This window comes from Anastrepha obliqua, chromosome 4 (assembly GCF_027943255.1).
Source record: "Anastrepha obliqua isolate idAnaObli1 chromosome 4, idAnaObli1_1.0, whole genome shotgun sequence".
Taxonomy (NCBI): domain Eukaryota; kingdom Metazoa; phylum Arthropoda; class Insecta; order Diptera; family Tephritidae; genus Anastrepha; species Anastrepha obliqua.
The window spans coordinates 27,620,730-27,745,273 of record NC_072895.1 but is presented as its reverse complement, the minus strand read 5'-3'; the positions used below and the strand labels follow the sequence as shown (position 1 = coordinate 27,745,273).

Genomic DNA, 124,544 nt, shown 5'->3' with positions numbered 1-124,544 from the left:
TAATCCCGATATTTCGCGATCTACCACAGAATTGAATTTTCTTAAACTGAGAATAAGTGGAATGAACAAAGTATTTCCTTTTATAATAAAAAGTCTGCATAAGACCACTCAAGTGGTCGAAGTTTTTGACAATCAGTTCAAGGACCTCACAAGTATGCTTTGGGTAGCAATCCAACATACGCTTAGGGCGAGTTGAAATGGGAAGGCGAATCCTGGAAGCACTACGCGGACCTATTCGACAAAAATACTCACCAGAATCCGCAGCATCTGTCCATCAGTTGGCACTACTGCAAGCGGGCATATGTCTTGAAGCAAGCAGCTCGTTGAATTGCTACGTATATTGGGTATGGGAATAAGTTTCCGCCCTCCGCTGATATTATTTTTGGGTGGGCTCTAGTAATGTACTGGTGATTTGAAGGTGTATATTTGAGATCTCGATTGCAGTAGTTGACATTCGTTTGAAGCGTAAAGATCCATTTTTATCTGATGTCAAAAATGTCTACGTTCGTCCCGAAAAAACAGCATTTTCGGGTGGTCATGCTTCATTATTATCTTTTAAAGAAAAGTGCAGCTGAAACGTGTCGTGTTTTGATCAATATTTACGGTAGTCACGCTCCATCAAATACAACTTGTAAAGAGTAGTTTCGACGTTTCCAAAGTGGCAATTTCGACGTGAGTGATGAGATCGCCAAGGGGCAACGAAAAAATTCGAAGATACTCAACTGCAACAATTATTGGATGAAGACGCATGTCGAACACTTGATGATATGTCTTTGGGTTGGATGTTGACAGATCAACTGTCGGTAAACGTTTGCTTGCAATAAGAATGGTCCAGAATGCAGGTAACTGAGTGTCACATCAATTGAAGGGGCGGGAGGTCGATAGACGATTGGTCACGTGTGAGATGCTTCTTGATCGGCAGAAAAGAAAAAGTTTTCTGCAGCATATCGTCACTGGCGATGAAAAATAGGTATATTATGATAACCTTAATCGTCGAAAAAGTAGAGCCTGTCAGGTGAACCAGGTCCATCGACAACGAAAAAAAATATTCATGCTTCAAAGATTATGTTGTACATCTGGTGCGATCAGAAGGGTGTCATCTATTATGAACTCTTTAAACCATCTAAACCCATCACTGGTGATCGTTACCGACTGCAGCGAATGCGTTTGAATCGAGCTCTCAAAGAAAAGTGGCCGGAATGGGACCGTAGACGTTGCTAAATCGGTGCAGAAATATTTAGAGGGACAGAATTGGGAAATATTGCCCCACCCGCCGTATTCCCCAGACATTGCACCTTCGGATTACCATCTGTTCCGATTAATGCAGTCAGCCCTTATTGGAGAACGGTTCACTTCTTACGAGAGCATCGCAACTGGCTCAATGAATGTATCAAGTCAAAAGAACTCGAATTTTTCGTTAGAGAGATCCGTATGCCGCCTGAAAGATGGAGTAAAGTTGTAGCTTGCAATGGCACTTAATTCAAAATGATATCATATATTATTTAGTTGAAAACTTATTCCTTTACCCAATAAAACGCACCAAAATGTGGTTGTGTATCAGGTTTAATACGAGCAACATAAAAGCAACTTCGAATGATGTGTAGCGCAATCCCTCATATGAGGAAAATGGGTTCACTTTTAATAATGAGCAAGGAAAATGTTTTAGGGACATGATTCGAAAGCATACACTTGGACTACATGCACCTCAATAGGGAAGGTGTATCAACTATACGTATGAAGTAGAAGCTAGTATCGCCGAAACTCCACTGAGATACGATGGACGGAGCAAGGGAAGAAAACCACTGCCCACTCCCTGACCGAAGGTAAAGCCGGCTAAACAAAAGATCACTTAGGACACACTTATAGCCGCTGCCCTTCACCCTATAAGATTCCAATGATATCTTAAAAGCTTAAAGTCGTCAAGAATTGGCGAAGATAATCAAGTTTTTGTTAATCCAATCTTCCAAAGTGTAGAAGTCAAAAATTATATAAAATGTTTTATTATTTTGATTTCATTCATAAAATTTTTAAATATTTTTATGCAGATATTTTAAGCTTAAATTCTTCTTTTATCTGAACTGATATTTTGAAAAATAATATTTCTGAAAACTACAAAATTTGATTTATAAAAAATAGGATTTTTGGTGATACTTTCAAATCGATGTGTATTTGTACTTCCAAGCATATTTATTTTTAATAGTAGGTATGTATGTACTTCACCATCACTACCAACCAAGATACAAGATGCGAAAATAATTACGCAAGGTTCACACGATCGCATCGTATAATAATTTATGTAACAGCAGCAATACAATCAGCACGCGCACGCGCATACCCGTATGTATGTGTGTGTATGTGCGCATAGCAGGTCATGCAGCGCATTGCGGTGCTAGTCCTTGCGCGATGCCTGCCTCATTCTTCTTTTTATTTTGCTTTTCTCTGTTATATTTCCGCAACCGCATTTAAGATTTCATTCTGTTCTTACATTTTTTAAAAAATATTCATATCAAACTTATTGATTATGTCGATACTCTTCGGAACAAGGCCAATTGACCCGCTGCGATTGGCAGGTTCAGCGAGCATTGACGTTTCGGCCCTGATATGATGAAGCGGGAATATTGACAGAATTTAGTTTGCAATCCAAGTATGTGAAAATGTGGAAAAAAACTGTACGGACCTAAAGGTGAACACGCAGCTTAAAAGAGCGCAATACATATTTATATACTACAAAAATTAATTACATATAATTATTGGCCTACTTTAAACTACTCAAATAATTTGCCATGTTTAGTATTTCCACTCATTCTTGCAGATGATTGAAATGCCATATTAAAATAGCATAATTCACCAAAAATAACGGATATCCGATAACGGTACGTTGCGTTTTTCTATTAAGAAAACCAAGGGTGATAGGCTTACCACATGGTGAAAAGATTTTTGGAGGTGCACTACCTAACAGACTGTTATTCGGCTCTGAGCGAATTTGACAGATACGCCGACGTCATTCGTTTTGCGTTTTACTAAGCTAAAGCTAATTTTTGTGAAACACAGAACGAACGACGTAGAATCCAAAGTTCCCTTGCAAAAAATTTTTTTTCACCATACCTAACGAGCAAACCTGGAATTATCCTTGGGTTTTGCCAGGTTTGCTATTTAGCTATGGTGAAAAAGAAAATTGTGAGGAGAATTTCGGCTGTCACGTCACGGCAGTGATTCGCCAGTCGAATTCTGCACGATCATTTCACATGTATTCACACACTCGTCCAATCAGTCGTTATTCAGATTCCAACGAAGCAACATAAGTGAGACTGTGTTGATTTTTTTTTTTTTTCATATAGATATCACTACCACATTCTTAGATTTTTCGTAAGCAAATCGCTTCGTAAGCCCAGTTACGTCAGCCTCTCAGCTGAGTCTGCCAAAATCGCTGAGAGCCAGGTAACGGTCTGATGTTGACCAAACCTCTACAGTTCTTCTTGATTGGCGCGATGACCGCTTAAACGATTGTGGCCGAGTTTAACAAAGCACGCCAGTCGTTTCTTTCTCGTGTTAATCGGCACCAGTTGGAAACGGCAAGTAAAGCGAAGTCCGTCTCCACTGGAATTGGCTGAATACAGTTTTAAAAATGTCTACGGTTTTACAACAGATGGCGTAACTTGATTATTATTCCATCGATCCACATTTCCAAACATTCATTGGAGAGCTACTGTCGTAAGGCACAAACGTCAGTATAAGTTTTTTATTTGAAGCGTAAACACCAATATTTTTACCACACTTGAAAATGTCGAATTTCGTGCCAAATAATGTGTTTTTGCGGGGAATTCTTTAATATGAAGAAAAAAGCAGCCGAAAGTCATCGTATCTTGGTGGAAGTTTATGGTGAGCATGCTCTAGCTGAGCGAACGTGCCAGAAGTGGTTTGCACGCTTTAAAAGTGGTGATTTTGGCCGCGCCGCCAAAGTTCATGGATACCGAATTGGAGGAATTGCTCGATCAAGATCCGGCTCAAACGCAAGAAGAGGTTGCAAAAACTTTGGGAGTTGATCAATCAACCATTTCCAAACGTTTAAAAGCCATGGGAATGATCCGAAATTCAAATTTCGAAAAAACCGCACGAACTTATTCATAGACCTATTATAAACGAAACTCAGAGAAATGGTGATTTTTTAAGAGTTATAGAAAAGTTTTTCAAAAAAACACACGCAAAATTCAGAAAAGTGCATGAAATTTTTATTTAAATCGATAGTACAGTCCATGTAATTTAATGTTTGAAGATTATTTCATGCAAATGTTGACCGCGACTGCGCCTCAAATGGTCCATCCGCTTAGTCCAATTTTGGCATTCTCTTTCCAATGTTTCGGCCGGTATCTCACATATACTATAAATGCTTTAATGTTGTCTTCCAATGCGTTAATTGAAGCGAGCCTGTCTCTATAGACATGAGCTTTAACATAGCCCCACAAAAAATAATGTAAAGGCGTTATATTGCACGATCTGGGTCGCCAATTGACAGGTCCCGAACGTGAAATAAAATGTTCACCGAACTCGCCTCTCAACGAGTCCATTGTTATGCGTGCTGTGTGGCATGTGGCACCGTCTTGCTGAAACCACATGTCATGCAAGTCAAGCTCTTGCATTTTGGGCAAAAAAAAGTTGGATATCATTTCACGGTAGCGCTCACCATTCACAGTTACGTTACGATTCGCAGCATCTTTGAAGAAGTACGGTCCAATGATACCTTAAGCCCATAAACCCGCTCCAAACTGTGACCTTTTCTGGATACATTGGTAGCTCTTGCAATTCTTCTGGCTGATCTTCACTCTAAAATCGACAATTCTGCTTATTTACGTACCCATTGATCCAAAAATGAGCTTCGTTGCTGAACAGAATTTTTCGATCAAAAAGTGGATCTTAAACTTTCTTAACAGAACACGCATTTTTATAATATAATTCAATGATTTGCAAACGTTGTTCGTTTGTAAGACGATTCATGGTTAAATTATAGACCAAACTGAAGATGTTTGACAGTGAAACAAAACACGAAACGTGCGTCAGCTGTTTAAACCAACTGTTTAAAAAGATAATAGCTAAAAAAATTACCCTTTATATCAAAATGCGAAAATTTTTAATTATTTAATTTAATTAACTTAATTTTGGTTTTGTTTCTTATTTTTAATTTAAAGCTACCGAAACTAAAGTTAAAAAAAAAAAAATTTTTTATTAAACAAAAGAATGTTGAAAAAGGTCGCTCTGAGAAGTTTTTAGTGTTAATGAAAATTTGTTGATTCTTATAAAATTTGATATTTTGAAAGTGTAAATTTAATTTTTTGCTGCTTTTAAGGTTATGTTAGAATATTAAATCTTCTTCTCTCAACTCCTCTTAACATTGAAAACCATTTTACACATTTTAAAAAACGTTTGAATTTACTGAATGCGAATTAAAACCATAGAGGTGTAATCATTTCTTCCGGTCCTCAATCCTTAGTGGGACACAGGGTATCAAGAGGGGTATAAAAATCGATTTTTTTTTTGCATGTTATTGTAGTAAAACATTTTAAAAATACCGTGTTAAAATTTTAAGTCAATCCGAGCAAAACTTTTTAAGTTATAGAGCATAAAGCCGAGCCGCCTCAAACATCTGCCGAGACGCAACAGTTGCGCGCGTAGTCCGTTACAAACTTTAAACGCGGTTTTCTCGAACCTTTTTTTTTTAAGTGCGTAGTCATTGGCATTTGAAAACTACTCAACCGATCCTTTTGAAATTTTGCACACATATTTTACATATAAAAAACCTCCCCCCAACGTTTTTTTTTCGCCATTTTTTTTTTATATTAAGGTGGTTTTACACCTACAGAATGGCGGCATTTTTTCGTCAAAAATCACTTTTTACTTTAAACGACTACCAAATGGCTGAAAATGAAAATAAATCGTCAAAATAAACGTTGGGGGGAAGTTTAACTCATACTTTAACTAAATTATTCGATTTTTTTGATTTCAGATGATTCTACGCTGAGATATGCTGACTACTGCAAAATGTATTTTTAAAAGACGTCTACGTAAATGTGCTCTCATTCGCTCATTTTGCAATATTTTTACATGAAAATTTTATCAAATATTCTCGAAATGTTACTTTATAATATGCAACAACTTTTAATAAACTGACTTGAACCGTTTCGCTACAATAAATTCATGAAAAAAGTTTTTTTTTTAGCGTTTATCCCTTAACCTTGAATATTTGTTATTATTACCCCGGACTACGACACTATTTATTATTTTTTACTTTTCTTTTGCGGTTATTTCCAAACAGTTCTTTCTTTCTGTTAATTTTCAGTTTTGGATTGAATCCATTTCCGTGGAGGTTCTCAAGTTGTATTACACTTTTTGGCATATGAAGTTTTTTCACCCGCCCAGTGAGTGTAGCGGGAATATTTTTTGTATAGGGTAATCGATAGGCTTTGGGACGTGCAACATATAAAGTAATTGACTGAGCAATGTCCTCCTCAGATCAGCTTGGTGTTTTTTTTTTCTATTTTTAGCATCGTTCATGACCTTTTGCAAAAATTGAGCTCCCTCTCCTCCCCATGTAACCAATTTCTGCCTCTATCACATGATGCTTCTTGGTAATGGTAATGATTATATGGGCTAAGGCCTTTATGCACTGCGACCAGGCTGATCTATTGTGCGCCCCAAAGTGCTTAATTATTTAGTATACCGGGGAACCAGCTCCTTAGGAGGGAACGATTGTAGTAGGTGCGAGCCGAGGATTCTGTGTCGCCTGTGGCATAATGCTTCACAATTGGTGATTAAGCGACTCATTTTCATCACAGCAGAACCTGCAAAAACTAGTGCTAGATTGTCCTCTTGTATTGAAATGTTTATTGCAGATAAAGTGGCCTGTAAGTGCTCCACAGAGTAATCTGAGGCCCTTCTAGTCTAGGGTTAGAGCAGATTTTGCTCTGTTGGCATCAAAGTTCTGGGACTTTTTGGAGCGATTAATGACGTTTGTGCCGTTCTAGTATTCCTTGGGTTTTATTTGGATAAATTTTTGGGTTTCCTGTTTTGTTGTTTTTGTTTTATAGCCGAAAATGTGGTTGATCCAATAAATGACCCTTTCGCTCCTCTTTAGCATAAAAGTCTACCTTTTCGTTTCCTTCGTGTCCCTCATGTCCTAGTACACAAATCAGGGGGACCTGATTAAAAGTCGCCAGTTTGTTGAGTGCATTGTTACACTCTATGAGGACTTTTGACTTGAATGTGAAGCTATTCAAAGCTTTGAGGACTGAAAATATTTGAATTTTTACTTTTTCGCACCCTCTTTTGGATATGTTTTCTACTTTTTCCATTATGGCGAAGAACTCCGCATGGAAAATTGTGGTATCTATACTTAGGGTTAGGGATTTGTTTGCTCTAGGCCCCACTATTCCTACTCCTACTCCTTGGAGCGTTTTGGAACCATCTGTGTACCATTTGTGTGAGCCATCATTTATCCATGTTCGGTTAGTGTTCCACTCTTCCCTAGATGGGAAGATAAACTTGTATCTCTGATGCTTCTTCAACTTGTATTTCCATTGCAATGCCACAAGCTCGCTGCTTTGCTTTCTATTCTCTTTTTTGAGAACAGAATATTCGCAATCTAAAGCGTCTCTGCAAGTAACTTTAAAATAATAATTAATATTAAACTTATTACGTAGTAATATGGAAAAAACTTACTTTTTCGATTCCAACTCTTTCCACTTCCCGCAAGTTGCTGTCATAATAAAAAGCTGCCGGTTTGGTGATGTCAACGCATTGATATATAGGATTTGGGAGGTTGCTCCACAAGTGGTAGATTTGAGATTCGCATGAAAACTGTATGGTTAAAATAAAATCGAATCTTAAACCAGGTTTTTATTAATCTCTTGAGTGCTTTCAAGTGCTAAACTTTCCATTACTACCACGATATAGTTGGCTGAGTGGCGGAGGGGGATGGGGCGTGGCGCCACCCACCAGTCCCAATAGAAAGAGCAAGGTCACACCATTGTAACTATGAAAGTCACAACTTCCTAGGGTCCCTATAGAACCACCAGGAAAAGCTTAAAAATTAGCGCGATTTTTTTTATTCCAAATTTTCACTTTTTATGAAAATATTATTTTATCGCGATTTTTTAGTACAAATTTTCACTATTTTTAAAAATAATGATTCATCGAAGGCCAAAGAATATTTTAACTAATAATTTTTTAATTAATTAAAAACTACAAAAGTTCTATCGAATCTCAGTGATGGTTGACCGGGTTTTTTCTCATTATCGTTCCTTTGGTAGTTCTTCCCTCATGCACACTTATTTTGCACAGTATTAGATCAGAATATTAGGTATTAGTATCAGAATATTAGAAGAACATTTGTAATAATAGAATTTTAATAAAATTCGTAGTATTATTGAGTAAAAATAGCTTTAAATCAAATCTTTAATTAATAAGGAGTGTTTATAAGTGAAAATTGTTACTTCTCTGTGTTTGTATTTAAGTAAAATAAGCGTCTGTAATAGAACATTTTTTCAAGCTTATGCAAAAATTAAGCATTTTTAACGTTAAATATCGCTATTAATTCTTAATGGTAATTTATAAAAAGTACTATAAATCAAAACGTTGATATAGTGACTTCATTTGTGTGTTATAATTTTTAAATTCGACCCACGCACTTAGACATTATAAGAAACTTCATCGTGGTAGTAATGAAAAGCCAACACCTTTCAAGAACCTGAGGAGCAAGAAGAAATTATTTTACGACAGTGCCTTTGTTTAGATATCGCCTATTCTAAACCAAAATATTTTCAAAAAACTTTTCATTATTAAATTTATACCTAAACCATTTATACATTATTTTTTACCCATATTGAATTGCATCTTATTGCTTTTCCTCACTTGCGAAATGATTTATGCATATGCAGCCCCGGTTCGGGTTGAATTCTTCTTCCGTGCGGCAGCAATGAATCCACTTTTCCAATAAAGCCGCGTCCAATGATAAATTCAAAGAGCTTACACACTTAGCGGCTGTGCGTTTCTCGCTGGCACAGTTGTGAATCGCACACCTTATTTAAATATTAATTTTTATACAAAAAATTCACGCTTCCTTCAAATCAACTAATTCCTGCACATTTTCCGCTGAGCGCCTAACAACGCTCTGATGTGGGCTATGCCTTTATATTCTGTTCATCGTGAAACAAACCCAGCTGTAATAAATTTGCTAAACTGCTTTGTTATGGAAAATTTGTATTATTTCCTCACTGAACACATATCTTTGCGTTCTTCTTTTTGGCATATTCGCTCAAAGTACGCTACCAGTAGATGTCGCGCGACACAGTTGCCTTGCGTTTGGTTGAATTCCGTCTGCGATTCCAGGCAGAAGCAGTAGCAACAGCAGTAGAAATAAAGGTTGTCTATAAAGAGTCTATCCGTCAAACATGGCGCTCGTGTCAAGTGTTTTTCTTTTATACGTCGCTATTTTACCTGCTAAAGAATTGTGAAAAATTGCAATAAAACACTAGAATTATTTGCAAAAACTTGTTATATACGCGTCCATAAGCAGCAAATCGATATTGAATGTACGCGTAAAGTGTTAGTGTGTTGAATTAATGTGAAAATTAGCAAATTTTAGATGTTGAAGCAAATAAAGCAATTTGCCAAAGCAGCGATAAAATCGATTCATAAAGCCAGTGAAGGAATATATGAGAAAAATTGTGTGTGTGCGTGTGTGTGTAAGAAGAGGAAGAGAGAGCAAAAGTTAGCACAAAAGAGCATAGAAGTGATAGTTGTTGTTGTTGTGGAAGGGTGTTGGTGGGACGAAGGAGCTGTGCTTTTTCATTCTTCTTCTGTTGAGTTGTGTATTTGGTATTTGCCGGGGCAGGCGATGGGCGAGCAGTTAAAAGCCAACAACAACTACTACGCTTGAAAGATACACCCCATTTACACACGGAGACATCTGGAAGGGAGACACTGGAAATTCTCTTTTCATGTCTCATTCGCGGGCACACGGGCAAAATTGTTTTCGGCGACATTTTGACATTTAATACTTTAGCATCGTATGGTTCGGATGTATTCTCGCACGCGCTTACATGTAAAGCGGAAAACGTTCGTCAACAATTTCTTAAATATATGAATGAAAAATGCAAACTGGTTAAATAATAAATAATTTGTTGTTTTTTTTATTGAAATATATTTATAAATTCTTATACTTGAATAAAAAAAATTAAATTAAAAATACTTCATATGTAAATAATTAACTTAAAATTAACTTGAGTATCTAGAAATGCAGGGAAAAATTAGAAATCAACATAAACATGTCCCATAACTATTTTAAATTATACCTAATTTACTAGCAAAAATTATCGTGCATTTCCCAAGCAGCGTTCGGATGTTTGTCATCGTTGTTTTCTTCCGTTTGTATGAAAACCAACACATAACTTAGAACTTTCTTCCACAAAAGCAGAAAACGAATGAAGCATCTGTCAAAAATTGCTTTAAGATTGGAAATACGAATAAGAAGAGCAAAGCGTGTCGCCAGTACAGGAGACAAATTCCCTTCCCTCTTCCCCGGCCGTCCTTCACCCTCGAACAAAATGTTTCCCTTCCAGTGGAGACATCGTGTAAATGGGCACATAGCAATAAAAAAACAAACACCAAAGGAAGATTAAAGAACGTGTGTAGAGTGTGAGAGAAAGTAAAGTGATTTTGTGTATGTGTATTTATGTTTTAAGTCCCCATTGCGATTTATATGCGCTGTTTTGCGAACATTTTGTGTTTCTTTGCCCCCTTTGAAATGCGGTTTGTATTATTTCCTTTCAAACTATTGCAAATATTGGAGGGTGGTGGCGGTGGTGATGTTGATGGCGCTTCAAAATAGTCATGCAATTACGCCTGCTCCTAATGCGGATTTGGTGTGGTAGTGGGCCACAATTGGCCTAGTGCATTGTGAAGCTGTGAAAAAGTGGAGCGCTGCTTCCGATGAATAGCAGATTAGGCGCCGCAACAAAGAAAATTCGCATATGGAAAGAGAAAATAAATGTGAACATAGAATTGGTGCAATTTCATGTAAACCATACAACTTTTATTTAATAGTGTTAAATACATACTGAACAAAAAAAAAAAAAAACAAAAATAGTAAGCGAAATTTCGCCCTCTACTTGGGCTTGTGCAATTAATTACACGAAATTTGCTGCTTTAATATTCAAGTGATGTGGTAATGAATAGGAAAACATTCTAATTTGAAGCAAATATTAGTTGGAATTACTAGAGCAAATATATAAAAAATACATACCTACCTACAATGAAGTGTGCCAGGCTAAACAAACGAACGCTTGGTTGGCACGCGAACTGCGCACCTTGCTGCGCGAATTGATGTCCTTCAACAATCAACACACCAACGAGCAGACGAGCCATAGCAGCACGTCTTCGAAACTACAGCTGCGTTACTTTTTTCGCTTTGTATTCTGCTTATGAAGCCAATTTTGGTGCGAGTAATTTCAAAAAAGGAAAAAAAAAACAAATTTTATAAGTGAAGTTGTAGGCAAATTACAAATGTGTATGAAAGGCATGCGAAAAATTATAGCAGACTGTGGCGCTTGTGCGAAAATCTGTAAGACTTGAACAACCGTTCGTGCTGTTGTTAGCCCAAACTCTGTTAGAGAGAAAACTCCACTGTTATATCTGCATTACAGCGACTGACTGACTAATTGTCAAGACAGAATCAGGCACTTTTAATGGTTTTAAAAAGCATATGAGACAACAAAAATTTATGCGGACAATACTCCATTAATTAGTAGCAATGCTGCAACTATAAAAAGCCACACTTCCAAATGGCTCGCTGTCCACAAAACAGCAATAATTTAATAAAAGGCTGCAATGAAACGTCCGTTGCTTTGGTGTTGCGCGGAACTGAACTGACGAAAGAAACTTCGCGTGTCTTGCGTAAACATTCATATGAATATTTTTATTTCGAGGGTAGATATTTTATTACATTTCGTTAACATATGTACATATTTAGATTCTAGTCTGTTTGTAGGTACAATAAGTGTGTGTGTATATACACACTTTTCACCTTTTCACTCAATAACCCATCCCTTTTAATTAAATTGAAACGCTCATACGACTGAGTCACCTGAAAACGAAAACAAACCAAAAAAACTGTCAAGCCATATTTGCTTGTCCATCATCGTCAAGACCAAAACAAAAAATGAATGCGACAACCAACTTGCAACGTTTCAGCTTGAACCATTCCCACCAGCACCCGTCCGGCAGCAGTAGGCGGCTTATTGCCTGACATTCGCGTGTGTGCTCCTCTACTTCATTATTTTGCTGCATTTGTGCTTCAATGCCTGCGAACGAGTCCTCGCTGTGGCCTGTAGCAGTCGGCGCAAAGTGTTAATAAATTTTTTTCGCTTTTCAGGTATATTTTCTATGTCGTCGAAGCAGTTGAATGCATTGAAATATGTCCGGTTTATGTGAAAAAAGAAAGAACTAAAACGCAAAAGCATAAAACTAAAAAATAATCAAAGGAATTAAGTCCAAATATAAAATATTCCAAACAACGCAAACGTAATCCATTCAAGTTTCATTTGATTTTTGTGTAATAAAAAAAGAAAGTGGGGAAGGTGCGGCGCAGTGCTTAGAGCAGCGCTTTGTGGTGCACACGAAGCAAAGGCTAATAACAAATATAGTATTTCGCTAGTTGTTGTTAACGCGTCGCAAGGCTCCAACGTCGACTTCGTCACTCGTTTGCTACGCCGTTCACCGTTCGCCGTTGTCGTGCTGTTTGGCGTTCTCACTTATCGCACATCCGACCGTCATTCATATCGTCAACGTTGTTTCCGTTGTCGTCAAAGTCAACAACAATAATAACTACAACAACAACCACAACAACAACTGGAACGTTAACAACACTCACCGACTGCCTGTTGGGGGGGTGGAGCACGTCAAGTGCGGCGTTCGCCGGAGGATATATTCACAAGCAAAACTATTCACTATACTCCCACAGCGCCCCAGCGCCGCAGCGATAGAATAGCAGCCGTCTTTGGAGGCCGCGGCATTCAGTGGCGCACCACCACCACCAGCAGTAAGGCCAAGCGGCGGTTCACACAAACTGAAAAACTCTGTTTCGCGCGCGTTATTCAGAGCTGTTTTTTTGGTTTTGTGGGTAATTTCTGCGTTTTCGCCATTCCATGCTTTGTGGAATTAAATCCGCATAGCCACAGAAAAACTCGAGTATACATAAAATCGCACATTGACGTGGAGAGTGTAAACAGGCTTACACCAAAAGGAATATATACTTAACTAAAGTACACCATGTCAACTGATAAAATCAAAGTTGCTGTGAGGGTGCGACCCTTCAATCGTCGCGGTAAGTCTAACACAGTACACTATGAAGATTATTCATTACATGATTAAATATGTGCGTATGTATGTACGTATGCTGCATGCATCCATATATCTTATTAACATATTTGTACACGTACATACATACATACAGGTACATATGTTTCTTTGGTCCTAAAAATTATATAATCTGCGCTAAATGCAAGAAGTTGTTGAAGTTCAATTTTTCGTTTTGCAGGGGAGCTCTTTCAAAGTTAAAACTATTTATTTATAAATTTGTCTTGATTTTAGTGCAGGTTACTAAATCCCATGCAACGAAAGGTATACGTTTAACCCTGCCTTGGGTACCCAGGTCTGGCCAGACTGGCTTTTTCGACTTTGGACGTGATTTTAACATTTTTCTTTTATAACTAACGACTTGAAATTCCAGATAGCTTCCTAAAATTTAGTTTTCTATCGATTTATGTAAATAACCTTTTAAAAAAGTATGGACAAACAGCACGAAAAAAGGCCAGATCCGGGTGCCCAACCAAAGGTTTTAAAATGGGTGTCCAACGGAGGGTGAATCCTGAATTTATTTTATGCGCCATGAGTTAGGCACCGTAACATAACGTTTGGTTCATCCCACAGCGCCAGTTCTGCTTACCAAAAGTGGCCCACTGTGCACATTATATCATAACCTCAAACTTCATATCAAGAAACGTGAGGTTCTTACCCATTTAAAGTTTGAAAATACTACATGGTCCAATAAGCTCATAAGGTGAGAGGGTAAAAACTATTTTTTCAACCACATTTCATTTAGTGGAACAACACTTTTTTCTTTGCAAACGGTCCAACAAGCTGGCATAATACTCGCCGGTGACCGTTTTGCCCTTTTCAAGATAGTCGATGAAGATTACACCGCAAGCATCCCAAAAAATGCTGGCCAAGACCTTTCCAGCCGATTATTGCGTCTTTGGACGTTTTGGTCGGATTTGGCCGGCTTCCAACCACTCTGCCAACTGTTTATTCGACTGTGGCGTGTAGTGATGGATCCATGTTTCGTCCATTGTTATGAATGGACGCAAAAACTCGCTTGGATTGCGGCGAAACAGCTTCAAAAAATGCTCAGAATCCATTATTCGTTGTTATTTTTGGTTCATTGTGAGAAAACGCGGCACCCATTTTCCGACTAGCTTTTTCACACCCAAATGTTCATGCAAAATCGGTCCTACTGATTTTTTTGATGTTTTCTGGAACAACTGCTTCATTTGGACGTCCTGAACGCGCTGCGTCCTCAGTGCCCGTACGACCGCATGTAAATTCACGAAACCATCGTTCAAAGGTTCCGATCGACTGAGCGGAGTCCGAATAATACTTTCCACAGTGTTTTTTTTTAATTAAAAAACAGTGTTTTATCAATACACGAAATTCTTTTGAATCCATTTTTTCACAAAACCAAAAGTAGCTTCACTTAAACGACTGTAGTTCACAAACTAATCGGCAAAATGTCATGAAAATTTGACAAGTAGCTCCTAAAGGGCGGTTCTCACTAAATACCATATGCTTTTGATATTGACGCCGCCATCTATGCCCCACCTTATGAGCTTATTGGACCATGTAGTAGGTTAAAATCGTTTCGACTCTAAGGCCTAGAATTATTTGCTTTACCAGATAAGATTGATTTACATAAAGCCATAAAAAAAGACTTATGACAATTTAAGATGTTTTCAATTAATTATTTCCGTGTGGTTTTAAGCTCTCGTTCCTCGACACAATTTTATATACCAGGTTGTTTAATAAAGTTTGCGGTTCGATAGCTTAGGTTAGTTTATGGTGGTAGTCGGTCTGTACGACCAAATCACTTAGACCGTAGATGTTCGTTGTGATACCACTGTGCGACACGGTAACCTTGTTCTTTTATCTTTATGAAACCATTTTGAGGCTCTTATGAAGCGCAGTATTGGTCTAATCCCCACGCCAGAGGGGAAGAGAATTGAAAACGCGTTTACCTAGACAACCTACTCTGATTTTAGCTAAGGCTGGACAATTGCAAAGGAAGTGCTCAACTGTTTCATCCTCATCTCTACAACTTCTACAATATTCATGGGAGAATACTCCACAAGGAATGCCTGCCAAATAGCCAATGACCGGTGACACAAGCCACGACCTTTGAGACATAATTTCTTGAGAGGCTAAGCAATTCTTTTGTCTTTTTCATGTTTATTTGCGGCCATGCGGTTCGATAAGAAAACCACAATTTTATGGCTCGAAATACAGTTTATTATTCAGTATAGACTCCCTAAACATCAATGAACTTGTACCAGTGAGATTTCAATTTATGTATTCCATCGCTGAAGTGAGATTCTGGAAGCGCTGCAAAATATGCTGTTATGACCTCATCTTTTGATGAAAAACGCTTTTCACGCATGATTTTTTTTAGGTTTTCAAACAGCTGGCAGTCGCTAGGGGCCAAATCTGGTGAATTCGGTGGATGCTCCAATAATTCGAACTTTAATTCATCGATTTGAGCCATTGACAAACTCCTCTTTTCCTGATGAAAAATATTTTTTTCTTTTGTCAACTGTTTTCACGAAGTTTTTCCCACAGCTGGTCTAAAAAGTTACAATAATATTAAGAATTTGTTGTTTTACCAGTTTGCAAGTCAACCACAAACAAAATTCCTTTTGCATCCCAAAAAACAGATCCTTATTAGCCGATTGATCGATTTCTGGACACGAACTCGTTTTGGAGCCTAAGAACCAGCTTCACACCAGTCTTTAGCCCTTGGCTTTGATTAAAGATCATGTTGATAGACCCATATCTCATCCATAGTGATGAATCGAAGTTCAAAATGCACTTTATTTGTTCGAAAACGCTCTAAATGTTGCTGAGAAAGTCGCTTTCTAATGTGTTTTTGTTCCGTTGCTAGCGAATTCGGCACCCAATTTGCACACACCTTTCTGAAACCCAATACTTCAGTCAAAATATTGCTTACACTGCCCAATGAGAATCCTAAGGCTTCTACTGAATCTTTTTCAATCACTCGATGCTTTTCCAATACGATTTCCTGCATTTTCTCTACGATTTCTCGTGTTGTTGCTGTTTTTGGACGTTCTTGACGTGAATTGTCTTCAAGGCTTGTACGACCACTAATTCAGCAACCCATTTTTCTTCTATACTATTTACTTGATGGCGAAAAGTTCGTTCATAAATTTCCGCTGCTTTTAAACCTTCCAAAAATAAAAATTCAATTATTCGGCGATACTTTATTTTTTCCACTGCGGAAAATACTGGGACACGTCGCTACTAAATGGCTTGTAAACAAAGAATGAATGGACAGATTGAAATGAAACTTCGCGTACGTTCATATGATGAGTGTACCAACATAAATCAATATGTTCAATCGAACCGCAAAACTTATTAAACAACCTAGTATACCAAAGCTTAAGTTATTCGAATCGCAATTAACACTTCAAGCGCGATATGCAGAAGTTTTCCATATCCGAAACTCTGCGTTAGCGTTCTTATCTCTATTTATGCGTAAACCGATTTAAGCAATTTCTTGTTTTCACCACGGTAGCTTACACTTGTGTACATATGTAGATACGCGCCTGTTTTTATGTCCAATATTTACTCCATGAATAAGTTAGGAGCTGTCACTCTTGATTATAATTCATAGCCAAACCGTATTTGCGTATGTCGCTATTAAGTCGATGGGACAGCAAAGTTTCCAAGTAGGTACAAGATAATTAAGCAATAAAAATGGGAAGTAAAATGATGAGGGAGGGGGGCGAAGGTAAATATATTATTTTAATGAGTTCCACACGTAAATTTGACAATAAAAATATTGAGATGATATATAATATATACCTATATATATATAATTGGCGCGTACACCCTTTTTGGGTGTTTGGTCGAGCTCCTCCTCCTATTTGTGGTGTGCGTCTTGATGTTGTTCCACAAATGGAGGGACCTAAAGTTTTAAGCCGATTCCGAACGGCAGATATTTTTTATGAGGAGCTTTTTCATGGCAGAGGTGATAACCCAAAGTAAAAATCAATACCGTGAAAGGACTTTTCACGACTAGGGTTAGCTTGTAATTGTTGTAGCTGTGCAGAAAAATACTTTTTATAATTGTACAAGGTGGCGCAAAATTAATCAACCAAATGGGTTTTCGAATAACTTTCTTACTAAGTAAAAAAAATTACTAGGAAAAACGCAACAATTATTTATGTAATTTTACAAGGTGGCGCAAAATATATTATCCAAATGGGTTTTTGAGCAACTTTTTGGATTAGAATTAGGATGGTGATGGTTGTATTAGTTTGTGATGGTTGTATCTGTACAGAAAAATTGCAACAATTAATTTTACAATTGTACAAGGTGGCGCAAAATTAATCATCCAAATAGGTTTTTGAGTAACTTTTTTTACTAAATGTAGAAATGACTGGGTTTAGCTTGTGATTGTTGTAACTGTACAGACAAATATTTTTTATAATTGTACAAGGTGGCGCAAAATTAATCATCCAAATGAGTTTTTGAGTAACTTTTTTACTAAATAAAAACATTACCAGGATTAACTTGTGATTGTTGTAGCTGTACAGAAAAACGCATCAAATATTTTTATAATTGTACAAGGTGGCGCAAAATTAATCATCAAAACTGGTTTTCGAATAAATTTTTTACTACATAAAAAAATTACCGGGATTAGCTTGTGATTGTTGCTGCTGTACAGAAAAACAGCAACAATTATTCATGTAATTGTACAAGGTGGCGCAAAATTAATCATCCTAATTGGTTTTTGCATAGCTTTTAATAAATGTTTTTAATAACTTTAACTAAATTTTTTTTTTAATTTTTTGTAAGGGAAATCTTTATTTTCACCTTTACGCCACCACCATTGCTTGTCTGTTTGTATGCTGCAGCTGTCTAGTTCACGCGTGTAAAAATTATAGATCTTCCGATAGGGTGATTAATTTTGTGCCACCTTGTAGACTGCTGTTATTACAGCTACTCGACCAATAAGGAATTTTTTCTTGGCATGCAGTTTTATAGCCCATTAATTTTTTTTTTTTAGGTCTCACGCTTTTTTTTCGATACGAAATTGGCAAAACTTCTTTTTTTTGTTTTTTATTTTGTAGTCACTTGAAATTTGCAAACTGCTTATACTAAAATTGGGCTCTAACACTGTTTCACCAGAAAAATCCTAAAAATTCTAGTTGAAAAGTTAACAATTTTTATGGAATTAAAACAAAAAATGTACACATGGGCTGAAAAGTCCCTGGCCTAACACATAGATGGCACTAGCTTTATTGCATTCACCTCTTTTTCCGTTAGTACTAACCTTCAACAGACAGCTGTTCAAATTTCATGATATTTCATTAATTAGTTCGTGAGTTATTGTGCTAAGAGTGGCGCTACTTTTGTTATTTTCAAAGCAATAGATCAAAAAGAATTTCGCGTTCTCATATTACTCTGTTTCTTGATGTGAAAAAATACCGTTCAAGCGAAGCAATGGCTTGAAAAGTGTTGTGGAGACTCCACTCCATTAGAAACAACAATAAAGCAATGATTTGCTGGCCTCAAACTTAGTCGTAGAGACATCGATGAGGCACAATGCAGTGGACGTCTGGACGTCTAAATGAGGCGACAACACAAGAAAGCGTTTGCTTACTGTTGACCAAAAACAACAACATGTTGCTGATTCTGAGCAGTGCTTGGCCATGTTTAAACGTAATAAACCTGAATTTTTGGGTCGGTATGTGACAATGGATCAAACATGAATCCATTATTTCACTCCGTAATCAAATCGATCGCCACCTGAGTGGTACTGGTGCACCTCCTCCGAGCACCCGAAAGCTTAACAATCGGCTGGAAAGGTTATGTGACCTCGGTATTTTGGGATGTGCGTGGTGTAATATTCATCGACTAGCTTGAGAAGGAAATGCCGAGCATTTGTTAGGCGTTATTCTTCGCAATTCCCTGACCCCTGATCTCACTCAAGATTCTGTACTCTTCATTTCACCGGTCTAAATTGGAATACGCTGCTGTTGTCTGGAGCCTTATCAAACTGTTCATGTCGACTGGGGAGAGTGCAGAAAATATTGCTACGTTTTGCCTTGCACTTCTTAAATTTTTCTCAATCGATTCCATCTCCAACGCGAGTTTGCCAATTAATTGGTTTATTATCATTAAATACCAGACGATCTCATTTGTCTTTTTCATTTCTTCTCGGCATACTTTCGGGTGAAACTGATTGCTCTGCCCTTCTTGGGTAAATTGGTTTTAGTGTGCTATGTAGAAACCTTTGCAAATAAGTTAAACTCCCTAACTATTGCACTGTTTTTCAAGCTGAGATCCTTTCTCTAAAGAAAGCAGCAGAGCTGCTATGTGCAGAAACAACAATTAACTGCGCAATAAACTTCTACGAAGATAAGCAAGCGGGTGTAAAAGCGATCAAATCATATTGTCTATCATCCAAAAATGTCCATGAATTTAAGGATGCAATTAAAAAGCTCGCTCGTAATCGCAGACTTTGTGTATATTGGGTTCCGGAGCATAAAGGCATAGAGGAAATTGAGATAGTGGACGAAATGACTAAAGCAGGCGCGATTCTTGCAGGTGATCAAATCAGGTTAGGTACTTAAATCCCTGCGCACAATTCGAGAAGAACTAGAGGAGCACATGTTGAGAAAGACGAAAGGCAGACGGCTTAGTTTAACCAATTGCAGGAAACAATGACGCCCTATGTTCCATGAGGGATTAAGGACCTGAAGAGAAAAAGGTAACAGGTATAATCGGTTATATCGTTCGATAGAAGGAGCTGTAGAACTGTAGTTGGTCTACTAACAGGACACTGTCTAGTTGCAGCTCATGCTTACAAGCTAAATCCAACTCTTGACGATGCCTACAGAAAATGTAATGAGCCGGGTACAAGACAAACCCTGACCAAAACTAGACTATGCTACCTGGGTGCTCTTAGTTTTGAAAGACTAGAATGTATCCCTATCCCTGGAATGGAGCTTGAACGACTCGTGAAATTCGCGAACAGGACGCATCTTGGGTAACATATTTTCGCTATATAAAAAAAAAAATAATAATAATAATAAAAAAAACCAAAAACAAAAAAATAAATAAAAATAAAAAAAAATACAAAGAAAAGTAAAAAATTAAAAAAAATTAAAAAAATTAAAAATAAAAAAATTAAATAAAATATAAAATAAAAAAACAAAAAACATATTATAATAAAAAAAAAAAATGAAAAACAAAAAAAAAAATAATAAAAAAATAAAAATAAAAGAAAATTTTAATAAAAATAAAAATCTGATGGACCAAAATGGCTTCGGCCAGGATAACCTAACCTAGAAATCTTCGCAAATTTCAAATTTTTCGTATAGGCTTAAATAAAACGCTTTAGAAGCTAATGCTCCAATAAATCGAACTTTGACTGACTTGAATTATTTTTAAAAAATTTTAGTGCTAGACTTATTGGATCCAAACTCAATACTCTATAATAAAGGGTTTTCAAATAAGAGGTGTTGATTTGATATTCAAAGAAAAATGCTATTTTTTAATATAAATGATCGGATGTTTATTTCATTATAAAGAGGAAGGTACGCCGTTAATAGTGGAAAATAACATGAGGCAAAGGACCACGCCGAGCTCGCTTACAGGACAATATCCTTTTCATGAAATTTTCCATAACCGAATTGCAAAGTGGCTGCCCTATGTCCTCGATAGCATAAAAAAAATAAAATAAATAATTGGCGCGTACACTTCTGTTAGGTGTTTGACCGAGCTCCAAACGGCAGATATTTTTATGAGGAGCTTTTTCATGGCAGAAATACACTCGGAGGTTTGCCATTGCCTGCCGAGGGGCGACCGCTATTAGAAACATGTTTTTATTAATTTTGCTTTCACCGAGATTCGAACCAACGACCTCTCTGTGAATTCCGAATGGTAATCACGCACCAACCCATTCGGCTACGGCGGCCGCCCATAGCCTCATGAATTCCATCTGTGAGGTGTTGAATCGTCCCTCGGCTGTTGGCTGTTGGCGTAGACCTTCTCTTTGACGTGGCCCCAAAGAAAAAAGTCACAAGGTGTTAAATCACAAGTTCTCGGTGGCCTACTGTGATCACCTCTTCTTCGAGAAAACACGGTCCGGAAACTTTTCGCGTAAAAGATCAATGATTTCGTTGCTTGTGTGGCACGTAGCGCCGTCTTGTTGAAAATAAACGTTGTGGAGGTCAATGCCATCCAATTCTGGCCATAAAAAATCGTAAATCCTCTCTCGATAGCGATATATAACACCTGTTATTGGAAAACCCTTTAGATTGAAGTACTATTTATTGTGTAATAATTTAGTATCCCAAATTTTTGTATTTTTTAATTTTTCCTAATGTCTGTACCATTTCACTCTAGACTTAAATAAATAGGCAACTCAAGAAAATATTGACCCGCTATTTTAGATGAAAAACTATGAAGTTGGTTTGTCCCTTATGGCTACATATTTCGCTTAGTGTACATCTGCGTGCGTTGCATGTTTTTCTCAAGCTATTACGAATATTTACCTATTTCTAATACCACAAAAACAATTTATGTACATGAATAATGTATGGCGTTAGGTTGGTCCTGGAAAATATCATCAAGATCAATATCGAATAGCTTCATTTCAGTATTAAATTATTGCATAACAAACTAAACCAGCGGCATTTTGTTTTTGGTGGATATCAAATGTGCGGATGGTAGCATCGCTATAAACGACAACACGCATTTCAGGGCAATAAATTACCCGACATTTATGACTACTTAAAGAAGGGCATTTGGTCATAAATAAGTAAATCCTAATAATTCATGCTTTGTCATTTTATTTCACATATTTTTGTTTTATTTTTTGCTATTGTTTCTCAAAGTTACACCAAAAAATATTACATTTGTAACGATTTGGCAACGATTCCTTATCTACAATCAAGCACACAGGCTATATGCAGTATTACACTTGCCAACAATTTTTTGCAGGTTTGCTTAGTGAAGTAAACACACAGTGCTGAGAAAAATTCTAGAAATCATTTAAAGGGTTAGGCTACTCTGGTTAAAAAAAATTTAAAGATTCACCTAGGACTTTGAAACTGAAAAATATTTGTGTTAAGGTCTATGTAGGGCTTCAAAAATGATATTATAACTCAAACAATTTTCAGCCGATTTATTTAGAATTTGAAATATGTATTTAAAAATCAAATGTCCGAAAAATGTGTAGAATTTTTTTATACCTATCTTTTGTATACTATAGTTTATATATATCTAAATGAGCAATATTTGTTATTAAGAACTGTAACTTAAAAAAAAAAATATAAGAAAAAACTTAAAAAAAAGAAGAAATATATTTAAAAGACGAAAAAAATAATAATAAATAAAAAAAATATAAAAAGTAATAAAAAAAATAAATAAAAAAAAAATATAAAAAAGTAATAAAAAAAATAAATAAAAAAAATATAAAAATTAAAAAAAATTATAAGAAAAAACTTAAAAAGAAAGATTAAATATATTTCTTCTTTTTTTATGTATTATTATTTTTTTCGTCTTTTACTTTTTTAATTTAAATAAATTTATAAAAATAATTAAGAGTTTTCTGTAACTTTTTTTATATATATTTTTTTTCTTTTTTAAGTTTTTTTTTATAAATTTTTAAAATTTTTATAATTTTTATTTATTAATTTTTTTATATTTTTTTATATATTTTATTTTTTTATATATATTTTTTTATTTATTACTATTTTTTTAGTCTTTTAATTTTTTAATATTAATTAATTTAATTTAAAATTCATTGGAACTGTTTGTACTGCCGCGCACCGAATGGTTGTAAGCTCTAGCAGTAAAATTTTGTAAATCCAAATAAAGCCCAAACAAATGAAGCAGTTGGATTATTTAAAAGAATGCTAATTGTTTTTAACACGTTGACTGCCGAGCGAAATTTGCTGGTTATCACACAGCGCCGCAAGTGTGCATCACCACCACACCAAAAACAATGCGCCGGCACCCATTGCCCGGCGCGGCGCCATTGAAAAGCCATGCGCCGGGCAATGGGTGCCGGCGCGGCAGTCAACGTGTTAAAGACGAGTGAGTATTTTACAACTTTTATTCTAATTTTGCCGCATCGTTGGGTTGAAAATGCTTTCGCACCATATAGTAACTGTCGCTACTACGTGTGTAGTGATTCAACTAAAAATATGCCTCCTTTTCTCTAGGATTTTTCCTTCCACCTCGGGAATGCCTACGCTTTGCTTCGAGGTAGAGGCCCAAGACGGCGTCCTAAGAAAGACACTTACTTACTCGTCCTACGTCAAGGGTCGCCTGTTTTGAGAAACCTATCTTCAGCATAAGTTTCCATTTCACGCTTCTTTTTTCGGATAATATCCTCCACAAAATTTGCGACGGCATTCCATTTTTCTTCGACTATCATAATTTTCTCGATTATTTCTTCAGGTGTATATACAAGCTCGTTGCAGAGCTGTTCTCTCTATGTTCCACCTCTCGCATTTAAAGAAGTGTGATCCGCATCATCATACTCAGTGTCTCCATATATGCGGTTTGGTTGGCTCACTTTCCCCATTCGCCACAAATACTTGCGAAAGGACCCATGTTTCAGACATTAACTGTGTGAGGTAATAGTTAACCTCACCGTGCTTTCTTTCTACCCACTTTTGTAGATCGGGTATTAGTCTCGCTGTCCATCTACCGTACCGTTCAGAGTTCCATCTTGCCTACCAAAGTGTAATAAAAATAATGAAAATGTCAAGCAAGGTCAAGGTGAATATATTAAAAGTGATATCACACAGATGATAGATTTACCAGGTCTGCTATTTAGCTATGGTGAAAAAGAAATATGTGAGATGTGATGCTATCACGTCACATTAGAGATTCGGCAGCCGAATTCCGCACGACCATTTCACATGCATTCACAAACTCGTTGTTGTTGTTGTAGCAGCATAAACTTTCCCCGTGCATATACGAGGAATGCTGCTGAAGTGACAGTCCTTGGCCGGATATAAATCCGGGTCGTTCCGGTTATGTAGAACCAACTGTCGTGGGAGCGTTCACACACTCGTCGAAGCAGTCGTTGTTCGGACAGCAACGAAGTGTCAATGGTTGATTTTCTTTCGTATATCACCAACACAATCTCATTTGTAAACACATCCCAAGTGATTTCAGTCTATCAGCTGATTCTGCCGGATTCGCTCAGAGCCGTATAATGGTCTGTTAAAGGGCACACCTCTAAAAATCTTTCCATCACGGTGATACCAGTAGACCAACATAATTTTGTTCGCTAAGACGACGGAGCATATCGGATAAGATACAATCCCGAACTCGATGCATTGGTTCAAAATGGCAATATGCTTTATAAAAAGTGAACGAATCAGATGGCTGGGACACGTTTACGGAATGTCCAAATGGAGAACTGCCAGCATAGCGTTCCATAGGCCAGTGGTTGGACGGAGAGGTCGACGGAGACCAAACCAACGCTGGATTGATGAGGTCACAGCCGACTTACGACATGCGGAGAATAGGGATCGCAAACTAAAAAGGCGTAGCAGAGGATCGATCGGAGTGGAGAACAGTATTTGTGTATCTGCAATGATCTGCACAATACTGTAAGGCTCCTTATAATGATGTGCATTAGGAGGATCTCAGCACAAAATGAAATAAGGCAAGGTCGTTCCATTCGCACCGTCGTCTTTTGTTTCTAACTCCTACTGCATGTGGGCTATTCAACGCAGTTCCCCCTTTTCATTTTTTTTGTTTTTGTCGTGACTTTCTAATGTACAAAACGTTATTGTTAGTCTAGGCCTTAGGTACAGTGGCTGTTTTACGTCGCACCTAGGCCAAATAGAGACGCCTGGTGGTAGGATCCTTACTCAACTTGGTCCTCCTTATATCCTCCTGCGGACTTTATAAACCTAGTTAGTCTAGCTAATTTTATATCTGTAACATCCACGATGCTGTCCAGAAAAGCGAGCCTTGCACCCGCATAGAAGGTGTTCAAGTGTCTCTTCCTTTTCTACATCTTGACAGCCTCTTCAAAAGTCAAAATATGGTACTGGCATGACTTTCTATAAGACATTGTCCAGATAGGACTTCTACTTTCCTGTTAAATTTAAGTGGACTGTTGTTGCGACCCATATTCCTTCCTCCATCGCCTTCAGCAAGCAGTTAAAAGATAATTTCTGGTACTTAAGAGCATAAATTGAAGCATACAAAATATGGCAGCGAAACAGTTCGTTTGTTTTTTAGTTCGAAATATTGAAATATTAAAAAGGAATTTCAGAAAATAAACTCTCTTAGTTGAGTAAAGTTGAATGCTGTAACCAGTTTACTGCTTAAAAAACATCCGAAGTTTTGTACTGATGAAATATTATCTCTTACCGAAAATTGCCAAAAGATTGCCGATAATGTCGTGCCAACACCACAAATAGGAGGAGGAGCTCGGCCAAACACCTAATAAAGGGTGAAAGCTTAATTATTTATTTTTTATTTCAATATTTATAAAATAAATTTTATTTTTATATAATAAATTATATTTTATAAATATGCTTAAAAAGCGGCTAAGGTTTTCGATTTATCTCTAATAAACGGAAATTCTGTTTTGTCAAATCAATTACAGTTAAAATTGCAACTCTCTTAGACGAAGATCTTAACGATATTGATTGCAGTGCTGAATAAGGACTCGGACTTGTCCAATCTTAGCTGTGTATTCAACCTTTTTGTCTAAGTCCCAATTTACACAGGGAAACATTTTGTTCGTGGGAGAAGGACGGACGGGGAAAAAAGAGGGGCTTTTGTTTCCTGTACAAGCGACACGCTTTATTCTTCTTATTCGTATTGGCAAACTTAAGGGGTTAGGGGTAGTCAAAATTTTCAAAAAAAAAATGGATTTTTTTGCGTTTTCTTAAAGTGTAATATCTTAAAAATATTGTGTGAAAATTTGAAGCGAATCCGACAAATACTTTTCGAGTTATTCAACAATTAACAAAGGGCGCTCGGGCGCTCCGGAGCTCGATTGCAAAACTTTAAATGCGCTTTTCTCAAAACTATGTGTTTTGAACTGGTGATCACTGTAACTTAAAAACCGCTTTGTAGATTTCAATAAAATTCATACTGCTTTCGAAAAACACAAAAAATTCGTGCTTAATCGAAGGAGTTTTTTTATTTCAAAAATTTCAATTTTTTTTAAACAATCAATTGTCGGTTTTTTTTTTCTCGAAAAACTGAAAAATATGTCCTGAGGCCGTCAAATTGTTAATTTTAACAAAAAAAAGCTTTGATCAGGCACAAGATTATCTATTAATAAAACTTATTTCTGTTGTCCGATTGATTTTAGATGAATCTCCAAGGACTTGTGATGATCACCGCAAGGGACTTCTGGAGAAACGGGCTCCACACAAATAGCGATAACTTTTGCAATTATTAATTTTTTTGTTGAAATTTTCCTAAAGTCAAGTCGAAACATGATGTATTAATGCTATGTTTTTATTTTTTTAAAATAAAGCAATTGACCAGCAAAAAAAAGTATTGAAAATTCTAATTTTTTCGGGCCTCTGACTACCCTTAACCCCTTAAAGAAGTAAACAAAAGCAACGAATGTTGCCGAAAACAATTTTGCCCGTGTGACTGCAAATGAAACATCACAAGATAATTTCCAGTTACTCCCTTCCAAATGACTCTGTGTAAATCGGGACTAACCTTTGACAGAACGATCTTGACATCTTCCAGTTTTCACATTTGTTCTACTGGTCGATTGCCAGAGTTGCATATTCGTCGGCCTTCCTCATGGGCACAGATTTTCAGCAACATTCTTTACAATTCTTAATTCCAACTATTTTGCATTCTATTGCCTATTATTTAATGCATCCTGACCAACTGCAAGTTAGCGTTGTTTTCAGTCCGAAATGTGATAACTTACAACAAATTCAATTTCATTCAGCCTTTCATTATTTTGATTTTCATTTTAATTTATTCCTGACCCACTCGGTTAAAGGGTTAAGGGCTTGAATACTAATTTGTTAGACTTTCATATATTTTGCACGCCACTGCACTAAATGCAGCTCCTGCTGGCTCCAGATTTCTCTCCAAAAGCAGCGATTGCCTGCCCAATGATGCGAAATAACCGAAAATAATGTAGTTCGTTTCCACTTTTTGTGAATTTGGATGTGTAGCAGCGTAGCCACTTCCTTTTTGCGTCGGCTATTTGGCAACTTCTACGCTTATCGCCTCTATGTTCCATATTTGAAATGGTAGGCAACTCGCCTGTCACACATGAAACTGTCTAGATGTATGTATGTATGTGGCAACGAGGTAGCTCATAGATTACACTTGGGAGTTCAATGCCCACTTGATTTTGCACGACAAACCAATAAAAAAAACTCGGCGGAAACGTCCCATGGGCAGAAAAGAAAGAAGAAAAAATGGCACCAGCTATTTGGTTTTTTTTTTTTGTCTTCTGCGAATGTGGAAACTGTAGGTATGCTCCGCACTCAATTTGTTTTTTATTTTCATGATGGCTTTTATTTTCTTTCCTCTTCTGATCGGTTTTTTGATATGATTTTTGACACTCGATTTTGGTGGTTTATTAGTCAACTTGCGGCTTCAGCCAGTATGTTTGGGTCAGCAATAAAAGTACGAATAGAGAGTTCAGACCAAGACACACTTACTTATGTTTACACAGCTTTCCGGCAATTTTTGTATCTGAAGCGTTGCTGATTCGGATTTGTTTATCAACGCAGAGTTAAATAAACAAGGAAGGGCATTGAATGACGAATGTCTCAGAAAATAAAAAAACATGGATGTGTATGTATGTGCATATGTATGTCTAGTCTTTTCGAAGCTGGAGCATGAAAACGTCATGGCGGGTCAATGAGTGGATGAAATCTTCTTTATATTTTTCTACTCGAGTTTTGTTATAGGAAAGGTACCAGGATTGCAGCTTCTTGGCTTATTTAAAGTGGCAATTATTCTTCTAAAAAGGCAACCAAGGCATGTTTCTTTCCTCAGAAGTTGTCGTATCTGTCGTAACAAAAACTTCAAGCCGAGTGCAAAGTTCTGCAAAAGGATTCGTTTTGTTTGGACGACAAATATTCATAATTAGGATTCTCGAATTTAGATGAAATATGCGACGTTTCGTTCGACATCTTTTGCCACTTTTAATTGTGCCAATTTTATAATTCGGGGATTAAAGAAATTTTCGTTCGAATTGGCAACAGACTTCATCAATTTCTTTTCGGCAACCGCTCTTGAGGCCAGTTCGTTGGCATTTGAGAAAATTTTGTAAAGTCTGAAATGCTGATAATCGCTTGAACTAGATGATAAAGGTAGCATATTTAAAAATAAAAAATTATTGGCAAGGGGTTGTCGATCGGGAAGAAAAGAACTCCTTTGACTTCCTGGAAGCGTTGATACTGGCCTTGTCCTTTTGAAATTTAAACTCAGCATCCGCGTTCTCTTCCAAATGGTCAAGGAGCATATTATCTAACATCTCAATACGAGAGGGGTGCAATAAGTACCTATGTTAGAAATAAGACAAATTAAAAAAAAAAAATTGTTCAACCTAGGGGACCTTTTAGAAAGATACACGCCTCCAAAAAATAGGATTTTACGAACTCTGCAAAATACGCTTCTCGTGTCTTGACGCTGACTTCCTCGTTTGAACTAAATTTTTTTCCCGCGAGACATTTCTTCATGTTAGGAAACAAGAAAATGTCGCAGGGAGTCAGTTCGAAGGAAAACGGGGGGTGCGGCAGCAATTCATTACGCAATACATGCAGACAACTCCGGATGAATGTGCTGGTACGTTATCGTGGTGAAACAGGTCCTTCCTTTTCACTAAATGTGGCTGTGCCTCCTTCAATTCTTTGTGAAGGTCCAAGGTGCAATAACTCACTACAGTATTGTCCAGTGATCGTTCTTCCTTTTTCTAAAAAATTCATAAGGATAACGCCATTCGCATCCCAAACAAGCATCGGCATGAACTTTCCTGCCGATGGGGCTGTCTTCGCCTTCTTTGGAACGGATTCACCGGAAGAAATTCATTGTTTTGATTGTTGCTTAGTTGGTGGTGTGCAATTATGCGTCCTCAAGTTTCTTCAACGGTGACAACTCGTCACAAAAATTCCTGCGGATCTCGCTTAAATTGCTCCAAACACTGCCTCGAAGTTAACAGCCGCATCCGCTTGTTGTTGCTTGTGAGCAATCGCGGCACCCATCGGGCCGACAACTTTTTCATCGTCAACTTATCACGTAAAATATTATATTAATTGTCGTTCGGGTCGACACACCCATGGCCTCTGCTACTTTGCGCACTTTCGTCTGTCGATAAGCAAAAATCATGTCGCGGACTTCTTGAATGGTTTTCTCGGTAACCATGTCTGTCGAGCATCCTGATCGCTCCTTATCAAAAATGGATGTTCACCCACTTTTAAATTCGTTGAACTAATATCTAACTGTGGTCATAGAAGGCGAAGCGTCTCCGCAGGCTGAAACACAATGGGAATTGGTACGGCCCCTGTCCGGCATTGGACAACAGAGTAGGCATGGACTTCGATCCAACGATCCTCGCCATGCTCCTTGACTCCATACCATCCAGAGTCGTACGTGACAAGAGATACAGAGGCTTAACTGTGGTCAAACTTAGAAAATGAGCCCGGCAAACACTGTTCTCGCATTTTCACGGATGACTCCAAGACCGAGCACTGCTCCGGCTCTGGTGTTTACGTGGAATCAAGCGGGACAAAACTACACTTAGCCCTTGGAATGTACGCATCTGTGTTTCAGGCAGAGGAGTATGCTGTTCAAGAAGCGATGAACTTTGTTGTGGAAAACAGGTGGAGAGGCAAATCTGTATGTGTCTGCAGCGACAGGAAAGCTGCGCTCATGGTTACATCAAGGGTAGTTGAGTCCTGAGAATCCAGGCTGAGCTGTGTCGGTGCACATAATATGCTGATGCTAACATGGGTCCCGGGACACGTGGGTATCGTGGTTAACGAGACCTCTGACTCTTTAGCTAGAATTGGTTCTAAGGCCATTTTTTTGGCCCGGAGCCCGTTCAACCACTCCCTTCTGCACCCATCAAAGCCACGGTTAGGAAACGGGTTACGCTAATCCACAAGTGAGCCTAACAGGCTGAGAGAGGCTGCAAATGGACACAACTGATCTTACCTGTCATGTCCGACCGACTGTCGCAGATGCTCCTGTCATTAAGCAGAAGAGACTGTAAGCAGCTGGTTGGACTGATGACGGGCCACTTTCTATCGGCAAAGCACATGGAAAAGGTAGGCATCTCATACAGCGCACTCTGCCCAGCATATGGAGAGGAGGGTGAGACTGCGAACCACTTTCTGTGCGTCTGCCCTGCTTTCCCTCGAATCAGGCTTGAGGTCTTTGGCGCTGATGTGTTAAGAAGCGACCAGTTGGGCTCTTTGGCACCAATAGATCTACTCTCAGATTTCTTCGAAGGTCGGGTGGATTTAAAGAAATGTCAAAAGGGAACCCGAGTGCAGTACAATTGACTTAATTGTGTCCGAGTGCTATATTTGCTAGTCTGTAGAAAAGTAAGCTTAAAAAACTCAAAAATAACGGATAACTTACCACCAGAACAAAAAAAAAATAAGACTGCATTTAATCAAATTATGCGCCGTTAATCAACGAATTAGGCACATTTTAGTATTTCGCTACAGTTGGGTTCTTGTTTGGGCTAATTATGGTACTCACTGCTGATTATTTACCAACGCGCTTAATAAAAATAGCAGTAATTAGTTATAAGCCACAGGTTAATCACCTACCCTGCCAGAAAGCAAAATAGATTAACGAAACCAACGCAAGAAAAGTCGTGTCGAGGGCCTATGCTCCCGAGAGAAGTAAACACAGAACAAAAGTTATTTAGAGTGGACACATAAACAGTTATTTTTTCTCGGTTTGTGAACGCAGCTAACCAGCTTTCGCTCACTGTATACGGCGTTATTCATTAGCGCATTCTGAATTATTTAGTAGCGAAAAATATTTATTACCGTCAGATCTCACATACTTGGGCAAACCATTTCAATGGTGCTTGCGTTAGTAGTCAAAAAATTAATTAGCCAATGTGCTGCAAAAGACGTCCATAAAATCGTGGCGGGTACCGAATCATGAATCTATGTATGTTTGTATGTTTAAAGCGTTTCCTTTTACTGGGCTCTCGGCATACATGGTCGCCCTCGTATTGGTGCCTACATGCCATCCTGTACATCGGTATTACGCTCCCTCTGGTATGTGTGTGTGAACACATTCGGAATATCAGTTGGATTCTATTTGATTTACCACCTTAGTGTCAGCCCTCAGCTTTAGAATTGTCGCACATTTTATATATTTTTTTTTATTGTTAGTTCGCAAATGTGTTGAGGCTTCTTTCTTATTTCAGTTCGTTTGTGGTTTGACCGAATTTCGCTTGGCTTTACTCTACTTATTTCGCATACACACACACTCACAGCTACGTAGTACGCACACACATACGCACACATTCACTCTTTTGGTGCTAACGCCACGTCTCGAATTTGACATTACATTCCGTCATTTCACGCAAATTTTCACTTTACCTGCTACGTTTAATGCGTCTGCAATTAAATATGGCTGTAAAAAATAGAAACGCAAATTGAAATTAATCCAAGCGAAATTGCATATAATATTTGGAAAACAGTAACAACAAAAGACGAAGTTATTAGCGCTGCTGAAATCGAAGGTGTAAATTTGTTGCTTAAACTGGCAACAACTTCAATGCTGGCATGTGCTGCTATTTGGCTCAGCTGTTCGGCTGTCAGTCAGTCTGTCAAGGCCCATATTTATTTGTCTGTTCGCTTATTTGTTGGCTGCTTCGCTGTTTGGTTATTGATTCGTTCTCGCGTTCGTGTTGGCAATTTAATCAATCAGGTTTAACAATTGAGTGCGCGATTTCCATTTTCCACTATCCGCTGCCGGATTTGCTGCTATCGACATTTTCTTAACAACAAATAGTTAACAATAGTTCCGATTTTGATTAGTTTCTTCACCGCCTTGGTTCCGCCTCCCGGCGCACTATTTAATCCCCTTGCATTGAACGCATACATATTTCTTCAACTTTCTATTTCCTATTTTTTGTATTCGCTTCGCTTACATCTCCCTTGTAACTATTAAGTGCATGTACAGGGTCTTTCAAGTTTGATACTATTTTCTAGCAGTGCTTTGGTTTGACGAGCGACCGACGTAACCGAATGTCATTGGTGCGTGACTACCATTCGAGAGTGGATAGGTTCGAATCTCCGCGCATGAAACAGCAAAATGATAAACAAAGTTTTTTCTAATAGCGGTCGCCTCTCGGCAGGCAATGGCAAACATCCGAGTGTATTTCTACTATGAAAAAGCGCCTCATAAAAAACAATTTGACATTCGGAGTCGGCTTAAAACTGTAGGTTCCTCCATTTGTGGAACAACATCCAGACGCAAATCAAAAATAGGAGAAGAAACTCGGCCAAACACTTAATAGAAGTGTATGTGCCAATTGTTTTTTTTTTTCTGGGTCGATAAGTAGGAGTTTAACCTGCTGCAATATCCATAACGCAATTGGGTCAAAGTTGTGGAAGTTTCGCGAGCAAGCTGAAACTCTTTGTCTGCAATACGTGATGCTTGAACTGCGATAACAGCCTTCAGAGGTCGGGAGTTTAAAACAGGTGGAGAGAGTCCCTCTCCCGATGTCGTTTAGTGTTAGTCTGCAGTCCGTCTGGTCCAGTAGTTGTTAACGTATGATGGTATGGATTCTAACGATATATTTGGTGGGAGAGGTAGGGCTCGAAATGCCTGCGGACTTACAGCGACCGTTGTCTAGTGGTGTAGACACTCAAATAATCCCTCCTCTTCTTCTGGGGAGACACTCCTTCCTTCTGCATTATTTCGGGAGGCCCCAAAACGGCATCCATAAAAAGGACCAATTCTATTCACCCACGTCTGGGTTCACCATAGACGGGTCTGGGTCCGCTTGTTTATACGGATAATTCTTTCCGCGAAGCCACTGATGATCTCCCACGTTTCTGCGCTACTTAGCATCTTGTCGATTACATTTCTGGTGGTTATGTGAACGACTGCATTCTCCAGCGCTCGACGTTCTTGTTCGCAACGCATACATTGGAAAAATGTGTCTTCGGCGGCATCTCCGTACATGCAGGGGGGTAATCGCATTTTTCTATTTTGAACAGGTATTTCTGGAAATACCATGCCCCGAAAGCATTGGCATTTGGGTTGCATAAAAATTTACTTCACCGCTTTTTCATGTGGCGACGTCTTTTATGAGCCTAGCCGTCCATCTGCCGCGTGTTTCGTTAATCCAGCGGTCCTGCCATAGCCTTAGCGTTTCATCCCTTATTTCGCGCGCTGCAGGTTTGCTAGCTCTTTAGCACTTAACCACACTAACATAACAAAATAACTTTTTCCTTTCAAAATACGAAAGAAATGCTAAGAAGATGGCGAGTACAGAATCAGGTACAATAAGGAGTCTCTGCCTTCAAAATGTCAATAACTGGGGAGTGAAAGCGTTTTGTAGAGTCCCTATGTCCCATCAAGGAGGATAGCAGTTAAGAGAGTCTCTGCAATGACGCGAAGATATTGTAAGATTTATCAAATCGCAACGCATCAGATGGGCAGGTCATAACAACCGCTTGAATGACGGTAGGCCACAACAACGGTAGGCTGGACCACTACAATCCTTTATGCTCAACACCCTGTGCCAGATCGAGGACATTTTGAAAAAAATAGGCGTCAAAAACTGGCGTCACTCTAGCGCTGGATCATATTGAACCAGCTAAAGCCCACCCCGGGAGGCTATAACGCTAATAGAAGATGATGAGGACCTGGCCCAAAAACTATTATATTTTGAACTAATTACTTCATGGCCATCTCAGCGATACAGTTTGTTTAAATTCACCAGAGACAATCAAAGCTTTGAAAGATAATATTCGGCGCGGAATTGCCTCGATAGACGTCCAATTGTGGCCAAATGTCACGAAAAAATTTCATATTTTTCGGGAGATATTTGGAAAATCTAATTTAACATTCATAAATTTGATACGGCCCATTAGAAATATCAGTAAATCCCAATGGACTGCCATTAAAAAAATATGTCTTAACTCGATCTTGAAATACCCGTTACATTTATACATCTTATGTGTGTGTATTAGTGTGTATGCAAAGTGCGAGCGCATTGTTGCATTGGCCTTCTCTACTTTCTATGTCGATTTATATCGTTTTATACTTTTGTTATTATTCTTTTTGTTGTTTGTTGTTGTTGTGCATGCTGTTGGCATTGTGAATCCCTAGCAAACGAAATTTTATTATGTCAAACACTGGTAGAAAAGCAAAGGCTTTCGGAGAAGGTAACAGCAGCAGCTGGAGCGTTGTAACAATCAAGCGCCATTGCCACCATGCCGCATACAAAACCCCAATTCCCCTTCACCCCCACTGCTTAATACTTTGCTTGCTGTGTGAATGAGCCACTCAAGTTCTTTCTCGTTAAACGAGACACAACAAAAACATAGTTCATTATTGTGAAGAAAAAGCAAGTAAGAAGCAATGAGTAAATATAAAAAAAAAATTAAAACTACAAATCGTATAAAACGCTCAACAGCCACAATGTATAATAACCACAAACACAGGCAGGCAGGCAAGTCGATGGGTAGTGAACAGCAAATTCAGCATTTTCTTGCATTCGCGCAGAGTGAGTGTTGGCTTTTGAGCCCAACCTCCACCTCTCCGCATTAACTTTGTGCAGGTTTTTCGGTTTTTCAGCGTTTGCTTCAGTGCTTTTAAAGTGTTGTTGGTTTCTAAAGCCATTCGATTGTGTGCGTAAAGTGTTTACATTAAGAAATTTCCATAATTTCGCACAAAGAAAAGCTTGCGAAATTTCTATTTCTATTTTTGCTTTTCGTTTTTATTTGCATTTCCGCTGTGAGAGTGAATTAAAAATGAATCGAATTGGTCGTGCTTCGTTAAGGAGTTTTGCACAGCTCGGTAAACTTTCTGGCACAGCATTAATGGCACTCTCAGCTAACTTCCTTGACATAACACTAAGTTATTCTTTTGAAAATGGAATACTCGTAAAAGTAATAGAACTCAATTAAGTTTGGCATAGTCTGTGTCAGAAAAATGGTTAGTGAAAAAGAAATGTCGTATTTGTGATCGAAATTTTACGCTTTATTTAACGACTTAGAATTATCCGATTCAAGTCAAATATGCCCCGTTTTGTTAGTAAACTTTTTGCCATTTAGAAGGCAACTTCATTATCCCCCTTTATAAAACCCCCCCCCTCTACGTGATCCACTTTTCATCGCCAGTCACCATCCGCTTAAAAAATGGGTCAAGTTCGTTCCGTTTAGGTAGAGAATCGCGAGCGTTGATTCAGTCCAAGAGATTTTTTTGCGTCAACACGTTTGGCACCCAAACATCCAGCTTTTTTTGGAATCCAATCTTCTGCAAATGGTTCCAAACGGTTTTGTGGTCTACACCTAGTTCCTGACTAATCGAGCGATTGCTCACATGCCGGTCTCTTTGGATAATTTCAACGATTTTATCAGTCTCTACGACGATTGGCCTACCAGTACGGGGTGCATCTTCGACATCTACTACACCAGAACGAAATCGATCGAACAAACTGCGAGTAAGTCGAGAAGTCTTATCTTCCTTATAATGTAAACTTACTATGTGAGACGATGGTAGAGTCAGAACGAATTTCACTTCTTCGATTCAGTCTCTCAGTGTCACTGCTAGAGAAACCAGCAGGCTTTTTTTATATTTTTTATTTCATCCTATGCACGATGGCTAAGCGATCTAGAGATGATACGTTAGATAGTTCTGACAAATATTACTTTGAATCTGATAAGACGGAAGATGACGGCATTACTTCGTCAATTAGAAGTGAAATCCGTGGAATAAGGAATCCACTCAAGCATTTCAACATTAGCAGTGATAGCAGTTTGTTTATAATTATTTTTTGAATTTATGAAAAAAATTTCTTGTGCTAAATAAAACCTTAGTTTTTATAACGTTCAACGTATTTATTTTTTTTACTGCACAATTCAATACCTCGCGTCCTCAGCGACGCTTGCCGTCGAGCGGCTCCGTCCCCAAAAGGTTAATCGAAGGAATAAGCAAAATAAATTTTTTGACAAAATGGCGGTTTCTCAAAAACAAAAACCATTTTTGACCAATATTTCGGCCTTAAATTGTGTATAAAAAATATATATATCGGTGAGAAAACATTTCCGATTAATTTCTAAAAAATAATATTTAAGAAGCTCGTGTTAAAATTTAAGACTAATCGCTTAAGCCGTTTTCGAGTAAAGTTGGTCACCGACTTTGAAAACACCATTTTGAGAAAAACGCGTTTAAAATTTGCCTTGTACTTTCAAGCGCTCTGAAACGCGTTTTCAAATTTGCGTGTAACTTCGAAAATATTCACCGGAACGATATTAAATTTTCTGTGTGTATTCTTAAAAAATATCTACCTACATTAAGAAAAAATAAAATAAAAATAAAATCGATTTCTTGAAAATTCTAACCCCTTAAGGTCAGCTTGGAGCCTAAGCACATCCTCTGGGTTTCTTATTGAGTCAAAAATCACCCTATCTATCGGCAGTTTTATAATTTTTGCAATTGGCGGCGTACATCCAGTCGATGATTAATTTTGCGCCACTAACTTTGCATTTATTTATTTTTTTTCTTGCCTCCTAAGTATCGGTTTCTATTTTACTTGGCTGTAGAATTCTATTTTCTATATTCTCATATTTCTAACTTATTTTTCACTTTTCCCTACCAACAACAAGATTTTAATTTGCCTTCATTGCAGTAAAGTGTCGAAAACAATAAACGATGATTGTGACCTCGTTGGGTTGTGGGAAAAGGAGGCACTTGGCTGTCAGTCCAATATAATAATAAGTAGCGCAGTCTGCTTAAGTAGTTGTACATAAATATGCAATAAACAAAGGCGTATACTTGCCACATAATATGCGGTACACAAACATGCATGCATGCATACATACATACATCCATGCATACATATGTACATACATACACACAATTTATATATACTTTTGTACAATGCCGTCGCTAACCTTTGCTTATTGCCTTGCTTTGTTATTGCCATCCATAGCGGTTTATATAGTCAAGTCTAAGCTTTTCTTTTGTCATTTGTTATTTTGTTTTTTTTTTACATTTTTATATTTTTATTTTGTACTTAAATTTTTTTATTTAGCATTTTTAGTATTTTTTTTTTGTCTCTTACTACTATTATTATTATTATTATTTTTTTTTTTTGATAAAGCTTTGCTTGTTGTAAGGAGGCGCGCTGCTTTACACGAGTTTCACAAGCGTTTTGCAACATTTTTCGCTTTGTTTCTGCCTCTTTACCTCTTCACTTACCTTTTGTTATGCGCGCCTCATTATAATTACATACATACATATTCATTCTCATCCGTAGCGTAAAGGTCTGATTTTCATGAGCCAAAGCCAATGTCGTCATAGTCTAACTTATATTACAAAACCGCCATCGACATGCCTGTAAACAACACAAGCGTATTTGCGGTGACGGCTGCCGTTATTGGCATGTCTCAATATCTTACCTTATAAATGTATTGGCTTATACGTATATATGTATGTAGGTATGTGTGTATGCCTACAAGTTCAACCCCATAATCAAAGATTGCAGCAGTTAATCTGAATTATTGTAAATTCTCTCTATTTTGGGGACACCTCTTGGCAAATACCCATAGCCAGCCAGCATTTATAAAATACTACATCAACAAAGGCTATCAGTCAGTGGTTACTCATTTGTTATTATGAGTCATTGATTACATTTTTAGCTAAATGCCACTGCCGCCATCGTCATCGCTGCCTTCACTGTCACAACACTGTGTGCTCAACTGGCTTTAACTCTACCGCTGTTATGCTGCTCTCCCTCTTCGCCATCACTCGTGCTCTTTTTTGCTAATTTATCTAGTTAAGCTCTATTTGGTATTTTACCATCGAGCGCCTCATACTTCATTCGTTTCACTTCACCTTCTACCAAACGAAACGAAATCAAACGAGCGCCACTTCGTGTTGTCTCGCCTGATTTGTGCGAGTATTGCATGCGATCATATGCTTTCGCCATCAATAATTTATGGTTTTGCTAGCTTTTATTTTCACTTGCTCAAAATGGATCTTATGTCATTTTTTCCCCAACCACTATAACCGGTAAAGTGAGAAAATATTGACTGAAGCTACACGTTTGGTAGCAGCGAGCGCTGACATAGTGAAAGAGAGTGTGGGTGAGGTAGAGAGCGAGAGAGAGAGAGAGTGAGCGAACACAAATGCACAAAATGCTTCTGCAATCGCAATCACAGTAACTTCAAAAGGCAAACACATGCATATATACTATAATGCAACCATTCAAACAACAGCTGAAGATTGTGCATGTAACACATACACACATACGCATGCTCTCTTGTTCTCAACCGGAACTTGTGCTTAGTAAATAGCCTACTACAAATTGTTTATTTTTACTATTACTGTAAATCGCGTTTTCAAAGAAATTTCAGTTAGCCAATTCGTTAATGATATCAGAATGTGCGCTATGCTTGCCTTTGACTAATGTTTACTACTTTTAAAAAACGTAGTCAGTCTGAAAGGCTGCTTAATCATAGTAATCAGTAATTTTTCGCTGATAACTCTTATCAGCGTCAATAGTGATAAGATGGAATTTTTTAAAGCGAACTGCAATTGTACTTAGCACGAAATGTTTATGAAATGTTGTGCTCAAATGTTTGCGCTTTAACCCTTTCATGGAAAAATTATAAATCTACTAGATTTCATGTACAAATTTAATAATTTCGTACAAAGAGTGCCTTCATTTGAATATACTGTAGCAAATCTTACTTATGCACAAAAAAAGCATATGGCTGCAGTTTGAGTAACCGAAGGCATTTATTTTGGTGGTGGAATCTGATATTGGGTTGGGGAAAAAATAATGTCGTATTTTGTCAATTGAGCGCGACATTTAAACATATCTTGCGTTGTAATCGCCCTTATTGCATCGGGTCACACTAAACGGCGATTTGAAGACGACAATCTGTACTACAAGTGTCTCTTTAACAATGTTGTGATCGTACATTTCAGTCTTAAGTTATAGCGCGTCAAAGATGGAGTCCACCAAGCAAGAAATTCGTCATATTTCACGTTTTTACTACCTTAGAGGCAAAAATGCAACGAAGGCGGCGGCAAAAATTTGTGAAATTTATGGACCTGTTACTGTAACGATTCGCACAGCACAGCGTTGGTTCGATCGATTGCGTTCTGGTGTAGTAGATGTCGAAGATGCACGCCGTACTGGTAGGCCAATCGTCGTAGAGACTGATAAAATCGTTGAAATTATCCAAAGAGACCGGCATATGAGCAATCGCTCGAGTAGTCAGGAACTAGGTGTAGACCACAAAACCTTTTGGAACCATTTGCAGAAGATTGAATTCCAAAAAAAGCTGGATGTTTGGCTGCCACACGTGTTGACGCAAAAAAATCTCTTGGACCGAATCAACGCTTGCGATTCTCTACCTAAACGGAACGAACTTGACCCATTTTTGAAGCGGAATGTGACTGGTGATGAAAAGTGAATCACGTACGACAACGCCAAGCGAAAAAGATCGTGGTCGAGAAGCGGCGAGCCGGCCCAAACCATCGCCAAGCCCGGATTGACCGCAATGAAGGTTTTGCTGTGTGTTTTGTGGTTTTGGAAGGGAATTATCCACTATGAGCTGCTCAACTATGGCCAGACCTTAATTCGGTCCTCTACTGTGAGCAACTTGACCGTTTGAAGCAGGCGATTGACCAGAAGCGGCCAGAATTGGTCAATAGGAATGGTGTTGTGTTCCACCAGGACAACGCTCGTCCTCACACATCTTTGATGACCCGCCAGAGCTACAGGAGTTCGGATGGGATGTCCTATCGCACCCACCATATAGTCCAGACCTGGCACCAAGTGACTATCATCTCTTTCGGTCCATGCAACACGCCCTTGGTGATACCAAGTTAGCCTCAAAAGAGGCTTGCGAAAACTGGTTGTCTGAGTTTTTTGCAAATAAGGAGGGAGGTTTTATAAAGGCGGATAACGAAGTTGCCTTCTAAATGGTAACAAGTTTGCGAACAAAGCGGGGCTTATTTGACTTGAATCGGATAATTCTAAGTACGTTAAATAAAGCGTCAAATTTCGATCACAAATACGATATTTCTTTTTCCCCAACCCAATATTTAGCGCATTTCCGCCCTTGCGCGGGTTGGAAATTTGACGTTTATGTATTGTCAGAAATGATAAAATAGAGAATTTAATAACAAAAAACGTGAGTATTTAAGGTATACAGTCTGTCTAATCAAAGCCTGACCGCCATAACTTAGAACCTAAAAAACAAACTGCATTGTACAATCTTACAGGACATGTAAGAATTCTGAGTTCAATCCTGAACTCTCCGTGCCTGACAATCCACGACAAGATGGAAAGGAAACTAGAATTCTCCAAGAAATTCAAAGTGGTGACCGCTCAGCGTGTCGTCGGACCACATTTCAAAAAAGCAATTGCATTGGGAAAACCCACTTTCATTTTCCAGGCGAAGGTCTACGCCTTAGAGCTGTGTGCCAGAGAATGTCTACGGAGAGGCACGCGCGGTGCCAATATTAACATTCTCTCCGACAGTCAAACAGCTCTAAAGTCGCTGGATAACTTCTCATTCCAATCAAGGTTGGTCTGGAAATGTTTTAAAACCCTCAACACCCTAGCATCAAACAACTTTGTTACTTTGATGTGAGTTCCGAGACATGAGGGGCACGAAGGGAATGAAATTGCGGATCCGTTAGCAAAAAAGGGGGCAAACACTCCCTTTATAGGTCCATAGAACCCTTCAGCAAGGTAAATAACAGCTTCAAAAGTGCCTTTCTGCGTAAGCACGACTACTGGACAAAAAACTTTACACTAAACTACTAACAGGACACTGCAAACTCAATTATCACATGAAAAAGGTAAAAGGTTCGATAGAACACGATTCCTGTAGACTCTGCAAAGAGGCACAAAAAAACAGCAAAACACGTTCTATGTGACTGCCCAGCAGTGGCATGACGCAGACTAAATTACCTGGGAAATGGGGCTGTAGATCCCAACCTCCTAGTAGAAATTAAGCCTACAGCAGTTTTAGGATTTATTAACTGCCTAAATCTGTTCGAGTAGGCTACATGGCTGCACAATAGATCTCTTCAGGTCGCAGTGCACAAACAGCCAATCGATAATAAATCAAAACTGCATTGTATGAATTTATAATGTAACATTTTTTTATACGCAACCTACTCAATAAAATCTATGGGCACCACCATTGACCATAATGGCTTCACATCTTCGAGTTATATTTTGTGTTAATTTCTGCGCCAGCTGTGGATGTAATTGGCTCCAAATGAGCCGAATTGAACTTGATAATTGTTTGTCCGTCCATCTTTGTTTTTCGTTGAATTTTGGCTTACCTATTGCCCAAACATTTTCAATAGAATGGCATCAGGCATTGTAAGCATTAGTCAGCGGGCAGTCAGTGCAACATTCACCATTATTGGAAAATAATCCCGTCGAGTGGGTCTTGCGGTAAACGAATGCAAGACAAAGTATCTTGTGTCAACAACCAAAAAGTCTACGCATATTGGACGGCAGGCTGCGATTGACAATTACGAGCTCGGCGTAGTCAAAGACTTTGTCTACCTAGGATCCATAGCATTAACAGCAACCACAACGTCAGTCAAGAAATCCAGAGAAGAATAACTCGTACCAACAGGTGCTACTTTGGGCTGGGTGAGCAATTGAAAAGTAAGCACGATGCACGAAAGCTCTATCAATCACCCATTCTCCCGGTCTTACTGTATGGTGCTATACGATTCTTCGCACGACCCATGGTCTGATTTGTGATGCATATCGAATAAGATGGAACCACGAGCAGTACACCGACATTGTCGTAGTAGTGAAGCACATTTAAATTCACCGACTGCGCTGGCTAGGTCACGTTGAGCGAATGGACAATAACGCTCCAGCAAATAAGATATTCTTTTCGAAATGCACTGGTGGAACTCGCCAAAAAAGACGTCCTCATCTACATTGGAAAGACCAAGTCGACGACGACCTGACCGCCCTTGGTGTTTCTAACTGGCGTCAACGCGCGCAATGCAGTGGCGATTGGCGTAGCATTTTGGTAGTGGCCAAAACCGACCATCGGTTGTAATTGTCAGTGAGTGGCATCAGGCGACTATGAACGCCAATCCAACATTTCAATCCCATTTTGTTGATTCCATTCAACACATCTTCGGCTTCAATGCTTGGGATCGTCGTCTTCTTGTAAAATCCAAGGTTGTTTAGTGCTTCGAAACATCTTCGCAGCTGCATTCGAATTGGCGGTAAAAACAAATAAATGGCCAAATCCTTTTTCGGAGAAGCAGCCCCAAACATGAACTTTAACTGGATGCTTAACAGTTCGTTCAAGTTGTTGTTTAACAGCAGTACATCAGGATCGACATATGCAGCTATTCACCTAGAAGGAAGATTTATTCTTGAATATTACGTTTGCGCGATTCCGTTCCGAATTTGGAGCTTCACGCAACAAGTTTCGCTTTGTCACAAACAAATCCTTGCTCTTTTGATCTCGCCTTGGAGAGGTATTTTTCTGGGCCTCGTCCGAGGAAGTCGTCAACGTTTTTAACTTCGGTATACCGTTGCACCCATTTATTTATGAGCGTTTTCGGCTTCTTCAAATATTTTTTTTTTGCTGCAGCTGCATGTGACTTGTTTTGGACTTTAGGGTGTGTACATAGAAACACAGCTTGGAGATGTTTTTCATACACGGAACTCATTTTGTAAAAAAAACGTGAGTGGTGCTGAGATAACTCCACCTCGTTCTCCAGACACCTTCAGCAGAACGAATTTGAAGCAATCCCAATAGCCGCACCGCATGAACACCTCGGGAATAATGCCCGGTAAGGATACCTACCAAATACGAGAGCTGCGGCTTTGTTAGACTTAGAAGTTCCCTCGAGCTCCCCGATTTACCCGTGGCCAGAAGCGCTGGTTGAGCTGACGCGAGGCCCATCTTACTAGTAGCAGGCCACAGGTTCTCAACGGAACGCCAATTCTCTCGTTTTGCGATGAAACCGTCTCCAGGGTCCCCTATCTAGCCGGCTTAACAGCTCAGCAGTTTCCTTCTATCAGCTGTGACCAGCAACCCAAATGAGCCTAATTTCGAAATATTTCGTTGCATTCGAGAGAAAATTCAGGCATTCCCCGACAATTTTCCAACGCACAAACAACAAGCCCAAGGCCCTAATTGCCGCTTGTCTGTCGGAGTAGATATTTACAATCTTTACTGTAATTACAGAAGCGAGCAACTAATACACAGCTTCATTAATTGGGGCCACCTCTGCTTGGAACACACTGCAGTGATCCGGAAGTCTAAATTTGAGCTTGACTGGGAGCTCCTCGCAGAATACTTTCCCACCAGCTCTTTCCTCCAACTTCGAGCCATCCGTAAACATGTTTGGCATGACGAGCCTCCAAATGTTACACCCCGCCCACTCTTCGCTTGAGGGAATATGAATGGAAAAAGTTCCGCTCGGACATATCCAAGGGTGTACAATGATCCAGCATTCTATTACTGTTAAAGCAACAACAACAACAACATCCAGCACATTGGGGATGAACTCAAAATTTTTAGAAATACTTGAGTGTCCGTAGCTTATAACCCGAAGAATGTTTAGTTCTAAGTAAATTTTTACCTTTGTCAAGTAATACTGAAGCCTAGTACCAAAACCATTCTGGTTTGACAGTTAAAAGAGCACCCATTACTTTTTTTTTCCTTGTTCACTCCTCTCGGAAGCATAGGGCCTCGACAAGACTCTTCCATCGTACTCCGAGGCTGTGCCTTGCGTTGGTTTCGTTAATCTATTTGCTTTCTGACAGGGTAGGTGATTAACCTGCCACCCATTACTTACTAAATATAAATGCGTGAGCTGATTTAAGCCATATTTTGCATTCTTTCAGAATATTTAGCGTAAAATTGCTATTTTAGTTAAAACTTCAGAAGAATATTTTCAACAAAAAGTTAGCACGAAACGGCGAAAAATACGAATAAAACACAATAAACGCACGAAAAGTCGTTTAAGCAGCCAAACAAGTTCGAAAGGTGTGTTATTTTTTTCTTCTTTTTCTGCATTCGTTGGCCGTAAAGCACTTACACATATCAAAATTTAACACCGCTAAGCCTGCAGGCTGCCGCACTACGCTCCTCCCTCTCGCAGTCTCAGTGCTCTGGTATCCTCTGTTTAACTGTGTGCTAAAGCAATTAAACCTCTTTTCTTGCGAACAATGAATACTCAGCAGTGGCTATTTGCTTTTTTATTACAGTCTGGCCGAAATTGTATTGTATACTTAATCAGGAAATTCCCACACCAAATTATGCATGCACATAAAGAAAAAATTAAAAATATTTATGTATGTGTGTGGCTGTGTAAAGCGACACGACTGCTTCGCACGAAATTTTCGATGCCACAGAGCGCCGAAACTCACCTAGGAAGGACTCTGCCTATGCGCCTTACAAAAATGTGTAATAGTAACCATCGAGCGGCGGCAGGAGTAAAAGCATAATTTGTTAAATGCGTCTTACCTTCGATAAGGTATGAGTAATGGATTACCGCTAAGGTATTAATTTAGTATTAGGCTTTTCGCCCCATCGCCCGACTGACGCACCAACTTGTTGGTTTTTGGTCTACATATAAACCGAGCACCCATTTACCCACGTACTGACTGTACAGGCAGAGTAACTGAAACAGAGTAAATGCGCGTCCATAGAGAAGAGGTGGGGCAGTGGGTATTGCCATTGTGGCATTCGCCGCGTATTTGCAACTTACCGTGGCCGACATAAGCATTCAACCAGTCGGTGGTAACTTCAGTTTGAGCCTTTGTTTGTTATGTCAAGTGGTCGACAGAAGCGACAGTGGTTCGGTCGCTCGGTCGCTCGCCCGGCTGGTTGGTCTGTCGGTCGGATGGTTATCGACTTACGCCTTCATGTTTTTCGCTTGTTCGTAATACCATAGCTGACCCCTGCGTGAAACATTCGGGTCAATTAATTAGTGGCGTGTTTCAGCGACATTTCCCCGTTAGACGTGTGACACACGCCTAAGTGAGTGTATGTGTATAAATGGTGCCTGTTTAGCCTACACTGCTTGTGGTAACACGTTTCGTTTTAACAAAATTACTAACGTTTCAAGTCGCTTAGCTTTTTTGGCTTCTCTTAACTTATTTATAACTTTTTATGATTTTTTGGTCAACTCCCCTTATTTTGTGTGTGTAAGTGTTAGGGGTATCCTTATTTGCATAGATTTCTGGTTTCGATTACTGTGTGAAAAAATGAAAAATCAAATCGATCAAAAAAAGATTGTTCGAACAACTCGACGCTACTCGACAGGCCATTTCAAGCTGTGAATTACCTGTACGTCATAAAATTTCTTGTCACACCAAAGAATGGTGCATCACGAAACTATTTATTAGAAAAGATTATCTCGAAAACCACAAATTGAAGGAGCAGCTGACGGCTCAATGATGGACAATGGCACTGGGTCGGGAGTGTACTCCGAACAATTATCCTTAAATTGCTCTTTTAGGCTCCCAAACTTGTGTAGCGTCTTCCCAGCTGAGATCTACGCCATAGACAAAGCAGCAAAAACGATAAAACTAATGGGTTTACCGGCGGCGGCCGCCATAGCCAAATGGGTTGGTGCGTGACTACCATTCGGAATTCAGAGAGAACGTAGGTTCGAATCTCGGAAAAATATCAAAACGAAGAAGAAGTTTTTTCTAATAGCGGTCGCCCCTCGGCAGGCAATGGGAAACCTCCGACTGTACACAGTTCTTGTTCAATAAATAACATAACTTTTCAGATGTAGAATAAAACACGTATCGTACTGTGTTTGAAAGTTTTTTTTTTATTCAAAATAGTCTCCATTTAACCCGATACAACGTTCAGAACGATCAACCAATTTCTGCATGGACTTTTTTGTGTCATCTAAGGGAATGTTCTTTAACACCTGTGTCACGGCTGCTTGAATGGCTGGAATATCATCATAAAACGCACCTTTCATGTCAGCTTTCAATTTAGGGAACAGTAAATAGTCGCATGGTGATAGATCAGGAGAATACGGAGGGTGGTCGATGACACAAATATGTTTTTGCATCAAAAATTCACGAACATTTTTGGTTTTGTGAAGTGGTGCATTATCATGCAATAAAAACAGCGGTTTCCCCTCTGGATATTCAGGTCTTACACGAACAATTCTTGACCACAAACGATGTAAAACTTGTAAATAGTATTCTCCATTAATAGTTTGACCTTCTGCAACAAATTCCTTGTGTGCAATACCCTTGGAATCGTAGAACGTGATCAACATTGTTTTGATTCTTGCCATCTGAAGCCGCAATTATGATCGAATCAAGAAAACCTGGATCGTTTTCAGCCGTTGAAATGATGTCTTTACAATGCTCTACACGAGCGATTTTTTTATCTTCATTTAATTGGTGTGGAACAAAGCGTGCACAAACCTTTCTTTTACCGAAATCGGCAGTTAAAATTTTCCAAATAATACCAGTAGATGAATTTAATTCTTCAGCCAACATTCTTACAGTGAAATTTCCGTCAACAGCAATGATTTCGCGGACTTTTTCCACCAATTCAGCACGATTACTTGCTTCTGGACGACAAGGTCTTTCATCATCATTAAAATCTTCACGACCATTTTTAAATCGTTTAAACCAATTATATAGTATACATTTGAACGAGCTAAACAATCATCACCATAAACTTTTTGCATCAATTCGCACGTCTCACTAAATGTTTTTCCAAGTTTAACACAGAATTTAATATTTGCTCTTTGCTCCATTGTAGTTTTACGACAGAAGCACGAAACATACTGTCAATAAAAGGCGCGTAACTTTTTAACCTGTCAAACGATTTACATGAAGTTGGCTGCGGTTGAAAGCTGACGCTTGTAACTTTTCAATATGATCAAAGTTTAATAGATAGCTCTACGTGTTCCATGATTTAAATAAAAAGTTCTGTTATTTATTGAACATACTGTGTATTTCTGCCATGAAAAAGGTCTTCATAAAAAAACCATTTGCCGTTCGGAGTCGGTTTGAAACTGTAGGTCCCTCCATTTGTTGAACAACATCAAGGCGCACACCACAAATAGGAGGAGGAGCTTGGCCAAACACCCATCTTAACAATGTCGATTGCACCCCACAGAGCTGGGATGAGATCGCATCAAACTTTTGTGTGAGTTGTCGCTAAAGATAAATTTTATATGAATAACCCAGAAACGTTTCATATCATTAAGCCAGAAGCCCTTCGTAAGATATAGCCGGAGATGCGGAAAATTGAATTGTCAGCAGAGTCTATTGCAGAGACAACCGAAACAGCTACTTGAATGAAGTTCTATCTCACAATTATTCGCAAAGTTTAATTATTATTTCCAATAAAGCAGAAAACATTTGAAAAATGTTGAATGAAAAAGAAGTCAGCCGAGTCAGCTCTCTCTACATATCTATTTTTGGCCCATATGCTTTTATTGACACAACCATCGTGTTAGCCTTCATTGTGGCCTTCACGGGGTGAGTTATCCTTTAGTTATTCATTTGAATTTCCGCTCACACTCGTCTGTGTTCATGAGTATGTGGCCGGCCTGCGCATATTGACACAAATCACTTTGATGTGTTTGCTTTTATCATCAATTCGTGGTTGTGCTACTCCTCAATGTCGTCCTCTTGAGGTTCCACCACAGCTTGTGTTTCTGTGACATATCTTCACTTTTGTCGCATGCGAGTATTCGCATGCACACGCACACACACAAGGTAGTCGCCATCCATTGTTCGTTTCTCTTGTTTTAGAAACAACGGAATTCGCACAAGATTTTCCAGTGAGCGCGTCAATTTCTGTTGCTTGGCGTGCGGTGACTCAAAAGCTGCACACAGAAAAAATGCAGACTTTAGAAAAAAAAAATCAGGGGATAAATTAAAAATATTAGATACTTCAATATTAGTTTTTTCTGCCTTCCTCTCAAGGGTCTAACATTATTAAGCTACTTTATCTTTTTACAAGGTTCGCAAAATTTTTCAATCTAAATTTGTTCCGTTAATTTTTTATAAAAATATTGTTCAGTGCATAACGAAATCTTTACGAATTAAACTTCCAAGGCAGGTAAGTAGGTGAAGTCGTTAAGTACCAGACTGGCACCACCAAGTAGCACTAAAGCGCCGTTTTGTTACTATTAGGAGACCTGCAATGGGAGGATAAGTACAGCCAACCCCAGAGCGCTTGATGTAACGGAGAAAGTTGATGAGACTTAGGTTGGCGCACTAGCCCAGGCTGTCGAAGAAAGGAGCACCCAGTGATCTTAATCGTCTAGCTGCCAAACCCGAACATTTATAGAAAAAGTGCTCAACAGTATCCTTCTCTGAAAGGTCCCCACAGCTTTTGCAATGGGAATCAAATGGGCACACCAGCTTTTCTGCGTGTGTGCCGATCGTCCAATGACCGGTAAGAAAACGTCGAGCTACGAGTGCGGAAATTGAGTAGCGTAAAGTCCCCATGTCTTTCTGAGCCCTCCATATATTGCATTGGGGCCACAGGGTTTTCGAGATAGCACATGAAGAAATGGAGCTCCATCTTTTCTGCGCTTTCCCGAGAAATAAGTTGTCCAATTCCCCTTTAACAACAGCCAAGGGGATGCCGATGACCGGGTAGGAGGTATCTGACACCAGTTCAGACGATCACTACCTCACAAGCTCATCAGCAATTTCATTTCCCTCTATGTTCCTATGCCTTGAAACCCAGATCCGAGAGTTGCTACTTGCACACCCAATAGATTTTATCTGCTTACAGGAGTTTACCGATTTGGATCTGCACCATGGCGTCCACAGAGCCTTGATTACGGCTTGACTATCGGAAAAAATTTTGATATGTCCCTCGCTGCCGCGATCCTCAAACATTCTGCATTCCCTACAGCCTACCAGGGACGAGATCCAGAGACAGATAGATCTGACCTCGAGTCTATCTAACGCAGTGACAATTAACTCCGTCTTAACGTTATTAAAAGCACCCTCTATATCTATAAAGGCAAAGTGAATTGGAACTTCCAAACTGTATATAGAATTCACAGGAATTTTAAAAAAGTTTAAAAAATGTCTTCAAAACTTTCAACTTTTATTTGAAATTGTCGTTAATGTGAGTCGACAAGAGCACTTGGGCTTGTTTATGTTACGATCAGATGACAGCAAAGTTGTTGATTATTCGTTGTACTTTTTTCAGTCTGGTTCTCAGTGCTAGCCTGTGTTGGTCTAATGTCACCTACTTAATTCATTATCAAATATTTCGTTGCTGTTTATCAAATAATGAAGTTAAAAGCCAGCGGAGGTGACTGTAATATCTGTGTTCTTTTTTTGGAAGGAGGTTTAAATTAAAATGTCATAAACACCATCAAAGGCGACGTCACACCCACCCGCGTGTGCTCCCACTAATACTAACGGTGGTTAAGTTTCAAGGGCCGGTGTTGATTTTGAATAAAATACAATTTTTTTAGGAAATTATTGTCATTTCTCTCTATTATGATAATATTGGTATGACTCAATTACGCACGGAAGAAAATATTGGCCAAATGGCTACCGCGGCCTCGGCGGCCTCGGCGGCACACCTCCATCCGATGGTCCAAATTTTCGATGACGCTGAGGCATAATTGAGGTTCTATGCCGTTAATTGTTGCTGGCTTATCGACGTACACCTTTCCTTTCAAATAACCCCAAAGAAAGAAGTCCAACGGTGTCAAATCACATGATCTTGGCGGTCAATTGACATCGCCGCGACGTGAGATTATTCGGCCATCAAATTTTTCGCGCAAAAGAGCCATTGTTTCGTTAGCTGTGTGACAAGTGGCACCGTCCTGTTGAAATCACATATCGTCCATATCCATATCTTCCAATTCGGCCCATAAAAAGTTCGTTATCATCTCACGATAGCGAACACTATTCACAGTAACTGCTTGACCGGCCTCATTTTGGAAAAAATACGGCCCAATGATGCCGCCGGCCCATAAACCGCTCCAAACAGACACTCTTTGTGGGTGCATTGGTTTTTCGGCAATCACTCTTGGATTATCATTCGCCCAAATGTAGCAATTCTGCTTATTGGCAAATCCACTGAGGTGAAAGTGTGCCTCATCACTGAAGATGATTTTCTTCACGAAGTGCGCGATATGCATTTTGATTTGAACGTCCGTTTTCATAATAAGCCTGAATGACTTTAACGCGTTGCTCGATTGTGTATCTTTCCATGGTTCAAATTGAGTTAGTCTGAAATTGAAAAATGTCAAATGAAATGCGGAAAAAAACTTAACGTTTAGGTGTGGTCCACATTCAACATCGGGCCTTGAAGTTTAACCACCCTTTATAATAATCCTCCAGCTTGACTACATTCCACTTCGGTACCTAAAAATATGGCTAATCATTCACCCTGCCAGAAAGCAAAATAGATTAACGAAACCAACGCAATACTGAGTCTTGTCGAGGCCCTATGCTCCCGAGTGGAGTGAAGAAGGGGGAAAAAAACAAATAAACTTAAAGATATTACATCAGAATGGAGCCCCATTTATGTCTGCTGACACAGCAACTACCTGCATCCAGGTTCCGCTCTTGTGGGAGTATGGATACTCCATGCCTTCGGTAATGTCCATTTCATCCTTAGTCTTTTTGGAGTAAATGATACATCGTCTGCAATCTGTCTGATACTGTAGTGAGTGCTTATCGCAAGCGTCTGTTCGATTGTTTGTTTGCCTAAAGAAGTTCGTCTCCGGTGGTGGTATGCTGCTGCTGTTGTCGCTGTTGGGCTTTACTTTCCCAATCAATTTGTTGCCGTTTCATCGTGATTGAGACCGCAAACGCATGACTGTGATATCTTAGCATGATCATAGTGGACGTAGTGGAATAAAGTGTTCAGCCACAACCACCACAAGACTCCCCGTATTTCCGTGCCCAAGAACAAATTGGTACGAGCTCTTATTCAGAGACCCTCAGTATCTAGATTAAGGGGTTATATACCTTGTGGTCCGGTGAAATTAGCGAAAGTTGGGTTTTTTTTTAAGATATGTAGCAATAATTTTATTGTATAAAAGTTTTTATTATTGGATATTACAATGTTTAAAGAAAAAAAAGGCTTTGTTTGTGTAAAAATATTTAAAAATGGCGGAGTTATGGCGTTTTCCCCCAAGACCCTTTTTTTGGAAGAGGCTTGCGGTGGACGCGATTCAAGTCCACCAAGTCAACTGAAATCAAAAAATCGAAAAGATTTCATTAGTATAGGGTTATATCTTCTTAGTGAACGATCAATATATTAAATATTTTGATTTTTGTGAAAATAGGAACATGTTTTTAAAAAACTCCACTTCTACAGTCCTAAAATTGGCATTAAAAAATTCATATCTGCAAAATAAAAATTTATACATAAAAAGTTGATCGTTCACTAAGAGGCGACATCAATTACGAACAATTTAAAAAAAAAAATTATAAAAATCGGTTGAATACTTTTTTTGCAATCGCGTCCACCGCAAAAGTATTTTTGGAAAAACACGTTTTTGAGATAATCGCGTTTAAAGTTTCAAGCGCCGCATGAGGCCGTACGCTCAGGACGTGACGACGCACAATTTAAAACGCTGTAACTTTCGATCTATTGCTCAGATCTCTATGAAATTTTTGGAAAATGTTCTCAAGGGATTGTACTTTACGATAAAGAAATAAAATTTATTTTGATTTTTTTGAAAAACACAAGGTATATAACCCCTTAAGCAAATTTTATTTCTTTTAGTGTAGTTTTTTATCAATAAATCAATAATTTCGTATTTCTTTATACACTATTTTTTTAAACATCCTATGACCCGGTTACGTGCTTCATTTTACATATTATTTTTCGTTTCTCAAATTTTTATTTTCAACTCTCACGCACACTCGCACATTGACATACATACAGTTATGTAAAAAATAATAAGGTCACACAGAAATATTTCATACGAATACAAATAAAACCATTATTTTCTGTTATTTCAGGTTAGTGTTTTATTTTTAAATAGGCCAATAATATAGCTTAAAAATAATAAAATAAAATACTCAAATTCTTTGCAAACAATAAAAATAAACAAAATTTTAAAAGCTGAAGTTATTTCACGCTGTGAAAAAAAATAGGGACAGCTACAAAAGTTCAACATTTATAAATTGTTTATAAATTAAATTATTTTCGCTTTTTAATATTTTGTGGCACAGCCTTTGCTTTGTATAACAGCCATGCACTATCGAGGTATGGAGTCAACCAACTTCTGGTATGTGGCCTGAGGAATACTTTCCCAGCTTCCTTTATTATTGACCAGAGTTGGCCTTTGTTGGTCGCTTTTTTCCCTCTCAAAGCTACCTTTACATGTTGCCACAAGTTCTCAATAGGATTTAGATCCGGTGATTGAGAAGGCCAATCCAGTATGTTTATTTTTATATTGGTGAACCATTTCTTGGCCAGCTTCGATGTGTACTTCGGATCGTTGTCTTGCTGAAACACTCATCGAAATGGCATATTATCCTCAGTATAAGGCAGCATTACCTCATTTAAAATAGTACAATAAGTCGCCGCTGTTATTTTCTCCTCGATTCGGTATACCGGACCAACACCTTGGTAGGAGAAACATCCCCATACCATAATTGAGCCTCCACCATGTTTGATGGTTTTAATTGTATATTGCGGTTTGAAAGCGGTGTTCACTGTCCTGCGAACGTGTTGGGAACCACAGTCAGGATAAAACATATTAAATTTAGACTCATCCGACCACAGGATATTCCGCCATTTCTGCAGTGACCAGTTGATATGCTTGTTCGCAAAAAATAACCCTTAAGTAATATTGTTTTTCGACAGAAGAGGTACTTTACGTGGTCTTTTTGACTCTAGATTTTTTTCAATTATTCTTTTGCGAATAGTAGATGTGCCGACATTTAAGGAAAATTCACTTTTAATATTAGTTGCGGTTGCAAAGGGGTTCTTTTTAACATATCTCACTATATTGTTTTCAAGACTTGGAGATATATTTGTTTTTTTGTCCATGTGTTTCCTTATGAGGCGTGTATTTTACGGCATTTTCTACCATTCTCTTAGAACAGTTCAATATTTCGGCTATCTGTCTATATGAAAGTTCCTTTTTTCGCAATGCTTTTATCTGCTCTCGAAGCTGGACGCTGCAATGTTTTCCTCTGCCCATTACGGTTGAATAAATTGTATTATTTGCTTATCTCTTTAATTTATGCACACACTCTATCTTTTATATAATACTTTTATTCTTTGTAGTTCTTTAAAATCCTCAGTATTTTTGAATAAATATTAATTTAATTTTCGTGGCCCTATTATTTCGCACACACTAAATTAAACTCACTTCAGAAAATGATCAAAAATTATGAAACGACGCAAAAAGTTTTTGCTTTGATAACGGTGTTTTACTTCAACGGCATCCCAGCAAGCAATCACACAAATAACCTCGTACAATTTAGTAAAGCTGAAGCAGAGTTATGTTTTGAAATTTTTCAAAGGTCGTGTCCCTATTAATTTTCACATGAATGTATATTCCCATACTCAAGTTTGATGAAGCGCCGGGGGATTTTCTATGTACGTCCACTGAGCCCCATTGACCTTTTTCTTCGTAACGAACTTATTTTTTTAAAGGCTATAAACAAAGAAAGAAATGTAAATAAAAATACAGAAGAACGCAATAGCACAAATGCCGTTCATATGCGCCGCCTTCCCCGAAAATCCAAATTTTCGTTCGCCATTGTTGTGATGCTATTTGCATGTGTCAGCAGTTTCGATGTTTTTGTTGTTATATTACATTCCACTGTTGCGCTACGCCAGCCATCCGTTTGTGTTGTGGTGTAGCTGTTCCCCTTGTCTCGCCGCCACTCCATATTCCAATTCGCAGTATTATTGTTGTTATTAATCTTTGGGCGGACGCTAATGTGGCAAATTATCACACTTTCAGCAATTAAGCAACTCACACGAATGCGGGGTCCTTCGTGCGCCCCTCCACGCAAATGCAATGTTAATTCGGCTGCTGAAATCAATATCAGCGTTCCAGTGCAAAGTGTCGCATCGAGGCATTGTTATTCGATTAAATGCTCTCGCATTCACACACACACAAACACTTATACATACATATATAGTCATACATATATAGCACGTGCAATGCTCAAAGCTCTAAAATTCACAGTTTTGTTATTCGTCAATATTTGAAGCTGAGAACTTGAGGGGGAAGGACATCCCTTTTAGCGTTATATATTTTATATTTTTATTCATATTCCATGGTTTCAAGGTTTCCCCCATTGTGCCACCGCCATAAATACGCTAATGCACAATCAAATACACATACACAAATGCATACGCACACAATGAAAGCGCTTCGTTGTAAATACTTTTAGACTGCGAAAACCAACGTCAAGCACCCCTTTGTCGTCTAGTTGACTTAGCGCGCTGACATGAGCTTGCACTTGCACGCTGATAGACAGGCTGGCAGACGATCGGGCGCATAGACGCACAGACAGACAATTTACAGACAAACAGCTAATCAGTTAGCTGCGCATAGTAGCAATTACTATACATGAGCTGCTGTCCCCTTCTCTTGCTCCTTCGTCACTGAGCACATACACACATACACACACCCATGCACTTGCCAGTTTGTGAGGCGCAGTTGCTCTATCAGCTGGTAGTTTTTCAGTTTTTTTTTTTTTTTGTTTAGCTGATTTTTATTACACGAGTGTGTATTTTTATTGCTTTTTCCGTAAAATTAAAAATACACGAATGTAGGGTAAACTTATGATATGCACCAATAAAATATACGAGCACATACATACATATGTACATATACAACAACACACATATACTCGTATGCATTTATAAGTGTGTGAGTACGAGTGTGCTTGAATGGTTGTTCAAATTCACTCGTGTTATGAGTTCAGCCTACTTGTTGTTGCTGTTGAGTTGAACTGTTGCAATCGTTTCGGTTAATGTTCAACTGTCATGCGGCGTTGCGCGTTGCGCGTTGGCATAGTTTGACTTTTGACCTTCTCATTGTTGCAACAACCAACAAACAAAACGATAAATCATATAAATTGCTTTTATTTTTCATCGCTATTTTTGACTACAATCGAATTTCTGCTGGGCTCACCAAAATCACATTTTTATACTCAGCGCAGTAATACAGTAATGGTGCACTATTTCGTCAATTACGAACTACTTCGCTACTCATCTTCCAGCCGAAAAGTGCAAACAACGCAGCAATAATCCTTATCGGGCATCACGAGTACTGCTGTAGTACTTGAATTATAATAAAATATGAATGGTTTTATTGAAAAATGTATATTTAATTTATTAGATAGAAATCCACATAAAATAAGGTTCGGTATATCTGTCGGATCTTCATAGATCTCACATAGACCACAAGGGTCTGTAGTTAAAGCACATTCATTAAAGGTGTTGGCAATAGACCAACAACAATGTTTTGTCCGTTTAATTGTCAAAGCAAAGTATTGGCAAAGTAGAAAACAAAGAACGAATTCGCCTTGTTTCATTCTGGGCTGACAGCCACACGGTCACGGCGAAAGAAAAAAAAAACATATCAGCTGATTTACCGATACCACCTTCAATAGATTCGCCTTGGTCTGTAGTGTTACCATGTTGTTGGCGTCATGTTAAACATTGTTCATGAATAAATTTTTGTCAGCGATATCCTTAAGAGATGAAAAGTATACCAATCCCAGGCAGTTGTAACGAGTTCGGCCTAAAGCAGCGCAGTGGCAATATCCCGTCAGTACTCCAACCCTTCCTTGGGGTTAATAAAATAAAGTTGGTTGTTTTCGTGTTGCAAATTCGTAGCATTATTTTGGTAATCCTGTGGGAGGTCAAGGCTTCCCATATAGGCTGTGCTTCCAGAGTTGGTTCCTCGTCTAGATCTGTCTTCAAAACTGAGAGTTTTTAAATATAAAAGGTGAAGTCCAAAATAAACAAAATTGAGCTAAAATAAAAACGAAAGAAACTTTTCTCTGATAACTTCTGGCCTCAATACACTGTTTTTCGCGATCTAAAAGCTTTTCGAAAGAGTATTTCAGGTCATTGACCGGAAAGTCATTCAGGATGTCGGTACAAGCCTCTTGGATGGCCTCTACAAACGCAAGAAGTTTTCCTTTCCTAGCCAAAAGCAATTTTTCGAATAGGTAGAAGTCACAGGAAGCCATAACAAGCGAATAGGTGGATTGTCATGCAATAAGCGCCAGCTTCCTCCTTCGCGGTATTCAGGGCGAATTTGACGAATGCATTGCAACAACCGCTTCAAAACGCCAAGATAGAAAATTGCATTGACGGCTTGGCCCGTTGGTACGAACTCCTTGTGGACAATTCCCTTGGAATGTTAAAAACAAAAGAGCCTCGTCTTGATTTTTGATTTCTCTAAACGTGATTTTTTGGGTGGTGGCTCGCCTGGAGCCTTCCATTCGGCACTTTGACGCTTAGTTTCAGGTCCATGTTGGAAAAACCACGTTTCATCACCAGTTGCAACGTTGTAAAGGAAGTTCTCGTCTTTTCTCGCCTCTTTAATGAGATCTTTTGAATGTTGAATTCTGAGCAATTTTTGGTGCTCAGTTAACTTGTGCGGAATGAAACGTGCACAGACCTTTCGTAAGTCCAAATGATGAGTTAAAATGCGATAAATCGATGTTTTGGAGATATTCAACTCCGATTCCATGATTTTGAACGATGGTTTCGGATCATTTTTGATAAATTTAAGAACAATTTCGAAGGAGGTTTCGGTGATTACTGATTTTGGGAGGCGGTCGATATATGACGCCAGTCTTGTTTATTTTGGATTTCATCTTGTCTGCTCGACGTACTCATCCTAGGCAAGCGAGTGCCTGCGTTAGCAAACTCGTCAACTCTCCCATTTCCTTTTATTCCCTTGTGCTCTCGTACGCAGTAAATTGTGACGTGTCTATTCTCGCAGAGCTCGTCCATTTGGATTCACAGTGTTGCACGCACTCCCAGCTAGTAATTATAGCCATTGACTGTCGATGAAACTGTTTGTGCAAGTGTCGAAGAGAGTGAACTCCAACGCTAATTCAGCTGGTTTGGTTACAGCAGAGATCTCAGCTATAGCTATTAGGAAGCCTGAGAAACTTTTGGAGCTCAAATTGCAGACAGAAGACAGCCGCTCCTACTCTTTCTGCCTTTTTGGACCCATCTGTAAAAACATTGTATGCGTGGTAATCGGATTCTAAACACTACTGTCAGTCTTTGTGTTCTATTACAAGGCCAGGCCTTCTTGCCAAAGCTTACTTGTCGAATAACCCAGTTCGACCTTCCATATATGTCCGGTATGTTACTGTAACCAAAAAGCCTTTGTGAGAATTCCTCAGTTTTAGTGCAGATCTTTTGGCTGAGTTTCTTACTACTAATTCGGTAAGTCTGGACAAGTCTTTCTATCGCCGCTGTTGGAGTTGTGCTCATAGCGCCGGTTACACATATTCCTGCAATTCTTTGCACGCTCTCCAATCTTCACGAACCATAGAGCATAGATTGGTCTAATGACTGCCATGTATATCCAATGTGTGAGTCAAGGAGATAAGCCCCAAATCTTCTTCTTCTTCTTAGCATCACAGTTCTTGGTGAACCATTGCTTCCTTCACAGCTTCACTGCCCCAAATCTTACCAAGCATTTTTCTGCATATAAAAAATTACTGAAAATTCATCTGGCCTCTCCCAAGAATTTAACCCAGAACTTCAAATCTCCTCGCACTTCGCTTCAACCCAAGTGAGGTGACAGTGTTACTTCTCATGGTTTTTTTTGTTTTTCTTCAATACATAACAACTTCAATACACTTGTTTCAATAATCTAATTTCAATAATGACTATCCGGAAAAAAGTAGTGTTCCACAGCTGCATTAACTTCTTCATTGTTTCAAATTTCCGAAAAGGTAGTAGTCACTGGGAGCCAAATTTGCTGGGATACGGTGAGGGTTCAAGCAATTCGTACTTTAATTCATTGAATTTGGCCATCGTCAAAACGCGAATAAGATTGATGGGATTTAGGTTGGCGCACTGCCCCAGGTTGTCGAAGAAAGGAGCACTCAGTGACCTTAATCGTCTAGCTGCCAAACTCGGACATTTACAGAGAAAGTACTCGACAGCCTCCTTCTCTCCATAGCTTCTGCAATGAGGGGAGCCGTCCGTCCAATAGCACATGAAGAAATGGAGCTCCATCTTATCTGCGCCTTTCTGAGAAATAAGTTGTGCAATTTCCATTTAATAACAGTCAGGGGGATGCCGATGGCCGGATAGGTGGTCTGTGAGACCAATTCAGTCGACCCCTTTCTGACAACTCCATCACCAATTATATTTCCCTCTATGTTCCTATGTCCTGGAACCCAGATCAGAGAAATGTTACCTGTACACCCAATCGATTTGATCTCCTCCTTACAGGAGTTGACTAGTTTGGATCTGCACCATGGCGTCGGCAGAGCTCTGCTCGTGGGTTGACTATCGGAAAAAAGGCTAATATCTCCATGGCTTCCACGTTTCCAAAGCATTTCGCATGCCTACCTGCAGCATCGGAAAGACGCCTGCCTGAAAAACACTAGCAGTATGCGGCAGTTTTAAGGAAATATTGTAGATAAATTGGCTGGTTGGGAGAAAATCTCTGTTCCGTTTCCCGTTTCTATCGTGGACCTGTCAGCGCAGACAGAGGTACCAGCTTCGGTACAGATTTTCTCCTCGTTCCAGTCCGGCCTATTTGGAAAGATTGCCCTGGCACGACGCTCTAACTCCAGTTTGCGGATAGAGAGATCTGTACGAAGTTCAGAGAAATACGATGTTAACTGCCCAATAATGATACTTTCTCAAGATAATCACTTAACAAAATCCCAGTTGCATGCCAAAAAACTGGTATCAGACTCTTTTCGCGAATCGCTGCGGTTTCCACTGGTTCGCAGCTGAATAACCTGCTTAGCTCTAGAGGGCATTTCTCGGCTAGCTGACACGCATTTTTGGATTTAAGTTGACTAAAAAAAGGTGTATTTGTTTATTTAATCTAAAAGTTAAAAAATGTACATAAAAACTGAAGAAATCAACTAATATATAGAGAAAAAAACCATTTGATTAAATGCATAAAAAAATCCGAATTTATTCTGCATCTGAAATTAAAATAGGCCACATCAAATTAAAATAAGCCTCGTCAAATCGACGCAGACTCCTTTGACAATTTTACATTTTTCTTGTGAAATTTCGTTGCTGATAAAAGTTCGAAAAGAAAGAATTTAATCACTGCCGCCATTCGGTTCTTTCCATTGCAAAAATATTTGCCCTGACACGTCAACCTCAAATTGCTTGTAAACAAAGAATGAAATAACAGATCGAAATAAAATTTGTGTGTGTGTCTTCAAATGAAAAGTAAGGCTGAGGGGAGCACAAATCAACAAATACCTACGAACACATCCGCCTATCATTAATGTGAAGTGGAATAGGCAAAAATTCACAAGACTTAACCACCTTTCCCATCTCGAATGCGTTTTTGCTAAGCATAGAATTAAAACGTTTTCTAATTTTAGCCGATTTCTCTGTTTACCTATTATTTGAACCATCGATGAAAAGGTCAACTCATTCAAGTAGGAGGTGGCAAATGCAATCAAGCACTTCGAAGCTTCTATGGCTGATTGTGCGTCTTCTAAAGTAGATGCTCAAAGTTTTTTATGTGAAAGAAAAGTCCTAGCATCGACAAAAGCAAAAATGCCAAAAAACCAGAGGTATTTTGTAGTCACTTGAAAGTTGCACTAAAATTCATTGGGCGATAAAAGTGCATACCCAGAATTTCTAGTTAAAAACTTGAAAGTTTCGATGGAATTTTGGAACATTTTTTACAAAGTTTGAAACTTTGCGTTATATGGTTTTTGTTGTGGTATGAACTTTATTTTTATACTAACAAATAGAATAGTGTCAGAAATCGATGAAAGGAATACCTGTGTTGCTGTGTGTCTTGATGTAGCGAAAGCTTTTCATGGGGTGTTGGACAAGGGGCTATTATTTAAATTTAAACAGTATCTTCCACTGGACTACTGGACTGGATAATGAAGAACTGTTTAACAATCGGATATTTTTATGTAAAATATGGAGACAAATACTTTAATATTCAACTCATGAAAGCCGGGGTACCTCAAGCATGAGAGCAACTATTGGCAACTCCTAAAATCTTAGAAGCAGCAACAAACAAATTACAACAGCTTTTGGACAAAACTTTGAAATGGTGTAATGCTTGAGGCAAATAGAGGCAAACAAATCATGTAGTTTACTTTAACAAGAAAGTTGGGCATAAGAATTTCACAATAAACAGTTCACAAATCCCGATAGCCACCAAAGCAGGATACCTTGGAATGACTGTTGACTCGAAACATCTCTGGAAAGAAAGAACTATCAACGTTGAAAATATATTTTTTTTTTGTTTTAGTCCCCATTTTATCAGACGTTGAAAAGATTTTTTTTTTTTTTACTCCTCATTTATTTTATACATCTGTCCATTGACATGAAGTATGTTGTTTAACAATTTGGTCAGGATGAAAAGAAATGAGGTAAAAAACAGATTCCGAAAACTATATTGGCTAACTTGGCAGGCACTCGAAACTGGCATTGCTGAATAAAATAAACATACAAAACTGTGATCGTGCCAATCTAGGCATAGAAATCTGGGTAACTGCAAGTAAAACTAACAGCAACATTATTCAAATGACTACAATCGAAAGTATATAATGTATATATACGGGGTGTGTTCAAAAAACAAGTTAAAGGTTTCAAATTTAAAGTTTTGAGTGCTCAAAAACCATTGAAATGTTGACAGTGGCATACGGTGAGAGTACCCCGAATCAAAAAAATGTTTATAAGTGGTTGTTGTTGTTGTTGAAGTGGTTGAATAATTCCACTGAAATACTCCTAATTAGTCACCAGCACCGTTTTACTACCTCTTTCTCATGTGATGATGTCGTTTTTTGTTTATTCTTTTTCCAAGACAGATCCATTTAGTGAGGTCCTAGTATAACAGCAAATCCTTTATCCCGATGTCTGAGATCTCATTAATTTGCTGTAAAAAAGGCTTACCAAAGGAGCGGAATCGTGCCCTACCTAGCCCTGGACATTCACATAAGTAGTGGAAAAGACTTTCCTTCACCGCTTTAGCTTGACAGCTCCTGCAGATAGGATTGAAGGGTAGATTGAAGGCAGTGATGCGTGAGATGTTTGGCCGGGAGCATCCTAACAGATCATCCTAACAGATCATTCGTCCTTTGGATTTTGTATGACGTCCATGTGTTTTTTGTTGTAGTACAAGTAGTTATTTGCTTCCATCTTCTTTCGGCTAAAGCATGATAGTATGAAGCAATGGATGCTTTTAATGTGTTCAGTGGGGTGGAGACTGCCACCACTTCTGCTATTTCTAGTGTCGAACCTTTTCTTGCTAGCTCATCCGCTATGTCATTACCCCGTATGTTCCTGTGACCGGGAACTTACAAATGGTACACAGAAGGTCGAGAAGTTGTGAATGACGACGCTCGCTCTAGACGCCCCAGCACATCAACAACCGATGAAAATGTTGAGAAAGTCAAGAAAATTGTTATGGATTCTCTATGTTGAATCTTAATTAGAGAAGTTGCTGAGGATGGCCGCATATCGTTTGGCTCATGTCATGCAATCTTTTCGGAAATTGTGGGTATGAGCATCGCTCAGGAATTGTTGAATGACATCAACGATAATCCAGATTTGCTTAAAAGGGTCATAACTGATGACGAAACATGGGTATATGGTGACGACACCGAAATTAAAGCCCAATCGTCCCAATGGAAGAGTCCAGGAGAGCCAAGAGTCGGTAGCAGAAAATCGCCGAATACGGAAAACAAATTAAAGTTGCGATATTGCTAAAACCATGAACATATCTTCGAGACGAGTGTACTAACATAAAAAAAATAATCAAAAGTCGAATGTACGTAGTCCCGAAATTTGAAAATTCATCTTATTTTTTGAGCAGACCTCGCATTTGACATTATGTGTGAATATACAAGGTTCAGTCCAAAACAAACAAGATTGAGCTAAAATAGAAACGAAAGGAGCTTTGTTCTGATAACTTCGAGTTTATTTATTCAAAATAGTCGATACACTGTTTTGTGCGATCTAAAAGCTTTTCGAAAGAGTGTTTCAGGTCATTGACTGGAATCCGAAATGTCCTTCAGGATGTTGGTACAAGCCTCCGGTATGGCCTCTACGGACGCAAAACGTTTTCCTTTCCTGGCCAAATGCAAATATCCGAATAGGTAGAAGTTACAGGGAGCCATATTAGGCGAATGCGTTAAGTGATTGATGGTTAAAATGCGTTTTCTAGTCAAGAAATCAGTCCCAAGAGTGGATCGCTGAGAAGGTGCATTACCATGCAATAAGTGCCAACTTCCTCCTTCGCGGTATTCAGGGCATGCAAGCAACAAACGCTGCAAAGCGCCATGATAGAAAATTGCGTTGACGATTTGGACCCTTGGCACGAATTCCTTGTGGACAATTATCTTGGAATCGTTAAAACAAATGAGCATCGACTTGATTTTTGACTTCTCCAAACGCGATTTTTTTGGGTGGTGGCTCGTCTGGGGCCTTCCATTCGGCACTTTAACACTTAGTTTCAGGTTCATATTGGAAACACCACCACGTTTCATCACCAGTTACAATGTTGCAAAGGAAGTTGTCGTCTTTTCTCGCCTCTTTAATGAGGCCTTTCGAATGTTGAATTCTGAGCAATTTTTGGTCCTCAGTTAACTTGTGCGGAATGAATCGGGCACAGACCTTTCGTAAGCCCAAATGATGAGTTAAAATGCGATAAATCGGTGTTTTGGAGATGTTCAATTCCGATTCCATGAATTTCAATGATTTCGGTTCATTTTTGATAAATTTACGAAGAATTTCGATGGAGTTTTCGGTGATTACTGATTTGGGCGGTCCGTATGTTCATTGTTATTTATGTCCTCACAACCATCTCAGAAACGTGATGGAGATAGACAACCATCGCCATAAACTTTTTTTATCAATTCAAATGTAAACGTTTTACCGATTTTAAAACAAAATTTGACATTAGCTCCTTGTTCGAAACTCATTTTTGTACCGCTTCCACTGAACCGAATGTCACCAAGCTTTCACTCATTAAAAAGATGGCGCCTTCAAAAACATTTTTATGACGCCAGTCTTTTTTATTTTGGACTTCACCTTTTGGTTTTCCCCCATAGTATTGGCCAAACCTAGTAATCTATTAGCCTTGTTTAGTATATATATAATTGGCGCTTACACCCTTTTTGGGTGTTTGGCCGAGCTCCTCCCCCTATTTGTGGTGTGCGCCTTGATGTTGTTCCTTGTTTAGTATAGTGCAACACATATGAGTAAATTTTTTATGTTTTCTCATAAACCTAGCATAGGCGAAAAAATATATTTGCAAAGATTCATAGAGATTGGACAACTTCTAGTTTTTCCTCCTCAATGCAAGATATGCGGCGCTTGATCCATCTAACGTTTGGAAATTCGGCTCCAATAATTTTTTTTTATTGTAAAGTGTCATTCTTGTGATGGAATACAGTTTCATTCAAATGACTTATATGGGAACTCAACTCAATTTTTTCGTATGAAAATTTTGATTTTATGTTTAAACTCTCGGACCAAATTTCGAACCAAACATCACTAGTTGCGGATGCTTTAGCTTCCCCGTTTTTTTTTTTTTTTTTGTTCTTAATTTTCCGATCTCCAAGTGCGACAATTCTGTTTGTTAACATTAACATACCTCTACCTAGGGGGAAATGAGTTCAACTTAGAAAGATGATTTTTCGGTAAAGAATACTTAACTTCAACGAAGCGTTCTTCTATATACGAGTATCAGGCGAACTGAAAACGCAGCTTATGGTCGCGTGGCTTTAGCCATTTCCAGATGCCCAACTATAAATTAAATTTCAAAGTCAACAAAATCGTTAGTTAGCTAAAATTGCCATACACTCGTAAAAAAGCGACATGTTTTCACGCAAAGATAGCGAAACTCAATATCGAAATTTATCAGCTGTCGTGATCACATTTCAAGTGTGCACTGGAATTATGAGCCTCGCTTCAAGTCGAACGTAAGCTCTTCTATGTTTGTTTTTATATTTTTATTTTTTTATTATTTATTATTATTTTTGTTATACTTTTTTGTTATTTATTACTCTTCGTATATATTTTTTTTTGTCTACAAACAAAGCATGCTATTTTCGGATATTATTTACGTACATTTATATTTCCGTAGGTACTGTGTGACTTTCGCGCAGCTTTCTGGCGAGGCTTGCGTTTTCCCCAATCTGAGCTGAGCATTAAACTGAATTTTTTTTTGGTCTTCAGTTAATACTTAAACGCGAATACATTTTGTTATCTCACGCTTTGTAAATGTTTACCGAATGAAATATAAATATATGTGTGTATGTGCATATGCACGCAGAATGCGATTAAACAATAAAGCGAAATTAATCAAAAGCATGTGAGGGTAATCGTATTTGGCAACGTTTTTATATTTTTCTTTACGCTAAGCTAAGCAAATTTCTATATTTGCTGGATAAAAAAACAACAAAGAAATATATTCATTGCATAAAAAAACATGAACAAAGAAAAATGAAAAAAAAAACCTTACAAATGTATGTCAATTTGTACATTAGGGTGGTAGGTAGGTAATGCTTCAAGTAGCACTTACGTGCCGTTTTAATACCATAATGTGGACCATTACCTGTGTAAAGAAAAATTTCAACAGTCTCTTTCTCTGAGGGATCCCCACAGCTTCTGCAATAGGGGTTGTACGGAATTCCAAGCTTCTCCGCATGAGTACCGATCACTCAGTAACCAGTGAACACCGCAATGAGTTTGGAAGTTGAATGGCGGGAGACTCCCATCACCTTAAGCGTTCTGTTTCTATCGTACTGAGGCCATAGTGTTTTCGAAATAGCACACGATGAGACAGACCTCCATCTGTCTTGCGCTTTTTTCAGAAAGAAATTGTGCAGTTTCCCCTTAACAACGGACAAAGAGACACCGATGTCTGAGAGGGGGACAGTTCTGTCGACCCCTTCCTGGCAAGCTCGTCGGCAAGTTCATTTCCCTCTATATTCTTGTGCCCAGGAAGATGTTTGAGTTCCTCCTTACAGGAGTTCACCAAAAGAGAGCAATACGGCGACGACAGGGCCTTGATCGCAGCTTGGCTATCAGAAAAAATATTAATGTCTTTCTCCCAAAAGCGATCCCGAAGCATTTTACATGCCTGCGGTATCGCGAAGACCTCTAGTTGAAAAACGCTGCTCGTTTCCGACAGTTTAAAGGAGACCTAAATGCTGGCTGATTTAGAGGAAACCCCCGCTCCCACTCCAAACTCCATCTTGAATCCGTCAGTGAAAACAGAGGTGCCTATATCAGTGCCGACTCTCCCCTCCTTCTAGTCTTGCCTGCTCGGAAAGATAGCCCTAGCACAACCCTCAAAACACAGTTTGCGGATGGAGAGATCAGTGCGAAGAACAGAGAAGGAAGGGGAGATCTGCTTCAAGATGCTACTATGTCCTACAGAAAATTGTCTCCAGAGGCCAAGCTCATTCAACATAATAGCGCTCTGAGCAGCAATGGATTTAACTTGCAGATCCACAGCAAGTAAGCTCAGAATAACGTTGAGCGCAGCAGTGGGACATGTTCTACAAGCACCAGTGATGCCCACACAAGCAGTTCTCAGCACTCTCTCTAGTTTAGTGGTGTTGTAGCCCTTCTGAAGAGCTATGCACCAAACTAGATAACCATATGTTAAAATTGGCAGAACCACTAAGTTGTACATCCAAAGTACGACACGTGGCGTGATACCCCATTTTTTGCCGAACATAAATTTACAGGCGTAGAAGGCAATACTGGCCTTCTTAACTCGATTACACCAAGATACCTGACTTCCAATGCGAGGGTAAGACACTGGTTGTTTAGTCTTAGAAGCTTAAAAGGCGGAGACTTGTATTTCAGCATCAACTCCGTTTTATCAGAGTTGACTGTGAGACCGCAACTGTCAGCCCAACTACTGAGTGTAGCCAGTGCACTTTCCAAAATTTCAGCCATTACTGATGGGAAGGGTTCTGAGACCAATAGGATCAAGTCATCGGCATATGCTACCACCTTTACTTTTCCCCTGTTTAAGCGAGTTAAAGCTTCATCCATAGCTACTAGCCAAAGGAGAGGCGAGAAGACGCCGCCCTGTGGTGTACCTCTATGAACGAACCTAGTGATTCTAGCCCCTCCTGCCACAGCATTTATTTCCCTACCGCCAAGCAGGGACGAGATCCAGAGGTAGATAGGTCATTAGGGTGACTCACCGAAAAAAAAATGTTGGTTTTCCACCCAAATTTGAAAATACGGGTCGATTTGAAAATACCTCCAGCATCGAGATTTTTTTTAAATAAAATAATTTTTCCAACAAATCCCCTCAAATGATAGCAAAATTTATTATTAAAAGGTCTGTATAAAATGTTAAAAAAAATTGTATTAATAGAATCAAAATAATGAGATTTTTGGGGGTACTTTCACAACGTCCAGTGCACGCAAATCTTAATATGTTTCCGCAATATTTTGGCGTAAATTTTAAGATACCTTATGATCAAAAAGTACCGGGAAGGGGATGTTGACTGTTTTCTTCGATTGCCAAGGCGTAGTGCACCATGAGTACCTTCCACCGGGCCAGACAGTCAATAAAGAATATTATTTATCCGTTTTCAAGCATTTGAGAGATACTGTACGTTGCAAACGGCAGGAAATGTGGGTAAACAATTCTTGGATTTTGCATGATAATAACGCGCCATCGCACCGAGCCCAAATTGTGCTGGATTATTTGACCAAACACCAAGTAAATGCCATCCCTTCGTTGGCCTACCAGGGGTGCATGGAGGACTGGGTTAGACGTTGGCACATGTGTGTTGGTTCAGACGGGTCATATTTTGAAGGAGATAAAATAAATTTGTCTGAAATTTATTTTATTTGTTTTATTTAAACATTCCCGTTACTTTCTGATCATAAGGTATAAGACATTTTATTGTACAATTCCGACGGAAGATTAGTGCGGAAAGTGATGCACCCTAATGTACATATATATCTTATTTTTTTCTTATTTTTAGTAAAGTAAAACTTAGTCAACAAACGCAAATTGTCTTACAGATGTTTTAACAATAACATAATAGCAAAATTAATACGTAAGAAAAAAAATATAACAAAAGACAAAAAAAAAAATACTAAATTAATTCATTTAGAGGCAATATTAAGAAGTTCATGGCAAGAGTATTTAGAATAAGCAAAATCAACCCATTAAATATGTAAATAGTATTGAATTCGATCAGAGCTCTCCTTACGTACAGAGTTATTGTGAAGCCAATATGAAAAAATATAAATTACGAAACGCTCAAAATGTGCTATATGTGCTAGATTCGTTCCAGAAAGAAGTGGAAATCTACAACACCTTAAGTAATATCAATGATGCATGGGCAGCTGTCTGTTAATTGGCTAAATGACAGCTCAGAGTATTTTTTACAAACGCTCGGAAGCATTTTGCCGAGAGTAAACGCGAAAAAAAACCAGTAATGGATTTTAAACGTAATCGTTTCATTGCATTATATTTGGCTGGAAAATCACAACCAGCGATTGTTCGGGAGCTCGAGCTTCTTAAAGTAAATAAAGTTTTTGTTTATCTCACCATTACTCGTTACAATGGTACTGGTAGCATCCCGAAACGTCATGGAGGTGGTCATCGAAAGACTGCAACGTCACGTGCAATGGTTAAAAAAGTGAAGAAGCGACTTGAACGAAATCCCGATGAAGTACCAATAAAATGGCGAAAGAACTGAAAATATCAGACCGTAGCATCCGCCGCATACTGAAAAATTATCTCAAAGTCAAGCCTTACAAGATCCAAGAGGCGGATGATCTCACCAAAGCGGCAGCAAGTCAAACTTGAGAGAACGAAGGAGTTGCTTCGCTTGGCTGAAAGCGATAAATTTTTGTGTTTTCTGACGAGCAAATTTTTCACATTGAACAATTCGTAAACTCCCAAAACGATAGGGTTTATTTGACCGACCGTTCATACGAGAATTTGAGTCATCGATTGGCCACCAAGAAGCAGCACCCGCCACAGATTATGGTTTGGGCCCCTGTAACCGTAGATGGGCGCTCTCCAATCGTTTTCATCGAGCCTGGCGTCAAGGTAAATGCGAAATATTATCGGGAAAGTACTCTGAATGTTGCTTTGAAGCCGTAGGCAGACAAACATTTCGGTGGCAGACCATGAACGATTCAACAGGGCTCTGCACCGTCTCACAAAGCTCCAGTGATCCAAGAATAGCTAAAAAACAACGTTCCGAACTTCATAACGTCCACACAATGGGTCTCAAATTCATCAGAATACACTTCAAAGAAGCCGTGCCAAATATCTGGGCGATTATTTCTTTGAAGACGTGCAAAATTTACAAAATATTTCACTGGAGGGACTAGGTACCTTCTTAAAAAGATCTAAATGCAGGTACCACAATAGGTCTCAGGTCTACCGAGTGTCTTGTATGAGACAAGCAACCTGGCTAGCACAACCTAACCTGAGGTATAATAAATTTTATATATTTTTTTGCTCCTATGGAGAGGGGTGCGTCCTAATATATTGTACATACATATATATAGGTATATGTATGAGCTTTTTTAGCAAATTAATTCCAAACTTGTATTCATATTCGCAAATAACAATTTAACCCCAAAATCCCCTGCGAACGAGATGACAACTTACAAATTTTTTTTTATCAATTTATTTGCACCCAAACAAATAGATTTTTCGATGAATCATTCCCACTGCAATCATAAAAATATTACAAAACTATCTTCACTGCATAAACCATTAAATATTCCATAAAATTGTTAATTTGTATTTCCTCTTTTGGTTGCAGAAATCGAGCTGGGCACAAAATGCATTGTGGAGATGGAAAAACAGCAGACAATTCTGCAAAATCCACCATCACTGGACAAATTAGAGAGGTGAGTAAGGCATACCCAGTAATGCTTACAGAAAAAACAAAAAAAAAAAATGTGTATATATAATATAATATGTATGCATTCCCACCCAGTAGAGAAATCCACTGGTTGCAAAATAATACTTACTAGTGAAATCAGAGCCATGACTAGTTGCTGTTGCTACTTTATTCCACACAGGCAGCCAGTGAATGCTGTAACTTGTTCCACAATTGGAACGTATTTTTTAGAACTCCGGAACTGTGTTTGATGCGTTAGACAAGATTTGGTCAACTTAAACAACCATTTTCGAGGTTTCACATTTTCTGCAAATATTTTCGATTTTTACTAAGAGTCAAAGGCAAATAATCAGCTAAGACAGCAACATGACTTGTGATTGCCATAAAACATGCATGCGTAATTTGTTGAGAAAATGGAAACATAAAGGGAAAATTAAATTCTATTAGAAAGCGCAAAATTTCCCAATCTGCAATCTGCCAAGAATGGAAGATCTGTCGTTTAATTTTTTTTATCTTTTTTTTTTATTTTGGTTTTTTTTTCGGGAACGACTAGCAAGTACAGCACTCGAGACACAATTAAAACCATTGTACTTTACGCAAATTCCCTTTTCTTCAATCCACTCGGCCTCCGAAACACTCTGAGTAGATCTTGTGATGCCAAGGAGCCAAGATGGTCGCTTCTTAACACATCAGTGCCAATAACCTCCTACAGTCCCCTCTGCTTAGCGACAGGAGGATCTGCGAAAGTCAGTCAAATATGACAGGTAACATCAGTTTTGTCCATCTGCAGCCTCTCTCAGCCTGCCAAGCCCGCTTGTGGGTTGAAGTAATCCGTTTGCTAACCGTGGATTTGATGGCTGCAGAAGGGAGTGGCAGAATGGGCTCCGGGCCAAGGAAATTGGTCTCAGAGGCCTTTCTGGCTAAATAGTCAGAGATCTCGTTATCCGCGATACCCCCGTGTTCCGGGACCCATGTTAGCATCAGGATATTGTGTCTATCGACATAGTTCAGCCTGGATTTACAGGACTCGACTACTCTGGAAATGGTTGGTGGCTTGTCTAAGGCCATGAGCTCAGCTTGGCTGTCACTGCAGACACATACAGATCTGCCTCACTATCTGTTTTCCACAACAAAGTTCATCGCTTCTTGAACAGCATACACCTCCGCTTGAAACACAGATGCATGATTCCAAGAGCAAAGTGCAGTTTTGTCCCTTTGGATTCCACGTAGACCCCAAAGCCGGAGCCTTGCTCGTTCCTGGAGCCATCCTTGAACATGCTAAAACAGCGTTTGCCGGCTCACTTTCTGAGTTTGACCACAGTTGAGCCTCTGGGTGTGGTGCACACTGTATTTCTTGTCAAGTACGACTCTGGTTGGCATGGCTACTCTGTTAACCAATACCGTACAGGGGCCGTACCAATTCCCATTGTGTTTCAGCCTGCAGATGGCCTTCAACGCCTCCCCTTGGATGAAATCCTCAAGTGGTGGTAGACCGTTTCCTTACAAACCACTACAGCGTTTTTCTTGTCGATACCTATGGAATCGGCGTGGCTATAAGCTTGTTGTCCTTGTTGCCCTTCACAATTGGTCTTGCTTGTATTTTCTGTCGGCATCAGAGCCCACATCAGAGGATTGTAGCTACCAACACATATTGCTTTTAAAAACGGCAATATATTGGGATCCGGGACATGGACATATTGGGGTTCCGGCAAATGAGGAGTGCATAAGTGTGCGAAGAAGGAGTGAGAGACAAGGTTTACAGGTTCGAGATCGAATATTCAAGACCATCTGGGCTCTGAGTAGTTTGAATTCATAAATCAAGAAGAATTAATTAGTGTTCTATTAGATGGTGGGACTAACCTGACCACCTGCAGAATATTAAATTATCTTTGACCAACACTAGATGAGCAAAGAACATGAAATTAACACAAGTTCACAAGACCGAATATTTCACTTCTCGAAATTCGGAGCTTCTCACACACAATACAATACGAGCTTCAGAGCCCATCCAGCCCTTCGTTTGTGTATGCTCTCTACTTCAAAGATTTCTGGGAAACCACATTCTAAAAAATCTAAAAGGTATAAGCAAAGTATAGCTGGAAGAAGTCTTTGGATTCGTCATAAGACCAGGATAATTTAAGGTGACAATGAGATGGAGCTGGAAAAATATTTTCGTGGTATTACCTCAGTAGGCACCGAGTAAACTCTTCTTAAAGAATAGCCCGCGTAGCCTAACCTGGCCAATAGAATGCAACTTTATTCATGTGGCTAACTTCACGCTTCCCGACGCTATATGACGGAAGAACTAGACATTCTTCTCTTCTTCTTAATTGGCGATTACGTGATTTTGGCCGAGTTTAACAAAGCGCACCGAATGAAGCCAAGTTCTTCTCCACCTCATCTTTTCAACGCAGAGGAGGCGTTCCTCTTCCTCTGCCACCACCTACTGGTACCGCATCGAATACTTTGAGAGCCAGCGCCTTTGTAACCATTCGGACGACATGACCCTATCAACGACCCTCGTTGTATCTTTATTCGCTGCACTGTGTCTATGGCGCCGTAAAGCTCATACAACTCATTGTTCCATCGCCTACGTGCAAAGGTCCGACATTATTTACCTTAAAGGTCTGCTTCATTTTTGGATTGTCCGCCTAACATCAATGCTCAGAAGACTACCCTGAGTCAGAACACATTTCCGAGATGGCCAATAAATGTTACAAAGACGTAACGTCTGAGCGGAGAAATGGGTAGAAATGAAAAATATAAACAAACTGACCAAACCGTCGTCACTCTCTTGCAGAATGGATTGACTACTCGACATTCACATGCGTGTTTTCTGATCCGAATTTCGTTTATCAGCATAGCCGTAGTGAAAGCAGTCTAAATGCAAATGTTGTTCGTCAGAAAAGATGATTTTTTGGGCAAATAAGACGCCTACTTCGATTTGTCTTCTCCAAACTGAGAAGCGATAACGGAGTTCATGGCCGTTTGCCTTAAGGGGCTAGTCTACTTTGTCACTTTAAAATTTTTCAATTTTTTTTTTTGCATAATTTGAAAGTATATATATCCAGAAATATTGTGTAAAAATTTTAAGAAAATCCGAGCACTCTAACTATTTTTTTTTTACCTGAACATCATTTCGTCTACCTGCGCGTATAGCGTGCATTAAAAACTTTAAACGCGTTTTTCTCAAAACAACGTTTTCAAAATCTAGCTCCACTGTATCTCAAAAACTAATCAACCGATTTTCATAAAATTTGGATCACCTATTCTAGACATAATTTGCACCAAATTGACGCTCGGGGGTTTTGAAATTTAAAATTTTTACTATATATTTTTTTTAAATATGCGAAAAAAAAACCGTTCTATCAAAAATTTTCCATTTTTATCAGCCATTTTTTTTGTCTTCATTAAAACCTAATAACCGAGGGTCATTTTGTAGCCAGTATCTTACTGAATCTGAAACATTTTGATTTTTTTGTTTCAGACAAGCCGTTCTTGAGTTCTGATGGAGCTGCCTCACCAACCCATGTTTGAGACGTTACGCTTCACTGCTATTTTTTTACTAAAAATACTATAAAATTGAATAAAAAAAAATTTATTTCTGAATTTTAAGACTTTATTTAATAAATCAAACAAATGTTATATTACTATCATTTATAGTTTTCTCAACAAAAAAAATCACGAATATAGCCTTTTTTTCGAGTCTCCAAAGTAGACTGACCCCTTAAATACATAGCTGAGTTAATTCTACCTTGTGAGCGAGTAATCCGAGATCTTCGCGCTGTACGACGATAATGGCCGTACTGTGAGCTTCTCCCAGCTGCTCTTAGACAAATTTGGTGCTCCATTTCGGCCAAGCTTATCTTCTCAATAAATTCAATATTTATTCATCTTGGAAATATTTCCCGAAGCAGTCTGATTTACAATAGAAAAATAGATTTTTTGCTGCTTTGTTGTAGCTTATGAACTCTTTCTATAACTGGCGAAAATGTAGTCATTACCAAACTAGTCCCCTTACCGCAATAAACTAGAAATTCGTCTCAGTGCTTCAGGTGGCGTATATCCTCAGCTCAGTGCATACCGATTCAGCTGTACTTACATATATCTTTATGTTATTTAGTATTTACGTGCGCATTTGCATAACTAAGCCTATTTGACTATTGATTGCGCCTCGTTGATTTGTCGCTTGTTGCTGTAGCAGTTTGCTGCTCGTTATGCGCGCTGATTCACTCACACTTGTAGCCTTTTTTGAAAATGTATCGTATAATTGTTGTTTTTTGTTTTTTTTATTTCTTTTTACAGGAAGCCTCCCAAGACATTTGCATTCGATCATTGCTTCTACTCTTTAAATCCCGAAGATACGAATTTCGCTTCACAAGAATCCGTATTCAATTGTGTGGGACGTGATATACTCGATAATGCATTCCAAGGCTACAATGCCTGCATATTTGCCTACGGTCAAACAGGTGAGTCCAACACGCACACTTACTTGCTTACATGCAAGCAAACAAAACACACAAAACACAAAAAAGAACATAAATTTTTAATACTAACATACATTTTTCTACTTCATAGGCTCCGGCAAATCATATACGATGATGGGTTCACTTGAGTCCAAAGGCATCATACCACGCCTGTGCGATGAACTCTTCTCTGCTATTGCCAACAAAACCACACAGGATCTCATGTACAAAGTGGAAGTGTCCTATATGGAAATTTACAATGAGAAAGTGCACGACCTACTCGATCCCAAACCAAATAAACAGTCGCTTAAAGTGCGTGAGCACAATGTGCTCGGCCCGTATGTGGACGGCTTGTCCCAATTGGCAGTGTCCTCGTACAAGGACATCGATAATCTGATGACGGAGGGCAACAAATCGCGTACAGTAGCTGCTACCAACATGAATGCGGAATCGTCACGTTCGCATGCCGTTTTCTCGGTGGTGCTAACACAGATTCTGACCGATCAGGCGACTGGTGTGAGTGGTGAAAAAGTGTCACGAATGTCGCTAGTGGATTTGGCTGGTTCGGAGCGCGCTGTAAAGACGGGTGCTGTGGGTGATCGGCTGAAAGAGGGTTCCAACATTAATAAGTAAGTTTGTGATTGAGAAAAAAGTCAGGTTAAGCAGGTTTTTGAAGAATTGTAGGATGTATTGGGTTGTTCGGAAAGTCATGTCGTTTTTTCGCTACAGATGATTTAATTGTATTTTTTCACAGCTAACTTCACACTTCACGTGGCATTGTCATTATATTGGGTAATGGAAAAAGTCTTTTCGTATTTTGTCAATAGATGTCGTTGGAGTCATCTATCTCCAGTGCTACCAATCACATTGTGTCATGTCATATGGTGTTAGAAAGGTGACATTTTAAGCTTCATTTAGCCAAAAAAACATTTAATTCGGAGAAGTTGAAAAAAAGTTATAACTGTTCAAAAATTAGTGAAAATAATGAAGAAATTCGCTATATTTTGAAATTTTTTTATAAAAAAGGGAAAAATGCCACGCAAGCCACCAATGAAATTTGTGAAGTTTACGGAGACGATGCTGTATCAGTTCGTGGAGCACAACAATGGTTCGCTCGCTTCCGTTCTGGAAGTCTCGATGTGAAAGATGCACCTCGCTCCGGTCGACCTATCGCTGAAAAAGTCGAGGAAATTATGGAAAAGATGGACCAGGACTGTCACATAAGCTGCCATGACATCGCCAAGGCACTAAACATTCATCATCAAACGGTTTTGAACTATTTAAAAAAGGCTGGTTACAAAAAGAAGCTCGCTGTTGTGGTACCCCATGGATTGTCTGTGAAAAATTTAATGGACCGAATTAACATCTGCCATTCTTTGCTGAAACGAAATGAAATCGAACCATTTTTGAAGCGAATGGTAACAGGAGACGAAAAGTGTCTCAAATACGGCAATAATGTGCGAAAAAGATCATGGTGCAAAGGTGGTGAAGCTCAACAAATGGTCGCAAAGCCAGGATTGACGCCTCGAAAGGTTATGCTGTGTGTTGGGTGGGATTGGAAAGGAATCATCCACTATGAGCAGCTCCAGCCTACTCGAACGATTGTTTCTACACTTTACTGTCAACAACTGATGAGATTGAAGCAAGCAATCGAAAAAAAACGGCCAGAACTAATCAGCAGAAAGGGCGTCATCTTCCACCAGGACAACGCTAGGCCACACACATCTTTGATGACTCGGCAAAAACTGGAAGAACTTGGCTGGGAAGTTTTGATGCATTCACCATATAGCCCTGACCTTGCACCATCGGACTACCATTTGTTTCGGTCAATGCAGAACTCCCTTAATGGAGTAAAGTTGGCTCCAAGAGAAGCCTCGCAGTTTTTCGCCGAGAAACCACAAAAGTTTTACACTGATGGAATAATGTCTCTAGAAGAAAAATGGCAAAAGGTGGTCGACCAAAAAGGTACATATTTGGTTTAATAAAGTTCATTATAAATATAAAAAAAATGAGTTGAAGTTTGATTAGAAATACGAAAAGACTTTTTTGACTACCCAATATGTTTTGGCAGCTGATAGAGCAAGGCTTGTGTGTAAATTAACTCTTTTAAATACGGAGAGCAATAAGCACCATTTTCGTCATATTTTACTTTTTTACTATAGAAAAGGTAAAAATGCTGTTCAAGCCGGAAAGAAATTAACCGATGTGTATGGAGAAAAGATGTGTTGACAATACACCAGTGTCAAAACTGGTTTGCAAATTTTCGATGCGGCAATTTTGATGTCAAAGGTGCACCACGTTCTGGAAGGCCGGTTGAAGCTAATAAAGGCGCGATAAAGGCATTAGTTGATGCAGATCGGTGAACAACAACACGTGAGATCGGTGATAGATTAAATTTATCGAATTCAACTGTTTATGACCACCTGAAAGGCCTGGGTTTAACCTCAAAGCTCGATATATCCACAAAAAATTGAAATTACTTTCCGAACAACCCAATAGAAACCTCAGAAAAGCAAAATGCATTATAAAGTATTAACAATGTTTAGAATGTGCGTGTTTATGGGTATTTATTTATTAATTTAATAGCCTAAGAAGTGGGAATTCAAGCCACCAGTCGTGCTTTGGGTGTAAAAGGAAGTGGTTCTGCCACTTTTAACGTGAGAAGTTTTTCGGACGGGCTAAACTGGGGAGGGTTCCAAAGACTGCTTGTATTGGCATCACCGGAGCATATAGAACTCGACCCAATGCTGCCCTGAATGTCGTTTTGCACTTACTGCCCTTCGACTTTTACGTTATTTTACTCGCTGCTCACAGTGCAATCCGGCTAAAGGAGTTTGGCCTCTGGTGCAAATCTCTCAAGGGACATGGTAACATTTTCGGGCAGTCAACACCGTATTTCTCTGAACTTCGTACAGATCTCTATCCGAAAACTTTAGATTGGAACGAGGGGGAAATCTGTACTGAGGCCGTTACCTCTGTCTTCAGTGATGGCTCGAAATTGGAATCGGGAGTCGGAGCAGGGGTTTTCTCTAAATCAGTCAAATTATATATTTCCTTAAAATATCCAAATACTGCTGAAGTCTTTGCGCTCCTGCAGACAAGCAAAATGCTTAGAAAACTTGAGAGCGCGGGCGATATTAAAATTTTTTCTGATGGTCAAACCACGATCAGGGCTCTTACAAACGTCATGGTACAGATCCAAACTAGTGAACTCCTGTAAGGAGGGGATTAAATCTTTGATCTCAGTTCAGGACATAGAAACATAGAGAGAAATGAAATTGCTCATGAACTTGCCAGGCGACTCCACCTGAATTGGTCTAAGAGACCACCTACCCGATCATCGGCCTCCCCCTGACTGTTGTTAAAAGGGAATTGCACAACTTATTTCTCAGGAAAGCGCAGAAAAGATGGAGCTCCATCTCAATACAATATATGGAGGGCTCAGAAAGTCCTTGGGACTCCACGCCACTCAATTTCCAAACTCTTAGCTGTGCTTACCGCTTATTGGACGATCGGCTCACAGGCGGAAAAGCGATGTTTGTCATTTAATCCCCATTGCAGAAGCTCTGGGACCTATCAGAGAAGGAGGCTGTTGAGCACTTTCTCTGTAAATATCCGGGCTTGGCAACCAGACGATTAAGATCACTAGGAGCTCCTTTCTTTCACAGCATAGAGCAGTGCTCCAACCTACCATTAATATATTTGATATTCCCTATGATCAGAAAGTATCGGGAATGTTTAAATAAAACAAAACAGAGTTAAATTTCAGGCAAATTTATTTTATCTTCTTCAAAATATGACCCGTCTGAAGCAACACACATGTGCCAACGCTTAACCCAGTCCTGCATGCACCACTGGTAGGCCGACGAAGGGATTGCCTTCAGCTCCTTCGTCGCATTCTCTTTGATCTCTATCGACTGAAATCTCCTTCCACAAAGTGGTAACTTCAACTTGGGTCACAAAAGGAAGTAAAAGGAAGTCGCACGGGGCCATATCAGGTGAATACGGTGCTTGCACGATGGTATTTACTTGGTGTTTGGTCAAATAATCCAGCACAATTTGGGGTCGGTGTGATGGCGCGTTATCATCATGCAAAATCCAAGAATTGTTTGCCCATATTTCCGGAAGTTTGCGACGTACAGCATTTCTCAAACGCTTCAAAACGGATAAACAATTTTCTTTATTAACTGCCTGGCCCGATGGAAGGTACTCATGGTGCACTAAGCCTTGGCAATCGAAGAAAATAATCAATTAAACATTCCCGGTACTTTTTGATCATAGGGTACAGCTCTGATTGGCTGCGGATATCTGCCCATTGGAGGTCTCATAATGGTATCAAATCGGCGCTTTAGTGCTACTTGGGGAATGCCAGTCTTATACTTCGACTTAGTACGAGGGGTGCCTTTTATATTTCGGTATTTGGCAACCCTGGTGTTGCAATCTGGCAACTGACAGCTGTATCGCAAAGTTTGACATTTTTTGGCTTTTACGTACTCAGAACGGTTTGAAATACCAGTGCTATTTGTGTTGTTTACCGTAACTTAAAAGATTCATCTCGGTCCAAAAATGAAATTAAATCGTGAACCTTTTCGTGCGATTATTTTTTACAACTTTCGACGTGGATTAACTCAGCAACATTGCATGGATGAACTTAATTCATTTTTTGGCGATGAAGCTCCATCAAGTACCAGTGTTTATCGATGGTATGGTGAATTCAATCGTGGTCGTAGTTCACTCGACGAATTTCGTGAAGGTCGTCCAAAATTAGTTGTTCCGAAAACCATTGATGCTGTGCGCGAACTGATATTGCAAGATCGTCATGTGACCTATCGTGAGATTGAGACAATCTTAGCCATTAGTGGGACCAGCATAGGTACATTCAATATTGCATAAACATTTGACTGTCAAAAAAATTTGTTCGCGTTGGATCCCACACAATTTGTCAATCGCTCAAAAAAAGGCTCGTGTCGATTGGTCGAAGGAAATGCTCAAAAAATACGATCGCGGGGCTTCGAAACACGTCTCTGACATCGTGACAGGTGATGAATCATGGATTTACGCGTATGAGCCCGAAAGTAAACAGCAATCGACTGTATGGGTGTTTCAAGATGAGCCAAATCCAACAAAAGTTGTTCGCGCACGAAGCACTTCCAAGCAAATGGTCGCCTGTTTTTTCAAAAAAACTGGACATGTCGCAACCGTACCACTAGAACAACGCAGAACAGTAAATTCTGAGTGGTACACAACCATTTGTTTGCCAGTTGTCTTACAAGAAATTAGGAAAACCAATCGCCAAAGAGGGATCACTCTTCACCAGGACAATGCGAGCTCTCACATATCGGCTCAAACAACTGCATTTTTGAGCACCCAAAACATCGAATTAATGGGTCATCCGCCGTATAGTCCTGACTTGGCACCGAATGACTTCTTTTTATTCCCGTACGTAAAAAACAAACTGAGAGGTCAACGTTTTTCGACACTTGAAGAAGCGGTTGCGGCATTCAGAATGCATGTTTTGGAGGTACCTCATTCAGAGTGGCAAAAGTGCTTCGACAATTGGTTCAAATGCAGCAAAAGTGTATAGATCTTCATGGAGAATATTTTGAACAACAATAAAGTGATTTTCGATGATTAAAATGTGTTTTTGTTCTCTAATCCCGAAATATAAAAGGCACCCCTCGTATTAGTTAAAATTAATTGTCAAAATTCATGATTATAAAGAGAGAATGAAATTTTGAAATCAAAACCTATGATCGGAATCGAAATTAAGAAAAAAAAATATGAGCAACTTTGCTTTTGCTCTCCGAATTTGAAAATCTAAAACAAAGGCAGTTTAGAGTAATTTAAACAAAATTTGGCAATTTAGAGGCCAAATACATAAAAAACACCCAAAATTGCTACTCTTCTGCTCCTACCTGTTTAATGTGCCTTGGATTAGATGCGTTCAAATTTTTCAGAATGAAATGCAGAACCTGCTATACAATTTTAATGTTTTTTTCTATGTTTCGTTTATTTTTATTTAATTTTTTTAGATGCGAATTATTTTTACTTAACAAGCGCACTTTTAATTCTTTTCCAGATCACTTACCACCTTGGGTTTGGTTATCTCGAAGCTGGCCGATCAATCGAACGGCAAGAAGGGCGGCAACGACAAATTTGTACCCTATCGCGATTCAGTGCTCACTTGGCTGCTGAAGGACAATTTGGGTGGCAACTCAAAGACGGTAATGGTTGCCACCATTTCACCTTCAGCCGATAACTACGAAGAGACACTTTCCACGCTGCGCTATGCCGATCGCGCCAAACGCATTGTCAATCACGCTGTGGTCAACGAGGACCCGAATGCGCGCATCATACGCGAATTGCGACTAGAAGTGGAGGCGTTGCGCAATATGTTAAAGCATGCCACCGGTTCGCCTGTGGGCGATGTGCAGCGCGTGGACATACACGACAAGTTGGCCGAAAGTGAGAATCTAATGAAGCAAATCTCACAAACGTGGGAGGAGAAACTGGTGAAAACCGAACGCATACAAAATGAACGTCAGCAGGCGCTCGAAAAGATGGGCATCAGCGTGCAGGCGAGCGGCATTAAAGTGGAGAAGAATAAATACTATTTAGTTAATTTGAACGCTGATCCGTCCCTCAATGAATTGTTGGTTTATTATTTGAAGGTGAGTCTTAAATAGCCACTGCGGGTGGACATTTTGAACAGACCCTTTTCCTTTGCAGGAGCGCACTTTAATTGGTGGTCATAGCATTTCCGGCCAACAACCTGACATACAACTATCCGGCCTTGGTATACAACCTGAACACTGTGTCATTGTAATTGAAGATGGCGGCCTTTTCATGGAGCCCATACAGGGTGCACGTTGCTTTGTGAATGGCTCGGCAGTGCTGGAGAAAATCCCACTGCACAATGGCGACCGTATACTGTGGGGCAATCATCATTTCTTCCGTGTTAATTGCCCGAAAAGCGCCAATGCCAATATGATTTCGGAGCCACAAACACCAGCGCAGCTAATTGACTATAACTTTGCGCGCGATGAGATCATGCAAAACGAGCTGAGCAATGATCCCATACAAACCGCCATTGCGCGGCTAGAGCGCCAGCACGAGGAGGACAAGCAGGTGGCGTTGGAGAAGCAGAGACAGGTGAGCAGCAAGTGCGGCATCAGTTGACAATACGCAATAAATGTGCTGACTACTTTCAACTCGCCAAAACGGAGAAAATAATATATTCAACTTTTTGATTTATTGCCTTTGCAGGAGTACGAGCGGCAATTCCAGCAGTTGCGCAACACATTATCGCCCAGCACACCTTACGCGCCATATGCGCCATATGATCCTTTGCGTTTGGGTAAAATTACACCGAACACACCTACGTCGCAAATGCGCGTAGAGAAGTGGGCGCAGGTGTGTATATGGAAATTCATTGTCACATATTAGCTTTCACTTTATTTTCGCATATTTCAACTTATTTTCATGTACAGGAACGCGATGAGATGTTCAAGCGTTCACTGGGCCAACTGAAAAACGATATTATGCGCGCTAATGCATTGGTGCAGGAGGCCAACTTCCTTGCCGAGGAGATGGAGAAGAAAACAAAATTCTCAGTGACGCTGCAAATACCGCCAGCCAATCTTAGCCCAAATAGAAGGGTAAGTAGTTTACAGTTTTTACACACACACACAGCCACACATAGGCAGAGTAGTGAAAATAAAAATCCAGCGACTCGGTTAGCTAGGCCCTGTCATACGAATGGGCGCTTAGCCTCCAATGAAAGCATTCGCTGCTGCACCTGCAAATGGTGGCAGCTGAGGAGGCAGGCGATGGAGGCTGCTATAGAGAACGCAAGCAGATTAAGAGCCACGGTTTACTTGCCATTTTTTATATTTTGTTTTTTTTTTGGTGGGTGAGGTAGGGTTCAAAATGGCTTCGCACTTACAGCGACCGTCGTGTAGTGTGGCCACTAAAACGATCCTTTCTCTCCCTTTGGGGAGACACCCTTCCCGGAACTGCTTTCTATATTACTTCTAGAGGGCCCAGAACGTCATCCATAAAGACCAATTCTATTCACCCACCTGGGTCCACCATATTTGTAGCCAGCTTTCATGCTATAGGCTTGTCTTCTTATGTCTCTATCTGGGCGGCTTCACTTTGTTGCGCTGTGTCGAGGTCAATCTTTTTTTTCCGTAGTACGATCTCGATGTATTTCATTACCGCGTTCCAGCTGTCCCCACGTTCGAGCATTTTGCTGATCATGTTGCTTGGCGCGAAGTCGCCAATCTGCTCCCTCAGAGCATTTCTTTCCGCGAGCTATCTGTCACTACTAAAAAACGTGTGTTCACCGTCATTGCTCGGTGCTTCGCAGTATATGCACTTGGAATCGGTTACCTTGCCCATACGGTATAGGTAACTCCGGAAGTATCCGTGACCCGAGAGGAACTAAGTTAAGAAGTAGTTCACTTCTCCGAAGTTCCTTTGGACCACCCATTTGTCAATTGATGGAATAAGTTCCGCCGTCCATCTGCCACTCGGTGGTTCAGTATCCCATCGGCTTTGCCACCGCAGCAAGATTTGGCGATGGGTATCTGACCGCTGATCACGAAGATTGCAGCGCCTGATACAGTGCGGTAGGCTGAGGCAACTCCGAGTGCCGCTGTTCGTTGCACGGCTACCAGTGCTTTGCGCTTGGCTTTGCAGTTTAGCACAATTCCACATACTGCGCTGCCGTATAGGAGAATTGAGCTTGTAGCCGCCATAAATAGCTTTATTTTGCTCTGTGTTGGTCCGCCGATGTTTGCCATTAATCTACTTAGCATACTCGTGACCTTTGCTGCTTTAGTAGCCGCATGCCGCTGGGCCCAGAAAGTAAGCCTGCAGTCAAGTTGAATACCTAAGTATTTTACTACTTTTTGGGTCACTAAGGACGTGTCGCCTATTTGTATGTTGGCGTCGAGTAGCATGGTGCCTCGTGTCATAAGGATGACTTCGGTTTTATGTTTGGCGAGTTCGAGGCCGTGGTCCTCAAGCCATATTTGCGTCCTTATCATGACTTGATTCAGCTTCCCTCTAGCGTCCTCAGTGTCAGTGGCATCTTCAATTGGTGTCAGTTAGCATAACAAAGGAGAAAATTCAAATGCGCTTTTTTGAAGTCGTCCATAGTGATTTAATAGGTCACTTTGCCAAACAAAAGCGGGAAAGTCCCAACTTTTGAAAGATTTACATTAATTCACCAATGAGCTCAGTTAAAGCCGAGATTGTCAATTAAGGTTGGGTTAGGTTATAATGATTGCCCTGAAAGTGGGCCCACTTAGACGAAGAATTTTAGTTCATCCTTTGTGATGCCATTGCAAGAGAAAAGAGGTGAAGGAAACCTTATTATAAGGTGACTAATTTGCGCTTATGCTATGTTGCTGATGAAGTTCTCCAGAGTTTTGATATCGAGGGCTGATATATCAGGAGGGGTAGGAAAGAAGTGACAACCAAGATGCTTCAATCTTAGTCCCGCAAGACCTAACAGCTAATGAGAATGTGCTGAGATGATTCTACCTCATCCTCCATACAGCTGACGCAAAAAGGATTAGAAGAAATTCCAAGTCTCACGGCATGCACACCTCGCGGATAGTGTCCCGTGAGGACATCCACGAAGTTTGAGAGCTGAGGTTTTGTCAACCTCAGAATATTCCTCGAACGTCTCCGATCCACACGTGGGCAGAAGGATTTCGCGACCTTACAAGTTTGTGTACTCGCCCAGCGCTCGCTGAGTTTACGCAAAGCCCATCGTTTCAGGAGTAGATCGGTTGTCAAGGGGATCCCGATCCAGTACTTTCGCGGGGAAACTACCTCATAGGTCCCTTGTCTGTCCAGCTCTTCCGCTTCGCAGTTTTCCGCGATGTTGCCATGACCAAGTACCCAGATTAGCCTTATGACAAATAATTGGGATGCAGTCGAAAATGAAACCAGGCATTCCCTGACCAGTTTCGAGCGCACCATAATTGAGCCCAGGGTCCTAAATGCCGCTTGGCTACACACTGTAGTAATCCGGTAATCTGAATTTGAGTCTGATGTGAGCTCTTCGCAGAATACTCCGCCGCCAACCCTTCCGTCCAACTTCGAGCCATCCGTGAAGAGGTTCACCAAGCCCTTTCCCCAAGTGTTGCACTGAGTCCACTACTCCCTTGATGGAATGTGGGTGGAAAAAGTTCCGCTTAGATTAAACGAGAGTATACACTGACCCCTCGGCAGGCAATGGCAAACCTCCGAGTGTATTTCTGGCATGAAAAAGCTCCTCATAAAAACCATTTGCCGTTCGGAGTCGGCTTGAAACTGTAGGTCCCTCCATTTGTGCAACAACATCAAGACATACGCCACAAATAGGAGTAGGAGCTCGGCCAAACGCCCAAAAAGGGTGTACGCGCCAATTATATATGTATATATACACTGATCCGTTGTCAGCTGGATGAACTCAAAGCTTCTAAGGATCCTTGATTGTCCGTAAGTGAGGTCAAGTTTGAAATCCGAATCTCTCAGCCTGTCTGGCGTGTGGATTGTACCAATCCTGCGCTTCAAAAGAGCAACAAAATGCTTCCACAAAGAAAAATTAGATTCCCGTGTCGCACAGCGGCGTCACAACGGGCCTGTAAGGTCTAAATGAGTTGGGCGTACAGACCGATTACCACTATAACCTAAGCTAACCTACACACATTTTTTTAAACTCAAACTTTTCTTTTTTCTTTGCATAGCGCGGCGCCTTTGTTAGTGAGCCGGCCATCTTGGTTAAACGCACTAATTCCGGCAGTCAAATTTGGACCATGGAGAAATTGGAAAACAAGTTGATTGATATGCGCGAAATGTATCAGGAACACAAGGAGCGCATTCTAAATGGTTTGGTAAGTTTTTCCATGCAACTCATTTCATTCTCTCCATGCGCATAGCTTTTAATTTGTAAACTTGCTAACTTTGCTCATCAATTTAAACATTTCTACATTTCTGCATTTCTACATTTTTACTAACACCCATTACAATTCGCTCAAATCTTTTGGCGATTGGCAAACATAAAAGCCTGTCGTTGAAACGTACTCAGACGATGAAGATAGTGACGAGGTAATTGTCCACTTACTACTCCTTTCACATGCCTCCCAAATACTATTGCGCCTTTACATACATTCCCTGCATTTCTTCGCACCGAAGGGTGACTTTATAAACGCATTTATGCAAAACATCAGGACTGTTTCATTTCTAAACCCCCTGAGCTGAAAGTGTCCAAATTTGCGTAACTTTGTTGGAAGTTAGCATTCCGCCGAGATCAGCTCTTAAAGTTTAGAAAGAAGAGATGCTGATGCTTGGCATTCATGAGTTTAAGAAGTCAGCCCAACTCTACATTGTCACTAATTTTTCGTTAATTTCCAGGAAAGTGAGAATTCCAAATCGTTGGATCCGTTCTATGAGTCGCAGGAGAATCACAATTTGATCGGTGTCGCCAATATTTTCCTTGAAGTACTCTTCCATGATGTGAAATTGGACTATCACACGCCCATCATTAGTCAACAAGGTGAAGTTGCTGGCCGACTTCAAGTCGAAATTCAACGCATTGCCGGTCAAATGCCACAAGATCGCATGTGCGAATCGATTTCCGAGTCATCGACCGATTCGCGTGACGAATACGATGATCCCGTCGATCCAATGTCCAATCAAATAACTTGCCGTGTCTCCATAAAAAGCGCCACCGGCTTGCCACTCTCCCTCTCCAATTTCGTTTTCTGCCAATACACTTTTTGGGGCAATCAAGAGACTGTGGTGCCTGTCATCAATGCCGAAGCGCCGTCGCACGATCAAAATATGGTTTTTAAATTCGAACATAGTAAAGATTTCACTGTGACCATCAATGAGGAGTTTCTTGAGCACTGCATCGAAGGTGCTTTATCGATTGAGGTTTGGGGTCACCGCAGCGCCGGTTTCTCCAAAACCAAGGGCTGGGAAGTCGAGCAACAGCAGGCTAAAGCGCGCTCGCTAGTCGACCGTTGGGCGGAGTTGTCGCGTAAAATCGAACTCTGGGTGGAAATACACGAGCTGAATGACAACGGTGAATATTCGCCTGTGGAAGTGACAAATCGCACGGAGGTACTCACTGGTGGTATCTATCAGCTAAGGCAAGGACAACAGCGGCGCGTTAATGTGCGCGTCAAACCTGTACAAAATTCGGGCACATTGCCCATTATTTGTCAGTCCATTGTAAATATTGCAATTGGCAGTATTTGTGTACGTTCACGGCTACAACGCCCACTAGACTCGTACCAGGAGGAAGATCTCACAGTGCTGCGCGAAAAATGGAGTGAAGCGCTTGGCCGACGGCGGCAGTATCTGGATCAGCAGATACAAAAGCTGATTAAGAAGGAGGATAAGAGCGAAGAGGAGCGTGAACGTGAGTTGAGTTTGGTGCATCAATGGGTGTCGCTGACCGAGGAGCGGAATGCCGTGTTGGTGCCCGCGCCAGGCTCTGGCATACCAGGTGCGCCAGCCTCTTGGGACCCGCCAGCCGGCATGGAGCCTCATGTGCCCGTGTTGTTCCTCAATCTAAATGCCGATGATATGTCAGCACAGAATACCAATGACGAATTCTCGGTTGCTGGGCTAAACTCGATACTCTCCAAAGAACATGGTCATAAATTCTATACTCTACAAATACTGCAACATCTGGAGAAGGATGTGTGCTCGATTGCCAGTTGGGATTCGTCGATGCACGACAGTCAGGCATTGAATCGTGTTACCGAGGCTAATGAGCGGGTCTACTTAATATTGCGCACAACTGTGCGTCTCTCACATCCGGCGCCCATGGATCTGGTGCTGCGCAAACGCATTAGCATAAACATAAAGAAGGGCCAAAGTATTACAGATCGGCTGAAAAAGTTCCGTTTGGTGCGTGGTGAGAATGCCATTTTGCAAACGGGTGTCACCTATGAAGTGGTCTCAAACATACCAAAAGCATCGGAGGAGTTGGAGGATCGCGAGTCGTTGGCACAGCTGGCCGCAAGCGGCGATGACTGCTCCGCAAGCGATGGCGAAACGTACATCGGTGAGTGTCTAGAAAAAATGCATAAATAAAAATATGTAACTAATTAAATTCCTTATTGCTTGCTTTGTCTCTTGCGCTTCGTAGAAAAATACACACGCGGCGTGTCTGCTGTGGAGAGCATATTGACGCTCGATCGCTTGCGTCAAAGTGTGGCGGTCAAGGAGTTGGAAACTGCGCACGGCCAACCGCTGTCGATGCGCAAGACTGTCAGTGTGCCCAATTTCTCACAGGTACTGTATGCCGTCAGATATGCCCTTACTTTTTTCACATTAGCAGCTACGCATCAAGTCACCACAAGACACATCGTAGTTAGTTGTGTTCAATGACGCTTTATTATTTTTGGCAAATACTCGTTCACAATTTAGCTGCTTCTATATAACAAATTATTTAACTCAATGAAATTGCTGATTTGAATTCGTATCTATTAACTATACCGAGCTCTAAAACGAAATTCTTCTTTTTCTCACTTTTTTGCGCTTTCACCTAAAAACCAAAACTTAACTAATCTAAACAAATTGATATAATAAATATGTGTTTTTAACCTCACCAAATGTCGAACAAAATTCAAATTCTACCACCTCACCTATGTACTACAATTATTAACAAATATATTTTCCACCAACAAAATTTAAACAAACCAAAAAACTTGAAACAAACCACATTAATGATAAAAATGAAAACGAAAATTCTGAAAATTATGAAATAACCGCCGATTGCACATAAACACATTCGATATACGTACGTAAATTTGTAATTGTCTGTAAATAGGCGGTTAAAGAGACAACAACTGGAAGTGTAAGTATGCAAAAGTGAAATTACAAAATCAGAATAATCTTTACAAAACAAAACAAAAGAAAACAAAAAACCAAAGTAAATCATCAAAAGTGGATTTGAGAGGAGTCTAATGTTGCATTTGCTGGTATCTGAAGTCGAAACGCCACGAATGTATCATAAATTACGTGATTTTTCAGACGCAAGAGCCGAGCAGATTTATGACAAACGCGAGCTGACGAGGCGTAATTTAGCTTAAAACTGCAATTAGTGGTGCCGTACCGTAGCCACAACCGTAAACATAGCAATCAGCTGTTCTGATCAAACATATGGGCAGCACTGTAAACGATTATAGGTGCCGCACCATAACGCCGTAATCATAACCGTAGCCGCATGTATCTATTGGTTTTTTGGTCCTACCCCGTAACCGTAAGCAGCTGTGAAATATTTTGCATTTGTTTTCATATTAGCGGGAAAAATTTGAATATTAGAAATGAGGCAGACAAAATTTATTGACTAAGTGTTGATCGTTAAGATCTACACGGACGGATCTAAAATGGACACAATTGTATGATCTGGGTTATATTGCGAAGAGCCTTTTTTCAGTGAATCCTTTAACCCTCTATCCAGTAAGACCGTCTACAGACGGTCATTATAAAACCCTCTCCTGGGTTTTATATGTAATTTTCTTTTTCGTGTGAGCCGGCATGGCTGCCTTGAAACTACTATGACGGAACCATTCCAAATCATTTATAGTGTTCATTTGTTTCATTTTGATGTTTGTCGTCAGTTTAGTAATGGCCGTCGTTGAAATCAGTCGAAAAAATTACAGTTGAAAAATTTCTTTTCGTTTGTGAAAAAAAAGTGACCAAACATTGCAGAAATTTCTTCAAAAATTCAAAACAGGCATGTTTTTCTGTATATTTCTCAATGCCACTATTAGTTATAGTGAAACTGAAAAAAGAAAAGTGATTTTTGTGAAGTTTTTATTGACCGTCTACAGACGGTTATTCCGCATTACGGCTAATTTTTCATAAACACATGTGACACTTTTTGTGCACTTTTTGGTACAGTAAAAGTGAATAAAAATTTTCGTTTCTAGCGTACCAAAATTAACGTTATATGAATTTTACATGATTTTTTGACGATTATTTATGTCTCTGCTGGATAGAGTGCTAAACTACCTGATCACTGTAGTGTTTTTCAAGCGGAAATATGCGCTATTAATGAAGCCTTAAAATGGTTAGAGTTAAACAGAATATCATCAACAGATATCTACATTCTATCAGACAGCCAAGCTGCCCTACGGGCCCTTCATGTATTCCAAATAACATCGAGGAGTGTCTTACATTGTCGCCAATCTCTTAATGAGATGGCCAAACAATATCTTATCTTCTTATGTTGGGTTCCAGGCCACAGAGATATACCAGGGAACTGTAGGGCTGATCAACTTGTAAGTGAAGGTACCTGTATGCCAAACATAAGTAATTTTATGGAGGTACCTCTCGCAACTTGTAAGCTTCTTATTAAGGACACACTAATCAGTTATGTAAATCAAAGATGGATTAGTGACAATACCTGTGAAATTGCTAGGCAAACATGGCCAAGGCTAAATCTACGTTTGTCCAAGATTATTATAAAATTGAGTAAACTTCAAATTAGGACCTTAGTAGGGGCGCTCACAGGACATTGTGTCATAGGAAATCATGCAAGGCGATTAGGCGTTCACACGCATGATTTCTGTCGTAGCTGCAGGAATGAGTAGGAGTTGGAAACAATTCAACACCTTTTTTGCACATACCCGGCTCTAGCCATACGCAGGAACCGATATTTAAGAGCCTACTTCTTAATGAATATAGATAATCTATACACTTAAAGTTTCAATAACCTTTTACGCTTTGTCAAAAGCTCAGGATGGTTCAATATGGAATGGGAAATGTAGCCCAGCCCCTGCGGTGCACAACGGACCCATTTCGGGGTCTAAGTGGCATCGCTGTCTCTATGTGCGATGCGGCTGCCAAACCTAACCTAACCTAAAGTGGAGAATTATCCGTGTTTTAAGACAAAATGCAATGTTGTCGCTAATTTTGGGGAATAAGGTTGGGGAATAAGTTCGTAGCGTTTTACCAAAGGCTTTTATTTAAACAAAAAAACATCAATTATAACAATAAATTAATCAATTATATATTCGCTGTTGCTGCTTACAACCTCTTCCCACCTCGCGACCAATTTGTTGATGGCGTTTCGTCAAAAATCGTTTGTTCTGAAGTCAAAAAAGTTGTTGAGTCAGTTTTTAAACGTGCGGACCTCTTTGTTATCGAGGGTAACGCCCTTCATATGGTTTGACAGGGAGCGGAAAAGATGGTAATCGGTCGATGCAATGCCCAGAAAATACGGCGGATGTTGAAGCACCTCACATTCGAGCTCTTGGAGTGTGGCTTTGACGACTTGTGCAACATGGGGCCTGGCGTTGTCGTGAATGAGTATGGTTTGACCATGTCGATCAGGTATTTTCAGTCGAATAGCCGAATAGCCTCGTTCACGCGGTGTAGCTGGGCAATGTAGAGCTCCTTGTTGACCGTGGCATTCTTTTCGAGCATTTACCAGTGTACCACACCCTCCCAGTCCCACCAAACCCATATCATGATCTTCTTTGAATGAAAATCCGGCTTGACTCTCGACTTTGGCGTATCTGCCGATGCCACCCACTCCTTTCTTTGCTTCCTATTGATGTGATTGAGACACCATTTCTTATCTCCCGTGACGATTCGGTACGCTGTTTATAACCGCGTATTGCTCGATGGCGGGCGAGATGCTGAGAAGCATTTTGAAGGCGACTTTCATCGGGGTTTTCGTTGAGCTCGTGAGCACTCACGCTCCCAACTTTTCGGTAAATCCCATTGAATGAAGGTGATTGAGAATCGCTCTATGATTGCAGTTCATTTTTTCCACCGATGACGACTTGTTTGGCGGTCGTTGTCTTTCAAAAGTGGTTTGAGACGTTCCTCATCGAATTCAGAAGGTCTTTCGCCTTCCGGAACGTGTCATCGACATCAAAGTCCTCATTTTTGAACTGCTGCGGTAGCTTTTTGACCTCGATGAAAAGCAAAGAAGAGCAGGTGTTGAAAATGTTGATTTTTTCCTCGTGGGTACTCCATTTCTAAGCGTCAAGACTAATAAAAAATTAAATAACTCAAAAATACCATTAACAGAGTTTTGTAGAGCAAAAAGAGTTTTATCGAATGAATACTTACCCTTTGCCAAACAGCAAACAAATCGTTGTAAAATAAATAAAAAAATATAAAAACGCTATAAACTTATTCCCCAACCCAATAACTAAATATCAGCTGTTTCTGGTTATGGCGTGACTAATCGACGTGTTGCTGTAATGTTGCGGCTATGGTTATGGTTACGGCTATGGCGTTATGGTTACGGCAGCACTAAATGCAGTTTAATGTACAGAATATTTACTACAATTTCCATACAATGAAACCTTCATGTTGCATAAAGTTGAAGAATGTGCACACACACCTAAATATGCACACACACCTATTTGCATATGCACCTACTACACCTGGTACGGTTCAATTATTTTCTACATTTTTCATTCATTGTTTTCCACATGAATATTGCACTTTTTTACATCGCTACATGATCACTATTTTTTTCCGAAATGCCAATACAGGAAGTATTTTTACTATACTAGACTTTATTATAGATGAACTTTTGATATCTAAGAGGAGGTGGAGGCAACAAATGTGCTCTTCTCTGTCCATAAGTTGGCTGGTTTGTCGAAGTGGTGATTCACCAAGAATCCAATTAATGCTTCCGCACCCTTGTTTTGGAAAGGTTCCAGCGTTGCTGCCCCTCTCTGATGGTTGGCTGCCTCTCTTCTTCTTTAATAACGCCGAGCGGTATTTCTCGCGCTAAATTATACAGCCTCTACTGCAGTTCTTTGACCGAGAGATCTATACGGATTTTCCTCAATATGACTGGTATGGCATCGTCTGAAACTATGCGGTAAGCGCTCGCAACTCTAAGCGCGCTTCGTCTATGTGTGGTTTTTATTTCTTTCATACCCGATGTTTTTTTCGAATTCGCCCAGATCGGCGCTGCGTTTGTAATCACGGATGTCTTGATAATTGAACGCAGCAGTTGTTTCTCTTTCCGAGGTCCTCCTACATATATTTGGCATAAGTCTGGGAAGCGCACTGTGTACTGGCTGCGCTTTTTATCTACAACCATCAGCGCGATATCATCAGCGTACCCAACAAGTGTTGCTACAGCGGGAAGGGCCATTTTAAGAACACCGTCGTACGCTTTCTCTTTGCGTTCCATAGCGTTGGACCACATACCACACCACCAGTCACATTATATTGTCTAATGTCAGCCTCCGCGTTGTAGAACAGCAGCCTATTGTTGAAATAGTCGCCAATGAGTCGCTGTAAGTACGCCGGAACTTTACGTCAGCATCTGCACCGCCATTCTGCGCTATCGCACTGCCCACCTGGACAGTGGACCGAACTACGTCAACAATAACGAGCACAGTCAGCCGTCAAAATGGCACGCAGTGGCTGCTATCATCTTAGGATCCATCGTATCAAATGCTCTACTCAAGTCTGTACATAGGAAGAACATTCAACACTCCCACCTTGTAGTCTCACTGAGTTGGTTATATGACTGACTGAGGTTGTTTTTTTTATTTGAAAAAGTAAAATACAATAACTAAGTCATCCAATACACAATGAAATGAAATGTTGCAATTTTTATGTGCAAAAAAAATCAAATGCAGCTTTAATTTTATTTTATTCGCGCTTCCCTAAAATCACAGCAATGTTGTTGTAGTAATCGATTACAATTACTTGAGTCCTGTACTCTTATCAAAAATAAAGGTTAAAGCACTCAAATTAAAAAAATAAAATCAATCAGCTAATAAATGTCGCTCAGCCCACACAGCGTCAGTGTTCCACGTCAACGCCAAAGGTCACTTTCCAATCCACTTTTTATGTGCCACTTTTAAATGTGTGTGTTTTATATGTATGTATGTGTTTGTTTCATACTTTTTTCTATGTTTAACTTTGGTTACACAACTTTTTGGATTCCCTTCTACTTTACTTTTATTAATGTACATATAGAATCAAGTACTTTTTACTATGTATGTATGTATATATATCTATTAGTCACTAGAAAATAAATATATTATCAGAATTGGTGTGCATATTTTTAAACCATTTCTTTTTGTATTACCACCTTAGCTTATGCGTTTCGATGCCTCTATGGAATCGCTGCTAAATGTTGGACGCTCTGAATCATTCGCTGATCTCAACAATCAAACGCTAAACGGCAAATTTCCAGGTAAACTTGCAGCTAAACGACTTTGCACTATATATAAATGAAATACAGCAGAAACTCGATGCTTGCGACACAATTTTTTGTTTCGTTGCGTACGTAGTACTTAAGATCCTAGAAAATGTTTGCTTCAATACTTGCAACACAATTGTTTTGGTTTTCTCTTTTGCTCTTTTCATCAACCCATTTTTGGGCAAATTTAACAAAACAAGTATTACTTTAAGTTGGACCAAAGAGCAGATATACAATGCCTTCTTATTGTGAAAGCTCTTAGCCGTTAAAACTCTTGTGCGCTTAAAAGAAACCTCGGCTCCGGGGCATAAGATCAGTAAGCAGAGGCTTGTACAAAGGCTGCTGGAAATCATAAAGTAAAAATAATTTTTATTGGGAAATCGGCGAATTCGCGTTCATTAAAAAAAAAAGAAAATAAAAGTGTGTGGATGATCTTAGCTTTATTTCAAGAATGGTTCCACAGAACATTGGTTCCAGAGGCATGTTCATTATTTGTCAAAACAAAGAATCCTGTTTTAATCAAAGACCTCCGAAGAAATCTGAGTAGATCTTGTGATGCCAAGGAGCCAAGGGAATCGCTTCTATCCACACCAGTGCCCACGACCTCAGGCCTGATTCGAGCGAAGGCAGGGCAGACGCACACAAGCTGGGCAGAGTACACTGTCTGAAATGCCTACCTTTCCATATGCTTTGCCCACAGAAAGTGGCCTGTTATCAGTTCTGCGACAGTCGGTCGAACATGACAGGTAACATCAATTGTGTCCATCTGCAGCCTCTCTCAACCTGCCAAGCTCGCTTATGGGTTGAAGTAATCCGTTTGCTAACCGTGGCTTTGATGGCTACAGAAGGGAGTGGCAGAACGGGCTCCGGGGCAAAGAAGTTGGCCTCAAAGCCCATCCTAGCTAAAAGATTACAGAGATCTCGTTACCCGCGATACCCACGTGTCTCCGTGCTAATACTGGTTCCTAAAAAAAACGAAGTATTTAAGTAATAGAATAAAAACAAATAAACTTGGGTTGCTATCAGTAAAAAAAACCATTTTAATTTGTATGGCAAGAAAACCTTAGTACTTGCGACAACCTCGAAACTTGCATCGAGTCCTGCTTTCATTACGTGGAATAATCGAGTTTCTACTGTACTAAAATTTATAAAAAAAATTTAAAATATATTAAACAGTTATTAAAATTTTTTTATAATATATTAATGCATTTATTCTACTGCTTTCCATATCCATCCATCCAACGTCTACAGCACATCAAGCAATACGCGACTTTGGCACACGCAATCGGCATAGCTTTGGCGGCAAATCGAGCAACGATGACCCACCGTGCAAACCATTTGGCATTGGTAAGAATGGCTTCATGTGCGCTCAAGCACAAGCCTATTTTCTATTATTTAACCGTGAATTTTTTTTTTTTGCGAAATTTCTGAACTCGATTTGGTTTTCTTGGTTTATTTTACAACTTTTTGCAAACAGCGCAAGACCACCACTTAAACCACTTATTTGATTTACAAACTATTTAACATAAACTCTATAAAATATTCCACCTACGTATTTTCTAGGAATTTATCATGTTTCTTGTATTCACCTTTATTAAGTAAGGATTGTAGCTTAAAATTTTGCTTGTGCGCAAAATTTATTCTGCGTTTTACATAAATTGCTGGCAAATTTTTATTTTTATTTTCTCCTGTCATAATTAGGTGCCAATTGGTAAACTCATTAATATCAAACTGCTTTTTCACTCACACTGTAGAAAGCGTTAACTTTTAGATGTTCGAGGCTGTTTCAGCAGCGACATAGAACCATTCATACAATCCGTGTAACTGGCGTTAAAAGTATTTAGTTAAAATTTCTGCATTTCCTTACTCTTCTGTATGTGATTTATAATAAATTAGCGACAGTATAGATGATAGACAGTATGTGCCAATAGTTTCCGCTCTACCGTTTGTAAGTTATTATATATTTGTTGACATGTAGCAACTGTAAGCAACACAAAAAACAACAGCGCTGTGAGGCCTGGATGGCCTGAGGAGTATTTTAAGAATATTTTTAGTTACCCTCTAGTCTCTTAATGACATGTGAACCCTTTAAATATCTATACTCGAACTTTTCACCCTCGTTTGGGGCGTGCATTTTCTTGTGCCACGCTGATCTTTGTGGAAGATTCGCATGATTTTATGGCTTATCGACATGAGTAGGCAGAGATATGTCCTATAAGTGGCAAGAAAGTAATTTCGAGTTTGTTGTGTGAGGCCCGGAAGAGAATTGCAGCGGGTAACGGCTTGATGCGTCCTGATCAGCTGATGCAATGTGACGACAAATTCGGGCGGTTAAACACAATTGCGACGGGCCGGTTTTCAGCTGACATTTAATGTATGAATTTTGTAGTAAAGTCTTTTCGTTTGCTATATTTGTGAAGCAACTCGTTGAAGCTCATTGTTACAAACAAAAAAATCCCATTTATTTAGTTAGGTTAGGCTTAGGTTTGGCAGCCGCATCGCACATAGAGACAGCAATGCCACTTAAATCACGAAATGGATCCGTTGTGAGCCGCAGGGGCTGGGCTGGGCTACATTTTCTCTTCCAGATTGAACCAAATCATCCTGAGCTTTGGACAAAGCGTAAAAGGTTGTTGATACCAAAAGTGTATACATTACCCATATTCATTCAGACGTAGGAAGAACTTAAATATCGGTTCCTGCTTCTGGCTAGAGCCGGGCATGTGCAAAAAAGGTGTTGAATTGTTTCCAACTCCTCCTCATTCCTGCAGCTACGGCAGAAGTCATGCGTGTAAACACCTAATCTCCTTGCATGATTTCCTATGAGACAATGCCCTGTGAGGGCCCTCAGGTCCTAATTTGAAGTCTACTCAATTTTATAATAATCTTGGACAGACGTAGATTTAGCCTTGGCCACGTTTGCCTAGCAATTACACAGGTATTGACGTTAATCCATTTGATTTGCCGAACTGTTTAGTGCGTCTTTAATGAGAAGCTTACAAGTTGCGAGAGGTACCTGCATAAAATTACTTATGTTTGGCATTTACATAGGTACCTTCTCTTGCAAGTTGGTCAGCCGTACAGTTGCCTGCCATATCTCCGTGGCCCGGAACCCTACATAAGATAATCCGATATTGTTTGGCCATCTCATTAAGAGATTGGCGACGACGTAAGACACTCCTCGATGTTATTTGGAATGCATCCAGGGGCGGTAGGGCAGCTTGGCTGTCTAATAGAATGCAGATATCCGTTGATGATATTCTATTTATCTCGAACCATTTTAAGGCTTCAGGAATAGCGTGTATTTCCGCTTGAAAAACACTATAGTGATCCGGTAGTTTAAAGGATTCACTGATAGAAAGCTCTTCGCAATATAACCCTGATCCTACACCGGTGTTTATTTTAGATCCGTCCCTGTATATCTTAACGGGTTTGTTGAGTGATGGATCTTCTTCAAGCCATTCCAGTCTAGAAGGGATTTGCATTAAACAATTCCTTTCGAAGCAGAGAATGGGAGGGTGATAATCACAATCGCTGGATATATCCGTGTAGGGCTCTAAGATGGTTGAATGTCCATGTGTGACAGTCTTCCACTGTGAGCTCGCTTTGAGCCTTAAAGCGGCGCAGGCCGCTGAGTATTTGCAGAAGAGATCTAGGGGTGGCAGATGTAGCATGATGTCCAAAGCCATGGATGGCGTGGTTTTCATGGCGATACATATTGCTAATTCCGCTCATCTCTGCACCTTATTCAATAAATTAGAATCGGTTTTTTTCTGCATAGCACACCACCAGACAACATTTCCATGTAGAAGAATGGGTCTGACGACAGCAGTGTAAAGCCAATGAGCAACCTTAGGTTTAATTCCCCAGGTCTTACCTAAAGCTCTCTTACAGGCATAACAAGTTAGGTTCGCTTTCCTAACTCTTTCTAAGATGTTAGACTTTCAAGCTGAGGGATTCTGTGTTTCCTAGTGAACAATATGAGTGGTGTTTTGCCTGGGTTGACTCCTAGAACACACACATATAAATAATAATTCAAGGCTATTTTAAAACTTAAGCTGAATTGGTCTCAGAAACCACCTACCCGGTCATCGGCAGCCCCGTAATTGTTGTTAAAATTTAATTGCAAAATTTATTTCTCAGAGAGGCGGAGCTCCATTCCTTCATGTGGTTTTCGAAAACCCTTTGGCCACAGTACAATAAATGGAGGTCGGTCTCAGAAAGTCCTGTAGACTCCCCGCCACTCACTTTCCAAACTCGTAGCTTACCGATCATTGGACGATAGGCTCACACGCTCACATAGCTCACACAAAGCTAAGGTTGTCATTTAAGCTCTGATGACCATTCAGAGAAGTAGACTGTTAAGTACTTTCAAGCCAACTTCTTTGGCTCGGAGCCCGTTCTGCCACTCCCTTCTGTAGCCATCAAAGCCACGGTTAGCAAACGGGTTACTCTAACCCATAAGCGAGCTTAGCAGGCTGAAAGAAACTGCAGATAGACAAAATTGATGTTAATTGACATGCCCGACCGACTGTCGCAGTTCCTCCTGTCACTAAGCAGAGGAGACTGTAGGCGGCTGGTTGGACTGAGGACGGGCCACTTTCTATCAGCGAAGCACATAGAAAAGGTCTCAAACAACGCACTCTGCTCAGCATGTGAAGAGAAGGATGAGACGGCGGACCACTTTCTGTGCGTCTGCCCAACCTTCGCTCGAATCGGCTTGAGGTGTTTGGTACTGTTGTGTTAAGAAGCGACCACCTTAGCTCCTTGGCACCACAAGATCTGCTCAGATTTCTTCGGAGGTCGAAGGGAACCCGAGTGCAGTACATTGGACTTAATTGTGTCTGAGTGCTGTACTTGCTAGTCTGTCCCGGCGAAAAAAAAACTCTCTTTGTAAATGTCCGCGTTTGGCAGCTAGACGATTAAGGTCACTCCTAAGGGTGCTCCTTTCTTCGACCGCCTGGGGCAGTGCGCCCACCTAAATCCCATCAATCTTCTTCATTACATCAACAGCTCTGATTGGATATAGAATTTTGCTTTTTGTAGGTCTCAAAATCGTATCAGAACGGCGCTTTAGTGCTACTTGGGGTGTGCCAGAGTGGTACTTCAACCATTTCCCCTACCTACCTAAGTGAGCAATTCATTTAACAACCCTCTCTCTTTGGTTGAGCCCGTTTAATTGGTCGCCGGTCTAGACTGGACTTAAAATGTTGCTACAACAACTTATGTTCTTGTTTTGATGCAATTCAGTTCTCATTATAGTTTTTCCTGGCTCTATTCGCGTAGGCGACCATCCTATCGATTATGGTTTAACATCACCTGCGTTGATTCACCTGACAAAAGCGTCGATTTGATTGCGTTTGAAGATCTTCGGGCCATCGCGCGGGCCATCGAAACCAAACTGATATTAACATTTTGTTTAAACCGAAATTTTTTTCTTGCTAGCCAACTTATAAAAAGGGTCATGTTCAAGTCGAAGTGCCGGAAAAATCATTGACACCCCAATCAAACTTTGATATGCTTCTAGTAAAAACTTACCCCCAGCCTTTCAAAACCTTTTTTTATTTTAATAATATGACTGAGGCCAGACAGCATCACTACAGTTACGACTTCATTCTAACTAGCATTCGCTACAATTTCATATCAGTTTATTTTCTACTTCCATTTAGTCCTCATTACTTGAGCTGTAAATCATTTGAGTGCAATTAGTGGCTGACAAAAAATTTAAATGCTAGTTCCAGCACCTTTTTGTTATTCAACTACCCCACCCGTCCGCTCTTCTATCCCAGCAGTTTTAAAGTAATAAATCACCTCCTAAGATTCGCTCAACACTCTGTCTGAGATAAAAACGTTTCACTTTTTCGCTTCAAATATTATTCGTATAGCCGTTTTATTAGCTATCGTGCTTTTGCAAATCATTTTTTGATGTTCACGCTTCCCAGTTACTGCAGCTTTTCTCAAAATTCGCTAAGGCATTTGATGAATTGTTTTCTTGTTCTTAATGCAAATCAAAAAAAAAATAATATATAAATAAATAAATAAAATAGAATTCGAATAAAATGAAATCAAGCGCATCAAATCGCACATCAAAACATTTACGTCATTCATCGAAAAATAAAATATCCTTCGTAATTATAAGTTAGCAAATTTAGTTGAATACTTAGTATCCTTAGTATCTAAGCTCTTACGGGTATTCACGAAACTAAATAATTCTCACGACAATTAGAATAATTAGTATCGGTACGATTCGAATTTGAAACCGACCAAGAGATGATGCCTCAAAAGTATTCGCCAAGATACAGCAAAATTTTTGCGGAACTATAAATGGAAAGTAACCGCAGCAATCAAGACGGTTGCGCCGCGTCTTGTGAATCTTTTGGCCCCATAAAGTACGCGTACTATGGATTGTATATCCAACTCGGACCCAGTAAAAAAAGCTATGCTTATTTCGATTAAACTTTCATTGGCTGGTACAAGGGTTGCAAATTATATTACTGGCCTTGGGTACATCTAATGTTGTCAGACGCCATCTGACGTTTCCTTTGGACAGTTTGACATATTTTACCATAAATGCGCCCAGAAAAATGATGTGTATGTATTAGTTGTGTTCACAGTGGGCATTTTCATGGGATTATTATTCGACTTGCATAAACGAGACGACAATGCACGGATGAACTAAAATCATTATTCGGCAATCAAGCACCGTAAAAAATAAAAAAGTATATTATTTGTTATTTTGTGTACACTATGGACAGCGACATCTCATGGGGAAGAGCAAAAACAACAGCCTAGAACTGTGTACGATGGAAGGAAGAGTCTTTCAAGGCCCTATGTTCCCGAGCCGAGTGAACAAGGATATAACAAGAGATTGGAAAGCGAAGCCAGTATCAATGGTAGTCTTGCACAAACCATGCGGCTGCAGTGGTCACCACACATTTGAAGATACAATTTGAAACCTTTCAAGGTTCAAGTTCACCTAATGGATTTGCTTAATGATGGAAATAACTTCCCGAACATGAAGTGAGAGCCGTGACATTTGAGGCTGATTTTATATACAAGAAGAAATCCAAAATAAACAAAACTGATGTCATACAAATGTTTTTGATGGCACCATGTTTTTAATGAGTTAGTGTGCTTGAAGTTGCATCCCTAGCTGACTTCCAGTGAAAGCTTGGTGACATACGGTTCAGTGGAAGCGAAGTTATTGTGCCTAAAGTGTCAGTATGTTTTTGTCATCGGTACAAAAATGAGTTTCGAACAAAGAGCTAATATCAAATTTTGTTTTAGAATCGGTAAAACCTTTACCGAAACATTTGAATTGATGAAAAAAGGTTATGGCGATGATTGTCTATCTCGTGCCAGAGTTCATGAGTGGTTTACACGTTTCTGAGATTGTTGTGAGGACATAAATAACAATGAACATACGGACCGGAGCCCCCAAAATCAGTAATCACCGAAATTGTTTCTAAATCTATCGGAGTTGAATATCTCCAAAACATCGATTTATCGCATTTTAACTGATCATTTGGACTTACGAAAGTTCTGTGCACGTTTCATTCCGCACAAGTAAACTAAGGACCAAAAATTGCTCAGAATTCAACATTCGAAAGATCTCATTAAAGAGGCGAGAAAAGACGAGAACTTCCTTTAAAACATTGTAACTGGTGATGAAACGTGATGCTTCCACTACGAACCTGAAACTAAGCGTCAATGTGCCGAATGGAAGGCCCCAGGCGAGCCACCGCCCAACAAAACGCGTTTGGAGAAGTCAAAAATCAAGTCGATGCTCATTTGTTTTTACGATTGCAACGGAATTGCCCACTAGGAGTTCGTGCCGACGGGCCAAACCGTTAATTCGTCAATGCAGTTTTCTATCTTGGAGCTTTGAAGCATTTGTTGCATCGCATTCGTCCAATTCACCCTGAATACCGCGAAGGAGGAAGCTGGTGCTTATTGCATGGTAATGAACCGTCTCATCGATCCACTCTTGTGACGGATTTTTAGTCTAGAAATCACATTTTAACAATCCATTACTCACCTGATTTGTCTGATACGGCTCCCTGTGATTTCTACCTATTCGGAAAATTGCATTTGGCCATGCAAGTAAAACGTTTTGTGTCCGTAGTGGCCATCCAAAAAGCTTGTACCGACATCCTGAAGGACATTCCGGTCAATGACCTGAAATAATCTTTCGAAAAACTTTTAAATCGCGCAAAACAGTGTATCGAGGCCAGAGGAGACTATTTTAAATAAATAAACTCGAAGTTATCAGAACAAAGCTCCTGTCGTTTCTATTTTGGCTCAGTCTTGTTTATTTATAATATATATTTGGACAAATGCGCAAACTACCAAAATCGGAGAAAATAGGCAAACAGAGATTAAAACGATTAACTTCAACAGAACTCACTCACAGATCTCAGAATTTAATCTGAAGCAAAATTGAATGTTTATCTAATATTGGTTAGAGAACAAAGAAATCCAATACTATTTTAAAAATAATTACTTAGTGTTTAAATTTAACAGATTATGATTTAAAATTGGAAATAAAAAAAAAACAACTCACTTATAAACAGAATGGATAACGTTCAATAGCAGTACAAAATACCGTTATAACGAAAACGGTCACTGCATTAAATACATTTGTTTGTATGCAGTTTCGTGAATACCCTTAGTGCTACAGAATTATTTTTTCACACATTCGTGTGTTCATACAGTATTTTTCTTTAGCGCTCTTTACTAATTTTACAATTAGGTTGGTTGCGCAATCGCATACTTTATCTAAGTCTAGTCTATATATACATATTTAAGTTGTAACAAGCCCAAAGCGCATACATCATTTGTTGTCCAATTTGGAGTATATATAATTTTTTTGTTTATTCAAAACGAACCCTATTATAATTTGACTCCTTTCAAATTTAGCGATTTTTTATTGTAAAACAATTTGATTTTTAATTGAACACTTTTTACCATTACTACTTTCTATCTCTCTCTGTTTCCGCTAACATCGCAATTGTCTGATGCGTTCGACAACTCTTGTACCTCTACTCCTCTGCTCCAACTTCTAAAAAAAACAAAAAACAACTACTGCTACAACAACTCGCTTGTATTCTAACGCGCTTTTGGTTGTATTCATTCGTTTACTCATTTAAAATCCTTCTAATGCAACGTTGTTTCTGTTTCCAATCAATCAACCAACCAAACAACCAACCAACTAACCAATCGAATCAATTCACCCAAACGCCAGGCTCTATTTTGTCAGGTAAAGCACAAAGCAAACAAATTAAACGTGAAGCTAGAAAGCAACAACTTAGTTACGACTACGTCGCTCGTTCGTTCGTTCGTTCGTTCGCTCGTTCACATTGCAATTAAGATATTTGTAAAAACAAAATCAGCATCCCAACTTGAATTGATTTGAATTTGTTATATCGTTGTGAAAATTGTCAATTGAACGATATCATCATTAGTTGAATATTGTTTGTTCGTATTTATTCAAAAACTCAACATATGCAAACACAAATATAAATTAGCAACACTAACAATTTTGTACATAGTACATTTTACCCTAGTTATGCAAGGCAACTAGCAACAAGCATTAAAACAACAAAACAAACTCAACTCAAATCAAAGGTGTCGTCAAAAGTACCAAAAAAAAAAACAAACAACAAAGTGTTCATGTGCCGTCTCTTCCATTTCTACTGCACTCTATATTTTCCTTATATACAAAAAATATATAAATACACTCTATCAACCAAATATGTATGTATATTTGCGTGTCAGAAGTGCTATGTATGTATAGCAGCAACCCCATTACACCAAACAACTCGTACTCGTACTCGTACAAACATTTAGCTCAGAATACTATCACTAACCTTTTAGCGATCACTCGTCTCTATAGTCTGTATGTACTGTCAGTGTGTGAAAAACTAAAGATTTTCGATCTAATCACATCAGTCGAAAAATGTCGCAGTTGTAATTATAAGTCCGATATCTGACGAACTCATTTCAAGATCAAAAAAAAAAAAGAACAAATCAAACGCATTTCATACCTCCACTCTGCTCATCTCCTCATACATTTGCATTGGTGTCTATGCATTGTTCGCCCACTCCACTCCATTCCATTTCATGAATGTTGCATTGATTATTGGGTTGTTTTAGATGCTATTTAAATTCATTTGAACTAGTGCTTATTTCTCTAGCGCTTTTAGATTGCATATTATTCATGAACATAGTACATATTTAGCAGTTGTTTTTTTTTTTTGGTTGTTTGTTTAAATTTGCTTAATTTTTATGTACTCTTTAATTTAAATATGATTTTGATTTTCCAACGAGTTTTGTCATGTCGTTTTCCATATTTACGTATTCCAGCTAACTCGACTTGAGAAATAATTGATTTGCATATGCCACCTTTTTATCCTAACAAAGATACAGGGTGTGCACAGTATTTGAGGGCAACTTGAGTGTAAAACTAATTAGCTTTTATTTTGAACAAAATTTAATGAAACTTCACAAATTTTTTACACTGCATTAACTTATGAGGTTAGGGTTGTCGGGTAGTCAGAGGCCTAAAACATGATGATTTTCAATTTTTTTTTTTTTTGCTGCTCAATTGCTTTATTTTACAAAAATAAAAACATAGTATTATATCGAGCCATTACCGCCAAAATAATGTATCCCACACCATAATCGATTTTTGTTTTGTTGTCGAAATCGATAGTTCAACATCATTTGCATCATCTGTCAAAATTTCATGGCTGTAGATTAAACCGTTATGATTTTATAACAAAAACAATTTTAATGTAAATGCATATGGTGACTTGTTTACATTTTCTTTGAACGCTTGTGTGGGATACAATTAAATTCTCTTTTAAAATAAATGAAACACAAGGGAAAAAAATAAAAAAAACCCAATTTTTTGAGACTTTAATTAAAGGTATATAGGAAGGTATGAATTTGTTTTTTTTTGCAAAATATGTTTTTGTTTTCAATTATTCGATATTTTTACAGCTCTCCCTGGTACCGTATAGCGATTCAGATGAATCTTTCGTTGATTTAAATGGTTTGGAAAGTTTAAAAGAAGTCGAGGAGGAAACGTGTGTTGGGAAAAGGGGCTACAGAAAGCAAAAGAGAATACCTAAAAGGCTGCAAAAAGTTAAGAAAAAATATACGAGTGTTTTGCCCAACCCGTGCCTAAAGAAAAAATGTCCAAATTCGTGTCATGATAAAATTTCTGAAGATGAAAGAGTAAGAATAAATGAACATTTTTGGGGAATCGGCAACAAAATTAGACAGAAAGATTGGCTGTCTTCTTGTGTTAAACAAGTCGATATTAAAAGGCCATATGGAGAAAGTGACAGTAAAAAGTGCAGCTTTAATTATTTTATCAATATCAATAATAGCAGTTTTAAAGTTTGTCAACAATTTTTATTGAAAACGTTGAACATTTCACAAACGATTTTAATATCCGTAATAAAAAATAGAAGTTCGTATAAAACTTGCCTTGAAAATATAAAAAAGCCAACTGCACACAACAAATCTGAGGAAGCAAGCATATCGATAGTTCATCTTTATTGTGATAGCTGCGCAGGGCAGAACAAAAACAGAGCTATGCTTGCGACATTAACCTATTTTGTTGAAAATTCTAATTTTGTGACTAATATAAAAATCACATACTTGTTGCCTGGACACACCATCATGCCTGTTGATTCGATACATAGTACAATTGAATCGTTTATTCGGAATAGGACTATTTGGGCTCCAAGTGAGTGGTACACCATAATATCAAATGCAAGAACTAACCCAAGAAAATATAATTGTATTGAATTAACTAACAGTGGTTTTAAAGACTGGAAGACATTTTCACAGGCGTTACTTCCAAATTCAGTGAAAATTCAATTTACAAAATTACGCTCTGTTACATTGGAAAAAAATATTCCAAATATTACTCTTAAATATGGCTACTTTGATGAATCTCAAACCATAAATTGTGATCTAGATTCAATTCCACGATCCAGACGAAACTAGGAAATAGTTTGTGAGGGACCTACTCAATTATATGATGATATATTAAACATTTCTTCTGCTAAATATAAGGATTTGAAAACGCTTTGCGATAGAAAAACTTTACCCGTAAAATTCCAACACGAGTATTTGAATTTAAAATGGGATGGATCTGTTAAAGATTTGCTACCTGAAACCGACCAGGAAGATAGTATTTAGCGTTTTTTATATATTTTTATCTATCGTTATTCAAGTTTACAAGATTTTAATATGAATAACATTACTTTCTTAACAGGAAACTTTAAATATATGAAGTACATTACTTTATTTTTGTTTTATCGAATATACTAAGAAATGTATACATTTATTTTTTTAAATCAAATGTAATTTAATTTGAAGGACTAAGTAAAAAAAATTAAATAAAAACAAACGGGAAGTCACATCCTTAAAATAAATTTTTGTGTAACCCACACACTTTTTTAATAATAGGTTGCCAGAAGGAAAGCAAAAAAAATGTATCCCACAAAAACAACCCTTATGATGCAAATATATATTTAAAATTATTAAAATGAAATGTATTACACAAAAAAATATTTACATTATAAATTTTAAAATAATGGCTTTATTTAAACTGATTTAATTTAAAAAAAACCTTCCCCTGTAAAATTTCGAGTTTGTGGGATACATTTTTTCGGCGGTTATGGCTCGATATATACATCACGTTTTGACTTGATTTTAGCAAAATTTCAAAAAAAAAAAATTAATAATTGTAAAAGTTATCGCTGTTTGTGTGGGGGCTCCACATCTAAATCTCAGTCAATCGGGTAAGAGAAATTAGTTTTATTAATAGATAATCTTGTGCCTGATCGAAGTTTTTTTCGAAATTAACAATATGGCGGTCTCAGGAAATATTTTTCAGAATTTCGAGAAAAAACCCGACAATTAATTGTTAAAAAAAATCTAAATTTTTGAAAAAAAAAAAATCCTTCGATCTACATTATATAATTGACGCGTACACTCTTTTTGGGTGTTTGGCCGTGCTCCTCCTCCTATTTGTGGCGTGCTTCTTAATATTGTTCCACAAATGGAGGGACCCACAGTTTCAAGCTGACTCCGAACGGCAGATATTTTTTATAAGAAGCTTTTTCATGTCTACTAGAAAAAACTTTTTCTTCATTTTGGTGTTTCGCTGAGATTCGAACCTTCGTTCTCTCTGCTACGGCGGCCCTTCGATCAGGCACGAGTTTTTTATGTTTTTCAAAAGCAGTATACATTTTATTGAAATCTACCAAGCGGTTTTTAAGTTACAGTAATCACCAGTTCAAAAAATATAGTTTTGAAAAAAAAAAATGCATTTAAAGTTTTGCGAACGCTTCGGTACGCCCAAGCGCCCTTTGTTAATTTTTGAATAACTCGAAAAGTATTTGTCGGATTCACTTCAAATTTTTACACAACATTTTTAAGATGTTATACTTTAAGAAAATGAAGAAATCCAGTTTTTTGAAAATTCCGACTACGCCTAACCCCTTATTATATATCTATAAAATCATTCAATAAAATTTCCATTAGCTGCAATAACCTCCCGATCCGGGTGCGAGATCGATTGCATGCCCGAGACAAATGCTCCGTATTCATATTCACCATAAGGGTATTTGGAAGTCATTAAAATAGTTTGAAAACTAATTTGTTCTAAATTTATTTGAACTAGGTTATTTTGCGATGGAATTTCCACCCGATTTCTACCAGCTAGAAAAAACAAACACCCAAAAAGGGTGTATGCGCCAATTATATGCATATAAAGGCAAACACCTCCATTGCGTTTACAAAACGTGAAAATTTATTCAAAATCCTGAATATTTCACAGAGCGCTTTGCGAGCTTTAAGGCTTACATATTTCTTGCTCAATGACTATTGGATTAGATTAGATTAAGTTTGTGCGAGGTTGGTCAAGTCCAAGCACTTAGTCAGGAAGGCCATTGTACTACACCTGGATAGATTTCAATGGAAGGAATAGAGAGACAGGATAGATACAAAATGGATGCATTGTTTAATCGATGCAGAATTGACACCTAGAAAGGATTCAGGGCCTAGTGGCATACTTGTAGAGCCTTTATTAGGCAGGTTATCAGCCAACTCGTTCCCTGTAATACCACAATGTCCAGACACCCAAATAAAGCTAACTTTATTGTGTTTGTCAACACTGTTCAGTTTTGTCTTACATTCGTCGACTAATTTCGAAGAGCAGCGTGGGTTAACAAGGGTTCTTAGTTCAGCTTGACTGTCACAACAAATTCCAATACTACTACCCGGGCACTTTTTCTCAATTAGCCAGTATGCTGCATTCAAGATGTCATAGACTTCCGTTAAGAATACCAAAGTCATCTGTCGTGTAGCGTAGGAGTACTTAGTGTCTTCGCCTAAGTACCATCCAGATCCGCTACCATCACTGGTTTTGCATCCGTCGGTGTAGAAAGTGTGCTGAAATCCCCTTAATAGGTTCTTTGTACTTAACCATTGATCTCTATCTGGGATCAAATCGTCATACTTCCTACCGAAGCTAACCCAAGACACCCGGTTGTCCGCTGGCACCGAGAACAGTGCACACTGCTCCGACAACTGGAGGCATATCTGACGATGCCAATTGTTTTTTTTTTTGTTTTCCCAGACTCCGTTTAACTTGAGCCTGTACGCTCAATGACACCAATCGAAAGCTAACTCATTAACTGCCAAAGCGCATCGAAAAATGCGCTAACGTTGACATCGAGTTTTTTTTTTTTCTTAACAGATCTCCTCAAAATCCTGCCGACGCTACTGGCCGCAGCTCTGCAATGCAATACAAATTTGCTCTTAAATACTACGGTTTCCCTCATTTAATGCTGTTGAACCCATTTTATCTAACCTATTTGATCCAATTAATCAATATTGTGAGTGCGCCGGTTATTATCTGCCTGCTATTCACTAGTAAATCAACAGTGGAAACCAATCAAGCAGCTCAATGAACCAGCACTAAGTAAATATGCGCGTATATATGAATGTGTACATATGTCTGCAAGTAGGCCAGAAATTAATTTACAAACTGAATATACAACGTTTCTTACCAATGAGACATACATTTTCATGTATGTATTTAATTCACAAGTCCTTTGACGGCTGACAATTCGGCTGATAGACAGATAAATAAATAATGGTGTCAAATATGTTTTACCTATTATGAACATTAGCATTATTGTGTCAATAAGCGGGTCATGTGGTATTAGCGTGCGATGGTTAACAGACCAGAAACAAGTCTCTACACAAGATAGGACCATTGCCCCCGTCCACTAAGCTTGGCCATCAAATATTCCGGTTGTAGACAAACGTCATTTGAGTCACCAGAGCACAGCTCGAAAATGGTGTATATAGTAAACCATAAAACTTTGAATGCTTAATGTTTTTGCTTTTTCTTAATTTAGTTACTTTTGTTTTCTGTCTCAATTTGTCAAATTATGATGTTATTGATTTAGCCTCATTTAGTTTGATGTTTGCTAGCAAAACTCTAGTGGCAGGAAATTCACATATCGCGGTGTAAATAAGCGACATTCATAAAAATTTCCCTTTTAACCACTACTGAAGATTGATTAACGTTATATTAATATTTAAATTCTAATTGACACGTCTATTATCGCAGCACACAGACATTAGCGCACAAAAGTACCGCATTTTTGTAATTTGTGTGAGTCACAAAATTTTTAGCCCTACATTTTTTTGCTTTGCCTTGTATTTATTTAGTGTGAATTTAATGAATTCTTTAAAATATATTTTTTTTTAACTTTTAAACTGGGTAAACTGGCGGCCGCCGTAGCCGAATGGGTTGGTGCGTGATCACCATTCGGAATTCACTGAGAGGTCGTTGGTTCGAATCTCGGTGAAAGCAAATTTAATAAAAACATTTTTCTAATAGCGGTCACCCCTCGGCAGGCAATGGCAAACCTCCGAGTGTATTTCTGCCATGAAAAAGCTCCTCATAAAAATATCAGCCGTTCGGAGTCGACTTGGAACTGTAGGTCCCTCCATTTGTGGAACAACATCAAGACGCACACCACAAATAGGAGGAGGAGCTCGGCCAAACACCTAACAGAAGTGTACGCGCCAATTATATATATATATATATATATAAACTGGGTAAACTAGAGAAATACATTCTGTCAAAAAAGTACCGGGAATCGTTCAATAAAACGCAAAATATTTGTTTAAGCATCAACATTTATTTTGTCACCCTCAAAATAAGCTCCATTCGAAGCAATACAGATATGCCAACGATTAGTCCAGTCATCAAAGCTCCTTTTAAACGCGTTTGAAGAGATCTTCTTCAGCTCCTTCAGCGAATTCTCCTTAATGGCCTCTATCGATTCAAAGCGGCGAACGCGGAGTGGTCAATTAAGTTTTGGGAAAAGGAAAAAGTCACAGGGGGCTAAACCCGGTGAATACGCTGGTTGTTCGATGATATTTGTCGAGTTTTTGGTCAGCAAAGTGTTCACATATGAGCCTTGTGAGGCGGTGCGTTATCATGGTGCAAGATCCATGAGTTTTCTTTCCACAAATTGGGCCGTTTCCTGGGCACTTTCTCTCTCAAACGTCGTATAACTTCCAAATAATAATCTCTATTTACTGTAGAACCATTTGGTACGAATTCCGAGTGCACAACACCAAAGAAAATCAAAGAAAACGAGTAGCATGACTTTCACTTTTGACATGGTTTTTGGGTTTCGGCTCATGTGGATAGCGCCATTCAGCCGCCTGTTGACTAGTTTGCATGTCAAACTCATACATTCACGTGTCATCACTTGTTATAATGCGCTGGATACACGTTGTGTCCAAATTCATTTGCTCAAGCATGTCTTCCGTCACCTTCTACCGATGAATTTATTTAAAGAAATTCAACTCTCTTGCAACGAGTCGAGCAGAGACGCGTCTCATGCCCAATTGATGGTGTAAAATGTTGCAAATTGATTCGTGAGACACGCTAAGGTCACGAGCTACCTCCCTCAAACTTAAGTGATGGTTTTCCAGCACCATTTCTTTGACTTTGTCGACGACTTTGTTTTCATCCGTTGAAGACGTTCATGGGCGACCAGATCGGGGCAAATCTTCCACGACCTCTCGGCCCTCTGCAAAAGCCTTATATCACTCGTAGACCCGTATTTTTTATAAAGCACATTCGCCATAGGCTTTCTGCAATATTTTCAACGATTCGGCACACGAAATCCCATTCAATACGCAAAACTTAAGACAAATTCTTTGTTCGATATTTTTATTCATAGTGACTGCGGTTGACTGATATAATTAAATGCCAGAAACAAGCTCATCGACAGATCACAGATCACTATTTTCTCGGCCTATGGCTGTAATGAACGATAACTCTTAAGATATCGATCAAAGAATTTAGGGTTTATGCTCGTTGTCAAGGTGCCATTTCGCACTAAAAAAAATATTTGCCTGTTTTTTGTTTGCTCCATTAAGTTGTGAGTTATAGGGCGTTAACAGTGGGGGTCAACAAGGACATACGTTTCACAGTTTTTCTTTGATAAAGGCGGGAATGCGAAAATGCAAGCTAGGCCGGCCGCTGAAATTGTGAATGGTGTTTTTGGTGCTGATACTCTAACAGTTAATTACGTGCAATTTCGGTTTCGTTGATTCCATACAGGTATTTTTGATGTTAAAGATGCACCTCGTACAGGCAGGCCCGGCTTCGAAAATGTCGATAAAATCACAGAAATAATCGAAATTGACCGGCATGTTAGTAGTCGTAGCATCGCCCAAGAACTAAAGATCGACCATAAAACAGTTTTAAATCATTTGCGCAAAATAAAAAATAAAAAATAATGGACTTCTTTTTCCCCAAACTTATATTATATATGGCCAAGGACTGTCTCTTCAGTAGTATACCCTGAAAATGTCTTTCACGTGGCCCCAAAGAATAAACCCACAAGGTGTTAAATGACAAGATCTCGATGGCCAATTGTGATCACCTCTTCGGTCCGGAAACTTTTCCCGTAAAAGATCAATGGTTTCGTTGCTTGTGTGGCACGTAGCGCCGTCTTGTTGAAAGTAAACGTTGTGCAGGTCAATACCATCCAATTCCGGTCATAAAAAATCGTTAATCATCTCCCGATAGCGAAATCCATTCGCCTGTAACACCTGTTATTGGAAAACCCTACAAATAAAGGGTGTTTTTTTAGAGGTAAGGTTTTCAAGTTGGCACTACTTTTTTCGTAGATGGTCTTTTTGACAGCTGTCATTTGATTTATGCTCAGTTTGGTTTGCCATTTCATAATGAATAGACTTACACCTGAAGAACGTTTGCAAATCGTGCAAATTTATTACGAAAATAATGGTTCGGTTCGCGCGACGCATCGAAGAAAATTTTGTTCAGCGATGAAGCTCACTTTTGGTTGAATGGGTATGTCAATAAGCAAAATTGTCGCATTTGGAGTGAACATAATCCACAAGCCATTGCTGAGACGCCGTTACATCCTCAAAAAGTCACTGTTTGGTGTGCTCTATGGGCAGAGGGAATCATTGGTCCATATTTCTTTAAAAATGAAGCCGGCCATAATGTTACAGTCAATGGAGAGCGATATAGAGCCATGATTAATGACTTTTTCGTGCCTGAATTGGACGATGTTGATGTGGACGACCTTTGCTTCCAACAAGACGGCGCTACATGCCATACAGCCAACGCAACAATCGATTTATTGAAGGAAACTTTTGGAGAGCGCATTATCTCGCGCCGTGGACCTGTGGCGTGGCCTCCAAGATCGTGCGATATAACACCGCTGGACTATTTCTTGTGGGGCTATGTGAAGTCGCTTGTCTACGCAGATAAGCCCGAGACGATTGACGTCTTGGAAGAGAATATTCGGCGCGTTATTGCTGACATACGGCCCCAATTGCTGCAAAAAGTGGTCGAAAATTGGGCCTCTCGACTGGATTTTATTCGAGCCAGCCGCGGCGGCCACTTGCCCGAAATCATTTTTAAAACATAATGGCAAACCCTTATCTTTATAATAAAGCTAAATTCCTGGCCATAACATTAAATTATATACGTTTTATTTCATCTTGAAAACCTAACCTCTAAAAAAAACACCCTTTATCTTAGATTTGACTATCAAATATCATAGCGTTAATTAACCTTTCAAGTACCGTTTAACAGATTGCAGTGACGATGCGCCACGGTAATTTCAAATTCCGTCAGCAGCGCCAACTGTCGGCAAATACCGTTACTTATTAATCGACCATCGTACATACAGTTCGGTTCACTTGATTAGAATAATAAGAAGAGGCCTACTTTTTTGTTGCTTGCTTATTTTCGAGCAAAAAACAGTCTTCACTTGAATTATCAGAAATACTTTAATGTTTTAATAATCATTTTCTGCCATAAAAATTATTGCCTCTAATCGCGTGTACCGGACTGTGTAATAATAGTAAAAAAAATAGCAAGTATACTGCTGCTCTCTATTTGAAGGATTTGAACCCTTAACGGACGAGAGCTTTTTTTCGTAATACTCGCCCATAAGACGACGGAAAGTCAGGTGAAATTCCAAGGATGCAAACTTAAACTAAAAATTTGAACTGGTTTATTTAGATATGAATTCAATATATTTACTTGATTTATAATTTTGTATAATCAACAAACCAGGGATGTACAAAGTTGCAGTATTTGTTAAAGAAAACTACAGCGATGATAAATAAATGAAATGAAAACTGAATTCTTTTCATGTCCCCGTATTGGGGTCTTTCGTTTTCTATCGCATAAGTACAGGGTTTGATTGGAAAGTAATGAGCCTTATTTTTTATAAGCAGTTTTATTAATCCTTTTGGCTTATACAACTAATATTCTTCAAAATAAGACCCTTGAGCGTCAATACACCGCTGGTAGCGGTCCTTCCACAGCAGGAAACATTTTTTAAACTCATCCGCCGGAATCGCGTTCAATTCGGCTGTCACAGTTTTTTGGATCGCCTCGATGGCGTCTGTGCCACTCTGCACTCTCTCTCTCTCTTGCCCCCAGGATCGTACTCAAAGCACCAGGTTTCATCTCCTGTGATACAATTGTCTAAAGTAACAGGTGGCGCTAAAGCAATCCTCCTATCAGAAAATGGTATAAATTTTGCGATTGGCCCCTAATGTCAGTTCTGTTTTGACATTTGAGTAGTAAACACATGCGAAATACACGTTAATAAACAATGTTACGCTGCACTGCTCCAGAACGCGGAATACTGCTGACTATTTATTTGACCAATAATCGGTCGTTGACTTTGGCACAGCGTGAATTTCGTCGCAGATTATCTCGCCGTCCAACGCCTACTGGTGAAACACTGCGACGTTTAGCCGCTCGCCTCGAAGAGACTGGCACAACACGAGATGCTTTCTGGCGTGGCAGACCCCGGAGTAGCCGTTCTGCAGAGAATATTGCTGCTGTAGCCGAGGATGTCATGGAAGCGCCGTCGACATCGACCAGACGACGTGCCACGCAAATGGGTATCAGTCGACGGTCTTTACAGCGAATTTTGGTGCAAAATTTGAAGATGTTTCCGTACAAAGTCCAGACGGTGCATCAGCTGTTAGCTGCTGACCACTAATCGCGTCTAACATACGCTCAAACCATCCTTAATCACCACCAAGAGGAAGATGATTTTTCATCAAAAATAATCATGAGTGATGAGGCCCATTTCCATCTTAGCGGGTACGTAAATAAGCAAAATTTACGCTTCTGGGGCACTGAAAATCCGCGTGTAACCCACGAAGATCCATTACACCCGCTCAAAGTCACTGTATGGTGTGCTGTTTTCGCTGGAGGAGTCATCGGAACTTTTTTCTTCGAAGACGTCGAGGGCCAAACAGTTACTGTGAATGGTGAGCGCTACAGAGCAATGATCAACGAGTTCTTTTTGCCGCAACTTGATGAATTGGGATTGGAAAACATGTGGTTCCAACAGGACGGTGCAACGGCACACACTGCACGTGCCACAACCGATATGCTGAAGGATGCATTTCCCGGGCGCCTAATCTTCCGCTTTTGCGATTTGCACTGGCCAGCAAGATCGCCTGATTTTACCGCTCCAGACTTCTTTTTGTGGGGCTTTTTGAAGTCGCGGGTTTATGTCAACAAGCCTCAGACTCTTGCAGCTTTTAAAGACAATATCCGTCAAGAATGTGAGGACCTATCGCCGGAAGTTTTGGCCAAAGTGATGGAAAATGCCATAAAAAAAGCTCAAATGGCAATCAACGGTGGCGTCGGCCATTTGCATGACATCATATTCTCGACTTGATGTAAAAAAAATTAAAAGACCAAATAAAAATAATCCACAAGAAGAATCAAAGTTTTTCTTTCCAATACTTCACGGCTCTTTTCCACACGCAATTGCTTTTGTTCATCAGTCAAAACCTTTGGAACCAATTTGGCACACACTTTGCGCATTTCAAGTTTTCCGGTCACGATTTCCCGCACATTGTAATAAGTTAAATTTAACTCTTCACTGATCTCACGTAGGCTAGCACGACGGTTAATGTTCAAAAATTCACGAACCCGGTTCACATCTTCGTCTGTTTGCGTCGTCGAAGGCCTTCCAGATCGCTGTTCGTCTTTGACGTCCTCCCGGCCTTCCTTGAACGACTTGTGCCACCGTTTTACTTGGCCACTGGACAGAGATTGGTCCTCGTAAGCCTCCTTGAGTAGTAGCCCAATGGTTTCGGCACTCGTTTTGTTTAGCTTTACGTAAAATTTGATCGAGTAACGTTGCTCCAACGATCGCTACATTTTTGCTACTGCAAAATCCTAACACACTTTTAAAACAGGTTTCACGCGCGGAGCGATGTTGACTGCACCGCTGTTGCGAGCGAACCGGGACCGCTTTCTAGTGGAAGGGGAAGGTCCAATGATCATTTTCCCCCTCAAGCCGATTCGGTTGATCGCTTGGCAGACGCTCCGGCCGGGAAGGCTCATTACTTTTGAATCAAAGTCTCGTAGCGGGGCTTTTCGGCTGTTAAGGGTTAAATAATATTTTTTTGTTATAAACTGAAACTTGGAAGATTCACAGTCTTAGCTGTACTCTTGAATTGAATACTTAAATTTCGTTTTTTTTTTGTGTTTTTGTTTTTGTTATTTATTCAAACGTAATTGAATCGTTCGTTAACCGTTTCACAATCATTTACTGCCATTTAACTGTTGTAATTAATTTTCGCAGTAATGCTATGTGTGTTTCATTTATATTTACATCATTCATACCTATACATACATACATATATATTTATAAATATTATAGCAGCAGCCTAGGCGTTTGAGTATGCGCATAATTTTGAATTGTAGCCACACGTTTCTAGCATTTCTAGATTTTATATATTTAGCATTCAGCATTTAGCATTTACCTTTATCGATTCTAGTTGAATTACAAATATGTATCTATTTATTTCCTATACATATATCTTCACATAACTATTCAAAATCGTTCCGAGTACGCACCATTCGCATTGAATTGTTGTTGTGTACCTTTAGTTTGCTGTTGTTGATGCTGCCGCCGTGCACCACAACAAAAAAATATTTTAGTTTAGTTTTTTGTGTTCCTACCACACTCAGCCATATATAAGTACCTACCACTTATATGTACATATGTATGTGTGCATGTTTGTTTTACCCATTAATAACATAAAATTTCTTTGTATAAATATTTCGTGCCACACTTCTGGAATGCAGCGCGTCCGACATTCTTGAATTTGAACTTAAATTTCAATCAACGTATTCCGCCGACCAAGCGTAGGTGTTAACCAAATGTCTTTATCCACAAACAAAGCAAGAGAAATAAAAAAAATGTATTTATGTAAACAAATAAATATTTACTCACAGTTGTTGAGTTAAAGTAATTTGATTTTAACACATTTCAATTTTAAATAAATTATCACCAACCAACCTGTTAATGATCTCCTATTGTAATACAGCTTCGCCGGCCACCAGCAAGCTGCTGGGCATGCGCATGACGACACTGCACGAAGAACCGCTGGGCGTGCATCGCGCACTGGCCGAAGAGCCCGAAGACAGCTACAGCGATTCGGAATACACAGCCGAATATGAGCTGGAGAAGAACCAACAGAACAACTATCATACGCGCTCGCGGCTCACCGCCTCGAAAACAATGGACTCGTTCATGGACGTCAGCAATCATTCCAATAACAGCTACTTGAGTTACACGTCCAGTGCCAATGCGAATATGAAGCATTTAACCGGCCTGGCTACGCCCAGCATGAGTTCGTCCACATCGAGCGGCTATGGATCGCAGGTAATTCGTCAATCGAATGTAACTAAAAAATAAATCTCCTTTTCAATGGCAAAATATTTAATTGTTGTTGTAGGCGGTATCGTGCAGCAATTTGACGAACGATGATATCGCTTCTATGCGTTCGATGAGCATTGATGAGACACCAGGTGAGTTCGAACATAGTTGAATTGAAGATTTATGTGTAGTATACGAGGGGGGTACGATAAGTACGTGTGTTTGAAATGAAAACACAATTTTTTCAAAAAAATTTTGTTTTATTTTTTAACAACGTTTTAAAAAGCTACACTTCTCCCAAGCTCCGCTCATTTTTTTAACCCCTTAAAAACAATTTTTTAATTTTTCCCCTTGTTCACTCCTCTCGGGAACATAGGGCCTCGACCAGACTCTTCCATCGTACACCGTTCGGTGCTGTTGGTTTTGCACCGACCCATAAGATGTCGGCATCTGTTAGTTCGCGCAGCATTGACCTTCTCCGATTCTCCAAGTGTTCTTTGGTCGACCAAGACCTCTGCTCCCTTGCGGGTTCCAGTCAAGTGCCATCCTCGCTATCTGGTGGTTTTCACAGTGTGTGACCTATCATCCATCGCCACTTTCTGCGTTTGATTTGTCTAAGCATGGGTTCCTCGTTCGTTTATCTCCAAAGTACGTCATTACTGATGGTGTTTGGCCGGAATATTCTGGAGATGATGCGGAGGCATTTGTTGATGAAGGATTGTAGAATCTGTATGATGGTGTTAGAGACCAGCCATGTTTCGTTTCCGTACAACAATACTAACTTCACACATGAGCCGAATATTCGTATTTTAGTGCGCCTGGTGATTTGCGAACTCTCCCACACCACCGTATGCATTCGCCCGAATGCCGCCCTTGCTTTGTTTAGCCTGCAGTTGACATCTTCACGTGCTCCACCATCTGCCGTGATGATGCAGCCGAGGTAGCAGAAGCTTTCATCGAATTCCACCGGGCATCCGTCAACCAATATCTGCCTTGCGTTATTATGGTTAACTCTCATGGCCTTGGTCTTAGCGATGTTGACCTCCTCTAGTCCGACAGTGCGTGCCAGCGCGACTAGTTTGTCCGCCTGCGCTTGCATGTCGGAAAGTTTGTGAGAGAGGAGGCAGATGTCATCGGCGAAGTCCAGGTCCTCAAGATGTCTGGTGAAACTCCATACGATGGCTTTTCTGTGCAGGGTCAGTTGGCTCATGATGCGTCATCAAGGACGATGGCGAAGATAGGGAGCGACAGGGGACAACCTTGCCTAACGCCTGCATTGGTAGTGAATGGATGGCTGATATCGCCTCTGTGAAGCATTGCCAGTACGAGGTTCTCGTAGAGAGCTTTGATGAGGCGGATTATCTTGGCGGGAACTCCCTTTCTACTCAGTGCCAGCCATATTGCGTCTTATTGCGTATCGTTTGATAGTGTCGAACGCCTTCTTAAAGTCTACGAATAGTATGTAGAGCGGGAAGCGCCGCTCAACTGATTGTTCTACTATAATCCGAAGTGTGTTGGCTTGGTCAACACAGCTTCGGTGAGTGCGAAAACTAGCTTGCTCGTCTCTTAAAGAGCGTTCGATATTTCAAAAGGATTTGTCAAACTCTCCAAAATACGCATCTGTCTCGGCGATGCCTTCCTCGTTTGAACTAAATTTTTTCCCCGCGTGCCATTTCTTTATGTTAGGGAACAAGAAAAAGTCGCAGCCAAATGCGACCGCGTCTCCTTCAAGTTTTTGTGAAAGCGGTCCAATAATTCACTGTAGTATTGTCCAGTGATCATTCTTCCTTCCTCCGAACGGTACGGAGTACGGAGACCAAAGTTCAACCAAACGAGTTTTATGCCGAAGAGTTTGATGTACTTCTCTATTGGACTGCTTGCTTTGGGCAGTTGCAGAGCCTTGATTATTGGTTTGACGTTGTTAATCAACCATTGTGGGTATGCTTCGGTTGTTTGCGGCTCTCTGTTGATGGGTATCTGTAGACTCTTTGCGGCTGGTATCTACAGATTCAGAGCTTTTAGCATGGTCGAGTGGAACCTGGGTTGCCACTTTTTAGTTGAAATTCTCTGAACGCAGTTAAGTTTTTTTTTTCAGGAGATCCAGACATTTTAAGCAAACTCCCACCCATATTAAATTTTCTTTTCCTATTTCAGACTTTAATTCCAATTCGCCTCCCAACCGTCAGGCGCGTTTCAATCCTTTCCTGAAAGACATGCCCAAGTCAAATGGGAATAAACAACAACAGCAAACGCAATCAACGACACCACATCCAGCGGCAAACGAAGAGCAGAACGAAATGCCACAAACACAATTGAAAGTAACACCGGAAACCGCAACACACACAGAACCAACTGCAGAAATCATAGCAACACTCAATGACAATGACGCCAACAACACAAACAATGCAATGCTGCCAAACACTATACCAAAAGCACAATACACAGCTGCCAATGCTGACGTCACCGCATTCATGGCAAACACCATAAACGATGATGATGTTGTTGAACTTAAAAACAATAATAATTGCGAGACAACAACTACAGCAGCCCTGCTGAATAACAAGCACAACAATAGTGAGAACAACAAAAATACAACAAATACAACAGAAAAATGTATCAGCATGAACATTGCTACAGACAATCAAAATGGCAATGACACGATGAACACTGCACCGGCGTTGGAGGGTGAACAACAACAACAACACCAACAGACATTGGAGGGTAATGGTATAGTGCGCGGCCAACTGCCGCCCGGAAAAGTGGTGCGCCGCAAAAAGACACCGCCTCAAGGTGTTAATGCTATGTCCAGCAGTGTTATAAGTACGAACAACAATGGCGGTGCGTCGCGTACACAATTGCAACGCGCCTCAGTGGCACAAATGGAGGGCATAATGACGTCGTCAAATGATCGGCTGGATGTGTCGATGACAGGCAGCATGGAACTGGAAGCTGGTATGTAATAGAAGGGCCTTATAGCACTTCATCATTTGCGAAAATCCGTTAACTTTATATCAAAATACAGTCACTCACACTTAATTTGATACAGATAGTGTGGGGGAAAAAAGAAAATGCAGATATTTTATTTATTTTGCTTTATTTCATCTCTCAACATAAAATATACAAAAGTGTCCACACAAAAAAAAAATTTAATAAATAAAAATCAACATAAAATATATCAAAAGGCCCACTCAAAAAAATTAAAACACGCAGAGAAATCACGCCGCAGCTTAAATGATACAGTTGAAAAAGCGCAAATATTTATATCTACTTTTTAAAACTTTACGGTATTTTTAATGTTTTTACTGTAATTTTTAAAACTTTAAGGTATTTAGTACTTGCTGGTTCCAATTTGGTTCCACTCTTCAAGTGTCGCCTTTTTAAGATCAGATTTGCTATGGGTGTCATATTTTCTAATATTTGCCTTTAGAACCGACCACAACTTTTTCTTCATCTGTTATACAAGGTGAAGTCCAAAATAAACAAGACTGGCCTCATAAAAATGTTTTCGATGGCGCCATTTTCTTAATGAGTTAGTGCGTTGGAAGTGACAACCCTAACTGACTTCCAGTGACATTCGTCCCTACATCCCTAACTGAACTGAAGTTACACCCCTAACTGACTTTCAGTGGATATTCGGTACCGTGTGTCATCGGTACAAAAATGAGTTTCGAACAACAAGCTAATCTCAAATTTTGTTTTAAAATCGGCAAAACGTTTACCGAAACATTTGAATTGATGAATAAAGTTGATGGCGATGATTGTCTATCTCGTGCCAGAGTTCATGAGTGGTTTACACGTTTCAGAGAAGGTTGTGAGCACATGAATGAGAATGAACATACGGCCCACCCAATCACCGAAAACTTCATCAAAATTGTTTGTACATTTATCAAAAATTAACCGAAATCATCGTTGAAATACATGGAATCGAAGTTGAATATCTCCAAAACATCGATTTATCGCTTTTTAAGTGATCATTTGGACTTACGAAAGGTCTATGCCCGATTCATTATGCACAAGTTAACTGAGGACCAAAAATTGCTCAGAATTCGACATTCGAAAGACCTCATTAAAGAGGCGAGAAAAGACGAGAACTTCCTTTGCAACATTGTAACTGGTATTGGAACGTGGGGTTTCCAACATGAACCTGAAACTAAGTCAAAACAGTCAAAATGCCGAATGGAAGGCCCCAGACGAGCCACCACCCAAAAACTCGCGTTTGGAGAAGTCAAAAATCAAGTTGATGTTCATTTGCTTTAACGATTCCAAGGGAATTGCACACTAATAGTTCGTGTCAACAGGCCAAATCGTCAATGCAATTTGCTATCTTGGCATTTGAAGCGAAGGAGAAAGCTAGCGCTTATTTTGATTTCTTGATTTTTTGACTAGAAATCGCATTTTAAGCATCACTCACCGGATATGCTTGGTATGGCTCCCTGTGACTTCGACCTATTCGGAAAATTGTATTTGGCCATGAAAGGAAAACGTTTTGCGTCCCTAGAGGCCATCGAAAAGGCTTGTACCGACATCCTGAAGTACATTCTGGTCAATGACCTGAAACACTCTTTCGAAAAGCTTTTAGATCGCGCAAAACAGTGTGTCGAGCCCAGAGGGGACTATTTTGAATAAATAAACTCGAAGCTATCAGAACAAAGCTCCTATCGTTTCTACTTTAGCTCCTTATTGTTTATTTTGGACTTCACCTTGTATTATAAAATTTAGAACACTTTACAAAAACATCGTATCTGTATCAAATGAGGTGTGAGTGACTGTATATACATATTCTTCTTTATTTGCTTGTTCGTTTTCGAACGTTCATGCATTCTTCATTCAAGTTCATTACAATTCAATTGCAATTTACATTTTAAAGTTTCTAAAAAATATTGTTTGTGATGTCGTTGAAAGCTTCTCGCGTCTCTTGCCACATTCCATCTCTCCAACTCTCTGATGTTTCCAATGCCTGTCCAGTATTTAATTTATATGCAACCAAGATATTTGTTTTCTTCCAATATCTTGCCTTCCTTCTATGTTACCTTTCAGGATGAGTTGCAACATTTTTTACTTGCTATAATAATATATTTCGCAGAATATGCCCTAAGTAAGCTAAGCTTTCTTCCTTCTCTTCACCGCCGTGAGAAGCTGCCTGAATTGAAGAACATCACTGTTGGAAACGTGATCAGTCTATGAGATTTCCCACATTCGCCTGAATATTCACATTTCATACGCTTCTATCCCTATTCTTGTCAGCCACCCACTTAAAGGGTCCATATTTCCATGGCATGCAAAAGTGCTGACCATACATAACATTTGATGAAACGAATGTTTAACTGTATGTTAATTTCATTACTGCAGATCACTTTTTTATAGTTGCAGAACGCCGATCTTGCCATTTCTATTCATGTTTTAATTTCTTCGATGCAGTCCCAGTTCTCATTAATCCAACATCCAAAGGTATCTGAATTTGGATACTTTTTCTATGGGTTCACCTTGCATCCATAAGGGGCCTGGGCCTGGCGTTGTCGTGAAAAAGTATGGTTTGACCATGTCCATCTGGTCTTTTGAGTGGAATAGCCGAATATCCTTATTCACGCGGTATAGGTGGGCAATGTAGAGCCCCTTGTTGACCTTGGCATTCTTTTCGAGCATTTCCCAGTGCATCATGCCCTCCCAGACCCAACAATTACTTCTTCCTTGGATGAAATTTCGGCTTAACTCTCGGCTTTGGCGTATTTCATAGAGCCACCCACTACTTTCTTTGCTTCATATTGATTTATAGGCACCATTTCTCATCTCCCTTGACGATTCGGTACAAAAAACGTCGTTTATGACCGCGTGTTGCTCGGTGGTACGCGAGATGCTGAAGAGCACATGGGAGGCGACTTTCTTTGTTGTTTTCGTTGAGCTCGTAAGGCACCCAGGCTGCCAATTTTGCGTTAAATCACATTGAATGAAAGTGAATGAGAATCGTTTTATGATCGCAGTTCATTTTTTCCGCCAATTCACGACTGGTTTGGCGATCATTCCCTTTCAAAAGTGATTTGGGACGTTCTTCATCGAATTCAGAAGGCCTTTCGCCTTCCGGGACGTATCATCGACGTCAAAGTCGGCAGTTTTGAACTTTGCAAACCATTTCCATGCTCTAGACTCATCGATGATAACTTTTCCTTACAAGTCGCAAATGTGCCGGGCTGCTTCGGCAACTTTTTAACCTCAGCTACTGTTTATGGTTGCTCTGGGCGATGCTGCGACTACTATCATGCCGGTCATTTTCGATTATTTCTGTGATTTTACAAACATTTACGACATTTTCTTTAACATCAAAAATTCCTAAACGGAATCGATTAAACCGAAATTGCACATAATCAGCTGTTACAATAACGGCACCATAAACACCATTCACAATTTCAGCAGCCGGCCTGGCTTGCGTTTTCGCCTTTCCGCCTTTATCAAAGAAAAACTGTAAAATGTGCCGAATTTTCTCTTTGTTGACTTCCATTGTTAACACCCTGTAACTCACAACTTAATTTGCACCATTTAATTTGCAAAAACAAAAAAAAATTGTTTTTGCGGAATGTCTCCTTAGGAACAGCATAATTTTTCTAGCCGAAAGCCTCTGATGCTAGCGCTGCACTACTTTCAGTTTGTATAATAATTTTATTATTATGTAAACCTTTATAAAATAAAAAAGAAATAAAATAAAAATAAATTTTAAATTATTTGATCGATATCTTACGAGTTATCGTTCGTTACAGCCATCGAACGAGAAAATAATCGATTTCTTTTTCCCCAAACTAATATTTGTTTCTTTGTATTAATTTTTAATTTAACTTAACATTTAATAAAATTTGAATTTTGCAGAAATCGAGGTTTCACTTCCTGACTGGGTGCAAGTTGGTGAATCAGTGCTAATTCGACCTTACAATACGAGCGGCGTGATCAGCTATATCGGCACCACACATTTCCAAGCTGGCACTTGGATTGGCGTAGAGCTGGACACTCCCACTGGCAAGAACGATGGCACCGTGCAGGGTATACAATATTTCCAATGTAAATCCAAGCATGGCATATTTGTGCGCTACGACAAGTTGATACTGGACAAGCGCGGCAAAGCTATGCGCGCCTACAAAGCGGAGAAAATCAGCAGTAAAGGTGAGCAGACATGAATATTTCAGTTTATTTGAAAAACAACCAAAAAACTTAATAAATATTCACATTTCTTACACAGAATCGGCTATGACGCGCTCAAAGAGTCGCGGTGAATCTTTGGCCAGCGTAGGTGGCGCCACGTCGTCACGCAAATGATTATATCCCAAATGTTCGCATCAAATGCACCGCTGGGCTAATTGCAAGCAATCCACATTGGTGACAGCAGCCACAGCAGCAACAGTGGCTACGGCAACTGTAAACGCAACAACAACAAACGCTCCAACTGCAGCACATGTCCGAGGCGCTGCTGCACCAACGCGCACATGCACAAAATTGCGTGCAACCAGCACAGCAGCCGCAGCAGATGTCGCGACGGTGACGGCCACGACACATGTCACCGCCGGCGATGCGAACACTAGACGTTTCAAACGACGCTCAACAGCATTTTAAATGCAACGCAGCAAAAGGCAAGCAGCAACAAGTCGCCGCGCACAGCAGCCGAAGCAGATAGTTGCTGCGTTGCTAAAATGCCGCGTGTAGCGTACCCTTTAAACGTTCCGAAAGAAATAAAAATAAAAACTCATTCTCAACCACATTGATGAGTAAGGCACACATACGTGCACATTAAGTTTTACCAACAAACACACGAACGATTAAGAGAACGAACAAACGAATTGCAATCATACACATAAATGAAAAATATGAATGTAATTAGTGGCTAGGTAACATTACTTAATTATAATGACTAATACACACCACGGGGCAGTGCTCGATGACGGTATTATTGTAATTTATTATATAGTAAA

At 39.5% G+C, this 124,544-nt stretch overlaps 1 protein-coding gene across 2 annotated transcripts; it reads left to right on the top strand.

Annotated features, from left to right (window-relative positions):
- Positions 1-9,404: 9,404 nt before the first annotated feature.
- LOC129243692 (kinesin-like protein KIF13A) lies at positions 9,405-123,932 on the top strand. Of its 2 annotated transcripts, XM_054880897.1 has the most exons (21): positions 9,405-9,581; positions 12,422-13,372; positions 69,539-69,626; positions 73,925-74,088; positions 74,198-74,714; positions 80,165-80,756; positions 80,815-81,237; positions 81,352-81,498; positions 81,576-81,743; positions 84,831-84,977; positions 85,150-85,191; positions 85,498-87,160; positions 87,245-87,390; positions 87,929-87,955; positions 93,187-93,286; positions 94,544-94,639; positions 116,264-116,601; positions 116,675-116,747; positions 118,750-119,547; positions 123,451-123,741; positions 123,818-123,932. In XM_054880897.1, exons 2-21 carry the CDS (start codon positions 13,318-13,320, stop codon positions 123,892-123,894), a joined length of 5,952 nt encoding a protein of 1,983 aa, XP_054736872.1. In that variant the 5' UTR covers positions 9,405-9,581; positions 12,422-13,317; the 3' UTR covers positions 123,895-123,932. The 2 variants fall into 2 exon arrangements, with proteins under 2 accessions (XP_054736872.1, XP_054736873.1); XM_054880898.1 differs by lacking the exons at positions 85,150-85,191; positions 87,929-87,955.
- The last annotated feature ends 612 nt before the right edge of the window (positions 123,933-124,544 follow it).

Excerpts from the sequence above, each read along its gene's own strand:
- LOC129243692 (XM_054880897.1), top strand. The coding sequence starts at position 13,318 with ATGTCAACTGATAAAATCAAAGTTGCTGTGAGGGTGCGACCCTTCAAT. Across the intron at positions 81,238-81,351 it reads CGTTGGAGAAGCAGAGACAG|GAGTACGAGCGGCAATTCCA; the intron begins GTGAGCAGCAAG and ends TTGCCTTTGCAG. Across the intron at positions 116,748-118,749 it reads GAGCATTGATGAGACACCAG|ACTTTAATTCCAATTCGCCT; the intron begins GTGAGTTCGAAC and ends TTCCTATTTCAG.